We start from the raw sequence: 144,179 nt of genomic DNA, 5'->3' as shown, positions 1-144,179 counted from the left end.
TCTGTTTCAGCCAGCAAGAAATGTTTTTCACTGTGCAACGGTGGACGTAGTATGAGTAACTGTAGCGAGTTTGATGGATGTGTGACCTTCCTAGCCAGAAATAGACAGGCGGGACAGTTTTGGTCAGCACTTGACCTGAAATGGGCCTCCCTCTTAAAACAGGTTCTGTTTCAGCCAGCAAGAAATATTTTTCACTGCGCAACGGTAGACCTAGTATGAGTAACTGTAGCGAGTTTGATGGATGTGTGACCTTCCCAGCCAGAAATAGACAGGCGGGACAGTTTTGGTCAGCACTTGACCTGAAATGGGCCTCCCTCTTAAAACAGGTTCTGTTTCAGCCAGCAAGAAATGTTTTTCACTGCGCAGCGGTGGACCTAGTATGAGTAACATTAGCGAGTTTGATGGATGTGTGACCTTCCTAGCCAGAAATAGACAGGCGGGACACTTTTGGTCAGCACTTGACCTGAAATGGGCCTCCCTCTTAAAACAGGTTCTGTTTCAGCCAGCAAGAAATGTTTTTCAGTGTACAACAGTGAACCTAGTATGAGTAATTGTAGCGAGTTTGATGGATGTGTGACCTTCCTAGCCAGAAATAGACAGGCGGGACAGTTTTGGTCAGCACTTGACCTGAAATGGGCCTCCCCCTTAAAACAGGTTCTGTTTCAGCCAGCAAGAAATGTTTTTCACTGTGCAACGGTGGACCTAGTATGAGTAACTGTAGCGAGTTTGATGGATGTGTGACCTTCCTAGCCAGAAATAGACAGGCGGGACAGTTTTGGTCAGCACTTGACCTGAAATGGGCCTCCCCCTTAAAACAGGTTCTGTTTCAGCCAGCAAGAAATGTTTTTCACTGTGCAACGGTGGACCTAGTATGAGTAACTGTAGCGAGTTTGATGGATGTGTGACCTTCCTAGCCAGAAATAGACAGGCGGGACAGTTTTGGTCAGCACTTGACCTGAAATGGGCCTCCCTCTTAAAACAGGTTTTGTTTCAGCCAGCAAGAAATGTTTTTCACTGCGCAACGGTGGACCTAGTATGAGTAACCGTAGCAAGTATGATGGATGTGTGACCTTCCTAGCCAGAAATAGAGAGGCGGGACAGTTTTGGTCAGCACTTGACCTGAAATGGGCCTCCCTCTTAAAACAGGTTCTGTTTCAGCCAGCAAGAAATGTTTTTCACTGCGCAACGGTGGACCTAGTATGAGTAACTGTAGCGAGTATGATGGATGTGTGACCTTCCTAGCCAGAAATAGACAGGCTGGACAGTTTTGGTCAGCACTTGATCTGAAATGGGCCTCCCTCTTAAAACAGGTTCTGTTTCAGCCAGCAAGAAATGTTTTTCACTGCGCAACGGTGGACCTAGTATGAGTAACCGTAGCAAGTATGATGGATGTGTGACCTTCCTAGCCAGAAATAGAGAGGCGGGACAGTTTTGGTCAGCACTTGACCTGAAATGGGCCTCCCTCTTAAAACAGGTTCTGTTTCAGCCAGCAAGAAATGTTTTTCACTGCGCAACGGTGGACCTAGTATGAGTAACTGTAGCGAGTATGATGGATGTGTGACCTTCCTAGCCAGAAATAGACAGGCGGGACAGTTTTGGTCAGCACTTGATCTGAAATGGGCCTCCCTCTTAAAACAGGTTCTGTTTCAGCCAGCAAGAAATATTTTTCACTGCGCAACGGTGGACCTAGTATGAGTAACTGTAGCGAGTTTGATGGATGTGTGACCTTCCTAGCCAGAAATAGACAGGCGGGACAGTTTTGGTCAGCACTTGACCTGAAATGGGCCTCCCTCTTAAAACAGGTTCTGTTTCAGCCAGCAAGAAATGTTTTTCACTGTGCAACGGTGGACCTAGTATGAGTAACTGTAGCGAGTTTGATGGATGTGTGACCTTCCTAGCCAGAAATAGACAGGCGGGACAGTTTTGGTCAGCACTTGACCTGAAATGGGCCTCCCTCTTAAAACAGGTTCTGTTTCAGCCAGCAAGAAATGTTTTTCACTGCGCAACGGTGGACCTAGTATGAGTAACTGTAGCAAGTATGATGGATGTGTGACCTTCCTAGCCAGAAATAGAGAGGCGGGACAGTTTTGGTCAGCACTTGACCTGAAATGGGCCTCCCTCTTAAAACAGGTTCTGTTTCAGCCAGCAAGAAATGTTTTTCAGTGTACAACGGTGGACCTAGTATGAGTAACTGTAGCGAGCTTGATGGATGTGTGACCTTCCTAGCCAGAAATAGACAGGCGGGACAGTTTTGGTCAGCACTTGACCTGAAATGGGCCTCCCTCTTAAAACAGGTTCTGTTTCAGCCAGCAAGAAATATTTTTCACTGCGCAACGGTGGACCTAGTATGAGTAACTGTAGCGATTTTGATGGATGTGTGACCTTCCTAGCCAGAAATAGACAGGCGGGACAGTTTTGGTCAGCACTTGACCTGAAATGGGCCTCCCTCTTAAAACAGGTTTAGTTTCAGCCAGCAAGAAATGTTTTTCACTGCGCAACGGTAGACCTAGTATGAGTAACTGTAGCGAGTTTGATGGATGTGTGACCTTCCCAGCCAGAAATAGACAGGCGGGACAGTTTTGGTCAGCACTTGACCTGAAATGGGCCTCCCTCTTAAAACAGGTTCTGTTTCAGCCAGCAAGAAATGTTTTTCACTGCGCAGCGGTGGACCTAGTATGAGTAACTGTAGCGAGTTTGATGGATGTGTGACCTTCCTAGCCAGAAATAGACAGGCGGGACAGTTTTGGTCAGCACTTGACCTGAAATGGGCCTCCCTCTTAAAACAGGTTCTGTTTCAGCCAGCAAGAAATGTTTTTCAGTGTACAACGGTGGACCTAGTATGAGTAACTGTAGCGAGCTTGATGGATGTGTGACCTTCCTAGCCATAAATAGACAGGCGGGACAGTTTTGGTCAGCACTTGACCTGAAATGGGCCTCCCCCTTAAAACAGGTTCTGTTTCAGCCAGCAAGAAATGTTTTTCACTGTGCAACGGTGGACGTAGTATGAGTAACTGTAGCGAGTTTGATGGATGTGTGACCTTCCTAGCCAGAAATAGACAGGCGGGACAGTTTTGGTCAGCACTTGACCTGAAATGGGCCTCCCTCTTAAAACAGGTTCTGTTTCAGCCAGCAAGAAATATTTTTCACTGCGCAACGGTGGACCTAGTATGAGTAACTGTAGCGATTTTGATGGATGTGTGACCTTCCTAGCCAGAAATAGACAGGCGGGACAGTTTTGGTCAGCACTTGACCTGAAATGGGCCTCCCTCTTAAAACAGGTTTAGTTTCAGCCAGCAAGAAATGTTTTTCACTGCGCAACGGTGGACCTAGTATGAGTAACTGTAGCGAGTTTGATGGATGTGTGACCTTCCCAGCCAGAAATAGACAGGCGGGACAGTTTTGGTCAGCACTTGACCTGAAATGGGCCTCCCTCTTAAAACAGGTTCTGTTTCAGCCAGCAAGAAATGTTTTTCACTGCGCAGCGGTGGACCTAGTATGAGTAACTGTAGCGAGTTTGATGGATGTGTGACCTTCCTAGCCAGAAATAGACAGGCGGGACACTTTTGGTCAGCACTTGACCTGAAATGGGCCTCCCTCTTAAAACAGGTTCTGTTTCAGCCAGCAAGAAATGTTTTTCAGTGTACAACAGTGAACCTAGTATGAGTAACTGTAGCGTGTTTGATGGATGTGTGACCTTCCTAGCAAGAAATAGACAGGCGGGACAGCTTTGGTCAGCACTTGACCTGAAATGGGCCTCCCCCTTAAAACAGGTTCTGTTTCAGCCAGCAAGAAATGTTTTTCACTGTGCAACGGTGGACCTAGTATGAGTAACTGTAGCGAGTTTGATGGATGTGTGACCTTCCTAGCCAGAAATAGACAGGCGGGACAGTTTTGGTCAGCACTTGACCTGAAATGGGCCTCCCTCTTAAAACAGGTTTTGTTTCAGCCAGCAAGAAATGTTTTTCACTGCGCAACGGTGGACCTAGTATGAGTAACCGTAGCAAGTATGATGGATGTGTGACCTTCCTAGCCAGAAATAGAGAGGCGGGACAGTTTTGGTCAGCACTTGACCTGAAATGGGCCTCCCTCTTAAAACAGGTTCTGTTTCAGCCAGCAAGAAATGTTTTTCACTGCGCAACGGTGGACCTAGTATGAGTAACTGTAGCGAGTATGATGGATGTGTGACCTTCCTAGCCAGAAATAGACAGGCGGGACAGTTTTGGTCAGCACTTGACCTGAAATGGGCCTCCCTCTTAAAACAGGTTCTGTTTCAGCCAGCAAGAAATGTTTTTCACTGCGCAATGGTGGACCTAGTATGAGTAACTGTAGCGAGTTTGATGGATGTGTGACCTTCCTAGCCAGAAATAGACAGGCGGGACAGTTTTGGTCAGCACTTGACCTGAAATGGGCCTCCCTCTTAAAACAGGTTTAGTTTCAGCCAGCAAGAAATGTTTTTCACTGCGCAACGGTAGACCTAGTATGAGTAACTGTAGCGAGTTTGATGGATGTGTGACCTTCCTAGCCAGAAATAGACAGGCGGGACAGTTTTGGTCAGCACTTGACCTGAAATGGGCCTCCCTCTTAAAACAGGTTCTGTTTCAGCCAGCAAGAAATGTTTTTCAGTGTACAACAGTGAACCTAGTATGAGTAACTGTAGCGAGTTTGATGGATGTGTGACCTTCCTAGCCAGAAATAGACAGGCGGGACAGTTTTGGTCAGCACTTGACCTGAAATGGGCCTCCCCCTTAAAACAGGTTCTGTTTCAGCCAGCAAGAAATGTTTTTCACTGCGCAACGGTGGACCTAGTATGAGTAACCGTAGCAAGTATGATGGATGTGTGACCTTCCTAGCCAGAAATAGAGAGGCGGGACAGTTTTGGTCAGCACTTGACCTGAAATGGGCCTCCCTCTTAAAACAGGTTCTGTTTCAGCCAGCAAGAAATGTTTTTCACTGCGCAACGGTGGACCTAGTATGAGTAACTGTAGCGAGTATGATGGATGTGTGACCTTCCTAGCCAGAAATAGACAGGCGGGACAGTTTTGGTCAGCACTTGATCTGAAATGGGCCTCCCTCTTAAAACAGGTTCTGTTTCAGCCAGCAAGAAATATTTTTCACTGCGCAACGGTGGACCTAGTATGAGTAACTGTAGCGAGTTTGATGGATGTGTGACCTTCCTAGCCAGAAATAGACAGGCGGGACAGTTTTGGTCAGCACTTGACCTGAAATGGGCCTCCCTCTTAAAACAGGTTCTGTTTCAGCCAGCAAGAAATGTTTTTCACTGTGCAACGGTGGACCTAGTATGAGTAACTGTAGCGAGTTTGATGGATGTGTGACCTTCCTAGCCAGAAATAGACAGGCGGGACAGTTTTGGTCAGCACTTGACCTGAAATGGGCCTCCCTCTTAAAACAGGTTCTGTTTCAGCCAGCAAGAAATGTTTTTCACTGCGCAACGGTGGACCTAGTATGAGTAACTGTAGCAAGTATGATGGATGTGTGACCTTCCTAGCCAGAAATAGAGAGGCGGGACAGTTTTGGTCAGCACTTGACCTGAAATGGGCCTCCCTCTTAAAACAGGTTCTGTTTCAGCCAGCAAGAAATGTTTTTCAGTGTACAACGGTGGACCTAGTATGAGTAACTGTAGCGAGCTTGATGGATGTGTGACCTTCCTAGCCAGAAATAGACAGGCGGGACAGTTTTGGTCAGCACTTGACCTGAAATGGGCCTCCCTCTTAAAACAGGTTCTGTTTCAGCCAGCAAGAAATATTTTTCACTGCGCAACGGTGGACCTAGTATGAGTAACTGTAGCGATTTTGATGGATGTGTGACCTTCCTAGCCAGAAATAGACAGGCGGGACAGTTTTGGTCAGCACTTGACCTGAAATGGGCCTCCCTCTTAAAACAGGTTTAGTTTCAGCCAGCAAGAAATGTTTTTCACTGCGCAACGGTAGACCTAGTATGAGTAACTGTAGCGAGTTTGATGGATGTGTGACCTTCCCAGCCAGAAATAGACAGGCGGGACAGTTTTGGTCAGCACTTGACCTGAAATGGGCCTCCCTCTTAAAACAGGTTCTGTTTCAGCCAGCAAGAAATGTTTTTCACTGCGCAGCGGTGGACCTAGTATGAGTAACTGTAGCGAGTTTGATGGATGTGTGACCTTCCTAGCCAGAAATAGACAGGCGGGACACTTTTGGTCAGCACTTGACCTGAAATGGGCCTCCCTCTTAAAACAGGTTCTGTTTCAGCCAGCAAGAAATGTTTTTCAGTGTACAACAGTGAACCTAGTATGAGTAACTGTAGCGAGTTTGATGGATGTGTGACCTTCCTAGCCAGAAATAGACAGGCGGGACAGCTTTGGTCAGCACTTGACCTGAAATGGGCCTCCCCCTTAAAACAGGTTCTGTTTCAGCCAGCAAGAAATGTTTTTCACTGTGCAACGGTGGACCTAGTATGAGTAACTGTAGCGAGTTTGATGGATGTGTGACCTTCCTAGCCAGAAATAGACAGGCGGGACAGTTTTGGTCAGCACTTGACCTGAAATGGGCCTCCCCCTTAAAACAGGTTCTGTTTCAGCCAGCAAGAAATGTTTTTCACTGTGCAACGGTGGACCTAGTATGAGTAACTGTAGCGAGTTTGATGGATGTGTGACCTTCCTAGCCAGAAATAGACAGGCGGGACAGTTTTGGTCAGCACTTGACCTGAAATGGGCCTCCCTCTTAAAACAGGTTTTGTTTCAGCCAGCAAGAAATGTTTTTCACTGCGCAACGGTGGACCTAGTATGAGTAACCGTAGCAAGTATGATGGATGTGTGACCTTCCTAGCCAGAAATAGAGAGGCGGGACAGTTTTGGTCAGCACTTGACCTGAAATGGGCCTCCCTCTTAAAACAGGTTCTGTTTCAGCCAGCAAGAAATGTTTTTCACTGCGCAACGGTGGACCTAGTATGAGTAACTGTAGCGAGTATGATGGATGTGTGACCTTCCTAGCCAGAAATAGACAGGCGGGACAGTTTTGGTCAGCACTTGATCTGAAATGGGCCTCCCTCTTAAAACAGGTTCTGTTTCAGCCAGCAAGAAATATTTTTCACTGCGCAACGGTGGACCTAGTATGAGTAACTGTAGCGAGTTTGATGGATGTGTGACCTTCCTAGCCAGAAATAGACAGGCGGGACAGTTTTGGTCAGCACTTGACCTGAAATGGGCCTCCCTCTTAAAACAGGTTCTGTTTCAGCCAGCAAGAAATGTTTTTCAGTGTACAACAGTGAACCTAGTATGAGTAACTGTCGCGAGTTTGATGGATGTGTGACCTTCCTAGCCAGAAATAGACAGGCGGGACAGACACCAAATGCGCCACGGACCGCCAGGTCGTTGGGGACCCCTGAGCTACAGTATATAAACGCAAACTATCTGGGAGAAGAACGCCGAGATATTTCCCTTGCTGGTCGCCATTAACACGTACTATTTTCGAGTCGCTTGGTATATGCCTTCTAGTTCGTCAGACGTCTTAGTTTTGTGATCCTCTACCTTGTGCAGGAAAAGTCACATTGGATTACGTAGGCACGTCGCTACTACAGCTTGCTGTTGTTTTCATCGGACACTGCCTTTTGGCCTCTCTCGAATGCAAAGTTTCTCGTTTTTAAAACTTGTTGGTATTTTTGCCAGACTCATGGTCTCAGCTTTTTCTATGCCCGCGAGGAAAAATCGCTAACAAGCAAGTGAGATCGTGGACCCGGACGCTAGCTAACTGCCAAACCGAGAGCGCTAGCTAACCGGAGCTGGGCGCTAGCTAGCCGGAGCTGGGCTAATTAACTTCAAAATCACGAATCGATGGCTCCTCTGACCTCGCCTGGTTGCGACAGCTGCCATCGACTCAGTCAAAAAATCATCGAGCTGGAGGGAAGGATCTCCCTGCTCCACCTACTGAAGGAAGATGAACAGCTTCTTGACTCGATGGTCGTCGCCCTAGGCCCTGCAATAAATTCATCGCCTACTGCAGAACTCGACTCAACTGTCCCAATCACCTCGCCGAAAAGTCCGACCACCGCAGCAACGAATCACTGGTCCCGCCTCGGCGCAAAGCCAAAAAAACTGGCCAACTTCACTCCTGCTCCCGCATATAAGCATAATAGTTCAGAACAAACTACATGTGCACCTCGCCATAAAAGTACACCGGTACCCATGGCAATCACACTATCCAACAGGTTCTCTATTCTCGGTGAGGATAACGGTGCTACGTCCCAAAATGATCGCCCGCCTCCTACATCAAATCCGAAGATCTCCACTCATTCTCCCCCCCAGAAACACCCGAGAATACCTCCACTCCGCCGATCTGCAACACCCCCACGCCCAAAGTCCGTTGCAGGGAAGCCTACTTACGTCACGGGAATCCCCCACGCCGCCATCACGTCTACTCCTCACAACGCCAACTCAGTCGCTGCCGAAATGATCCACCCGCAATCTACCTCTCGTCCCCTTTTCCCTCCGAACACATTAATAGTGGGAGACTCAATAATCCAAAATGTACGATTTTATAACTCAATCACAAAATGTTATCCTGGTTCCACAATTCCTGAACTACTAAATAAACTCCCTGCACTGTTACTCTCACTGCCATCCACTGTCAAAAGAATAGTTGTTCATATCGGCTCCAATGACACTTCCTGCAGAAACTCAGAGGTAACAAAAAAACACTTTTTAGCCCTTCTTGACTTTTTAGCTAACTGTGGGAAATCTGTTTTTATCTCTGGCCCGATTCCTACCTTGTCACGTGGAGTAGAGCGCTTCAGCAGAATTCTCAGCCTTCACACCTGGCTCCAATCCACCTGTTTCAGTCGCAGTGTTAACTTCATAGACAATTTTAATCTCTTCTGGAACCGTACTTCTCTTTTCAACCGTGATCGTATCCATCCAAATATGCTCGGAACCAAAATGCTCACAGGAAATCTCCATTACGCTATCCACACAGTCACACGTGCTTCCACAGGATGACTGATTAGCTCCCATGAGCCCTCCCCTCACTCCAATCCAATGACATCACTTTACTTGTTTCCGTCCATCAGCGCCTCTCCTCGGCCTCATCTGGCACTACAATCTCATCCTGCAAATCAAATTAAAACCATCATCAACCAAAGGAAGCGCCGCTTCGATTACACAAAACATATCAATACAGCCAACCTTCGTCCAATTCCCAAATCATCAGTACCCCTTATAAAACAAAATTATCTGAAATTGGCGTTATTTAATTCCCGATCAATCAATAACAAAACCCACACTCTTAATGAATTCATAACAGAAAAGAACCTAGACATTCTCTGCCTCACCGAAACCTGGCAAAAACCATTAGAATATCTCTCTCTTAATCAAACCACTCCCACTGGATTCACATACCTTGATAAACCCCGCACTGTTGGCAGAGGAGGTGGCATTGCTATTATTTACAGGAAAACTATCAAGACAACTGCCATCTCAATTCCGTCCGTCCCTTCATTTGAACACCTTGTCTTTAAACTCTCCCGCCCTTGCCCTCTGGTTACTGCTATTATTTACCGCCCCCCCAAACCGCACCCTTCTCTTATTTCTGACCTGACTGACATGCTAACCCAGTTATTTGCCATTTCTCCATCAATTCTCCTCCTGGGTGATTTTAATCTGCATATTGACGACTCTAGCAATAAATTGGCCACTGAATTCCTAGAACTGCTACAATGTCTAGATTTCACCCAGCATATTAACTTTCCCACACACAGTCAGGGTCACATCTTGGACCTCGTCTGCTCCTCCAACCTAAATATCCAGCAGATAAACAGCTACAACCTTCATATCTCTGATCATCTGGCAATAACCATGGACATTAACATTCCTATCCCCAGAATCAAACAAACCCGTACCATAACCTTCAGAACTCTTAAATCCATTTCTCCCACAGCCTTATCAGCCTCGCTCACCGGGTATCTGTCTACTTCACCTGCCCCGCCATCAAAGGACCCCACTGTCCTGGTAAATTACTACAACACCATACTCTCTTCCTGCTTAAATCAGCACGCACCTCTCAAAACGAAAACAGTTTCTTTTACACACTCTGCCCCATGGTACACGCCCATACTCCGCTCAATGAAAACCCGGAAAAGACAACTTGAAAGACTCCATAAGAAAACCGGCCTAACAGTTCATCTAATAGCATATAAGGAACATCTACAGCAATATAAAGAAGCAATCAACACCGCCCGGACCACCCACTATGCCAACATTATCCGCTCCGTCTCCAACAATTCCAAGGCTCTTTTTTCCACCATAAACTATTTGCTCAAACCCCATGACAACTCGTCTGCTTCATTCACTCCAGAAAAGTGTCAATTATTTCTTTCATTTTTCCAAACAAAAATAGACAACATCTACAGAAACCTAAATACCTCCAGGATCTGTCCCATTGCTTTACGTACCCCTCCATCCTTCCTTCCATCTGCCTCTATGCTCACTCCGATCAAGAAACTCACTCAACTTTCTCCAATATCAACCACTCAACTTGCCACCATAATGTCTGGAATTAAAACTACCACCTGCACCCTAGATCCCATTCCCTCTGTTCTAATAAAAGACTGTCTCCCTGTAATCTCCTCACTTATCACTGACATCATTAACACCTCCCTCCGCTCTGGCTCTGTCCCCCAAACTCTCAAAATGGCTGCCATCACTCCCATCTTAAAGAAATCTGGTCTAGACCCCGATATACCAAGCAATTACCGCCCCATCTCCAATCTCCCTTTTCTGTCAAAAATCCTGGAAAGGGCCGTGGCCTCTCAACTCAAAACCCACCTCACCAATAATAACCTGTTTGAACTCTTTCAATCTGGCTTCCGATCACAGCATAGCACCGAAACAGCACTTCTCAAAATAACCAACGATATTCTTCTCTCCTTGGATTCCGGACAACTCACCATCCTCATCCTTCTGGACCTCACTGCTGCCTTCGACACAATCAACCACACCATCCTGCTCTCCAGATTAGAATCTTTACACATCACTGGTACCGCACTTTCCTGGTTTCGCTCCTACCTCACTGACCGACAACAATTCATCGCCATCAATCATTGCACATCCCCTCCTGCTCCCCTACCACAAGGTGTCCCCCAAGGTTCAGTTCTAGGTCCCCTCCTCTTCATTCTCTACATCCTCCCCCTTGGTCAGATCATCCGCAAACATGGACTCCAATTTCACTGCTACGCTGACGACATCCAAATTTACATAACCACACAACAAATCTCGCACAGCACCCAATCCACACTTCAAAACTGCCTCAGTGAAATTAATTCCTGGATGCAAGAAAACTATCTTCAACTCAACAGTAACAAATCAGACATAATCATCTTCGACCCTGCAGCCCACATCATAGACAGTCAATTTTCCCTCACCCTCAACAACTGCACCCTGCCTTTCTCAACACATTCCCGCAACCTTGGTATCATTTTTGACAATAAACTCAGATTCGACTACCACGTCAACCATATCACCAGAACTGCCTTCTTCCACCTCAAGAACATAGCCCGTCTTCGCCCCTCCCTCACCTTCTCTACTGCTGAAACCCTCATCCATGCCTTCATAACCTCCAGACTTGACTACTGCAACAGCATTCTCTTCGGTTCTCCATCCAAACTCATCAATAAACTACAATATATCCAAAACTCTGCTGCACGCCTTCTCACCCAGACCCCCTATAGGAACCACATTACCCCCGTCCTCCACAAACTGCACTGGCTTCCTATTTCATACAGAATTCAGTTCAAAATCATCCTTCTCACTTACAAAGCACTCAATAACTTGGCCCCGCCCTACCTCACAGACCTTCTCTGTCCCCACACCCCTTCCCGTCACCTCCGCTCTTCTAACAGAAACATCCTCGCACCGCCCAAACAAAGAACACACCGAACTAGGGGGGACAGAGCCTTCTCCGCTGCCGCCCCCTCCCTTTGGAACTCACTCCCAAAACCCATTCGTTCATGTTCAGACCTTCCCACATTCAAAAAACTGTTAAAAACTCACCTTTTTAAACTAGCTTTTAACTTATAATTATTTTCTTGTTTTGTTCTGTCCACGTTGTTTGCTGTTTCTGTTCCTACTGTAAAGCGTCTTTGAGCATTGGTAAAAGCGCTCTACAAATAAAATGTATTATTATTATTTTATTATTAGTTTTGGTCAGCACTTGACCTGAAATGGGCCTCCCCCTTAAAACAGGTTCTGTTTCAGCCAGCAAGAAATGTTTTTCACTGTGCAACGGTGGACCTAGTATGAGTAACTGTAGCGAGTTTGATGGATGTGTGACCTTCCTAGCCAGAAATAGACAGGCGGGACAGTTTTGGTCAGCACTTGACCTGAAATGGGCCTCCCCCTTAAAACAGGTTCTGTTTCAGCCAGCAAGAAATGTTTTTCACTGTGCAACGGTGGACCTAGTATGAGTAACTGTAGCGAGTTTGATGGATGTGTGACCTTCCTAGCCAGAAATAGACAGGCGGGACAGTTTTGGTCAGCACTTGACCTGAAATGGGCCTCCCTCTTAAAACAGGTTCTGTTTCAGCCAGCAAGAAGTGTTTTTCCACTGCGCAACGGTGGACCTAGTATGAGTAACTGTAGCGAGTTTGATGGATGTGTGACCTTCCTGGCCAGAAATAGACAGGCGGGACAGTTTTGGTTAGCACTTGACCTGAAATGGGCCTCCCTCTTAAAACAGGTTCTGTTTTAGCCAGCAAGAAATGTTTTTCACTGTGCAACGGTGGACCTAGTATGAGTAACTGTAGCGAGTTTGATGGATGTGTGACCTTCCTAGTCAGAAATAGACAGGCGGGACAGTTTTGGTCAGCACTTGACCTGAAATGGGCCTCCCTCTTAAAACAGGTTCTGTTTCAGCCAGCAAGAAATGTTTTTCACTGCGCAACGGTGGACTTAGTATGAGTAACTGTAGCAAGTATGATGGATGTGTGACCTTCCTAGCCAGAAATAGACAGGCGGGACAGTTTTGGTCAGCACTTGACCTGAAATAGGCCTCCCTCTTAAAACAGGTTCTGTTTCAGCCAGCAAGAAATGTTTTTCAGTGTACAACGGTGGACCTAGTATGAGTAACTGTAGCGAGCTTGATGGATGTGTGACCTTCCTAGCCAGAAATAGACAGGCGGGACAGTTTTGGTCAGCACTTGACCTGAAATGGGCCTCCCTCTTAAAACAGGTTCTGTTTCAGCCAGCAAGAAATGTTTTTCACTGCGCAACGGTGGACCTAGTATGAGTAACTGTAGCGAGTTTGATGGATGTGTGACCTTCCTAGCCAGAAATAGACAGGCGGGACAGTTTTGGTCAGCACTTGACCTGAAATGGGCCTCCCTCTTAAAACAGGTTTAGTTTCAGCCAGCAAGAAATGTTTTTCACTGCGCAAAGGTAGACCTAGTATGAGTAACTGTAGCGAGTTTGATGGATGTGTGACCTTCCCGGCCAGAAATAGACAGGCGGGACAGTTTTGGTCAGCACTTGACCTGAAATGGGCCTCCCTCTTAAAACAGGTTCTGTTTCAGCCAGCAAGAAATGTTTTTCACTGTGCAACGGTGGACCTAGTATGAGTAACTGTAGCGAGTATGATGGATGTGTGACCTTCCTAGCCAGAAATAGACAGGCGGGACAGTTTTGGTCAGCACTTGACCTGAAATGGGCCTCCCTCTTAAAACAGGTTATGTTGCAGCCAGCAGGGAATACTTTTAACTGTGCAATGGTGGACCAACTATGAGTAACCGTTGTGATTTCCAAGGGCAACCAATAATTGGCTCAAACGATCCATCTTCTGTCTTGCCTTCTTCATGGTGCATCAAGGTTAATACTATTTTCATGTTAAAAAAAAAAAAAGAAAAAGAAAAATTTTGACGGGAACATGTTAAATCATCTGTTAAATAATGGTTTTGAATAATTGTTTATATTTTTATTATATATACATTATATATATTATATATATATTTATATTTTATATGTTTATATTTTTTATAATTCTAGTTTTAAACAAATGTGTATGTATTTTTTTAATGACATTTAATATTATTATGATTATCTTACTTTTATCTGATTTGTTTCTGATTTTATCTCTGTTTCTGTCTGTTTTTTATTTTACTCTTTTATTCTTAGTCTTTTTATTGTTTTACATGTTAATGTGCACTTTGAGATTTGTTTTTCAAATGTAAAATGTAAAACTTTGTCAAGAAAGAAGAGGTCACACTGGAGAAATGCCATACTAGCTTTAAAACAAAAGCAAGTTTGTAGACGAGCAGAACGCAGATGGCGAAAAAACAAACTCCTAGTTTTTTATGATATCTACAAAGTGAGTCTTCGCAAATACAACCAGGAACTGAAAAATGCTAGACAATCATATTTTTCAGAGATCATTAGTAGAAACACCAACAATACTCGCACATTTTTTTCTGTTGTTGACAAACTGACAAACCCACAAGCATCAATACCTCAGGAATTGGCATCTGAGGTGTCCTGTAATAATTTCGCAGCATTCTTTACACACAAAGTACTAATTAGACAGACTGTGTGCAACTCCGGATTAACAAATGTTACACTAAATGCCTCCCAACATGTCCCCCACGTCAATCTTAGACAGTTTAGCCTCTTGGAATATACCACTTTAACAGAAATTGTGTCGAAACTAAAGCCCACAACATGCTGCCTTGACATCCTTCCTTCAAACTTTTTCAAAACTGTTTTTCATTGCGTAGCCCCAGACATACTTCAGATTATAAATACTTCCCTCCAAACAGGAGAGTTTCCTTAGACTTTAAAAACTGCAGTAATAAAACCTCTCCAAAAAAAAACTAATCTGGATGCCTCAACCATTAGTAATTACAGGCCAATATCAAATCTGACATTCCTGGGGAAAATTATCGAAAGGGTTGTGTTTGAACAGATCCAGACTTTTATGATCCAAAACAATCTTTTTAACTCATTTCAGTCTGGATTTCGGCCACAACACAGCACCGAGACTGTGCTTATCAAAGTCCTAAATGATATTCATCGGAATACCGATGCAGGCAAATCATCTGTTCTGCTACTATTGGATCTCAGCGCCGCATTTGACACGGTTGATCACAACATACTACTCAGCAGATTGGAACAGTGGGTAGGGCTTACTGACACTATTCTTCAGTGGTTCACATCCTATTTACATGATAGGGATTTCTTTGTGTCAATCGGAAATTATCAGTCAGAACGAACCAAATTCACGTGTGGAGTCCCTCAAGGATCAATTCTTGGACCACTCTTATTTAGCATCTATATGCTTCCGTTAGCTCAGATAATGGAACAGTATGACATCTCTTATCACGCCTATGCAGATGACACACAACTGTACATTTCTGTGTCCCCAGATGATTATAGTCCCTTAGTCTCCCTGAGTAAATGCATTCATCAAATCAATGAATGGATGTGCCAGAATTTTCTCCAGTTAAATGTGGAGAAAACAGAGGTGATCATTTTTGGGCCAAAAAAGGAAAGGTCAAAGATAAGCAGCCAACTTAGCACAATGTCACTTACAGCTACAAATCAAGTCAGAAACCTTGGCGTAATTATTGACTCAGACCTAAAATTTGATAGCCATCTAAAGTCCGTCACTAAATCCGCTTATTACCACCTAAAAAATATAACCAGAATTAAGGGGCTTCTGACTCAACAAGACATGGAAAAACTTATGCATGCATTCGTTTTCAGCAGATTGGACTACTGCAACGGTATATTTACAGGTCTTGATAAAAAATCAGTCAGGAAGCTGCAGCTAGTACAGAATGCTGCAGCCAGAGTCCTCACAAATACAAGGAAGCTGGACCACATTACACCGGTTTTGAAATCGCTACACTGGCTTCCAGTGAGTCAAAGGATAGACTATAAAATACTACTGCTCGTCTACAAAACACTTAATGGCCTTGGACCAAAATACATGCTTGACTTGTTAGATTCCTATGAGACATCTAGACCCCTAAGGTCGTCTGGAACGGGTCTTCTGCATATTCCAAGAACAAGAACCAAGCAGGGTGAGGCAGCATTTAGTTATTATGCTCCTCACCTCTGGAACAAGTTACCCGAACGTCTGAAGTATGCTCAAACTGTTAGCTCCTTTAAATCAGGGCTAAAAACGCTTTTGTTTAGCACTGCATATCCATAACTGTCTATATATTTCAATCTACCTGCCTTCTATTCCTCTTGTGCTTATCTCCATTGCTGATTTCAATGATTATTAGTAGTAGTAGTTTTTGCTTTATTTCTATTTTTGTTTTATTTTTATTTATTTATTTTTATTCTGTGATTAAATGCGATCTTTTGTCTTGGTTTTTACGTTGTGTTGATTTAAATGTGATTTTTATGGTCTTCATGTGATGTAAAGCACTTTGAATTGCCTTGTGTTGAATTGTGCTATATAAATAAATTTGCCTTGCCTTGCCTTGCCTAAAATGCGTTATAAATAAAATGTATTATTATTATTATTATTTTGGTAACAAATCGTGGACTGGGCCACATAACCATCTTCGAACAGAAATGTATTAGTCTACAGGTTTTGACGACCATATCCCAATGAGAATCACTCAGGTATGAGATTTATTAGTTCAAGCAGAGCAAAATGTATTCATATGCTAAGTGTGGTGTGATGATGAACATAAAGCCCGCAGAAAACGCCTTGTTTCGTCTGATTAGAAATTGACCGTTTACTTGGGTGTAAAAGGGTCTATTAACACTAGAAGTCCCAGAGAATTCTGCTACTCCTAACAGTCCCAAGCAATGGCCAATTTGGCCTCTCCTCCAAAAAAACCCAGAGGTGGCCTAAATGACCCAAGTGCTTTTGAATTAGCAAGTCGTTGTCGGACAGACAACAGCCGTTCATATGGAAATGCAACCACTTGTGTTGGTATGCGGCCCAAATGGAGGGAAACACACAACAGTAGTACTATTCATGTAATATTATGTGTCAGTTCAAGTCAAGCTACATTTATGGGGTTTTGCACATTTTAATAATGTGTATTGTTTTAGGATTTTACTGTCGGAAAAAATATCTCTGACAGTGTATTTGTGGGGCCTTTATATGCTAGCAATATTTGTTATAACAGTATATTTGTGATGCCTGCAGAAAATAGAACATTGAATCAGTATCAAATGTAAAACTGAAATAAGAGTCTGACAAAGTTAATTTTTGTCTTTTCTTCCTGGTATTTATTGATGCACAGGATTCAAACAAGAGTAATCATAGGAAATCAAAACTATCAAGTCAAAACGATGAAATACTATAGAAAACACACATAAATGTACCTCTAATACACCCTCTATCCTCTATACTGGACTTGTTGAAAGGTTATCAAGAATTTTTTGTTTTCCTGGGACTACTTGGTATACAATGAGGAGCAATTATTTGCACTCCTTGTGATTTTGCAAGTTCACCCACTTTGAAAAGAGGTGGAGGTCTGAAATTTCAATCATAGATGCATTTCCCCTCATAGAGACAATCTAAAAAAAATCCAGAAATCACATTGTATGATTTTTAAAATTTATTTGCTATATATTTTTATCTACTGGGGTTCAGTTCATGTATTTGTGCACCTGAGAATCACCAATAATTATGACACTCAAAGAGTTGTCATTCTACCTTATAAAAAGTCCACCTTTACCCCACCCGTTTGAGCTCATCATTGTCACCTGTGCACCCCACAGTCAGTTATAATCCACCCGCTACCATGGGCAATACCAGAGAGATTTCGAAAGGCACCAGATAAAAAAAAATGATTAGCTCCACAAAGCTGGAAAAGGCTACGGGACAACTGGAAAGCAGCTTGGTGAGAATAAATCAACAGTTGCAGCAATTGTTAGAAAATGGAAAAGGCTAAACATGACTGATAATCTACCTTGGAATGGGGCTCCATGTAAAATCTCTCCTCGTGGGGCATCACTCATGATGGGAAAAGTGAGGGCTCAGCCTAGAACTACATGGTAGGAGCTGGTCAATGACCTGCAGAGAGCTGGATGCACAGTTTCAAAGGCTGCTGAAGCCAGTACATGTAAAGGCCTGTCTGAAGTTTGCAAGGGACCATCTGAATGATGCAGAGGGGTCATGGGAGAAAATCATGTGGTCAGATGAGACCAAAGTAGAACTTTTTGGTGCTGACTTTACTGTCGTTTGTGAAGGGAAAAAAAGGCAGAGTACAATCCCAAGAACACCATCCCCATTGTGAAGTATGTAGGTGGAAACCTCATGCTTTTCGGCAAAGGGGACAGGACGACTCTATAAATCAGAGGATGAATGGTGCAATGCATCGTCAGATTTTGGGCCATGACCTCCCTCCCACAGTCAGGGACTTGAAGATAAGTCGTGGCTGGGTCTTCCAACAAGACAATGATCCGAATCACACAGCCAAGCTGACCAAGGAGTGGCTGCGTAAAATGCATTTCAAGGTTCTGGAGTGGACTCCAGACATCAATCCAAGAATCCAGAAAATCTTTGGATAGAGCTGAAATTTGGTGTTTCTCAACGACAGGCCCGAAACCTGACTGATCTAGAGAAGATTTGTGTGGAGGAATGGGCCAAAATCTCTTTTCATATGGGAAAACCTGGTGAAGAACTACAGAAAGCGTCTGACCTCTGTAATTACAAACAATGGCTGCTGCACTAAATATTAGCAATGATTTTCTCAAGGGTACAAATACTTATGAACCCCAATAAATTACGAATAAATTATTGAAAAAAAAAATCATACAATAAGAGTTCCGGATATTTTTAAGATTATCACGAGAAGTCAATGGGGTTTTGGTGCTCTCTAATATTATCAAGGGTGTCCCAAAATGGGACACCCTGGAGATCCGCCCCGAAGCCGAGCCTACCCTACCGCCTACCGCAAGCCGCATCCAATTTCTACCCCTTGGCCCACCCGTTGGCCTTTCAAACGAAGCAATAAGGGGTAGGGCTTGAAACATCAGCCCTACGAATTGGGACACCTCTTTACACTCACGTACGTCATAAGTCCGTTCGGAAAGTTGTTACGTAACCAAAAGCAACGACAAAAAGTGCACTGAAAAACAAAACAAACATTACAAATGAAGAAACACAATGAACAATGAACTAACATTACAATTAGTGGTGTCGATTTTTTATTTATTATACCCCTAATTAGTGCAATTTTATCGTGATTAATCTTTTTTTAACTATTACTTTTCTGACTGAAGAAAACGCATTGAGAGTAGATAATACTGGTAATCAGCTGTTAGAATATTGTCTGGATGTATCAAGCTTGTTTCATTTAATTTAAGCAAAGCAAACAAAACAAACACTGGTAACTAACGGAAGGGTCCACAACACATGCACATAGATGTGGAGCACTAGTTCAGTTTAATTTAATTTGGTTTCAAATTCAATGTAATATTTACACCATTGTATGAAACCTGAATGATGGCTTGTTTCTGAACCAAGAGTGGTATTTACTAATCTTGCATATTTTTTTCCCAGAAATTTCATGTGTGGTGCTCTTCATTTCACCACTGTGTCTTGGTGTGCTTAGTTGTATTATTTCTAAATATCTATGCACATAAATGTATATCCACAGCAAATTGTTAATTGATCTTTTTGAAATTGATTTTTTTTTAACATGTAGAGGGTATTCAAACAAATACATCCGAATGAATTAGAATTATTAAAATACTGTTATTAAAATATTCTCAGAAGTATAGCAGTTTAGTGTCAAGTAAGAAATAAGTGTCTGAGTAAGTCAGGCTACTTTAGCTGAGGCGGGGGTTGGGCGAAAAAGGCTCAAGTCAGGCTACTTTAGCTGAGGAGGGGGTTGGGCGAAACCTTGCTGAGTGAGGCTGCTTTCTCTTTCGCCCAACCCCCTCCTCAGCTAAAGTAGCCTGACTAGTAGACACTTATTTGTTACTTGCCTACTGTAGGTTGATAAATTTGTAGGTAGATTTGTGTTTGTCTTAGTCAATCCAAAAAAAAAAGGTTCCTTCAATCAAAGTATATATTTTCATTCGAAGAGCACCACACATGAAATATATATTATATATACGGTATATATGTATGTATATATATATTTTTTTATGCTATGTTATGACAAAATAAACACCTGATCATTTTACCACCTTAGGAAAGGATCGGCATACATATTGTTCCTTTGTTTTTTGGTGAGACTTATTAATTAGGACTCAAAATAAATAATTGAGGAGGGCGTAGGGACCAGCCCTGAGCAGTTGCTTTTGAACACACTGAAACAATGACTGAATGTTGAATTATCAGTCCTACTTATGAAGATGGTATGTCCTGTATCAGAATTTAAACAAATACATATAAAAACAAATTTCCCATTTATTTTCAATGGCAAGTAATCAAAGTCCCTGTGATTTTTTTTTACCATTTATCATGACAGCCCAATGAGATTGTATACCACTAACTCTCATATAGGTGAATTTAAAAAAAAAAAAAAAATTTTAATCTGACCTACGTTTTTTGGGGGAGGAATGAAAAAAATCCATTCAATCAGTTAACATAAACATCTTTGATGTGAAATGTTTTCTATTGTATATTTGTAATAACGTGTAGAACATGAAAAGTAACATGAGTTTTTTTGCTGAGTAACAAATTACTCTTACAATGAGGTAACTGAGTTACTTCTCCCAAAAAGTAATTTAGTTAGTAACTTGTAACTAATTACTTTTTTAAGTAAGATCGACAACACTGTGCAGTATATATTCCCTTCATAATAATTAGAACTATTAGGACATTCAGTCATTGTTTCAGTGTGTCAAAGAAACTGTTCAGGGCCTCTCCCTTCCACCTTCTTATGACACAAATTCTGTTTATGTTTTTCTCAAAGGTTTTCTACACGTTTTCTCGTACTCACTTCAGACAAAATGGCCACAATTCATGCTCCATTAGATCCAGTCATTCTAAACTAAATACATGATCTCGCGTTAAACTCAAATTGCAGTTCTAAAACGTTTTTTTTGCAAAAACAATGTACACATTTGGGCCATTTTTTTCTGTTTTTCTGTGTGGAGTATAGGAGAATTAAGTTAAAAGTTTGTAAAAAGCCTAAAACTCCATAAATAAATGTAAATTAATAAATGAAGCTTGACTTGAACTGACAAAAACTATCACATTAAGTGTGCAACCGTGGTGTGTTCCCCTCCGTTTGGGCCGCATTCTAACACAATGTATGTCTAGTGGTTGCATTTACATATGAATGGTTGCTGGTTGTCGGACAACGACTTGCTAATTCAAAAGCACTTGGGTCATTTGGGCCACCTCTGGGTTTTTTAGGAAGAGAGGCCATATCGGCCATTGCTTGGGAAAATTAGGAATATTTGTCTTGAGGAAGGGCCGAGTCGGCCTCTGCTGGGTTTTCTAGTGTTAAAGCACATTACATTTATCAATACATATTCACTGTAAAAGATAGTCGTTTACGTGTCCAACGATTGGTATGGAGAGACTGTGTTATTTCGCCAAAGTAAATTATTTTAACTTGTTTTAAGGTCATTTCTTTACAGGCTCCATGACAAAGCAAATAATGATTGGGAGCATTGAATGAATTTGGAGTATAATCGCTGTAGTGTATCATGTGCGAGTGACGTGTGCGCGCTCCCGACAAGGGTGGACGTTTCACGCGGGGCGGCTATTTTTCGGCACAACAAGTGGCACAGTTTTGTTTTTTGAATGAAGAAATGCGCTAATTTCAGGTAGCAGCTCGTAAAAACGCCTCATAACTCTGCCACAGCTCAACCATCGGATCTCTGTGTAGTGCAGCACATCTCCGTGCGCAGATTCCAGTTCAGACAGGAATTCCTGTGTTTAAGTCCCTTTGCTCTGATGAAGTTTGTGCATGACACTACAACCTTCATGATAGAATCCCACGTCAACACTTTGCAGCACAGTGCTTGCTGGTGAATTAGGCAGTGCACTTGTAGCGGGGCGGTGAGACCCCGTTCTTCCATCTCCCAGTTAATGCGTCCTATTAGACCCCGAGACATGCCTACCATACTAGGAGCCCCGTCAGTTGTGATGCTGGCCAGCTTTGACCAGTCCAGGTCCAACTCTTCCATGGTTTGGTACACTTTGCCGAAAATATCCTCCCCCTTCGTAGTCCCTTTCAGACTTCGGAGGGCTGCCAGCTCCTCACACATCTCAAAGTTTGCTCTAACTCCAAGAATAAAAATGAGCAGCTGCGCGGTGTCCTGCACGTCTGTGCTCTCATCCAGTGCGAATGAAAAAAATTTAAATTCTTTCGTCTTCTGTTGCGGCTGGGCATATACATTACTCCCGCTTTCTTCACTGCGTCTGGTGATTGTACTCGCTGATAGACTCACGGCATTAAAGTAATCTTTCTTTTCGGGACAGACCTCCTCCGCAACAGCGTTCATGCATTTCTTGACAAACTCGCCATCAGTGAAAGGTTTACCGCTGCTTGCTATCAGTTGAGCAACCCGAAAGCTAGTCCGAACAGATGACTGGTTCAGCTGAGCTTGGCGTCCAAATGCACTCTGCTGAGCTAACAGTTCACTTTTTAGCTTTGAGAGTTTGTCTGCTCGCCTTTGGCCTTGCAAGATATCATACTTGTCTTTGCGACGGGACTCATAGTGTCGCCGCAGATTGTATTCTTTAATATTGCTACCGCCTCTTGACAGATGAGACAGCCTTTTCTTTGCATTGAACAAAAAATTAATCTTTAGTCCACTGCAGGTTAAATGCCCTGCATTCTGAATCAATTATTCTCTTACCTAATCTTTTCGCCATCATTCCACTCTATTTTTACTGTTTTTTTTACTGAGGGTTGCCAGATAGTGGCACAGACTGCAGAACGATGGAACAGAATGTCACGTTATCAGACACGGCGACATGGGCGGGCATTAGGGGGCCGTGCCCGCCCTGAGGGACGGCTGTGCCCGCCCTAGCTTGATTAAACTGTACTGAGTAATTTTTTTTTTTTTAATCTTCCACAAAAACACACACACACGGGGAGAATGAACCCTATATTCCAGTGTTTTTCAACCGATTGTGCCGCCGCAGCAAGGAATTATCCAATGTCGCTTTTTTTAACATCGTCGGGCAAAGTTGCAGTAGGAAGGAAGGAATGTGGGAAAAGTTCTCGGTTGTGTGCAGATGAGTTATGTTGCGTTCAAGAACTGCTCGGATTTCTAGCTGTCAGCCACCTTGCTCTCTGTAACAATGTGGACCCCAGCACTTCTACTGTTCATTATTTGACCCGTCAAGTGTCGATATACAGTGATACCTCAGCTCACGAACATAATTGGTTCCCAGAAAGTGTGTGTAAGGCGAAAAGTTCGTCTTCCGAACATTTATTTCCCATAAGAAACCATTAAAATGAGAATAATCCGTTCCCAGGTCCCCATAAAACATAATTTTCTACTAAATAAGCCTTAAAACTACACAAAAATATACCTTATTTTATGTATAATAAATGTGCTATTGTATTATAATTAAAGAAATAAACTGTACTTTATAATAAAGTCGTTTTATTTACCTTTGTGATGGTAGTTGATGGCTTGATGGAATGGAGTTGGAGGAGGAGGGAGGGAGGGAGTTACTGTTTGGAAGGAGAGTGTTACCGGCAAAGTGCGCAGTTAGCGTAGACTCCAGTGCTGTGCCCCCCATATGCTTTTGGTTGTTAATAAAAGTGCCCACAAAAAGCCATCCGACGCCTCTGGGTGTCTGTATGCATGCCGCCACCTTTCTGGAGAGGAAATCGGGCGAACCGAAGACAACCGACGACAACGAGCCAACGTGACTCGCTGATCCACTTCTCACTACGGTGGGAAGCTGAAAGCACCGCCAATTACCAGTCGAGGGCGAATTGGTAACACGAGTCACCTTCCATAAGGACTGTAGGTAACTCTTTTTCGGTCCCATAATAGCAAAAGTACACTCAATATGGTCCAAAATGTCTATCAAACACAAACCACGCCCGCACTCAACGAAAGGGAGGGGACGAACTGGGACGCCGTGAGCGTGCGTCAGCTTCTCATGGCGCTGTCCGACCGCGTGGTTTGGTTCGTCCGCCGAAAACTAGTTCGTCAGCAGAGACTATATGCTCGCGAATTTAATGTTCTTGAGGCGAAAAGTTCGTGAGCTTAAGCGTTCGTGAGCTGAGGTATCACTGTATTCAAAAGTGTCCATTCCATTTTATCCATATGTGACGACCGTTAATCCTCCCTCTTTGTTTTATTCCAACACATTATCGAGGACCGCTAGGTGGAAGATACCTAGAAATCCGAGCAGTTCTTGAACGCGACACGAGCGGCTATCTAGCGCCATGGCGCCATACAAGCTTAAACTCATCTCCAAATGAACCCCCGTCGCTTCAGAACAAGTCGATGGATTATTTTGTACGCCTTCGTGAAAACACAGAGAAATGGGCAACTTTTTTGAGGAAAACTACAAAGGTAAATAAGAAGCCAGTTACTTTGTTGCTAAATCCCAAAAGTCCCCAACTGTGGCAGAGACGTTAATACTACCTATCTGTGTTAGGTTGTGTATTGGTTTTCTCCTAGTGTAACTTGTCCCTGTGATTGCCCATTGATTTCACCTGATGTGCCTTCTCCTAGTCTATCCTCCTGTGCTCACCTGTTCCTTGTTGTCTCGTTAACCCTTGTCTGCGTGTGTGTATATAAGCTCCCATTTTCTGTTCACTCCTTGTTGCGTCATTGTCAATGCCCTTGTGCTCGTCAATGTCTGTGTCGGTGTCTGAGTCAAGCCCTGTCCAAGCCCTCGTGTATCAGTCCCTCCGATTTAAGTAAGTTTTGTTTGAATCTTGCCCTTTTGATCCTCAGTGCTTTCAGTTGTACTTTGTGTTTTTGTTAGATATCATTAAACGTTTTTTGAGTTCACCTGCCTTGCCACTTTTGTTTCCCTGCAATTGGGTCCACACAACCTGCCTGCCTGCCCACGTCCCTGACAGTCTGCAAAGCCATTGTCAGCGAGACGGCCAGCCCTGATGTGCTTAAATGCATTGCTCAAGTCCCCTGTCTGATAGTTTTTCAAGCCTAATTGCTAAACGTTTCACACTGAGTAAGTATAAATACTGAGAAATTATTTTATAATTAAATATACTATACACAAAGTAATTTTGGAACATTTTGGTGTGGTGTGCCGCGAGATTTTTTCCAACGTAAAAACGTCCCGTGACTCAGAAAAAGTTGAAAAACACTGCTCTAGTCATCCTATCTTGATCTGTCGTCACAATCAGAGCAGTGAATGTAGGCAATTTCTAGCCAATCACAGATAAGGGGGGCGGGCTGAGTAGCCGGCTATTGTGTACTGCGATTTGATAGGGATTGCTCCGGTTACAGAAATGGCGATTGAGCGGCTCCTCCGTTGCTAATTCAAATTGGAATGGACATCCATGTTTTTTTCAAGAAACTAAAGACGAACTCAAGCCATGACAAGGACGCGGCCGAAAGTCAACATGAAGGGATAGCGCTGCCACCTCCTGCAGTTTCACTGACTGACACTATCATCAGAAAATATAACGGGTAAAAACGCCACTGTTACGGCTAAATTTACATTGCAGAAGTGTGCCCCCCCCAAAAAATGTAATGCCCCCCCGTAATTTCTTTCTGCAGCCGGGTCTGCGTTATATGGGTGTATAAGATAATTACAAACTAATAGTTAATAATAAAAATAGTTCATAACTAAGGAACATTTTATTGCAAAAGTCCAACTTTATTATCAAATATAAATACACATATATGGAGAAGAAAAAAAAAATCAAAATGCTCTCTGGTATTGTTCAGGGGACCGGACCAAATGTGGAGGCGGGCTGTAGTTTGGGGACCTCTGATGTAGATGAAGTTGTGCTGAAACAAAAAAACTGTTAACCAGATACCATAAATAAATCTATATATACCATTTTTTTTTTTATTTTTTTAAATCTGACATTGTAAACAGTTTCTAACAATGTTTCTTATTACTTGAGTATTTTCAACGAATACTTTTTTTTTTTACTTGAGTACATTTTTGGATGACTACTTTAACTAAAAGTAATATTATTTAGAAGAAACGCTACTTTCACTTGATTAAAAATTTTGGCTACTCTACCCACCTCTGAATATTCGTATAAAATTTGAAAAGTACATTTAAATGTAGTGGACTGAATAAAAACAAGGTATTATAAATAAAAATAAACAAGTGCTGAGGTGCAAGCACTTTGAAACAGAGTCAAGAGACATCGGCAGGGGCTGGTACAGGGGTGCTGGAAGTCACTCACAGCAGGGGGTGCTGAGGATCTATTTAATTTTTTCCCATCCAAAAATCGGTCAAAATTTGTCATGCTCGCGCACTTTCTCCATACATGGCAGTATCAGTGGCGGTCCTGGCTACTTTCGCGGCCACATGGGGCCCTTTGAGCATGTGCAAGGAGGACAGTTGGACTTGTAGCAATAGCATATTTAATAAAAGTCTAATAAAACCTCGCTCTCATAGAGCGCTTTTTTGGACACTCAAAGTGCCCCCCCCTCCCCCCCCCGAATTGCATTATTCATTCACTTCACACTATCCTTAATTATTTACACACACACCTTAATAAACAAAATCAGTGTTTCCCACTAATGGACGAGACTGTGGCGGCCCGCCACAGTCTCGTTTGGGCCCGCCACAGTCTCGTTTGCGCCCCCCCCCCCCCCGAAAAAAAAAAAGATACTAATCAGATGCGTCAGTTAGCCGATTACACAGCTGTAGCCCACTCCACTCTACTACCCGCGCGAGCGAGAGCAGCATTTTAGAGCAGTATTTTATTTATTTATTTATTTAAGAGACGCAAGGGGAACGAGTAGGAAGAATGGGAGAACGAGCGAGATAGCGAGAGATAGCGGTCGCATGTCGTAGCAGCCCGCTGTTATTTTGTTATTGTTTCTCTTTATTATTGTTACCACAATCGAGTGGTTAAGCAAATACAGACTTCTCTCCTTCTTCCCCATATCCGGGGCATTACAATAGTTTCGATCGGACTTTTCGGCGAAAGTGAGCGGTGGACGGAAAGAAAACTTTGATTGAACTTGCGCGGAGAGGCGGGGCCCAAAATAAAGCCTTGCTCTATTTTCAGAGCGTTGGTCACAGTAAAGTATTTATTAGTTCAAGCAGAGTAAAATGATACATATTCACGGTGCAAGAACGTCGTTTCCGTGTCCATCGATTGGTAAGAAAAGGCTGTTTGTACGAGTGACGTGTGGGCGCTCCCGTCGGGGGGACATTTCGCGTGGAGTGGCTATTTTTCGGCACAACACCGACGCGCCAACTTCAGACAATTATGGCTGACGAAAGTTGGATAAATGCGCCCCCCCCCACACACACAATTTCGCGAGCTCTGGGACACTCGAAAAATGACTCTCTTACCTCTCCTTGCTAAGTTAATGGTACCTCGATGTGCGTTTGTGTGGAAATTTAGTTAACGAACAACGTGGAAAAAACTATTCACCTTCTCACCGAATCAAGAAAAACTCTTTACACGGCCATTAGAATTCCCCCTGTCCTGTAAATGGGTCAGTTGACAGAAGGACTGTTATTGTTGTGGTAATGTAGTACTTATGAGGGTCAAATAAAAAGAAAAAAGGAGGGCTACGACGGCGGTCTGAAACCCGCGGCTCTTGGGCCGCATGCGGCTCTTTAGTGCTGCTTCGGAGCTTTTTTTTTTTTTTTTTTTTTAAATGGAAAAAGATGGGGGAGGGAAATATATTTTTTGTTTTAATAGGATTTCTAGGAGGACAAACATGATACAAACATTCTTTCAATTCATTAATATTGTAATGAAGTTAAACTTGTGGTGTCATCGTACAACAGAGTAGTCACATGGTGCGCTATAGGATCCACTGCAGGGAAAATAAACATTTAATCATGAAGGCTAATTATGTATTTCTAGCCAACTTAGTCATTTTTATAGTAGGCTAATATTGCTAGTATTGATAATTATAAGGCTTGTACAAGGCTTTTAATTTTTTGCTGCTCCAGACATACTGTATCAGTTTTTCTTTGTTTTTTTTGGGGGGGGGGGGTCAAATATGGCTCTTTTCAACAGTTTGCCAACCCTGAGTCACTACGAGATGTAAGTCGTACTATTGCTACGAGAAAAAAAGTCGCATTATTACATAGGGTAACGTAGCTGTACTCAGCAACGCATTTTACATACATGTACCGTAGCTGAGAGCTATAACATTAGCCTAGCTAATGAAATATTTCAAATATATCGTTGTTATGGTTCTTCTTGGGGGGAAAAAATAATGAAAAAAAAAAAAAAAATCGCCGTGGCATGACATGGTGTGGCTGTCCGACTCCGATGCAGCCCACCACCACAGTTTCAAAAAATCCTATGGTCAGAGACCCTCCCACCACAGTCTCCTAAAATCCTGTGGGAAACACTGAAAATGTACTTCAGATTATTATTAATATTATTATTGTGCTTAGTCCACACACCTTTACACATACCGTATTCTACTGACTAGCTGGTAAGTTGTATTGCTTTTACTTAATAAGGATAACATTCTGGCACAGAAGTGAATCATGTAACATCTTATCAGTCTGGCTGATCAGTGTGTATGGTGATTCTAAACACTGATTTAATGTTCTAGGTAACATCTTTATGTATGAAGAAACGCTAGCATGCTGCAATGCTGTTAGCAAACGCTAACAAGCTAGTTACAACAAGTTAAGGCAGTTAATTGGTTTACTACTACTAGTTTGCAGTGCTTCGACTACATTAGGAGATAAAACTACCGTAACATAGTACACTCACCGCTGTCTTGCTTCCTTTTCTCCTCTTCTGCTTTTTTCCTTTCTTTTTTTATTTCCAGACGGATAACTTCATTTTGCCAATTAAAAAAGGGCCCGATCGCCGCCCAATCACTCTGAGTCACGTGACACACATACATATTTGTGCAGTAAAATGAACACGAAGGTGGGGGCGACGGGTTCGAGTGCGCGCTGCGTGCGGTCATCTTGGCCATAAAGTGGCGAAAACTAAGCACTTTACACTCATATGGATGTACAACATCATTTTAAGATGCTAAAGTAACACCTTCCCTCTTAAAGCAAATGTGCAATGCGAATATATTGCAAAGAACGCTCTCCTCGACGCAGCGAGAACGAGTGAGATCAACCAGCCGACGTAAGAGGAAAAACACGAAATGGTCGCGCTGATAACGACTCTAACTTATCATAAGAACTTTATGGCATGAAGAGGAAATACTTACATTCGTTCATTGACGCACAGATTAATCCTCAAACAGGTGGGGTGGCCCCCTCTGCTCGAAATGCGCACTTTACGCTTACGCCTATTCTTTTTTTTTTTTTTTAAATTGAACACTACAAAACATACAAATAACAAATAATACAAACAACTAGTTCACATTAGTGACGAGATTTGTCGTTCACTTGAGTAAACGAATCCATTCCGGTTCGTTCAGTAAAAAGATTCGTTCAAACAAATCGTTCAACGAATCGTTCGCCCCCCTCATCTCCCTCCCCGCCCAAACGAATCGTTCGGTTACTGAACGGGAAGTGACGTTGCCGAACGAATCACCAAAGACCGCTTCGCAGTATAACTGAACGGGAAGTGACATTGCTTGGTCCCTCCCTCTCTTCCACATTGACCACTCGTCGTAGTTTCAGAAATGAGTGACAGGCGGTATCATTCTGCTTTCACAGACAGCCTCGTCTCCCTCCTGCTGCTGCAAAAGCGAGGGAGAACTTCCGCGTCGTCTGTCCTAGTTCTATGGGCTCAAAGTCATGGCTCGTGCTTGCATTTCGATTTAGGACACGGTTAAACATTTTCCTTTTGTGAGGGGAGTAGGGGGCGGGGGCGCAAGGACTTTCTTTAGCAGGTTCTTGATCACACATACAATCACATATACAGCATGTTTGCTGTCACGAAAATAAAAATACATCGAAAGTTTAATTTCTGAATATGGAACGACCAACACATCATATTTACATCTCGCTCTGTTGTATTTTTGTTTTTTAGTATTAAGATGATCGTGTTGAATTTTTGCACTGGTATTAATAAATAAAATAATCCGGTCAGCTCCCCTGTCGTCCCCGCATCTCAGATCGTCAAATGCTGACGAGAAATAATTGTTTGCTCTTTACGATGTCGCCTTTCTACTCTCATTAGTCTGTTAAGAAAAATGTAGACATATTGCGACATCTCCCGTGTCCGCGTGCTTTGTTTTTGGGCGCTTGAGTAGTACATGATGGACGGATTGACATAATTTGTCAAACCAACCAACACCTGACACGAAGAAAAAAAAAAAAAACACTCGGAAAAAAATTACATGTATATACAGTTTCATTGCAAATCAGTATTATGGTGATCATGTTGTTTTTTTGCACTGGTATTAATAAATAAAATAATCCGGTCAGCTCCCCTGTCGTCCCCGCATCTCAAATCGTCAAATGCTGACGAGAAATAATTGTTAGCGCTTTACGATGTCGCCTTTATACTCTCATTAGTCTGTTAAGAAAAATGTAGACATATTGCGACATCTCCCGTGTCTGCGTGCGTTGTTTTGGGCGCTTGAGTAGCACATGATGGACGGATTGACATAATTTGTCAAACCAACCAACACCCGACACGCTGACACGAAAAAAAAAATAAAACACTCGGGAAAAAATTGACATGTATATAGTTTCATTGCAAATCAGTATTATGGTGATCATACTAAATATTTTTTCTGTGCACATATGAGGTAAATATCGCTGCCATGAAGCCTCCATATAGTGACAGTTCTCTGCCCGCTTCACTGCCGTCACGCGACCGCAGCTCAGCTTTTGCTTGCCTCGTAGCTACCCGTGTTTTAAATTACTGTAAATTTGATAGTATGTCGTCATAGGCAGTCACGAGTTTGTTGAGAAAAGTACTACTCTAAACAATGCTCGCTAGATTTGTGTGGTGTTTTTGTCTGTTTGGGCAGCATTTGATAGGCTCCACGTTAACAAATATGTGACAAAGTCATTTCCTTTCATTTTCTGATTCGTTCACCGCATAGTCATTACTGGAAAATCAAGTTAGCAGCAAGCTAGGTCAGGAACCGGAGGACCGAGTCACTGAACGGGAAGTGACAAAACTCAGTCTTGCCCCCCTGCCTGCACGCTGGCTGCTTATTGGCCACACGTGGACGTGAGTGACAAACGCCCTGATTCTGTTTCCGCTCCCTCCCCTGCCCGCGATGAGGCTGGCGTCTGATTGGTCGTGTGCGATGTCAGAAGACGCTGCCGCTTGCTCAACGCCCTCCCACGCAGCGAACAAGCACCACCTTCATAGAACGAATCAGTGCAGATGATGATTAGTTCGGTCTCGTTCACCAAAACAATTCGTTCAAAAAGAACGAATCGTTCGCGACCGATACAACACTAGTTCACATAGAATATAACCATCTCAACATATTTACATCATTAGACATCCCAAAAAAATAGTAAATAAATAAAAATAATAACTCAAGAGGAAATTAATTAAGTACTAAACAATTTTGCATGAGGTTTTTTTTATACTAGACTTGCATTTATTATTTTGTATCATATTAAGCGATGTGAAAGATTACGGAGCCCCTAAGGTGTACGACGCGACGTAAAAAAAAATTTTTTTTTTGCTTCCACCTCAACTTTTGTTTTTTACTTCCGGGTCTTTTTTTTTACGATCCGGGGCATTTTCTTTTTTTGTTTGTTTCGACCTTTTTTTTTTTTTTTTTTTTTTTTTGCTTTGACAGAAAAAAAAATCTTTCGTGTCCCGTTAGGGGCACTATTTTTTTTAACGTCAACTTTTTTTTCCCTCTCTGTTTTTTTCTTCTTCTTCCATGTCACTTTAGGGGCTCTGTAAAATATGATTCAAATTCAATCAAAAAAAATCTTAAAGTTCCGATTTACTTTTTGATTTACGCCTATTCTCGTTCTCTGAATATGCAGCACTTGTGACGTAACAGGACTGGTTGTTATGGGAACGTACGCAGCGGCATACCACATACCCAAGTAACCTTGCTAAAAGGAGTATTAAAATTGCTAATAAAATCGTTTAGGATTATTTTAGATGCATATATGTTATATTTTTCTTGTAGAGTATTGAACGAGGAATATGATAGACCCATTAATGGACTTTCTTGGAAAAAAATCACCATTTCTAAAAGTAGTCACATAAATAATGAGGTGGCCTGTGAATAGCTGTACAGGAGACGGGGCCTTACCCCCCTCCTTGCGATTCCTCTGTCAGTGAGAGAGGTTCGCCGTGCTCACTCACCCTGCAGTTACGAGTTGTAGCTCCCTCATCTGACATAGCACACCTGTCCCTTCAATGACACGTCTTAGAAGTGCCTGTGACACGAAAAAGCATGTTTAATTCATAATACAAGTAGTAATTTAAACCTCTGAATAATTTAGGCCGCTTGGATGTGTGTGGAAGCGATCGCTATCTTTATTTATTTATTTTAATCCTGCGCCATGAAAATGAGCGACTTCCGGCTTCGGTCTTGCATTGAGGAGGAGGGCGCTGTGACGTATACGGTAGAAGACGTTCTCTTCACGCTACAGTGTACTGTTGTGTATGAGGACGAAGGATTCAGCTGATTTTGCGGATTAATATGTTTATTTGTCGCATCACGCCAGTCAAACGGCTGCAGAAAAAATCATTCTGTATGAGGGAGAGGCGTATGCGCCTTTTTGGAGTTTCAAAAGGTTCCCATTCACCGTGGATATTTACTGTGGGACCACTGGACTTACGAGGAAGTGAGTAAACATCTTGTTTTGTATTATGTCAAATACGAACACAGCGATTACAAAGTAAACACTACAAACTTTCTTTGAAGGACTACTTACGTTTGATCATTGATAGGCATGTAAAAAGCTCTCCTAATGCTCATTAGCAGCAGCACGTTAGCTGCACAAGAACTCCAGCCACCCTCCTCCGGGGAACGAACTGTAAATTGCTCTCCGCCGGTGTTGTGCGGGGCGGCCATTTTTCGGCACAACACCGGGTCGTCATGTCAAATAATCCAGGATAGTTATGTGTGATTTTCCGCTTCGAAGACTTTGAAACATCACTCAGTTCAGGTTAGCATGTCGGCTAGCTGTCACGCCTTCTGGTTTGTTCACATTCTCCGAAGCCGGGGAAGGGAAATGACATATGTCCGATTTAGGTGTCATAAAATATCGTTCGGGAGGTGCGACAGTAAAGGTGAAGTCGACAGTTTTGACCATTATGGAATTTTGCCATGTCGTCCTGAATAAATGCATTTTTATTATTTCATATTCCATTCAGCACAAGACTGTTATTTGTCATGACCATGCCATTTATTTAGCAATTGGGGAAAATACTTGGATAAAAAGAATATCCTGTAAAAATATTGAAGTAAAGAGACATAAACAATGACATTTTGCCGCTCTCTTCGTCTCGTTTTCCCCGATGTGAATAGTTCCCCCTCGACGGGCTGACTGGTCCTTCTCAAGCCATTTATATAGCTATTGGGGAAAATACTTGGATAAAAAGAATATCCTGTAAAAATATTGAAGTAAAGAGACAGAAACAATGACATTTTGCCGCTCTCTTCGTCGCATTTTCCTCGTTGTGAATAGTTCCCCCTCGACGGACTGACTGGTCCTTCTCAAGCCATTTATATAGCTATTGGGGAAAAATAATTGGATAAAAAGAATATCCTGTAAAAATATTGGAGTAGAGAGACTGAAACAATGACATTTTGCGGCTCTCTTCATCGCGTTTTCCTCGTTCTGAATAATTCCCCCTCAATGGGCTGAGTAGTAAAACCGATGAGCCCAGTCTAACGCTGACGTCATCCACCTGTTGGGGACGCTAAAGCCCTATAATGGTAGGCGTGGCTAACCGGCAGATTAACAGACTAATTTCTCGTCATCTGTGCTTTGCTAAATTGTTGTATATAGTCGAATCGTGTCAAAATATGATTCTAACTCACATAATAATGCCATTTAAGACTTTTTTTCTCGTGTCATATGCTCTTTAAGCAACATTTGACATGATAGTAAGGGGCGATCTGGTGCCCACCCTACCTACTTGACATAGAAATGAGCGGTATTAGTCTAGAAACTAGCGAATTATTATGTGTTGTTGTTATGTTTCTCCTCAAGGGCGCTTGTGCGCCCCCATATAGATTGCGCCCTGGGCGGTCGCCCACATTGCCCATAGGAAAAACCGCCTGTGGGCAGTATACACGCATGCCGGATAGTTTACGTGATACTAATAGGTTACTATAAAGACAGCGTTCTAATTAACCTAGTGTTCTGGTATTGGAAATAAAAGTGCCCGTGCATTATTATGCAAATCCCCGCAGCTAGATGCCGCAATGACACACGAACACATTTGAAAACTAAAAGGTCCAATAAGCCTCGGTTTAACACCCCATTTTCACAACACCAAAAAATAAACGAATAATAACAACAAATAATATTATGGCTACAAAACATATCCTACCTATTTGAAGACACCAATGATAGATTTCTTTTCTGGACTCCACAGTCTAGATCAGACACGTCCAAAGTCCGGCCCGGTGGCCAAATGCGGCCCGTGGTCAAATTTCATCCGGCCCCCAGCCTCTGTCATGAAATCAATAACGTCTGGCCCGCACACAGACTTAATAAATTGGTCAGCAGTACTGCTAACAGCATTATGAAGTAGCTTACACACTAAATGCTGCTCCTTGTTTACCCACTAAAAGGCAGCAGCACTCTAAGCAACATTACCCTGTGTGACCCTTTATTCAAATTTTCTAAAATGGCGACAGTCAATAAAAAAAATGTTGACTGCGACGGCCGAAGCTTCAAAGATAGGTGGAAATTGGACTTTTTTTTTTCACTAAAATACACAACAACTGTGTCTGCCTCATTTGCAAAGAGACAGTCGCTGTTTTTAAAGAGTTCAATGTGAGGCGATATTACCAAACAAGACACGCTGACATGTATGACAAGATTACAGGGAAGATACGCAGCGAGAAATTGAAGCAATTTGAAGCTAGTTTAATTTCACAGCAGCAGTATTTTGCAAGAGCCCGAGAGTCGAAAGAGAACGCCACAAAGGCTAGTTGCGAGATTGTTGAAATTATTATTTTAAAAAAATAATAAAGCAAATGTAACACATAGAATGGCTTGCTAAAATTTGCTTAAATATATTGTTCTACGTAAAGGACGTCAGCCAAGGTCGGCCCACCACATTTTTACCACACCAAATCTGGCCCCCTTTGCAAAAAGTTTGGACACCCCTGGTCTAGATCCTCAATTAACTTTTCCCCACTGGGCACTATTATAGAACTGTCATCATAATCATGTTCATTTTCGACCTCCAATTGAATATATTTAAAATTTCACAGTTTTTGTATAGTGAAAATTCATTTTTGCGCCATGGTAACGTTTATCCCCTCACAAATTAATTTTTGTGAGCCAGAATTGATTTTTTTATTATCAGTATTTTTGCAATATTAAACAATATATTCAAATTTTCCATATAAATTTAATGATAGTGTTTTGAATGATTTCTAATTTGGGGTCTGCTGTTTCAAAAATAAATGTGAAGATTGTAGTTTGAAAGGGAGAGTATGATATAAATTGTTAGGTTTTGTGTTGGTTTTCTCCTAGTGTGACTTGTCCCTGTGATTGCCCATTGATTTCACCTGTTGTACCTGCTCATAGAGTATCTCTTAACTGCATCCTCACCTGTTCCTCGTTGTGTCGTTAACCCTTTTTTGTGTGTGTGTATATAAGCTCCCAGTTTCTTTTCACTCCTTGTTGCGTCATTGTCTATGTCAGTGTCTATGTCTGTGTTAAAGCCAAGATCCTGTCCAAGCCCTTGTGTTCTAAACCCTCCGGTAAAGTAAGTTTTTTTTAAACTTGCCTTTTTTGATCCCCAGTACTTTTGGTTGTACTTTGTGTTTTGTTAGTTATTATTAAAACGTTTTTGAGATCACCACCACCTCCTTGGCTGCCTTTTGTTTCCCTGCAATTGGGTCCACACAACCACCTGCCCGCGTTTTCACTGACAATAAATAATGCCACTTTGTAATGAAACGGCGAGCCGTATAATATAGATCCAACACAGACGAGGAAGTTTGTGTAGAATTTCTTACAAAAAAACATGGCAAGAGTGAACTTTTCCATTCCGATAGCGCCTTATTCAATGCGACCCCTGTAGGTGTCAGGTGGTGATCATGTTATTAACAGACAACAAGATTTTCAACACAAAACATATATAATCTGCAAAGTTAAATACAGAAATGATTCCGTGTGTGTTATTTATTGAGATATTAAAAAAAAAAAAAAAAAAAAAAGAAACCAAAACTTGACTTGCTACAAGGAAAAAAAAAATTATTTTAGTAAGAACACGACTTTACTGTTTTAGTCCTTTTTTCTTTTCCTTCATTTTTCATTATTTGGCCCTCATACTCTGTCAGTCACGAGTAGTAATAGTAATTGAAATATATATACATATATATATATATATAATTTATATACCCCCACACAAAAACTCATTTGTGAGCCACTTTTTTATTTTTTAAATTATTTTTGCAATATTGAACAATGTATTCTAAATTTCCATATTTATTTAATGACAATATCTATGAATGATTTTTAATTTTTGGAATTTGGGGTCTGCAGTTTCAAATATTAAATGTGAAAAGTGTAGATTGAATAGAAGGTTATGATATAAATGATGCCAGTCGGCGAGAGAACCAAGGGAAAGACGTTGAAGGCCAGAAAAGGTAAAACACAAAGTGTACCACAAATACGAACGTAACCCCCCAACCCTAACCTAAAGGTTTTTCGCCAGTGTGGGTTCTTATGTGTTTTTGTAAGTTTATCTTTGCAGCGAAAGCTCGACCACAAACTGAGCAGGAAAAACGGTTTTCACCATTGTGGGTTCTTTCGTGACTTTGTAAGTTTTGCTTTAGAGAGAAGCATTGACCACAAACTGAGCAGGAAAAAGGTTTTTCACCAGTGTGGGTTCTCTTGTGTCTGTTTAAGTGTTCCTTTCGAGCGAAACCTTGACCACAAACTGAGCAGGAAAAAGGTTTTTCGCCAGTGTGGGTTCTTGTGTGTACTTTTAAGTTGCACTTGTGACTAAATCTTTGACCACAAACTGGGCAGGAAAAAGGTTTTTCACCATTGTGGGTTCTTGTGTGTACTTTTAAGGCACTCTTATGACTGAATCCTTGATCACAAATTGAGCAGGCAAAAGGTTTTTCGCCAGTGTGGATTCTTGTGTGTTGTTTTAGGTTTCCCACCGAAACAAAATCTTTTCCACAAACCGAGCAGGAAAAAGGCTTTTCACCAGTGTGGCTCCTCATATGCATCTGACAACTTTGCTTACTAGCAAAGGTTTTCCCACACTGAGAGCATTTGCAGAGTTTGTCGTCACCGTGAGATGTCTTATGACCATCATCATTGTAAGGTGAGTGTGAGGTGGTGCCATCTCTGTCGGATGGAGCGATGTCAATGTCTGCTTGCAATCCTTCTGCTGAGCTGCTGCCGCTTGGAGGCTCCGCCCCTCTGCCGGCCTCACTCAGACCATCTTCAATTTTCAAGGGCTCACCAGTCAACCTGGTGATATGCTCCTCCTCCTCTTTACCATATGGCAGGTCCTCCTCCTTTTTGATTGGAAGTTGCTTCTGTTGACCGGGCTTTGGCTCCTCTTTGATTTGTGGTAGCGCAACATCCTCTTTTATGCAATGCGATTCTAGCTCAGCACCAAGATATTTTCTGAAACCTGCAAGACACAAGAAAACCACTGATATATTTTATGGACCACCACCGTTTCATCGGCCAATCTTTTCTTTGTGCAAAACATGGAAAGGATGAGAACAGTGATCCCTCACAACTTCGCGGTTCACGTTGCGCGGATTCAGTGCATTGCAGGGTTTAAAAAAATATTCATCAAAAAATAAAAGTGAAACAATACACGTCAGTTCATTTTGAGACACAAGAGACATTGTTTCACATAGAGATGCGACTGAAAATTCGCCGTCCAATGTTATAATTGTTGTCATAATTTTGTCCACGAATGATCAACGAAGTGATAAGAACGATCATCCAATCTCATCTACGTCCCATTTACGTCGTGCAGAATCCATTTTTGAAGGTTCCGTTGGTTCCTCTGACTTGATTTCGCAGTTTTAACTTCGTCAACACTTTGCTAACTTCGACCGCAACTGATGTTTTTTTTCTAAACCGGAAGTTCGAGGCAGACACTGTCCAAGATGGCGTCGCCCATATTTCGCTAAGGAAACTTGTCTAGTTTTTTTTTGTGGGTGAAAATATTGGTTCAGAATTGGCTGCAGGAATTCCGGACCAGGACCCTGATCAATACTATAAAAGAAAAAATAGACAAACACTTCAAGCACTGTCAAAATATCCAAAAATTTAAATTGTATAATGGTTTGATCTCAATGTAATGACATTTACTGACAATTTTTCACACTGTTCTTGGAGAATTGGTTTATATATATTGAGAATTATTATTCGGGAGCCAACTCTGTTGGTCTAGTTGGTTGTCTATTGGTTTAGTTATTTTTGTCTTTTTTCTTTCTTTCCTGCCTCTTCATTGTGTGGGTTTAAAATCAAAGGACAGGAGTATCCCAAGAAATAAGACTGCTGGACGATGAGAACAGGGGTGGGATTAAATTAGTTTTTCTTCTTCCACTCCCTGTCGAGCGCAAATATTTTTTCTGAGTGTTATGTACTTCTATGTTTACTTGCGTGCAATTATGTAGCCTTTTATTCTTAGTTAAGGCAATCATGCATTCACATTCTGGTTAGTTTTAACATGCCATTTGGTGTCATAAAAGTAAGCAAAGTTATCTTAGTCCTTTGAAGAACACAAAGGTGTAACATGATCCCCCTTAGTCTACACAAGTCTTTGATAATCCAATAAGGGGAAGTCACAGACGACCCCCAGAACGGTTGACCAATGGTTTGAATGATTAATGTTAACGCCCACAAGATTGTAAATGTGTGTGACTCATTCATTAAAACTTGTGTTTATTGTTCGACCGCACCATGAGACTCTCAGTATTTGTGTGTCGACTACATTTTTATGAAAGCCTCCCGAACAGAAAACGAAAGCGCAGCGTTGTTGGTACGAGGTCGAGAGCCAACGCCAACATGAGTTTCACTGTATTTCGGTTTATTTGTGCATGCTTGAAATAAAAAGCTACATCATCATCAAAAGGATATTTCGATGAGAGCATATCAATAACCTTTTGGGCTACAAAGTATCACAATATATCGCCTTTTTAATATATTTTCACTAGAGGCGCACGATGATTATCGGTCCGATAATAGGAATTATGACGTCATCCCAATAAATCTGGTAACATTATTAATAGGCCCGATAGACAGACATGACCTAAATGAATGACTATGTCAGAGGAATATGGCCGGCTATTGTGATACAAAATTAACATACATAAAACACAAGCCCTGACATTGAACTATCATCCTCCACCACAGGTTAAAATAATGTATGACTGGAACTGGGAGGCGGGTTCAATTAAGTACCTGGGTGTTCAGATACCAAAAGACATGACAAATTTATTCGAACTTAACTATAATCCCTTAAATTTAAAGCAGATCCGCAAAGATGGAATCTCATACCCTTCTTGAGTTCAAAGAGAGAATCAATTAAGATGAACATACTTCCACGACTGCTCTACCTCTTCCAATGTCTACCTATTAGGTTCCCATTGAAACAATTTTTGGAATGGGAGAGGTTAGTTTCAAGATATCTGTGGCAAGGAAAACAGGCTAAAATCAAATTTAAAACAATGCAGATGAGTAAAGATAAAGGTGGAATGGGACTTCCGAATTTACAAGATTATTTCTACCCAGCCCAGTTTAGACCTCTAATCTGTTTATGTTCCCAAACATAAAATACAAGTTGGAAAGAAATTGAATGTACAAGGCTGAAGGGAACTCCAATGTCTGATTTGATGGCCGACATTGTATCGTGGTAAGGTTCTAACTTTGCAGGTGGCAACATGATTCATCATTTACTGCAGGTATGGCAGGAGATCTGCAAAAAATGTAGACTTGAGAACTCATTGAAAATGTTAAGATGGTGTGCTTTCGATACAGAGTTTACACCAAACAAAACAGATAACATGTTTGAAAAGTGGATTTCAAAAAGGTTTGACTTCATATCACTCATTCACACAAGAAGATAAATTTCAGGATTTTGAAATCTTGATATCCAAAAATGGCCAAGAAAAAGACGATTTTTACCTATACCGTCAGGTTAGACACTATTATGACCATGATGTAACAAAGAACATAACTAGACAAGAAACTCTGGTTCTACAAAAAGTTGTAGATGTCTTCGAGTCGAAGAACTGTAATAAAATTATTTCCAAATTGTATAAAATTATGAGGTCAACAAAGATGGATAAAACAAAAATGGGAAGGGAAGGGAATTATGCCACTTGAGAAAAAAAAGTTGGGAGAACAGGTGCCAGCTACAATGGACCACTACGGGCTCGAATGTATGGCGCAAATTCTGTTGGACAAATATTATCAGATACTTTATAACCCCAGTCCCAAAACAACACCTGGGTAAAGGAGACGCCTGTTGTAGAGACTGGAACACATGGAGCGGACCACTCACATATATTTTGGAAATGCGATGTTATTACACCCAGAGGTTGCGCTAGACATTTTCGTTGTCTGTCATTTTGACTGACAGGGTCATAAAAATCCGGTCATAATCTATTTTTACCAGTCACTGAAATTTTTAAAATGATAATGATGACATATTCAATAGTATTTAGTTTTCATTCATTTTTAATTTTGTAACGCTTGCTTGGCGGCGAAAAATTAGACACTGAAGTTGTATTTTTCTCCCTCTTTTTACTCTGCTTACCACCAACAACACCAACAAAACAACTCCACTCCCAAAAAAAAAGAGGCAACCATATAGACCCCAATCACCAACGTCACACAATGATCTTAATTGTGGTTGTCAGCCCAAAATCTTCTAAATATATATTAAATGCATCTTACCAGATATAAAATGACTACTACATAGTCTCTGGTGATCGTTTGGTGCCCCGATTTCTTGTCGAATTACAGCAGTCCATCTCGCTCTCCTCTTCGGGTCTCTCAGAATACGGTAGTCTCAGAATACGGTAGAACTTCAAGTCTCTCCGTCTATCTTCTCTGTTACTGCAACCGACCGCCACACACGCCTTCACCATTTTGATTATTAATGTTAACGAGCAGAAAAACACGCCGTAATAGGAGGCATGTACGTAGCGGTAATGTGTAAACACAACGAGCTGACGGACAATATGGCTGCTCCAGTCAGGGGGCGGAGTTGTGACGTCATGTGATTGGGGTCTATAGACAAGTTTCCTGAGTGAAATATGGGCGCCGCCATCTAGGAAAATGTCTGCTTCGCACTTCCGGTCCGGTTGAGTAGCAGTGTATTAGCAGTGTATTTACGACGATAAAACTACGAAATCAAGCCAGAGCAACCCATGGAATCTTCAAAAATTGATTCAGCACGACCTAGATGACACGTAGATGAGATTGGATAGCAGTTCGTGTCACTTCGTTGATCATTCGTGGACAAAATTATTAACAACGGTCAGCCTGTGTTAACGTGAGAAATGGATTGATACTACGGCCATTGGTGACCAAAATGTGGTGAAATTACAAGTTATATTACATTTGCTGACTGCAGAAGGGCTGACATGGATTGTTTTGTTACAAGGAAATGCTACAAGGTTATGTACATATGATGTTAACACAGATAGTATGTCATTCTTTTTTTTTTATTGCAGGCATTGATCGCAATAAAACATTTAGACATGATTCCATTTCTTGTTTTTTTTTTTTAAAACGATTGGTGCACTCCAAAACAGGTCAATAAATCACATTTATAAAAGTATTGCAAAAATAGCATACGAGAATGTGATATCAGACCGCAGAGCTCCGGAGCCTCGTGAACAAATAGCGACATCACGGAGGCCCTCGGCGGCATTTAGATGTGCTTTTTTCCCCATCTTCGGTAATTCCAGCTCCAATAGCATATATTTAAAAATGCTACCGTTCACAAGTTCGTAGTTGGATCACGGCGATCTCGGCGAACCACCGTCTGTCACAATTCCTGCCTCTCTCGGCCTCTCCCGGGAGTCGAGCTGTCATCATCATTGTGGAACGCAAACTATATATATGTTCGATATATGTCCATCAACGTACAAGTCAAGTTGTCTTCTCTTTTATAACAGCATTTCCCAGCTGTAAACAAACGAATAAAAACTTGTAACACTTGGATTTATGCGGTGCATTCAAACACGATTAGCAACAGGCGGCTAGCAGCGGTAGCAGAAGCTAGTTGTTGTAAAAATGATTAAACTTCGTAATTACAATCATCATCGTAATATCAATAGCAAAGGCAACAAGTCGTTTCATGCGCCAGATTTTAGGTTTCGTATTTTTAGGAAGGAAGACATAAGGAAGTAAACCGGTACCTCGAAAACTTGTCTATACACAGGCGGCAATCTAGTCCACCAATTGGATCACGCGCTGGCACACCGGGTGCACCAATAAGAACCTCGCGTTGATGTGTGCCGCCGCCAGACCCCGGTTACGCTACAATATTCTGACAGAATAGCCAACGACGTCATGCATTAAGAGAGACAATAGCTAATTAATGTGCCACCCTGTGGTCTGGGGTGTGAATTGCAACCTGTCAAAATGACTGACGGACTTCAGTTTTTTCCGTCACCGTTTTAAAAAACCGGTCAACGACGGAAAATTTCCGGTTAACGCGACCCCTGATTACACCCTACTGGACTGAAATTCATGCACATTTGGAGAACATTTTCGGGCAACATATCCCTTTTAAATGTGAATGTCTGTATCTGGGTGATTTGAAGCTGGAAAATTGGAAAGCCAATGATAAGAAACTTGAAGATTTTACTAGCAGCCATTAAAGGGATCCAAGGATAGAAAGACATGTAGTTCTTAAAACATCAATGCTAGTACGACTTATACTAATTTGATATTAAAACCCCTCTTAATGTTTTCGTTTTAATAAAATTTGTAAAATTATTCGAACTAGTAGGTCGCCATTATTGTTGTTGATGTCGCAGCGCGGTGATGTCTGATGGGCTCGCTGCCAAACTTACAGTGTCACTCGTGAACGACATAAACATGTCGACGGTTCTGTCCTTCCAATTTGAACCCGGACGTAATATTGATGAGAAGTATAGCCGAGGCCTGTCGCGATAACATATTTTAGTGTGCGATAATTTATCTAATATATTACTGCGATATGCGATATTATTGCGCCCCGCCCCAATTTTTTTAAAACCAATTTACAATAACACAGTGAGAATACAGTACAGCGTATATTAATAGATCAAGTACACCCATTTAAATGCAATAAATGTTTACTCATAAATTCAAAAATATTTTTTAAGAAATCACAACTAAAAACAATAGACCATGCCTCTTAAGTATAAGAACAATATAATACCGCACAGAAACACAGGAGAAACAAAATGTCGTTTTCAAGGAAATTAAAAAAAATTGCACTTAATAACTTAGGCATTTAGGCAAATGAAAACTTTTCCCCTTATAGCTTCACTATGGCGTTCCATGTGTAATATTCTGATTGGATGTTTTCCGAGGCACCCTGAACATACTGTATATTGTGATTGGATGTTTTTCGAGGCACCCTGAACGCAACGGTCGGTGATGTTGTTTTGTTCATGTGACGCTGCACAGCCCGCTGACAGTGCCGAGAGCCACAGGTTGAGGAAGTGTTAGCGCCGTGTGTTAATAAAAAACAAAGTTGTCAGCACGTCGTGTGTTTGATTGGATTGCCAGAAAAACGCACATAATAGGACACCATACAGACTCCTTTTTAATGTTGTCCTTATAATGATGATCTGATACATCATATATCACTTTGTGACTTTTCACCTCCATGATGGAGCGTTCTTCGTCCATGTTCGCTGGTTAAACCGTGAAAAAGCAACTCGGCTGTTGACACCAGGCCCAGCACTGCCTATTTTGATGGATGTGTCTCCGGCAAAAATAAAAAAATAGCCTAAACCATTCGGCAGGCTTCGGCTCGCCGGGGATGGTTCGCAATCAATCTGGAGCACTGACGCGGCCGGTATATGTTGAACAATAGGATCTAATGGGAACAGATTGGCTCCGGCGCTATTTTTGGCCGGACCCGGAACGAAGATGCATTTTGCGTACTTGGTAACAAGGAAGCCAAACTTTTAACTAACCATGTCTGCCGCACGCGCGCACACACGTGCACGCGAGGCGATAAATCGCAGCGGAAAACTTACCGCCTTCATTTTCATTTACCGAGCGATAAATGGAATTATTGCATATTGCGACAGGCTTAGTATAGCCCTGTTGATATTTCACAAAATGAGCAGCAAAAGCAAAATGAACATTTAAAATGGGATGAGAGAAGTAGCGTACTTGTGTCAAGTTCGCTAGTGACAGCTAGCACTCCTGCTCTAGTGATGGAGAAGGGGGATGTTTGAAAAAAATGTCAAAAAATGTTTGTAGATCTTCACGGTAAACTATTGTGTGATTCAACTTATTCCAATATTATTGTAACGTCTACTAAATGTGACCCGCTTAGTAAAGTTGGAATTCTTTATTTTGGAAACTTAAACAACACATGGCTGCTGTCTGCCGCACCTCTGTAAGTCACGCGGTGCATTGAGAAACGCAAGCAAATACCCACGCTACAGTATAATAGCATCCAGAGCTGTCGTGTGGATGGCATTAGTACACACACACAGAGGGGTTTAATTTTTTTTTCCATCACCTTACCTTATTTTTGTCAAGTAAATGCGCTGTCCACGTCGTCGATTATAGTTTATACTGAAAGACCGGTATGACGGAAAATTTTAGTAATTTTGAAACCGTGTCGTTTTCATACCACGTTATACCTTCAAAGCAGTAATTGACACATGTTTATATACCGCAATGTTTTGTAAACCATGGAGGCGAACAATACAGATAAGACATTTCTGCTCCTCGTTTTACACATGGGATCATTTGTAAACATTACCCTTGAATACTTCCCGAGTACAAAACGAACAATTGCTGGAATATGGGCTACACAATAACAAAGACTGCAACAAATTAATGTTAGGCGGCGGTTTGGAATAACGTCAGTCTGGGGGCACATGGACCGCAGTTTCAGCCCCCGAGTATCAGTTTAAGTGCATGATTATGACAATGGCTTCCCTGTGCATTACCTCAAGAAGCCTCAATAAATACGGCAGAGATGAAGATGTTGGCATCATCCGAGGAGGGCCACCTGATTACTACAGATGGGTAGTCCTTAGTCTTGCTAACTATGAAATTACAAAGTGTGGGGAACTTCCTCTTCAAGGTGTTGTTGTTGATTTTATTTGTTTCCCCGATTTAAAAAAAAAAAACTTCCTCTGCTCCAAAATTGCCTAATTATCTCCCCTTTGTTGATATTAATACATTTTCTGTTGCAAAACGTGACTTGAAGTGTTTATGATTTAATATGTACAACTACGGGTGTCCTAAACTTGTTTTTAGAATGAGACACTCGATTTTTAGCTCACATGATTTCATCTACTTTTAGGGTGTCAAAAATGCCCTCCTGCTCAGAAAAAAAGAAGATATTTTAGAATTTCCAATGATGAACCAGACATGCATTTTGACATTTTTTAAATATGGTCAAATTGGGGGTCTCAGAACGGAATTTCAAGCCACCTGAGTGTTTTCTGTCATGTGCTCGTCTTTTACACAATCATGGTGCACACGCTTGTTTTGCAGACGATCACGATACATGTTATTCCGTTTCATAAGTTTACACATAGATGTAATGCACCTTAAACTCACGTTGATGTCAAAATGAGTCAGTCATAATTCGACAAACAACAAGGATTGGACACACTGCTGCATAAAGACTAAATGGATTGAATGAATGCCACCAAATGACAGTTGTGGTTTCTTCTTCACACAGAGCCCCACATTCCCCTCAAGGTGAGTAACATAATACTCACAGAACAGCGAGTGTGATGTGAAGTCGTCACTCTCTGATGGTCGAGCAATGAGGTTGTCTGCTTGGGACCCTTCTTTTGAACTGCCGCTGCTGTCATTCGGAGGCTCCGTCCAACTGCTGGCTTCACTTGGACCTCCATCTTCACCCTTTAAGGGCTCACTAGTCCACTTGGGGATGTTCACCACCTCCACTTTAACATATGGAGGATCCGCCTCCTCCTTTTTGAGGGGATGAGGTTGCTGCTGTTCCTTAATGTGGGGGTTCTGCAGTCTAATGAAGTACTCCTCCTGCTCCTCTTTAATGTGGACAAATTCTTCCTCCACCTTCTTGATGTATGGCGACTCTTCCGCTTCTTCCATGCGAGCAGACTCCAGGCGTTCAGGACGATGCGCTTGACTGACATCTGCAAGACCAAGACTATAATCACACAAGGGCCAAATTTTATGTTTTCATTAGCCATAATCTGTCCCCCCCAAAATTAACTGTAAACTGTAAACCTCTGTGACGATTTTGTATTTATTCGTATCTTGTTGTCATCCACTACGACACAATGTAATAGAACCGTCCCGACTAGTCGAAGTTGTTGACATAGTCGAAGTAAATGTCAATGACATGCATAATATCCCGTCGACGGTTAAAAGCGAGTTAAAAAAACAAAAAAACAAATACATGTGTGGAAAGTTGAGAATGGCGGATGCTCGGGTTGCAACCAAAGAAAGCGGCGCAAAGCCAAAAAGCAGCCCACAGTGGCCAAAGCATTGTCTTGTTTTCCGAAATTTCCGGGTCCGCAGTGAGTCAGCAACACACACACTTTTGTGAAATATACGATGTTTATTGTAGAAAGAGGTAAAAAACAAGAACAACAATAACGCTAGATATGGATTGTCACTTCTAAAATCCCTGCGCTACTGTTAAAGCACACAAGATATTCCTTTGAGCAATCAAAACTCTTACCGTTGACAAGCGGGCGGAGAGCCGACACCCCGGTAGAGCTGCAGAGGAATACAGGCCGAGCGATCCATACAACATTTACGACAGACTCTAACCGAAGAGGGAAAAATCCCCAGCTCTTATAGTGGTGCATCACGTGAGATCAGAGATGGTCAGTCCCTTACCACAGATGACGAGCCACTTGCCCATTGTTACACGTGTTTTGACACATGTTTTGCAATCACATCACAAAGACGCCAAAGTGGCAAGGAAAACAAGGTAAAGGGGTTACACGAGTTTTGACACGTTTTGCAATCACACATCACAAAGACGCCCAAGTGGCGAGGAAAACAAGGTTACGGTCATAAAAGGTAATCATCACAATAGGCTGACGGGAATTCTCGTGCGACGCAGAGAGTGTTTCGAAAGACCCCCCCAAAAAATTACCGTTCACGCCAAAACGCATATATATATATATTTTTTCAAAACCCTGCAATTCTTGTCCTATTCACAATAATCATACGTTATAATTTTCAGGAAAGTTAGGGGTAGATAAGAAAATTTCCCATTCGTTTGTAATGGCATGCCATTCCCATGTACAGTGCCTTGCAAAAGTATTCGGCCCCCTTGAACCTTGCGCCACATTTCAGGCTTAAAAAAATAAAGATATAAAATTTTAATTTTTTGTCAAGAATCAACAACAAGTGGGACACAATCGTGAAGTGGAACAAAATTTATTGGATAATTTAAATTTTTTTAACAAATAAAAAACTGAAAAATGGGGCGTGCAATATTATTCGGTCCCCTTGCGTTAATACTTTGTAGCGCCACCTTTTGCTCCAATTACAGCTGCAAGTCGCTTGGGGTATGTTTCTATCAGTTTTGCACATCGAGAGACTGACATTCTTGCCCATTCTTCCTTGCAAAACAGCTCGAGCTCAGTGAGGTTGGATGGAGAGTGTTTGTGAACAGCAGTCTTCAGCTCTTTCCACAGATTCTCGATTGGATTCAGGTCTGGACTTTGACTTGGCCATTCTAACACCTGGATACGTTTATTTTTGAACCATTCCATTGTAGATTTGGCTTTATGTTTTGGATCATTGTCCTGTTGGAAGATAAATCTCCGTCCCAGTCTCAGGTCTTGTGCAGATACCAACAGGTTTTCTTCCAGAATGTTCCTGTATTTGACTGCATCCATCTTCCCGTCAATTCTAACCATCTTCCCTGTCCCTGCTGAAGAAAAGCAGGCCCAAACCATGATGCTGCCACCACCATGTTTGACAGTGGGGATGGTGTGTTCAGGTTGATGAGCTGTGTTGCTTTTACACCAAACATATCGTTTTGCATTGTGGCCAAAAAGTTCAATTTTGGTTTCATCTGACCAGAGCACCTTCTTCCACATGTTTGGTGTGTCTCCCAGGTGGCTTGTGGCAAACTTTAAACAAGACTTTTTATGGATATCTTTGAGAAATGGATTTCTTCTTGTCACTCTTTCATAAAGGCCAGATTTGTGCAGTGTATGACTGATTGTTGTCCTATGGACAGACTCTCCCACCTCAGCTGTAGATCTCTGCAGTTCATCCAGAGTGATCATGGGCCTCTTGGCTGCATCTCTGATCAGTTTTCTCCTTGTCTGAGAAGAAAGTTTGGAAGGACGGCCGGGTCTTGGTAGATTTGCAGTGGACTGATGCTCCTTCCATTTCAATATGATGGCTTGCACAGTGCTCCTTGAGATGTTTAAAGCTTGGGAAATCTTTTTGTATCCAAATCCGGCTTTAAACATCTCCACAACAGTATCACGGACCTGCCTGGTGTGTTCCTTGGTTTTCATAATGCTCTCTGCACTTTAAACAGAACCCTGAGACTATCACAGAGCAGGTGCATTTATATGGAGACTTGATTACACACAGGTGGATTCTGTTTATCATCATCGGTCATTTAGGACAACATTGGATCATTCAGAGATCCTCACTGAACTTCTGGAGTGAGTTTGCTGCACTGAAAGTAAAGGGGCCGAATAATATTGCACGCCCCACTTTTCAGTTTTTTATTTGTTAAAAAAGTTTAAATTATCCAATAAATGTTGTTTCACTTCACGATTGTGTCCCACTTGTTGTTGATTCTTGACAAAAAAATTAAATTTCATATCTTTATGTTTGAAGCCTGAAATGTGGCGAAAGGTTGCAAGATTCAAGGGGGCCGAAAACGTTTGCAAGGCACTGTACGTCGTTCCATTCATTCCTAATGGGCAAAATTTCCCGTTTATCTTCAATGGCAGTTGTTGTTGTTTTTGACCAAAAACTTACCGTTACAGCCCATTGACATTACTGGCGCACAAGTTAGTCGATGCCTTTAACAGCCATGTAAGTCCTTGCCAAGGGAGGCCATGTATCTCGATTCTATTGATGCCAATGTACTTGGATTCCATTGACACATACGTAAGTCGGCCGTGACGGTCTTTGTACGTCAAAATATCAACAGGAAATTACCTGATATCAACAGAAAGTGACCCTGAAATATCCCCAAATCAACAGGAAGTGACTCCTAGGGGTTTACCTGCGAAAGCAAAGCTACCATCGCAATTTCCCCAGAAATTGCATTTTCAATTTTATAAACAAATTTCCGGCGAAATCATTTCGATGAAACTCGATAATGTCGTTGGAGTGGTTCATGAATGTCTTGTTATAATCACATCAGAGCAACAAAATACTGCCAAAGGAAAATTTGCAGTCAAGCAACTTTAATTATTGACGAAGCTTAATACTAGGTTTTATACACCCAACAATAAAACTAATAAAGTGAACAGTATGATTCACATGAAATACAGTTTACACAAACAGATGCTTCAATTGTTTACTTTCACCCTTGTGTGCTTGTTTGCTCGATTTTGTAAGCTTTGAGGGTATCACCCTCATCGACGAGTACCAAGTTAACGCATGACAACCTGTATTCTTGGAATCAAAATGTTTGACATTATTACAGTACATTTTAGAAATGTGTATAGATTGAAAAGTGATGTCAACAAATAATAGACACAATATTATATTATAAAACTACTTTAATGTATGTTATTTTTTTAGGTGACATTTTCATGATGTACATCATGCTGCTGCTTATGCTGGGGAGGGAAAGCTGATGGTGCCTACTGATGGTGAGTGTTGGCCACTGAGCCCCTTTTTAAAACGACAAAAAAAAAGCCTTTCAATTTGATGTTTTGACAGCTGACCATGACCATCCAATTTTTCTGCTGCTCTAGGTCCTTGGGGAAACCATACACACGATAGCCCGATTCGGACCAATTGGTGCATCCAAATGCTGCAAACCAACCATCACAGCCCACTGATCTATAAAATGTTAGGTGTAAACAATGAATCATGACACAAATTTCACCAACTGTTCAATAAAAAAATCAGATTTTCTTTTTCAAAGGGTAATGAGTTGTTATTTTTAAACATTACACCATGTGACAGGAAAAAAAATGTTCCTGGCTTGTAATTTTATCAAATTGCTTGGGTCCAAACTACAGAAAATGAAAAACTGCCACTAAAAATTTAAACGTTTGGTTTTGCTTAAATCTGAGGCTTCAAGTTTTTGAGGAAAACAGTGTTTGTTTGATAGGGGAAAATATTACATTATGCTTTTGTGATGTATGATTGCTTCTGTGACATAGATTGTAACAACTTTTATTGTTTTTCACCTTGTTCCCATAGTTAGGAGACGCGCTTGAGAATGGAATCTCACGAGATAACTTGTTTTGCACCATAGTATTGTTTTACTACACGCCTGGGTCCCAAAGTTACACGCCTGGGTCCCATAGAGAAAACTTGTTTTGCACCCATAATATTTACCATTTGTTGCATCTGTTGCAGCACAGCTCATTTGTCCCTTTTCACATGGGGGCTGAACCAAAAGTAGCTTTAATGTTTGTCATTGGGCAGGGCTGCGCCGCTCGGAGACGGAGGTTGGCCGCTCCGCCTCCGCAGGGCGCGTCCCAACAAAAACAGGACATTTCCGGGTGACCCGTGAAGTCCGCCAGCGGGTCACGTACGGATCGCCTGGCTTTGTTCCTTCGCAGCTTTACTGGAGTGTTGCTGGCTTCCCCCTCACTTGTCACGGTAAGCGATTTTCATTGCTAAGGGGACATTTTGTTTTGCTGTAACGGTAACGCGGGGATTCTGGGGTTGACAAACTCAAATCTAGCGTCATCGTTGACATTTGTTATACTTGTTTGCTTGCTCTTGTGGGATTGTGATCAATAAATCTCATTTATTCAGGGCTTTGTTAGTAAAGTTCTGAATGGTCACCAGTTATTTTTGACAACGAGTTATTTAAGGCCCCTCTATACTCTCCGATAATTACAGAAAGGGAAGAGTTTTTCCTTGTTGTGGAGGTCGTTTCATTTGTTTAGCCATCGAGAGTTTATCAAACTGGAGAGCTCCGCTCCAGGTCGCATTTGAAAGTACCCTCATTCCCACACTGTTTGTACACACCCCCGTTCATAGAACATCCTACAGGTGTACTTCTGTTTATCCAGTATAATGCCCTACCAATCGAAGTTAAGGACCATGGGACTAATTGCTTTGGTTGAATGTAAATAAAGTTATGATCACTACAGTTAATGCTTTTGAAGACTTGTAATTTTTTTTATTTCCATCTATCCATCTATCACATAATAGTTAAGTGAATGGAATTTATACCGTACCTGTAAATTCATATTTTATGCTGTACAGATGTTCTCTGCTTAATGCAAATGGGACATACTGTATATTTTATAATTTAGATTTTGTATAATTTGCTAGTCAATGTGTCTTATATGTTCTGATTTCAGGATGAAAGATTTAGACTTGTATATGTTAAATTGTTATGTACTGTGTTTAATTCGAGATGTCTGGTTGCACTATGAAATGCACTTTTCCGCGCATGCCGTGTGTCCATGTTACTTTGTCACCTTTTTCACCCCTAACCAGTTTGCATGCCTGTTATTTGTAAAACCAATTCTAAAAAACAAGATGCTTTCAATATTGTTGATTTTAACGGAGGCGGTTTATTCAGTTACATTTGCCCGAAGTAATAATTCGACTTTTATTCTCGGGCTATTAATTCAACATTTATTCTAGGACTAATACTATTAGTTTGAAAATAAATGTTGCTTCTGTTAAAATCAACGATATTGAAGGCATCCTGTGTTTTAGAATCGGCTGTACAAATAAGGATATCCTTAATATTTTTGCAGAGTTTCTCCTACATAAAAAAGATTGTGGCGCACACCACACCAAATTAAAAGCCGCCAGGCAAACGCGATGCTAGGCTAGGTGGCTGCAATATTTGCTACGCGTTGATATCTCATGCATATAGAACTACATGCGAAATGACGGACTCGGTAGCGTTAGTAAACTGCCCCCATTTTAGAGCAGTATACTTCTCAGAAAGACTCTGTTGTAGTGAACCTTCCTAGCGAACCTAAGTAACTTTTTATCTAAAATACTCCTAAATCGGCAAAATCTTGACTTGAGTCTATCTTTAAAGGATGAAACCGTTTTAAAATGTTCACATGTCGAAAGTAGACAGAAGGGAACTAATGCAAAAACGGGAGCAATTTTATCAACTTTAACGACTGATTCACAACATTAAATGGCCTCCAAACATAGCAAAGGTTACTATGTTTTATTTTGTAAAAATGAAAACAAAAACATGAAAGGTAACTCCAGTTACTTTGCCAAGTAACTTTTTTACTACTGTGTGTGTATTTCAGTAGTCAGTCACTACACTAGCCAAAGAGCTAAGAGCATTTTAACAGTCGAAAATGTTTACATTTTAAGTGTTTATTTCATTTTATTACAAGCAAAATAAACAGAGTTTTTAAAAAAAAAAAAAAAAAAAAAAAAAAGGAAACCGCAAACCGAACCAAAACAGTGATCCCAAAACCGAGGTTCAAACCGAACCATGGGCTAAGTGAACCGTTGCACCCCTAATGTTTACTTGCATGCATTATGTAGCCTTTTATTCTTACTTAAGGCACTCATGCATTCACATTCTAGTTAGTTTTAACATATACCATTTGGTGTCCTAAAAGTATGCCCAGTTTGCAGTAGCTTTGAAGAACACAAAGATGTAAGATGAGCCCCATTAGTCTACTCAAGTCTTTGATAATCCAATAAGGGGAAGTCACAGACATCCCCCAGAACCGTTGACCAATGGTTTGAATGTTTAACGTTAATAAAGTGCCTGTGACACGAAAAAGCATGTTTATTTCATAATACACGTGGTATATTATGCTCCTGAATGACATGGACCGCTTGAATGTGTGTGGAAGCGATCGCTATATTTATTTAGTTTTTTTAATTGAGTTGAAAAAGAGGGCGCTGTGACGTGTACGGAGGAAGGAGTCCTCTTCACTATATACAGCCGTACTGTTGTATGAGGACTAAGGATTCAGCTTTGCAGATTAATACGTTTATTTTTCGCATCACGCCAGCCAAACGGCTGCAGAAAAATCTTGCTGTATGAGGGACAAGCGTGTGCGCCTTTTTGGGGTTTCAAAAGGTTCCCATTCACCGGTGGATATTGGCCAAAACAAGCCATACTACTGTGGGACCATGGTACTTACGAGGAAGTGAGTAAACATCGTGTTTTGTATTATGTCAAATACTGGGAGCATTTTAATATGTAGGTGGCTTTCATTTTATGGTTGACATGCTCCTTGTCCCCTCGGCCGACGACCGGCGGCTTGTCGCACATCCCCCCGCCGGGAGAGTACTATACTCGGTTACTGCCCTCTTTATGTGCCCGGTGTTCTGTCAAATTTTCCGACCGATCAGAAATTGCAATTTTGTGTTAAAAATAGCCGCGAATACAGCGATTACAAAGTAAACACTACAAACTTTCTTTAAATAAAGGACTACTTATGTTTGATCATGGATGGTCATGTAAAAAGCTCTCCTCATACACATTAGCTGCATATGTTAGCTGCACAACAACTGCAGCGGCCCTCCTCGCCGTGTAGTATAGCATTATTTTGCCATATTCATGTTGACCATTTGGCAGCGACATGCTCCTCCAACGTCGGCCGGTTTGTTCAGCGGTCATTGTCCATCTGCTTGCTAGGCAAGCTATCCTGTCCTTAGTAGCAGGGGAATGAGCGGTAAATTGCTTTCTGCCGGGCTGGTTGGTGATCGGCGAAAACAATCGACAACCCAGTCATCATGTGAAATGATCCAGGCTAGTTATGTGTGATTTTCCGCTTCGAAGACTTTGAAACATCAGTCTGTTCGGGTTAGCATGTCGGCTAACTGTCATGCCTCTTGGTTTGTTTACATTCTCCGAAGCCGGGGAAGGGAAAGGACATAAGCCCGATTTAGGTGTCATAAAATATCGTTAGGGAGGTGCGAAAATAAAGGTGAAGTCGACAGTTTTGACCATCATGGAGTAATTTTGCCATGTCGTCCTCAATAAGTGCATTTTTATTATTTCATATTCCATTTAGCACAAGACTATTATTTGTCATGACCATGCCATTTATTTAGCAATTGGGGAAAAATACTTGGATAAAAAGCCTATATCTTACCAATCTTGTAATCTCGATGGGCAGACCCGGCGACATGGGCGGGCATTAGGGGGCCGTGCCCGCCCTGAGGGACGGCTGTGCCCGCCCTAGCTTGATTAAACTGTACTGAGTAAATTTTTTTTTTTTTAATCTTCCACAAAAACACACACACACGGGGAGAATGAACCCTATATTCCAGTGTTTTTCAACCGATTGTGCCGCCGCAGCAAGGAATTATCCAATGTCGCTTTTTTTAACATCGTCGGGCAAAGTTGCAGTAGGAAGGAAGGAATGTGGGAAAAGTTCTCGGTTGTGTGCAGATGAGTTATGTTGCGTTCAAGAACTGCTCGGATTTCTAGCTGTCAGCCACCTTGCTCTCTGTAACAATGTGGACCCCAGCACTTCTACTGTTCATTATTTGACCCGTCAAGTGTCGATATACAGTGATACCTCAGCTCACGAACATAATTGGTTCCCAGAAAGTGTGTGTAAGGCGAAAAGTTCGTCTTCCGAACATTTATTTCCCATAAGAAACCATTAAAATGAGAATAATCCGTTCCCAGGTCCCCATAAAACATAATTTTCTACTAAATAAGCCTTAAAACTACACAAAAATATACCTTATTTATGTATAATAAATGTGCTATTGTATTATAATTAAAGAAATAAACTGTACTGTATAATAAAGTCGTTTTATTTACCTTTGTGATGGTAGTTGATGGCTTGATGGAATGGAGTTGGAGGAGGAGGGAGGGAGGAGTTACTGTTTGGAAGGAGAGTGTTACCGGCAAAGTGCGCAGTTAGCGTAGACTCCAGTGCTGTGCCCCCCATATGCTTTTGGTTGTTAATAAAAGTGCCCACAAAAAACCATCCGACGCCTCTGGGTGTTTGTATGCACGCCGCCACCTTTCTGGAGAGGAAATCGGGCGAACCGAAGACAACCGACGACAACGAGCCAACGTGACTCGCTGGTCCACTTCTCACTACGGTGGGAAGCTGAAAGCACCGCCAATTACCAGTCGAGGGCGAATTGGTAACACGAGTCACCTTCCATAAGGACTGTAGGTAACTCTTTTTCGGTTCCATAATAGCAAAAGTACACTCAATATGGTCCAAAATGTCTATCAAACACAAACCACGCCCGCACTCAACGAAAGGGAGGGGACGAACTGGGACGCCGTGAGCGTGCGTTAGCTTCTCGTGGCGCTGTCCGACCGCGTGGTTTGGTTCGTCCGCCGAAAACTAGCTCGTCAGCAGGGACTATATGCTCGCCAATTTAATGTTCTTGAGGCGAAAAGTTCGTGAGCTTAAGCGTTCGTGAGCTGAGGTATCACTGTATTCAAAAGTATCCATTCCATTTTATCCATATGTGACGACCGTTAATCCTCCCTCTTTGTTTTATTCCAACACATTATCGAGGACCGCTAGGTGGGAGATACCTAGAAATCCGAGCAGTTCTTGAACGCGACACGAGCGGCTATCTAGCGCCATGGCGCCATACAAGCTTAAACTCATCTCCAAATGAACCCCCGTCGCTTCAGAACAAGTCGATGGATTATTTTGTACGCCTTCGTGAAAACACAGAGAAATGGGCAACTTTTTTGAGGAAAACTACAAAGGTAAATAAGAAGCCAGTTACTTTGTTGCTAAATCCCAAAAGTCCCCAACTGTGGCAGAGACGTTAATACTACCTGTCTGTGTTATGTTTTGTATTTGTTTTCTCCTAGTGTAACTTGTCCCTGTGATTGCCCATTGATTTCACCTGATGTGCCTTCTCCTAGTCTATCCTCCTGGGCTCACCTGTTCCTTGTTGTCTCGTTAACCCTTGTCTGCGTGTGTGTATATAAGCTCCCATTTTCTGTTCACTCCTTGTTGCGTCATTGTCAATGCCCTTGTGCTCGTCAATATCTGTGTCGGTGTCTGAGTCAAGCCCTGTCCAAGCCCTCGTGTATCAGTCCCTCCGATTTAAGTAAGTTTTGTTTGAATCTTGCCCTTTTGATCCTCAGTGCTTTCAGTTGTACTTTGTGTTTTTGTTAGATATCATTAAACGTTTTTTGAGTTCACCTGCCTTGCCACTTTTGTTTCCCTGCAATTGGGTCCACACAACCTGCCTGCCTGCCCACGTCCCTGACAGTCTGCAAAGCCATTGTCAGCGAGACGGCCAGCCCTGATGTGCTTAAATGCATTGCTCAAGTCCCCTGTCTGATAGTTTTTCAAGCCTAATTGCTAAACGTTTCACACTGAGTAAGTATAAATACTGAGAAATTATTTTATAATTAAATATACTATACAGAAAGTAATTTTGGAACATTTTGGTGTGGTGTGCCGCGAGATTTTTTCCAACGTAAAAACGTCCCGTGACTCAGAAAAGGTTGAAAAACACTGCTCTAGTCATCCTATCTTGATCTGTCGTCACAATCAGAGCAGTGAATGTAGGCAATTTCTAGCCAATCACAGATAAGGGGGGCGGGCTGAGTAGCCGGCTATTGTGTACTGCGATTTGATAGGGATTGCTCCGGTTACAGAAATGGCGATTGAGCGGCTCCTCCGTTGCTAATTCAAATTGGAATGGACATCCGTGTTTTTTTCAAGAAACTAAAGACGAACTCAAGCCATGACAAGGACGCGGCCGAAAGTCAACATGAAGGGATAGCGCTGCCACCTCCTGCAGTTTCACTGACTGACACTATCATCAGAAAATATAACGGGTAAAAACGCCACTGTTACGGCTAAATTTACATTGCAGAAGTGTGCCCCCCCCAAAAAATGTAATGCCCCCCCTGTAATTTCTTTCTGCAGCCGGGTCTGTCGATGGGTCTTGTATCCATTCCATGTCAGGTAGTCTAGGCACATTGTTTGCATCCTGATGAGCATCTGGCTAATAAATGTTAGGTCCAACATAAAATTCCAACCTCCTCTTCTTCCTCCAACTCTTCAAAAACTTTGATCTCCTCCCTTGCACTCTATCTATCGCTTATATCGCTGTTTGAATCATTGTTTGAAGGGCTTTGTATGGCGGCCGTATGTATGGAGCTGCCATCGCTGTTCCCGGTGTGGCGTATCACTTCCGGGTTCGTCCCCTTTCAGGCTCGAACTTCGGAAACGTGATTATTTTGTCAAATATACAACATATAAATTATTTTTTCATGCTTTGTTGGACAATGTTTAATTACTTTAATTGTGACCCTATTTGGCATGTTATGAAATTACTTCACATTACAGCTTTAAGATACCATTGAAACAATTTTTGGAATGGGAGAGTTTAATTTCAAGATATCTGTGGCAAGGAAAATGGGCTAAAATCAAATTTAAAACAATGCAATTGAGTAAAGATAAAGGTGGAATGAGACTTCCGAATTTACAAGATTATTTCTACGCAGCCCAGTTTAAACCTCAAATTTGTTTATGTTCCCCAACATACAATACACGTTGGAAAGAAATTGAATGTACAAGGCTGAAGGGAACTCCAATGTCTGCTTTGATGGCCGACATTGTATCGTGGCAAGGTTTAAACATTGCAGGTGGCAACATGACCCATCATTTACTGCAGGTCTGGCAGGAGATCGATACAGAATTTACACCAAACAAAACAGATATAAGGTTTAAAAAGTGGATTTCAAAAAGGTTTGACTTCATATCAGTCGTTCACACAAGATGATACATTTCAGGATTTTGAAACATTGATATCCAAAAACGGCCCTGAAAAAGATGATTTTTACAGATACCTTCAGGTTAGACACTTATCACCATGAAGTAAAAAAGAACATAACTAGACAAGAAACTCTGGTTCTACATGAATTTGTAGATCTCTTCGAGTTGAAAATCATGTTACGCCCCGGTCTAGGGGTTTCAGGACGCAACATGGGGTGTGCTCCTCCCGTCAAACCCTCACCCAGAAAAGCCAGTGAAAACGAAAAAAAAGTCAAGAGCAGTTTCTTTATTTGGCTCAGAGGGAGACAGTCGCCAAAATAACAAACAAAACAATCTATGAAAACCCTGTCTTCCCTAACAAAACTAAAAAGGTCAAATTAAAGACATTTCCTTTACCTACCTCCTAGCAACAAAAACAGGAGAAAACTGTGCAAAACAAAAAGGCATCCCCCTCCTACATTACTGCTCAACTATTTACAATATGTACAAAGATTATTCGAAACAGGAATCACTGCTGAGCCGAACACACGAACTGGCGTTTCTGAATGCTGGTCTGGCTGGCGAGGAGGACGAGTGCTGGTGGCAGGCTTCTTAAATAGGCCAGGAAGTCCACACCTTGGCCAATGAGGGGTCACCAATCAGGAGTGGTTGAATCAGCAGCACCTGCACCTAATTCATTCAATTAGCCACCAAACTCACGCACACACAGTGGAAAAAGCAGTAAAAGAACAATTGACCCACAGGGTCATAACACCCCACCACCTAAAAATCGGACATTTACCCCCCCAGTGTAAATGTGCGATTCAGAGTTGCTCTAATGTAACTAGTGTTTTTAACCTTTCCAAAAAGTAACAAAATGGATGATGAACATTATAGTCATCTTACTGCAGGAATACGGCACCTGCGCCAAGGGCGCTGGCGTAGAGCTTTACTTTGAAGGGGCGAGCAAGTTTTATACAAACAAAAACAATGACACAAATTATGGGCGGCGCTTAGCTGATCTATGTCTACGGGTGGTGTCAGATTTTCATTAACAGAATGGGACTCAATAGGAACTAATTCTTTTCGGTTTGCCCTAGCACACAGATTTTTCTTTATCTTGGGAGAAGGAAAAACTTTCCCACTGGCCAAATCATTTCCCAGGATCAAATCAACTCCATTAATTGGGAGCTGTGGTCTAATGGCAATTTCTACTCTGCCTTTCACAAAACAAGATTTCAAATTCACAAAATGTAAAGGTGCACGCACCTCACTCAATTTTACACCCAAAACTGAAACATTTGAGCCAGAATAGGACTCAGTTGAAAATGGGAGAACATCCCCGCGAATAAGTGATTGTTTTGCCCCAGTATCCCGCAAAATAGTGATAGCGACTGGCTTTGTGTTTTCTAATTTTACTGAACCTTTGGAGACAAAGGGCCGAAAACCTGAATCAACCTGCCGTTTTGGTGTGGCCAACTTCATGCGAGGCGGAACGGATTGTGTAGTCTGAACTGATGCAATTGAGGATGGTTTGGTGCTTTTCGCTTCTTTCCTCTTCAAGATGGGACAGGAGCCAATCAGGTGTCCCTGCTCATGGCAGTAAAAGCATTCGCGAGTTTCTTTAGCTGAAGAAACAGTGACAGGGGTACGGCGATAGGTTGTAGGGGATCGAGGTTTGTCAACGGGAGCCGAATCACGACGAGTTATTGGCGAGGACAAATGTTTGTGTGTCAATGCGAATTCATCCGCCAATACTGCGGCTTCAGTCAGGCAGGTGGTTTTCTGCTCATTTAAATAAACGACGATTCTCTCGGGAAGACAATTCTTAAATTCCTCCATCAATATTAATTCACGCAAATTATCAAAATTGTGTATCTTACTGGCTTGGCACCATCTGTCAAATAAAGCAGTTTTCTCCCTCGCAAACTCTACATAAGTTTGGGTGGCAGTTTTTCCACATTTTCTAAAATTTTTGCCTATATGCCTCTGGCACTAACTCATACGCGCGAAGGACGGTGGCTTTCACAACATCGTAATTTAGGCCGTCTTCTAAAGACAGCGAGGTGCACACTTCCTGGGCTTTACCAACTAATCTACATTGAAGCAATAAGGGTCACACATTTTTGGGCCAATTCAATGTAGCTGCAACACGTTCGAACACATTAAAGTACGAGTCCACTTCAGACTCTCTGAAAGGTGGAACTAATGCGATGTGCCGGCTAACATCAAACCCTTCATGAGGCATACCTGTGAGCGGTGACTGTGGGGTCGAGGGGCTGGCTGTAGGAGCCGCACCCCGCTCTAGCTCCAGAGCTTTCACCCGAAGATGCATGGCTTCCACCTCCAACTCCTTGTGTCTCACCTCAACCTCTTTTATGCGAAGCGTTATCCTCAGCTCCTCGGCCGACATAGCAGCCTGACTTGGGGAGGTACGGAGTGGGGGAACACCAGGCACAGCACCTGGCCCCTCTGTCGGGGCTGGCTCACCAAACAAACCCCTGTCATTTAACACCTTGAACAGGAGCTCACGTAGTTCAGGTTTCCTGATGTTAGGAGGCACAACCACCTCAAAAGCGTGTGCAATTAGAACAAGATCGTTCTTTCTACACGTACCAAGTACCTGTACAGTCGGATTGATAACAAAATCAATTACATTAAATTCCATAGTCGCCACCACCAAAAAGAAAAAACTGCCAACCAAAAGCAGCCAACGAGGCAGAAAACAACCAAAGACTCACCAGGAAAGGCGACGAACGACGATAAAAAAGTAACGGACGAGCCCCCAAATCATGTTACGCCCCGGTCTAGGGGTTTCAGGACACAACATGGGGTGTGCTCCTCCCGTCAAACCCTCACCCAGAAAAGCCAGTGAAAACGAAAAAAAAGTCAAGAGCAGTTTCTTTATTTGGCTCAGAGGGAGACAGTCGCCAAAATAACAAACAAAACAATCTATGAAAACCCTGTCTTCCCTAACAAAACTAAAAAGGTCAAATTAAAGACATTTCCTTTACCTACCTCCTAGCAACAAAAACAGGAGAAAACTGTGCAAAACAAAAAGGCATCCCCCTCCTACATTACTGCTCAACTATTTACAATATGTACAAAGATTATTCGAAACAGGAATCACTGCTGAGCCGAACACACGAACTGGCGTTTCTGAATGCTGGTCTGGCTGGCGAGGAGGACGAGTGCTGGTGGCAGGCTTCTTAAATAGGCCAGGAAGTCCACACCTTGGCCAATGAGGGGTCACCAATCAGGAGTGGTTGAATCAGCAGCACCTGCACCTAATTCATTCAATTAGCCACCAAACTCACGCACACACACAGTGGAAAAAGCAGTAAAAGAACAATTGACCCACAGGGTCATAACAGACCTGTAATAAAATTATTTCCAAATTGTATAAAATTATGAGGTCAACAAAGATGGATAATACTCATTATATAAAACAAAAATGGGAAGGGGAAGGAATTATGCTACTTGATGTTGGAAAAATATTATGAGATACTTTATGACCTCAGTCCAAAAACAACACCTGGGTAAAAGAGACGCACGCTGGAGAGACTGTGGAACAAATGGAGCGGACCACTCACATATGTTTTGGAAATGCAATGTTATTTCTAGGGTTGGGAATCTTTGGCATGAAGCCGATTCGATATGTATCTAGATACACAGGTTACGATTCGATTAAAAAAAAAGATACATTTTTAAGGCCAAGCGATTCGATACAGTTCAAGGACGAAACGGTTCGATACACAGCGAAAACGATACGATAGTAAACATTTGTTGTGTGTATTCGTACAGTATTTTAAACATATAAAAATGACCACATTTCTAAGAGCAAAATTAAACAACAAAATTTCATGCCAATGTATGTTTTATTTTTTTAATGAAAAAAAAAAAGGCACACTAAACGACCATCATTTTGTTGGATGGGATTGATAATGAAATAAAACTCCAGTGACAGACAACAATAAAGTGCAGTAATTCAATTACTGTATTTCCTGGTGGTTTGAACACAAGAGGTAAGTAATTTAAGTGCAAACTTTCAACGTATACGTCTTACAAAAAATATTGATTATATGCAGCAGCTGTAGAAAAAAAGAATTAAACCTGCTAGTGTTATCATCATAAATAAATAATAAATTATGCTTTACCACTGGTATAATTGGGGGAATAAAACATGGCATTTTAGACAGACAGGTCAATAATCATTACTTTAACCTTATACACAGCAAAGTCATTCACTTATGCTTGTGCTTCCACATTTTTTATTATTCATCACTGTCCATATCTTTTTTGAAGGGCAGATTTTTCTTGAGGAACATCAACTGATGTTTAAGTACACTGCGTTTTGTGGAAACAATATGCCGCCCTTTTCACCATTATAGTGGGTTATTTTTCAGGGTTAAAAACTCACAATCTCTGTACCTCTTCACACTAGCTCTGTCCCATACAGATCTGGCTGCCTTCATCACTTCAAAGTCCCGACTTTTGTTTTCCTCATGCGTTGAAAATCAATCGCTGCACATCGCTGGTGTCGGTGCTCAAATTGTCCATTGCTTTAGCATGTTGCTTCGTTGTTTGCTTCGGGCTGTGAAGTAAACGCTACGGAGCGTGCGTTACTGTGGTTTAGTTAGCTCTCGCATTGTTATGACACGCCCGTGGCGATCGGGCAATGACGGCAACTACTAGCGGGTCTGCCGAAATGCAGTGAGTTGTGATTGTCTATATTATATCATGCGTGCGGTCACACTCAAAGTGCGCTGTGTGATGCATGACACATGCGCAGCATGTGAAGGAAAAGCTAAAGTATGATCATATTAAGCAATGTATTGTACCAGGCACTAGTAGCCGATTCTTGTGCTCGTGATAGCCGAATCCTATCTCTATCGGTTCTTTGAAAATTTAATGGCTAATTACTGTCGAATGGTAACTTTATCAATCGATACACTTGTATCTCTCGCCTGTAAAACCGGATATCCGGTCGTATCGGTTTATCGTTCTCATGCTTAGTTATTACACCCTACTGGACTGACATTCATGCACATTTGGAGAACATTTTCGGGCAACATATCTCCTTTAAATCCGAATGTCTGTATCTGGGTGATTTGAAGCTGGAAAATTGGAAAGCCAGTGATAAAAAAAACTGTTGAAGATTTTAAGCAGCCATTAAAGGAATCCAAGGATAGAAAGACATGTAGTTCTTAGAACATAAATGCTAGTACGAGTTATACTAATTTTATATTAAAACACCTCTTAATCTTTTCATTTTAATAAAATTTGTAAAAAAAATTTGAGCTAGTAGGTCGCCATTATTGTTGTTGACGTCGCAGTGCGGTGACGTCACATGGGCTCGCTGCCGGACTTCCACAGTGTCACTCGTAAACTACATAAATTTGTTGACGGTTCTGCCTTCCAATTTGAACCCGAACGTAAAATTAATGATAAGTATAGCCCTGTCGATATTTCACAAAACGAGCAGCAAAAGCAAAATGAACATCAAAAATGGGATGAGAGGAGTAGCGTACATGTGTCAACTTCGCTAGTGACAGCTAGCACTCCTGCTCTAGTGACGGAGCCGGAGAGTGATGTGAAAAAATGTTTGCAGATCTTCACGGTAAACTATTGTGTGATCCAACTTATTCCAATATTATTGTAACGTCTACAAAGTGTCACCCGCTTGGTAACGTTGCAATTCTTTATTTTGGGAACTTATAGAACACATGGCTGCTGTCTGCCGCTCCTCCGTAAGTCACGCGGCGCATTCAGGAACGCAAGCAAATACCCCCACTATAGTATAACCCGATTCGTTACCTTTTTATGAAGATAGTTAGCATCCAGAGGTGTCGCGTGGATGGCATTAGTACACACACACACAGCGGTTCAATTTTTTTACATCACCTTACCTTATTTTTGTCACGTAAATGCACTCTTCACGTCGTTGATGATCATCCTGCCTATGTCTAACTTTATCAAATGTTGCTCCCGAGTCTGGAAGCTGGCTTAAAAACGAATGAATAAATGTTTCAAACTTGGTTTGATTGTTGGCTATTCGCATAATTTTCTGCCCAACAGGTTATAATGATGCCTGTTTTTGCACATTGAGATCTCAGAGGACTGTCGTGTACTTTATTTATACTTAAAGCACGTGAGACACATTGTGAACAAATGTGATTCTCTTTTCCACTCCGCACTGGCGCTGCAATAAGAGAGCGTTCAAGACCACACACTTTTGGCAACAATCGGGAAACACCACAATGACCATGTTATTTTTTTCTTCATCAAATGTATGTGTATTGTTTATCGATCTATTAGCTGCAATCGGTAACTCAAGTCATCAGATGAAAAGCAACAAATGGTTCGCGAATGGGGAAATGAGACTTGACCACAATTTAGAAAACAAATGCAGAGAGGTTGCACACACAAAAAACATGCGATCACGAAACGGGAGACAATAGAAAAAAACAGAGGGAAAACCACAGTGACAAGCCATAGAAGTGAGGCGAAAAAAATAGTGAACTCAATTCTCAAATAACTGCACATGGTAGAAGATTCAAATAACCAGGGCAGCAGTAATATGAAAAAACCCAGGCAAAGTCGCTTATTAACCGGAAAGCTAGCTTCCGGACTCTCGGGAAAAACATCTTATAAATAGAACATGGTGATCATCGACGACGTGGACTGTGCCTTTACGTACAAAAATAAGTTCAGGTGATGCAAAAAAATAATCAAACCGCTGTGTGGATGCTAACTATCTCCATAATAATATTGGAATAAGTTGGATCGCCCAATAGTTTACCGTGAGGTTTACCGTGAACACTCTCCTTCTCCATCACTAGAGCAGGAGAGTGTTAGCTGTCACTAGCCAACTTGACACATGTAAGCTACTCCTCTCATCCCATTTTTGATGTACATTTTGCTTTTGCTGCTCGTTTACTGAAATATCGACAGGCCTATCCTTCTCATTAATTTTACATTCGGATTCAAATTGGAAGGGCAGAACCGAAGACATGTTTATGTCGTTCACAAGCGACACTGTGGAAAGCCGGCAGCGAGCTCATGTGAGGTCACCGCGCTAAGACGTCCAAAACAATAATGGCGACCAACAAGTTCAAATAATTTTACAAATTTTATTAAAACGAAAACATTAAGAGGGGTTTTAAAATCAAATTATTATAACTCGTACTATAATTGATCTTTTAAGAACTACATGTCTTTTCATCCAATGTTCGCTTTAAAGGGTATTAAAACACTAAGGGGCTGTGAGATATCAATAGAACTGTTATGAGGCAAGATAACAAATATTAATAAAGTTAACAAAAAAATAAATCACATTCTTGAGCAATTATCAAAAACAGATCGAAAATTACGAACATTTCCGAAAGTATTCCGGAAACAGCCGAATGGGCAGAGACGTCATAACAAGGAAACGAAAGGTCGAGGCAGGTACCATCGTTGTTTATCGACGAGAGAATTGCGTTCATGTTTTCAAAAAATCGCTAAAATGGTTTAAACTTGTCATGCTATGTGGTGTACAAATAGCCATTTGTCGCAATGTAGTACCCATGAGTTCCCGAACGCGAGAAAAAGAGTTGGACTACGCAGACAATGAGTAAAGTTCGTCCGTGCTAAGAGGGCTAATTTTGCAGACCCAGCCTCCGGCACGGTTTTGTGTGGTGCGCATTTTACACCTGAAAGCTATTCGAACTATGGACAAATGAAATCAGGTTTTGCTAAGAAATTGGTGCTGAAAGCAGATGCGGTGCCCACCTACACGCGCAGCCACCTACGTAAATGTCCCGAGATATCAAGAAAGAGGGCGATGGCTGGCTCTGATGAGACCACCCCACCACCCCAGGCAAAGCAAAGGAGGGAAATGGCCAGAGTGAGTACTCTTTTATGATAAAAAAAACATATCACGCATTGGATATAGTACTGGACACATGTATAAATTATCGCTCGTAAAATATATAAAGAAAAAATCTTCTAATCCCATTCATATTTGTCTCGGTTGGCAGAGCGAAAAACTATGATAGCACAATAAATGATAATTATTCTATACATTACTTTATTTTGCGGTCACGGTGTATCAGCTTCACAACAAGAAATGCAAAACAAAGCATGGCATGGCAGCTAATGAACATTAATTAACACTCCCAGTTCAAATGGAGCGATCTGCCAGCGATAAACTCAGAGCAGAAGGATGAGAAGCGCTTGTTCTTCATGTTTATTAGTTGTTTTGTAGAACAATTTCCCGACCAATGTATCAATAATCGTTGTATCGTCATATCGTGAGATCATTGTTATCGTGAGCTTTGCATCGTCAATCTTATCGTTTAATAAGGTACCAAGAGGTTCCCACCCCTATTCATTATGTGGATTATTTTCAAACAAGAATAACACAAAAAAAATGCATATCTTTATTCAAGGCTTCATTGAGTGACTGACTCTCACTTGAATGAGCTGCCACAGACTGGTGTGAAAGAAACTAAACGATGACTGACACATTTGAAGCCTTCGATCGTAGAGCTACCAAGCCTTCTCTCGCTAGGTCAAAGCTACAAACCTAACCAAACCCATACCAGCAACTTCTTTTTCTTTGAAGAGGGGAAAAAGTTGAGGTGATTCACCTCCTGCAGCCATCATGTAGCACACCTGACACACTGAGCAACAACTGGAGGTGGAGGGGAGGGGTGAGCCCTACCTGCAGCTGCGAGGAATTTCTCCTTGTATTTGTGGGATACAAAGAACAGCTAATACTGGAGAAATGGTATGACGGAAAGTCTTAGTGATTCTGAAACCATGACGTTTTCATACCGCTTTATACAGTGGGGAGAACAAGTATTTGATACACTGCCAATGGGTTCAAATACTTTTTCCTTGTACTTGTATCTTCAAACCGGTAAACGGCACATGTTTATATACCGCAATTTTTTGTAAATCATGGAGGCGAACGGTATAGACAAGACATTTCTGCGCCTCGTTTTACACATGGGAGCGTTTGTAAACGTACCCTTGAATACTTTCCGACTACAAAACGTACAATTGCTGGAATATTGGCTACACAACGACAAATACTGTAACAAATTACTGTTGGGCGGCGGTTTGGAATAACGTTAGTCTGGGGGGACATGGACCGCAGACAGTGTCAGCTCCGAAGTATCAGGTGTGCGAGATGAAACAATGAAGTGCATGGTGATGACAATGGCCTTTGATTTCAATAAATTTTCTGTTGCAAAATGCGACTAGAAGTGTTTGTTATTTAATATGTACCAGCACGGGTGTCCAAAACTTGTTTTTAAAATGAGAAACTATTTTTAGCTCGCATGAGTTCACCTACTTTTAGGGTGTCAAAAATGCCCTCCTGCTCACAAAAAAAAGATATTTTAAACTTTCCAATGATGAATCACACATGCATGTTGAGATTTTTTTTAAATATGGGCAAATTGGGGGTCTCAGCGGAACGGAACTTCAAGCCACCTGAGTGTTTTCTGCCATGTGCTCGTCTTTCACACAATCATGGTGCACATGCTTGTTTTGCAGATGATCACTCTACATGCGCTTCCGTTTCATAAATTTACACATAGATGTGTTGCACCCTAAACTCGCGTTGATGTGCTGATGTCAAAATGAGTCAGTCGTATCGCCAAACAACAAGGATTGGACACATTGTCGCATAAAGACTAAACGGATTGAACAAATGCCGTCAAATGACACTTCCGTCTTCTTCAGAGAGAGCCCCGCATTTTCCTCAAGGTGAGTAATGTGACACTTACAGAACAGCGAGTGTGATGTGAAGTCGTCTCTATCTGATGGTTGAGCAATGACGTTGTCTGCTAGGGAACCTTCTTTTGAAATGATGCTACTGCCATTCGGGTGCTGTGCCCCTCTGCTGGCCTCACTCGGACCTCTATCTTCACCTTTCAAGGGCTCAACAGTCCACTTTCGGATGTCCACCACCTCCACTTTAACATATGGAGGGTCCTCCTCCTCCTTTTTGAGGGGATCAAGTTGCTGCTGCTCCTCAATGTGGGGGTTCTGCAGTCTAATTAAGTAGTCCTCCTGCTCCTCTTTAATGTGGAGAAATTCTTCCTTCACCTTCTTCCTGTATGGTGACTCTTCCTCTTCCTCCATGCGAGGAGAATCCTGGCGTTCAGCACGATGCGCTTGACTGACATCTGCAAGACCAAGACCATAATCACACATGGGCCAAATTTTATGTGTTCATTAGCCATAATCTGCCCCCCCGGCCCCCAAATTGACTGCTTCAAAATTAAACCTCTGTTACGATTTTGTATTTATTCGTATCTTGTTGTCATCCACTACGACAAAATGTCATAGAGCCGTCCCGACTAGTCGACGTTGTTGACATGGTCGATGAAGTAAATGCGTCGACGAGCACAATGTCCCATCGACGGTTAAAGGCGAGTAAAAAAATAAAATAAAATAAAATAAATAAATACATGCGTGGAAAGTTGAGAATGTCAGACACCCGGGATGCAAGCGAGGAAAGCGGCACAAAGCCAAAAAAGCAGACCACAGTGGCCAAAGCATGGACTTAATTCAACGGATAAAAGAAGGGTGTCACTGTCATGTGCAGTCTCTCGTAAGTCCATATTAGGAATGGGCGATATGGCCTTAAGTAAAAGAGAACTACGAGAATAAAGTTGTACTATTGCTTCGAGGCAGAAAAGTCACTATTACGTAGGGGTAATGCAGCTGTAAACTGCTACACACTTTACCTTAGCTGGGAGCTATGACGAAGCATTAGAGTTTACATCTTTCTGTTGATCATCATTTGATGTAGATGAGTCAAAATATTAAGGATTTCCTTATTTGTAAAACCGCTTCTAAAACACAAGATGCCTTCAATATTGTTTATTTTAACGGAGGCAGCATCGCCCTACGCAAACTACGTGGCTGCTTATTCAGCTACGTAATAATAATACAACTTTTATTCTCATAGTAATAGTATGAGAAAAAAACATTGAACTGTTACTACTAGAATAAACGTCGAATTAATAGTACGAAAATAAAAGTCGTATAATTACGTCGGGCTAGTGTATCTGAACAAATTATAATCAATACAAGGATTTAGCTCCAAGTTAAGGTACATGTACGTCCTGGAAAGTGCGTAGCTGCTCACAGCAACTACCCCTACGTAATAATGCGACTTTTTTCTCATAGCAAAAGTACAACTTTAATGTCGTAGTAATGTAGTAGTTTATTTGGCCCTAATACTTAGTCATAGCGTCCTATCAACGTGCATCATAGTTTTTTTCACGTACAGTGATTCGTGACATTTATTTATCTATTCTGCTGGTGCTCACCCTAATGCTTAGGAGAATATAGACATACCACAAAAAAAAAAAGTAAAACGGGGCCACGCCCGCGGGAGCCTGCCTCTTAACTCGCGCACTTCTCACTTCGGCACTGTAAATATTTTTCACCCTGGCACTTACATGCTCATACATTTCTCCGGGGAGAGTTGGGACGGGCCTTTACAGTCCCAGCCCGACTCCCCCCTGTTTTTAATGCACCACACACCAAGGTTGTGGGATGGTTGGGACCTGTTGGGGGGGGGGGGGGGGGGGGGGTACCTCACGGCTGCCTCCTCACCACAGGCCCCGCCATCCCTGCACCTTTTTTAAATGCACCACACACATCATACTCCACAGGAGAGCTCCGGCAAAGTGCGGTGGGACGGGCGGCTGGGCAGAAACTCCATGCTGCGGTCCCACTGCCCCAAGCCAAGCTCTCCTATTATAATGCATACATTGCACTACCCTCCCCTCACACCCCCATCACGGTGCTGGGTGATGGCTGCCAGTCGGGAACCTGGCGGCCACAGTAATAGGGTGGTAGGTGGGTCCCACACTTTTTCTATATGGCGTGGCTCCTGGGGTGTGGCCTCCCCTCTGCCTCGGCTGCCGGCCGCGGGAGTGGGTTGGGGGGTCGGGCCTCCGATCTTGCATCGCCCCGTGGCAGTTCCTGGGCGTTCTCCTGCCTCCGCCTTCCCCTCTCTTCTCTGGCTGGGCATCCGCCCTGCGCTCCGTCGCGGGTCGCTGGCTGGGCGCCGGTGTATCAGCGGGGTGTCGCCTGCACCGGCGGGGGACCCTGCCTTGCCTGGGGCTTGGTGGACCGCTGGGGGTCCCGTGGCGTGCCGTGCCGGTTGGGGGGCTGTGGCTCGTGGCCCGGGTGGGAGGGCGGGGGTGGGTGTAGGCGTGGGGTTGGTGATGCGTCCCCTCCTGCCATCCCTGAAGGCCGGTTGATGGGTGCGCGGGGGGGGGGGGGACGATGGCTCCTTTGCTGGGCTGCGGGAGGAGGGATGGGCTGCGCATGGCCCCCCACCGCCCAACCTCCCTCCCCGGGCTGGCTGGGTGGGGGCCGTGGCCCTGGGTTGGCGCCCGCGCAGTTTCTTCGCCCGTCTGCGTGGCTGTCGCGCGCCCGGTGGGGCTTGCGTGCTGCTGGATGTGGTAGGGTATGCTCGGGTTGGGGGTCCCGGTGCCGGGATTGGCGATGCGGCGGCGTAGGGTTGGTCGCCAACAGGCTTACACTCATAAGAGATTCACACGATTACTGGGTTCTAGATCACAGAACTGATTTGTGTACACTCTACCCCTTTCAATCACTTAGCTTATAGGCTTATAGACACCCCCACCCCCATTCTCCTCTTTCACTGGCCAATAGGCCCCCACATGTTGTAAACCGGAAATACATCTCGCTGACGATAGCACCAGCATATTAGTAACTAGTTTAGATGTTCAATGTATTTCTTGTTGTTGTTTGTGTATGTGTTTCTTTTCCTTCTTCTCTTGTATTTTTCTTCTGTCCCCCCATAATCCCTTCCTGTTCGCTGCTTTGTCATAATAAAAAAAATAAATTAAAAAAAAAAAAAAAAAAATGTAAGAATTCATTTTGAATCCTGTTGGAAAATTGAAGTCACTCACAGTGTTCTGAATCTGTTTATTTGCTAGCGATTTTTAGTCACTCCTTTCTCATTTTGGGGCATTTATGGGTCACTTCGTTAAGATTTTGGGGCATGTATGGGTCACTTCCGGTTTTTTTTGTTTGTTTGTTTCAAGACGGGAACAAAAATTCTTCCCAAAAGAATAGGCAGTAACTCAAACTCAACAGGAACTTGTAAATGCCTAAATTGACCAAAAAGGGACCTGTAAGCACCCCAACGATAAATCAATTCTTGACAGGAGCATATTGATAACCTTTTGGTATACAGTATCACGATATATCTTCATTTCGCTCTTTTGTCACACCCCTACTTCACATGCAAGAAAGAATCATGATTCTAGCTTCAGCGCTCTAGTGAATTTTGACCATTATTTTTCATCGTTGTACAATTTGTTTGTTTGGTTTTGCAGATATTTGCTCCAGTGTTGTACCTTCCATGACTAAATTTAGCCATTAATTTGTGTTAATATTTTGTTTATTTTTCCAATTGAGCAACATTGTTTTGTTTTTTAGCGATCGTTGAAGTCGCCAGTAGCAGACGGGCCTGATTACATGAAATAATCAGATCACCAAGCAGAGCAAGATTTGGAGACAATGGAATCCTGCAGTTCGACAGGGATGACAGTTCATTCATTACCTGCAGCCAGACCTGTTGTACAGTTTCACACTGCCAAATAGCATGCAAATATGCATCTGGAGTATTCTCCTGACAGTTTGGACCAACGGCGTAGGTTTGCATGGGGACGGTAGGGACATAACACTTCCAACTTTTCAGCAAAAAGTGTGCGTGCAGGTTATGTGTTTATACCGTCCCTACCAGTGTTGAAACTAGTGATGCACGATAATGCATTTTTCAATCGATACCGATAACCAATAATCACCTCCTCCTTCCAGCCGATAACCGATGTCAAGCCGATAACTCTATTGAAAAGATATACATATATACAAATTTCAATTATAAAAAAGCCGAAATGTTACTGTGCAAAAATACAATTTATCGCTACTTTTTCCACATCAAATGTGAGCAAGTAGTAAATTCCAACGTCGAATCATTGTATATTAATTAATATTCATAATGCTTACAAATTAATTACTTAATTGCACAAAAAATACCTTTAGGAGGGGTTGGGGTGCCGGCCCAGAATTCGACAAAACTGTGTCGGTTGCACACAATTGAAGGCTAAATAAAGTATAGAATTATCGGATTGCATTATCGGTTGAATTTTTAAAAATATCTATTATCGGTGTGACGTCATAATTGCCATTATCGGCTGATAATTATCGGTAACCGATATTATCGTGCATCTTTAGTTGAAACCAAACCTACAACCTTGGTTTGGACATTTATTGGATTGGCAAAAGCCCATTTTGTACGCATTAAATTGGGTCTTATGCTATCTATGCAGTATTTTAAATTGGATAAATTGCAGATTGCTTTTCGTAGTCATTGTAAATGTATTGTTAGATATGTGTCCCAGCAACTATTATAGGATGTGACTGGAAAGCCATTACTCCATTTTTCGATTGGTAAATATGTAGAATTGTTACATGAGAATAATTTAAGTGCTTTACATCACTGTCGCGTGGTTCTTCCGGCTACTAAAAAAAAAAAAAAAAAAAACTGATGGCGTAGTCAGGAGAATACAGGTGTTGTGAGTTTTTAATAGGTTCGAACCGCAGCAAAAACAAAGTGCACCATTGGAATATATACAAAAAAGAAAAAATATTGAACTATTTACAGCAAAAAATCAAAATCACACACACACAAAAAAGGAAGAAAATACTATTTATAAAAAATATGATTGGATTTCCACACCCTAACCCTAAACACAGGAAGGAAAAGTGGGATTACGCTCAGACAACGCTACCTTTATGCTCTGGCATGGACAGACCCACCTCACGTTTCCCTCTACCTGCAGAAAATGCCTCTTTTTATACTAATAACTCCTCCCTTCAAGCGCACCTGCTCCCAAATTACGCAGGAACTTTTCCCATTTAAGGGTCCCAAAACCGTCACGCCTGCATGGCTCTCCTCACTTCCTCCTTGCCGGTAAGTGATAACTGATCAGAGTAAATCGATTGTTTGAATGTATGTGGAATGGATTTATTTAACAATGTGTAGAGCGACGTGTCGTCATTTGCGCGAGCGCAGCTGCTGCCTATTGTGTATGTGCGTGCGCGCGCGCGCGCCATCATTGACGGAACCGCTCCGTCACAATCACATTCAAATTAGTAAGAGACGATCAAAAACAAAAACAGCAAAGATAGAAAATAACAAATGAGGTGCTGCGTGACTGCACTAATCAGATGTTTTGTGTCTTTAAACATTCGAATGGTAATGTATAGTATTTTGGGAGACAATTGAGTCGTTCGTCAACTTACCTGACATTTTGGGACTTGATATTGGCTTGCTCGGCGACGTTTTTGTCCCAGGCTCGTTGTTTCTCTTTGTTAGCTGCTAAACTATGCTAGGCTAACAAAGCAGGCCTCGAAGTTTCAACGTGCACCCAAACGACTCGAAGCCGAAGCGAGATTGAACGGATTCCTGTCCAAAAATATCTGACACATTTCAGTCAATTACTTTAGGTCTTGGAGATAAGTGGATTGTCTCTAAAGCACCACTTTTCCAAAGCAATCGGCCGGCAACTCCAGCCACTCACATCCTCTACGTCATGACGCATGACGCTGTAACAGTCACCTCCTTGAGTGGTCTTCCTCCCGACGTCCACCGCGCGGTGGCGCTGCTTTATTTATGTTGTATATGTTCTTCTTCTGTTATTGCTTACTTGTGTTGGGGGAGTTCGTCTGGGAACGCGTGTGTGCGTACCGCTGAGCTCCGAGTGACGAGTGGTAGAGCTGGAGTTATTTTTGACTATTAAAAGTGCATGGGTGGACGTCTGCTTCTTTTTTTGCCTTCTATACGCTCATCCTGCCCTGCCAAGCGTTACAAGTGGCGCCCGAACATTTTTTTTCCTGGATCCTCAGTCGAGTTGGTATCCGTCTATTTTCTGGATCCGACGGTCCCGCCGCCGGTGCGATATTGTTTTCGGATCTGTCTATTATCTGGATTCGACGGTCCCACCGCGACCTTTCGGACCCGTCTATTTTTTGGATTTGACGGTCTCATCGCGGCTGCAGCATTGCAATGGGATCCGTCTAATTCTTGGATCACCGTGTGAAAGCTGGGCGGATTTGGATTATTTTTTCTATCTTTTTTGGACTTTATTCTTCGTGGGAGTTTTCTCCAAATCATAACTAATAATTTAAGCACAATGGCTCACTACAGTGACAACAGTGAGCCTGACATGGAACTTACTCCATTACCAGCGTGCTGCATTTTTGAAAATTGTGACCAAAATCTTAGGCAAGAAATAATGGACTTGAGAGCTGAAGTTGGCAAAATTAGTGACTGTTTACGTGACTCGCTGAACATACAGCAGAGTTTGCTTGGTCAGTGGGACCGCCTTGCCAGGGAAAACCCTATTTCTCCCGCAATCCAACAGTTTGATGTTTCGCCTATTGCTGCGTCCACTCCTCATATAACTGCTGGGGCCACAGCGGAACCCACAGTCATGGCGACGAATAGCAACCCATTTTTGCCAACTAATCCTGACGCGCACGTATACGACACCACTTGCTTTTTTTTTTTTTTTTTTTTTTTTTTTTTTTTTTTTTTTTTTTGCGTACTTTTCATTGTCCGTCGTGAAACAGACAGGAACGTATGGAGCCAGATCAGTCTCATAAGGAATACACACACATAAGCGATGCACACATTCGTATAACACGAAACACACACGTATTGTGGGATTCGTAAACACATAGGACATGAAACACACACGTGTCAGGGTCTTCCGTCAACACCTACTAGCTACAAGCTCGCGTGCACGTACGCTGCTGCGACCCTCGTAAGCTCCGAAATTAACTTTTGATAATCAGCACAGCCGCTCTCTTGTCTGCTTTGGGGTCCATTTCCTAGCGCACCCTAACATTTTTATCACAAAGTTAGGTGGCAATATTTATATAATACTCTCCCTTTCAAACTACACTTTTCACATTTGATGTTTGAAACAGCAGACCCCAAATTCCAAAAATTCAAAATCATTTATTAATGTTGTCATTCGATAAATATAGAAAATTAGAATATTTTGTTGACTATGCAAAAATAATACTGGCTCACAAATGAGATTTTTGTGGGAGGATTAATGTATATATAATTTTTTAAAATTACTAGTACTCCTCGTAATTGACAGTGTTGGAATTCGCCCCCCCCGGCCAAGCCGCACGTGGGAGTGTGCTAACCGGGAAGGCGGATATTCCGCGCGTTCATCTCTGATGTTAACCCTTTGTACTGACTCCATGTTCCAAAAGTTTTGAAAAAGACTCACCGAAAGCAGGTTGACAATTTATTCGTCGACAATGGTCAAAAACAAGGCAAAAACAGACGACGGAGGGACAATTCTGGATCGACAACAACGCGACATAGAAAATGTTTCCGAGCAGCAAATCTGTGTTATCTCAGTGTCCAGTGTTTTTTAAGTCCGTGGTGGAGTAGGCGGGGCTGAAGGTGTGTCCGGGCGTTCCTTTTGGGACCTTCCCTATGTGGCCGGTTTTGGGCGGTTTAGGTTCGTGCGCGGATGGGATGTGGTTGCCACAGCGACCGACGCTGGTCTTGACGTCCCAAGCGCCCGCTATCAACTTTGTTATCTGGGCTGGCGCTACTTGTTTTAGGACAAAGCGCGCTGGTCTTCGTCCTTGTTCGTTGTCGGGAGAACTGATTGTTGGTGCATCAATCTAGCTCGTGACACACATGTTGGGCTTCTGTGATAAGATGGCGTTGTGTATCTATTCTGCTTCTTTAAACTATGGTGTGCTATTTATTTTATATTAGGTGTGTTACAGTAGTGCAGTCCTACAGTAAATATGAGAAATGATACTATTTCCTGATTAATTATATTACGTGTGTTCGAGTAATGCAAACTTTTAGACGGTGCCTATGAGAATTTTTTCATTTCCCCCTCATGAGGTACGATAATGTGATTCACTTAACTGTGTAAAGGGCATGGAGTGAAGTCTGCCTAAACTATAGTTAGATGAATGTGTTAGACTAATGCAAACAATTATATGGTGTGTGCGAGAACGGTACCTATTCCCTTCAACAGAGGAATGTTCTAACAGGGTATGAGGGCCAAATGAAGAAGGGGGGAAAAAAGTAAAGTCATATTCTTACGGCAAGTTTTTTTTCTCTGAGTAAGTTAAATTGTCATTTTTGTTCAAAATAAATATCAAAATATATAAAACACACCGAATGATTTTTGTATTTAACTTTGCTGATTAAATATATGTGTTGAAAATGTTTTTGTTTGTTAATAACATGGTCACCAGTTGACACCTTGCTTGCTACAAGGGTCACGTTGGAAAAGGCGCTATTGGAACGGAAAAGTTCACTGTTGACAGCAGAGGTGTTTCCATGGCGCAAAAACAATTATTTTACAATACAAAACCAGTGACATTTTCTAAAATTCAATTCGAGGTTGAAAATGAAGATGATTATGATAATAGTTCTGTAATAGTGCCCAGTGAGGAAAAGTTAGTAGTGACGGGATATGTCGTTCACTTGAGGAAACAAATCCATTCCAGTTCGTTCAGTAAAAAGACTCGTTCACACAAATCGTTCACAGAATCGTTCGCCGACCTCATCTCCCCACCCCCACCCACCCAAATGAATCGTTCGGTTAGTGAACGGGAAGTGACGATGCCAAACGAATCTTCAAAGACTGCTTAGCAATATAACTGAACGGGAAGTGACGTTGCTTAGTCCTTCCTCCTCTTGCACACAGGCTCCTCATTAGCCGCTCGTCATAGTCAGAAGTGAGTGACAGACTATAGACCCCAATCACCAACGTCACACAATCACGTGATCGCTGTATAGACCCTACCCACTGACGTCACAAAATCACGTGCTCGCTGTATGGTTCCGCCCCCTTGTCCGTCATTTTGTCTCTTTATTAGCATTGGTCTCAATTGATCGAGCAATTTAAAATGCATTTCATGGAAGACCCGGTGCTTTCGGATGCCGTAAACTCACTGGATGTGTTGCATAAAAGGCGTTATGTGGAAAAGCTTCGTTCTATACAGTCGCCAGATCCATATTTGATGCCCAAATCGATGTTTTTCGACCCATTGTCTTCGCCCTTTCTGCCTGACATCTGCTATTTACAATTATCTCGTCCACACAAAATCAGCCTATTCTCACGAAAATTTGAAAAACTTGAAGAGCTTGGAGGCTTATAAATACTTCGTTGCTGGTAGGGTGAAACAGGTCCTCGTCCACGAAAATTCGGCAGGAATCTATCTTGTGCTTGGAAAGGTGAGTTACGAAATTTTCAATTCAAAATCTTTTGTTATTGCTAACATCCACTGTCAAGTCTAATGTATTTCATGTCGTTTGTCAATGGAGTTAGGGCTTTTAATGTTTATATGGTTTAGCGATAGCACTCTCACAACATACATACGTGTATGTTGTCGGCGATTAGCCTAGCAATTATCTTAATTGTGGTTGTCAGCCCAAAACCCTCTAAATATATATTAAATGCATCTTACCAGATATAAAATGACTACTACATAATCTGTGGTAATCGTTTGGAGCCCAGTTTTCTCGTCGAATTGCAGCAGCCCATCTCGCTCTCTTCTCTCCGGGTCTCTCGGAATCCGGTAGAACTTCAAGTCTCTCCGTCTTCTCCGTCTATCTTCTCTGTTATTGCAACCGACCGCCACACACGCCTTCACCATTTTGATTATTAATGTTAACGAGCAGAAAAACACGTCGTAAATAGGAGGAATGTACGTAGGCGTAACAGGTAAACACGATGTGTTGACGGACAATTGGGCGGCACCAGTCAGGAGGAAGGAGTTGTGACGTCACGTGGGTAGGGTCTATAAAGGCGCTCTTGCGGCTGAATCTTTGATCACAAACTGAGCAGGAAAAAGGTTTTTCGCCAGTGTGGGTTCTTGTGTGTTTTGTTAAGTCTCCCGTCTGAAAAAACTTTTTCCTCAAACTGAGCAGGAAAAAGGTTTTTCTCCACTGTGGATTCTTGTGTGTTTTTTTTAAGGTGCTCTTGTGGCTAAATCTTTGATCACAAACTGAGCAGGAAAAAGGTTTTTCGCCAGTGTGGATTCTTGAGTGTGTTGTGTGTCGCCCTCGGTGTTATTTGTCCATTTTTTGGCTTTTTTCGTTTTTTTCTGTGTTTAAAAGGGGGAAAAAAGCGTTTGAAAAAATACACTAGGGAGCTGATATTTCCTGCAGGATACTAAATCATGTAGAAGTTCGAAATGGCACCATCCGGCAATTTCTAACTTATTGCAAACAGGCTGGGAAGATTTGCACTAAACTCTTGTTATTTTGCCATTTTTTGGCTCATTGACTCCCTTTATAAATCATGATTTTTAATATGCTGTAAACCTGATGTGTTATCATGCATTTTCCGTGATTATTGATGCAATCACTTCTCAAATCCTTTTACATTCTTGTCTGTGTTTTCCGCCATGGAAATGGCTTTTTCAGTCTTGTCTGTGTTTTCCAATGCGGAAAACACAGACAAGACTGAAAAAGCAGTTTCTGCTGTTGCACTCCTCTTTAAAATAAACTGCTGTATTTTAAGCCAAAAGAACTGTTGTGTTTGATAGAACAATATGTCTATATGCTGCCATAGCAGATTCATGGCGCGCAGATTCATGGCGCACTAAGCCCCCGAACTATTTTTAATTTGTCCGTTTCACCCTGGAAACCCCCGTTTACAGACGACGCGCAACCGCTTTTGTTTTAACCCAGCCATAAAAAGAAGGTAAGTAATTATATTTTTTAATCAAAATGTCTGTCATTTTTAGCTTAGAATCATTAATTGATTTCTAATATTTCGTTAAAAAAAAAAAAAGACTTAAAAAAATTATTCACTTGCATATTTTAAACTTATAAACAAATTACGTCACAATGAAAAAAATGGTGTCTGTAAAAAAGTCACAGATATCTACCTCGTAACTATCGATTAATTGTATTTTTGTTACTGTCGCATTTTCCCCAACATGATAGATGATAATCGATTCAAACAAAGAAAAATTGAAAAAAAAAAAAACATTTAAAAGGATACATATATTGAAAAGAACATCTCGACCAATCCTTGATGTCTGAAATTTCTGCATCACGACCCTTGTTATATTACCATGTTTCACCCATTATATCCACCCAAAATCCGGCTGTGGCCATTCACATCTGTGTCTTGGCACTCAATGATACATGCTACATGGAGTTTTTGGATCAAAACAACACTGTAAAAAATTTCAGCGTAAAATAACGGTAAAGAGCTGGCAGCAGGGTTGCCATTTATATACTGTTCTTCTACAGCAGGGGTCTCAAACCGATTCCACAAAGGGCCGCAGTGGGTCCTGGTCTTTGTTCCAACAGATCCAAAACAGACAGTTCAACCAATGAGGTTTCTGCTAAAGTAAGCAGCACCTGACTGCAATTAACTGATTACACTTGTTAGACACCAGATTGGTGAAAAGGGATTGTTCTCGTTTGGTTGGAATGAAATCCAGTACCCACTGCGGCCCTTTGAGGACCGGTTTGAGACCCCTGTTCTACAGTCTTGGTAATGTAAAAATGTTTCACAGTAATAGTCCGTAATCCAGAAAAACTGTTGATTCCTGTATTCATAGAAAATACAATAAAAGTCCGTCAGCAGGATTGCCATTACCAGACTGTTATTTTACAGTCTTGGTAATGTAAAAATATTTAATAGTCTGTAATCCAGGAAAAACTGTATATTCCTGTATCACCAGAATTCACGGTAAAGAGCAGGCAACTGAGGAGCTGCAGTATGTTGCATTTTTAAGGCTATACTGTGTTTTAACAGTAGTATTTGGGAAAATGACTTTACAGTCCATGAATGCATATATTTTAAAAAAATGCGGATGTCAGGTTTGAAACAAAACAGGTTTTATTTCATCGTGTTGGCAGGCAGTGAAAACTGACAGGAACTAGAGAGATGTTGCAGTCGGGTCGTGTAGGTCAGGCTGGAGATCTGGCGTAATCGGGTCAAGCAGGACAGGCTGGATCAGAAGTGCTGATCGGTCAAGGACAAACGACGAGCAGGAGTGTGCTGAATCGTTGACGAACTGATACCGACTTTGGGAGGCCGTGCCTTTCTTTTTTTATTTGAGCAATGTGGAAACCTTTCTCCATTGGTGAAAACCTTCAATAAACAATACAAAAAGAAAATGTCAACAGTTGCATTTGACTAAATTCAACATTAACATTGAATCTCTAGCACTTAAACTACAACTATTTTAGAACAGTCAATTAACTTTTTAAATTGCGCAGTCAATAACTAATTTCAAATTACAGTGTTTAAATCTCTCATTTTTAAATATTTAAACTTTTTTATACCATAAAAGGACAATTACATTGTTTTAATTAACACAACAACAAAAAGTGAAAGCTTGAATAGATTAAATGTCAATATTAAGACAGTGTCTCAAATCCCAAATTACCCCTGAAATAATACTACAATTGTCCAAACATTTCCACTGGTGAGTCAAGCAATGTGGTAATGGCCGCTGCTGGCACATTTCATCTTTTAATTCTGCTGCTTACCGGCTGCGTCTCTGGTTATCTTTTGCCAACATCTCCAGCTGCACAGGACAGCAAGTTTCAATAGCCAAACCAGGCTGTCATCTTCCTTTCCTGCTTTTATAGCTCTGGGTTGCTTATGGGTTGATTGGCCAATCTCTTCAAGCTGTTTCCATAGTGCTTGCATGCCGGTGATTTTCCAGTTCACACCCTGGTTGTCTGCTCAATGCTTTTTTGTTGATGTTTATCAGGGTTTGACTTTACAATGGTTGAAAAATAATTGTCCATGTTGTTCTTCAATATGAAGAAGTAAGAGTTTGTAAAAAAAAAAATTGAAGCAAAAAAAGCACCTGTCTAATTTACTCCAAATGTAGACATTGGTCACATGTGTGATGTGGGGACAAAGTTTGTCGCAGCCAGTGATGTTTCCACAGTAATTCACCGCCATACCACTGGATTGGTGTGGCTTTGTCTTTGTATGGTTTTGGGGGACTCTTGTCGAATTCCTTTAATTTTCCACCGGTCATTGACAGCAATGGCAATGGAGATGGAACGTGTGCATTTGCAGCTGCAGCTAATTAATATTAAACAACAAATGTTGTCAATACAAATGTTGAAGCGTTGGCGACACAGAAGTCGTTTGCGAATGTTTGAAAATGGTGTTGTTGTTGTGCTAAACCGGAAACAACGTTCTGAGCGGACCAATCAGTCCTTCGACGTTCACGTCACGCGCGTTGATGTGATGTGTAGTCAGTACTTTTTAGAGGGGCACATTAGGCTATGGCGTAGGGTCGTAATCGGGTCTGCGTTAATGGCGTAGGTCTGCAGTCACCACTATGCAGAAGCATAAATCAGCCTTCATAGTGATGGAATGCTACAATTTTTGGAGAAGGGCCAGTTTAGATCAGAGTGGGGATACAACAAGAAACACAACATATGAGTAGAACAGAATGGAGGCAACGTCAAATAATATAATAATATAGCGTATAGGCCAACCAAACATCCAGTCTGGTGTTTGCGTCGATGTGATTGTGTTGTAGTCTGAGGCTCAACACCCATACATCATCCGGTACAGCTAACGCTAATGCATTTAGCTAACATTTGCAACATCAAAATTTAAAACTACTAACAATCAAAACATAAACATAATATATTTATTAAATAAATATTAATATAAATAGAGAAATAATTAAAAATAAATTGTATCGTATTGTAACTCCACTGTTGGATACATATGAGACACTTATTTATTTCCCAAAAAATTCTCTCAGCTGCATCTTTTGCAAAACAATAGAAAACTGCCCTCTACTGGCACTCCAGAGGAATTAACATCAATATTATATATCGCTATCCAGCATCCTCAGAACTTTAGTTTAATATAAAAAAATTTAGGTAATATGAGTAAGACTTAATTAACTTACCGTTTATAAATTGGTACATATAAATCCCAATTGGTCCAATTGTTGAACAACAAGCAATGTGGAGCAGCAAATGTCATCTAAAGTCATTCTCTGAAGAGTCTCCAACATCCAAATTATGGGTAAATAAGTCCTCCGGGATTTGATGGCAAATTATTTGCGGTGTCTAGTTATTTTAATTTAAATTGGCAAAAAACATAGTCTATATTGCCACAATGCTCCAAATTTCCAGACAAAACTCAGTTTCCAAAAAATACGGTAGTGTCATGTAATTGAAACATTAACATACCGTTTACAGCATTTGTCTTGTTGCTTTAATGTTGGTAACCCACAGTGCATTGCTAACTACGGTAATAAACTGTTTAACATAAAAAACGGTATTTTAGTGTTCAAAATTGGCCGTAAATTTACAGCAATTTTTTTACAGTGAAGGTAAGTACGCTATAATATCTCGTTAAAATCATGGCGTCTTTAATTCTGCTCTCACGTGATCTTGCCTCCAGTTAGGGTTTTGCTGTTTATTTTTTAAAAACTTTTTTAATTCCCTCCTGTTTAAAATTTTTCTTCCCCAGAAAATTGAGATTTTCAGCTTTCCACACGTGCATATCGGACAATTTTGAAATTTGGCCAAATTGGGGGTCTCAGAGCGGAACTTTAAGTCACTTGAGTGTTTTCTGCCATATACTGTATACAGTGGGGCAAATAAATATTTAGTCAACCACTAATTGTGCAAGTTCTCCCACTTGAAAATATTAGAGAGGCCTGTAATTGTCAACATGGGTAAACCTCAACCATGAATGTGAAAAAAAAAAAAAAAAAAAAAACAGAAAATCACATTGTTTGATTTTTAAAGAATTTATTTGCAAATCATGGTGGAAAATAAGTATTTGGTCAATAACAAAAACTCATCTCAATACTTTGTTATGTACCCTTTGTTGGCAATAATGGAGGCCAAACGTTTTCTGTAACTCTTCACAAGCTTTTCACACACTGTTGCTGGTATTTTGGCACATTCCTCCATGCAGATCTCCTCTAGAGCAGTGATGTTTTGGTGCTGTCGTTTGGCAACAATGACTTTTAACTCCCTCCTCGCCCGTGGCGTCAAAATGATAACAAGAACGGTGAGCGAAATTCCCAGAACCACACGGGGGGACCTAGTGAATGACCTACAGAGAGCTGGGACCACAATAACAAAGGCTACCATCAGTAACACAATGCGCCGCCAGGGACTCAAATCCTGCACTGCCAGACGTGTCCCCCTGCTGAAGAAAGTACACGTCGAGGCCATAACAAATTCTCCCAGTCCTCTTCTGGATCATCCAAATGCTCTCTAGCGAACCGTAAACGGGCCTGGCCTTTTTTGCTTCGACCTCTATTTTTTTTTTCTTTTACTTCCATGTTTTTTTTCTCCACATTTTTCACATTAAAAGGTGCAGTTGTAGTACTACTAGTGGTTGAAGTTGCGTTATAAATCCACTAGATGGTACTGCTCTAAAGGGAATGTCATGCGGTGATTAAGCAATATTGATCCATATATAGACGCATCCGATTATAAAGCGATGCTTTTGAGAAAATTGAAGGCTTTTAAGTGCAATGTATAGTGCGGAAAATACGGTAGTTAGGTGTTAATATGACAAAACATTTGCGGTGATAGTTCCCCCCCCTCGAAAAAAATGTAACAGTACAATTCGCGCAATTACAGCTGCCATTATTTTATATTACCATAAATTTGTTGTTGTGATTGCTCTCACTGTGTTTAGTCCACATACAAAATATTGTACCAACTGACACGAACCTCCTCATTTCGGTCATTGTCGGATGAGTTCTCATGATTCCGTACATATGTATAAAGATGATCTTCTTCTCCAAACCACTGTGAAAGTGCTCCTTCAGACATGCTAACAGATGAATCATCAGATAATGGATCTTCACAATCCACTTGAGATGTTGAAAACCGTTCTTTTGTGCAGATGTAAAATCGAAGCAGCCTCAGTTTGGTCTTTTCATACAATCTGCCAACCGTTTCATCTAGAGAAATCTCCTTTCTTTTAAAATCACAGACATCTAACGTAAAGTCACCAACTTCTCCTTTGGATGAAATTCCATCTGGGAAAAACAACTCCTTTCCTTCCCAATTCCAAAATTTGAACAACCGTTTTTTCTGTAGTAGCATGTCTTGTTCCTCCGACATCTTTCGCCTTCACTTGAAAGTATTCATTAGTATTAAAATGGAGCCATCCAATTTCAATCTTTCTGCAAGTCTTTTCTGCCGAGACTTGTTTTTGCCATGCAATTGTTATTCCCTGACCACCATTTTTGGGCACAGTGGAGTATCCACCAGGTGCACCTTTCTTTCTTGAGCTTATTTTGTTTTATACTTTGTAAAAGTGTTTTTTTTATTGGTGCTGGACATTTTTTGTTGGCAGAAGGAAAGGGTAGCTACTCGATCACCATATGAGGTGATATATTTGGCAATTTGCTCATCAGTCATGATGGAAATTACTGCCATATCAACCTGCAAACAGAAAATTTGAGTAAATACATCATATTTAGCTCAATGCTAACTATAGGCTGTATTGGCACCATGGAAAAAGTGCTTAGAAAATGGATTTCGTTCCACTGAAATGGATCTACATGATCTCTGCATTGTAATTTACATACGTTGCTAATTACTACCAAAAAAAAAGTTCTACTCACGGTTTCCAGTCATTTTTTAGTAATTAGCGTTTTCGTGCCGGTCTTTTTTTCCCCCGTGGCGCAGTGATATTGATACGGCGGAGTCGTATCGTCAGTGTGTGAAGCCATTTTAGGTCACGTGCACCAATAGGAGACGAGGACTGTTGCTATGCGCGTCGATAAACAAACAATATGGCGGCGACCGTGCCAAGCTACGACACGAGCGAAGATGAACCAAAGATAAGAAAACCGCATTCGGAATTTAGTCAAAAGGCATCGAAACGATGCTATATGCATCTCTCAACTGTCCAAGGGCGAAAAAGGGCAGGAATTTGGAAAAAACGTGCAGAGCCCGCGTGGTTGCGTCAGACAATGGCTTTCTTCCCAGGCTCCGTCGAAGGACCTTGCTGAAAATGCGTCGACTGGGATTTTTAACGACATTGACTACAGGTAAGCCACACACACGCCTTTTGTTGTGAATAACTATGGGAGTTGTGGGCTTCTGGTCAGATCACATATGAAGTTAAGACTTGCAATGTGAGTTCTGGGCTGTAGCGGTCATTATTATGATGTTAGATTGTTAACTTTGAGCAAAAAGTTTAGATTGACAAATAACATAGTATTTAGTCTGTTTAACCGTAGTTCCAAAAACCTATTTGATAATTTTATTCAGGAAAAAATGGCAGAATAGACAAGCCTATATAATTTGGATTGGAAGATTATGTAAATATGATATGGATGAAACAGTTCTCACATGGTTTATGTGTGTGTGCGTGTTTTTCAGAACTGAAACACCCTTCACTGACAGCTACAACTTCTTCTGTGAGACCGTCGTCCATTAAAAGATTAGAGTTGACCAGGAAGTGCTGCGAATGGACAAGCTTGTGGAAATATGGCTTTATTGGGACCATGAAAAAGTGCAGATACAGAAAATACAGATCTAGTGTTGCTGTTTTTGCTTGTTTTAAGTGTTATATTAATTCTGGCAACACAAAATCTTTATCAAATGTCATAAACACATCTACCAAACATTTGAAACAAGTATTGGTGCCTTAGTATACACATAGGTGAATTCAGAATGAGAAATGTAGCTAATTTCTTGAAGGAAACACTTCAACATTAATGATTTGCACCCAGCACAATGAAATATATATTGAATTAAGCTAAAGGCTTATGTGTCATATTAAAAATATCACAACCTACTATGCAATGAAATATATAAAATAAAAAATGCACGCCATGATCATAAATAGCTGAAAATCAACCCAATTGCTACCACACCCTCCTAGATGTGAATCATGGCAAAAATGGAATAAGACAAAAAAATTAAAGGGTGATCAAAAATATAATGTGCCAAAATCATAAGGTGATACTTAAAAAATGAAAGACATCACAAAAGAAGTGATGGACACGTGTTGAAGATAACTTCCAAGTTTTATTTCATGTTTCACAAGTGCTCAAATGTGAGCACACCCAGCAGCACGGACAAAATCAAGCCACGATGAGAATTCCTCTCAAACGTGTGCATGTCGCAGTTATTGTCTTGATTGCGACTGTTGTTCGATATTTCACATCATCATGCTGGACGTGTTGGTATGTTAAAGACAAAGTTCGTTATCCATCTTTATGGCACATAACGTATGTTATACACTAAGTGTATGTTCCACCACTTCCAGCGAATATTGATGACATGAAAGATTACATAACAGACGCAATCAACGCGGGAGGGAGGAATTCTCATGTCAACTTGATGTTGTCCATGCTGCTGGTGATGGCCATATTTGAGTACTATGAAAACATGAAATTAAACTTAGTTACTTCCTACATCTGTCCAAGCTAGTTTTTATTTTTTTTTTTATGTTTTTCGTTTTTGACATGGCATTTTGATTTTGGCACAGCCTTTTTTAATCACACTGTATATACACAAAAGGTTGGAATCATTCAAGTATAGTACTGTTGGTACACATTTATTTAAACATGGAAGTATCTCATACTATAGAAATACACATTATTACACATACAAATATTGAAAAACGAATTTAAAAAAATAGAAATAAAAGAATAGTAAAACTGTACATGACAACATTACTCCTCAAAATCGCTTTACTCAAAGTCATCATCCTATCCAAGTGTCTTCTGTTTCTTTGGAAACATTCTCACATGCTTGGCACCGATATAAATCAGTACAAGAAAGTTTTGCAGACATACAGGAACATCTTCCCATGTCACAATTGGTTGCCTTTCAACTACAGTTGACTACTTGCAAAACAGTATCGGGCAGGATTTTTAGTTATCCATGTCACTGCCAACTGCCCATCCTCAATGTCCCACCCATTCCCAATGGGTGAAGGGGCACACATTTTAACTGTCAGACAACGTTTCATAATTGCTGCTTGATAGTCTGCTGTCCTGCAATGTTGGTACAGAGCATCAGTTTTGGGGGGAATAGAATGTTCTGGCAAGACTGACGAGGCCATACAGAAAGATCTGCATTTGGCATCATTTTTGCCACATGACTGGCAAAACAGGTGGCACACGTATTTACACAACGTGTTAAATGTTTGTAGGTCAAGTTTAAAACTGCTGCCCAGCTTTGCAAACCCAGTCAGGTATTCTTTTTTATGACGTGCAAAAGAAAAGGTTTTTTTTGCCTTTGCCATGAAAGGCACAAGCAGAGTCACAACCTGTGAATGTATGGATGCCAATGAGTGCTGAACACACACTAGTGCCAGGAGCTGCAGAGACCTTAGAGACGTCAGTCCTCGTTCTGTTGCCTCCTCCTGTGAAAAAATGCAATTTACACTGTAAATCTATCTGCAGACTAACAGCAATCACTGCCACGTCAGTATCAGGGCTTTTATTGACTACAGCTTGATGTTCTTGAGCCAAAAGGTTTATTTAGCCATTGTCACCCATAACTGGTATGCAATAAAAAGTTCTACTGGATTCACTTTCGACACACTGTACCCTATATACATTTTATAACAAAGTGGTATTGATATCTGGGCTAAAAAATGGTATCGTTACGACACTAGTTTAAATAAGATTTTTTTTAGCATAAGTTAATAACAATTAACCTTGTAGTAAAGGCGTGCGTGTGGCTTACCTGTAGTGAATGTCGTTAAAAATCCCAGTCGACGCATTTTCACCAAGATCCTTCGACGGAGCCTGGGAAGAAAGCCATTGTCTGACGCAACCACGCGGGCTCTGCACGTTTTTTCCAAATTCCTCCCCTTTTTCGCCCTTGGACAGTTGAGAGATGCATATAGCATCGTTTCGATGCCTTTTGACTAAATTCCGAATGCGGTTTTCTTATCTTTGGTTCATCTTCGCTCGTGTCGTAGCTTGACACGGGCGCCGCCATATTGTTTGTTTATCGACGCGCATAGCAACAGTCCTCGTCTCCTATTGGTGCACGTGACCTAAAATGGCTTCACACACTGACGATACGACTCCGCCGTATCAATATCACTGCGCCACGGGGGAAAAAAAGACCGACACGAAAACGCTAATTACTAAAAAATGACTGGAAACCGTGAGTAGAACTTTTTTTTTGGTAGTAATTAGCAACGTATGTAAATTACAATGCAGAGGTCACGTAGATCCATTTCAGTGGAACGAACCAACACAATTTTGGCTCAGCCAATACAGCCTACTACTGTATAAATAAATTCACAGAGCAGTGGCACAAAACTACAGCAGCTTTAAATACGATATTATACATTATTGAATGTCTCAGCACATATTAGGTATTTTTGTGTGAAGTGTTAATGATTTCAATAGTAGCCTACTGCTAGAATAAACGACGGTCTCGTTGTTTGGTACCCTGTCGTATTAGTATTCCATGATATACACTTAGGAGCTCTGTAAGAAGACATACAGAGCATTTTTCTTGACACTTAACGATGCATGCTTTAACCTAATTTACCTTACAGACACAACGGTAGCGGCAACATATGATGTGTCCATGTCCATGCCGCTGTTTTGACATCGATAATGTTGAATACGCACCTTGTCTGTTTTCATGCGCGTAATATCCACGTGAGGGATATCTCTTGATTGTAAGAACCGTTCCAAGTCGTCCTGCTTTGACTTCCTTATAATAATAACAGTTCATGCAGATGAAGTTGTGCTGAAAAAAAAGTTTACCAAATACCATAAATAAATCTATACCATTATTTAAAAAAAAAAAAAAAAAATCTGAGCAGTTACTCACAATGTTACTCATTACTTGAGTATTCTTTTCAACGAATGTTTTTTCTTATACTTGAGTACATTATTGGATGACTGCTTTTACTTAAAGTAATTGTATGTAGAAGAAACACTACTCTTACCTGATTTAAAAATTTGGCTACTCTACCCACCTCTGAATATTAGGATAAAATATGAAAAGTACATTTAAATGTAGTGGACTGAATAAAAACAAGGTATTAATTATGAATAAAAATAAGAGCTTGAGGTACAAGCCCTTTGAAGCAGTCTCAAGAGATTTTCATCGACGGGGGCTGGTACAGGGGCACTGGTCACTCACAGGAAGGGGTGCTAAGGATATGTTTTAGTTTTTCCCATCCAAAAATAGCCGTTACGGTCAAAATTTGTCATGCTCGCACATTTTCTCCATACATGACAGTACACACGCATGCCGTTTACGTGATACTACTAGGCTACTATAAAGACAGCGTTTGATTTCGCCGAGAGTTCTGGTTTGGAAATAAAAATGCCTGTGAATTATTATTCAAATTCCTGCAGCTAGACGGCACAATGACACACGAACACATTTCAAAACTAAAAAGGTCCAATAAGCCTTATTTTAACACCCCCTTTTCACACCACGAAAATAAATTACCAACAGAGCTCTGCACGCCGGACACTCAATAGCAACAGCAAATAATATTATTATGGCTACAAAACATATCCTACCTATTTGGAGACACCAAAGACAGATTTAGTTTCTGGACTCCACAGTCTAAATCTGCAGCTAACTTTTCCCCACTGGGCACTATTATAGAACTATCATCATCTTCATTTAAAAAAAAAAAAAGCCATTAGAATTATTCATAGAGCACCGTTCAGAGCACATACCAATAAACTTTTCATCGAGTCCAAGTTATTAAAATTTCATGACCTGGTTAACTACAAAACTGCTCAAATGATGTACAAGGCCAACACAAACAGTCTCCCGACTAACCTACAAGCATTGTTCCAACTAAGAGAATCTTCCTACGACCTGAGAGGAAACGGACTGTTTTCCTATCAGACCATTAGGACTACAATGAAATCGTTCTCGATTGTAAACACTGGGCTCGCCTATAGAGTACATGTAATGCAGCGCTAACGAATATAAATTCATTAAGTTACTTCAAAAAAATGTACAAACAAAATATAATAAAACATTACATTGACCAAAATCCGTCATAACCACAGAGCGCACACACATCACAGATATGAGGTTCTCACAGCAAAGGATGATTAAATGTCAGGGTCAGAGAATAAGACATAACAATTGCTCTTAGGTAATGCCCTTCAGCAAAATCGCATTACTGAGCTGCCATTGCAACGAGAGTGCCGTGTTTGACCTGCTACACAATGGAGCTTGTAGATTGGGCATTGAGCTCTCTGGATAAAATATTTTCTACGATGAGACCTACACCAAGCCAACGACCATGTCCGGCCAACACCTTCACGTCTGGTTATGTGGAGGATGCCTGGGGAAAATGGAGGCCATTATGCTTAACGTCTCTCCAGATTGAGGACGTCGAGGACCTCTTCATCTTCGGCTCTCTGATGGCTCTCGCCTTCCTGTTGCTTCTTGGTGCCCTCTGGGTTCGCCGATTGTCGATGAGGATGAAGAATCAACTCAACGAGATAATGGAGGTCGCTCGTCACAACGGCGACAAATTGTCACAGGTGACGAAGGAACAAGCAGCGCTAAGTGATGCCGCCGCTCAAATGGTCACAAAAATCAACACGGAGCTCCGTGATCACGAAAGGCTCGCTCGAGGAAACCGGGCAAGGGAGGATGATGATTAATCTTCTGAAGCGGATACAACAGACGCGAGCCTCCATGGCACCCCCGGCCTTCCCTCCCTACACCTACTTGGACATCAACTGATACAATCAACCCACTCGAATTGACAATATGTGAAAATCCATGGCAGTCAATGACTTTTGAACGAAATGTGAAGATTATGACTGGACTGATACACAATATGCTCTTTGTGCGTCCCGGGCTGATGGGGGACGGGTTTAGATAAGCATCTGCTCTTCCCGTCTTTCCTTTTCTGTCTTCGTCTTTCCTTCGGGTAAAAAAAAAAAAAAAAAATCCACACTCTGAAACTGTCAATGATTTTGATGATGATGACAATGACAATAAATTCATTCATTCATTCATTTTCGACCTCCAATTGAATTTTAGAAAATTTCAGTTTCTGTACAATAAAAATTCATTTTTGCGCCATGGTAACGTTAATCCCCCCACGAAAAACACATTTGTGAGCCAGAATTGTTTTTTTTTTTTTTTTTTTTTTCATAATTAGTATTTTTGCAATGTTGAACAATATATTCTGATTTTCCATATTAATTTAATGACAGTATTTTAAATGATTTTGAATTTTTGGAATTTGGGGTCTGCAGTTTCAAACATTAAATGTGAAAAATGTACTTTGAAAGGGAAGCATATGATATAAATAATGCCACTTTGTAATGAAACGGCGAGCCGTATAATATGGATTCAACACGGACGAAGAAGTTGGTGTAGAATTTATTACAAAAAACAGTGAACGTTTCTGTTCCAATAGCGCCTTATTCAATGCAACCCCTGTAGGTGTCAGGTGGTGACCATGTTATTAACAAACAAAATCATTTTCAACACAAAACATACAGTGGGGCAAATAAGTATTTAGTCAACCACTAATTGTGCAAGTTCTCAAAATTGAAAATATTAGAGAGGCCTGTAATTCTCAACATGGGTAAACCTCAACCATGAGAGACAGAATGTGGGAAAAAAAAAATCGCATTGTATGATTTTTAAAGAATTTATTTGCAAATCATGGTGGAAAATAAGTATTTGGTCAATACCAAAAGCTCATCTCAATACTTTGTTATGTACCCTTTGTTGGCAATAATGGAGGCCGAACGTTTTCTGTAAAGCCTGAGTTATACTTCCGCGTCAGACCTACGCCGTCAAGGAAGAATCGAGTTACGACCCTACGCCGTAGCCTGACACGCACCTCTCGATTTTTGTAACCGTCGCGTAGACGCATATGACGTAGCGAAAACGGACTGTGATTGGTCCGCTCAGACTGTTGTTTCCGGTTTACCGCGAAAACACCGCCATTGTACAATAGAATCAAACATTGTTTTCTACACGCAAAAATGGACCAAGCCGACGGGAGTATCATCGAAGAGCATGTCTCGTCAAGAAATTATTATTGTGATTGCCAAATGGCAAGGTCGGCGATCGAAAAAATAAATAAATGGAAGAACCACCGAGACGTGGGTGGTCGGAATCAAGTGGCCACACGAAGCGGTGACCCAGTCGGCCAAAAACTGCCAACTTTTTATCACTTTATGTCGTATTTTTGGTTGGTGCACTTCATCATTTACTGTGTACATATGTTTGCTGTGAGTCTGTGACTTATTTACGTGTCACACTTCAAGTATATAAAGAATAAAGCACAGATTTGGTGTCAAAAAAGTTGTTTTGATCTTTAATTTTCAATAACAGACAGTTCACACACACGATACATCATCACTGATTGAGAGTGCCTCAGTGCTTTTTATGATAACCTTAAAATCAAGCCTCCCAACGCAGTTTGGGAAGTTCCCTGGACGCCAGAAATCTGCTGTGGCTTCCCACTGGCTGGTTGTAGGACACGGCAAACAAATCGGGCTGGAGGGCTTTGCAGACCTTGAACGCAGTGCTCGACGCCAGTTTGAAGCTAGCCGCCACAGCTAGCTCCCTCCACCCGACTCTCTGTGCGGCATCAAAAGTCGGCCAAACCGCCTCGAAACCGTCTTCTGCGTCGCCTGCCCCTCAACATTTGTATGTTCAATATTTATTCAGTGTTGATGAGCAGAATATTTACTTTCAAGAGTTCCATATTGCATTGTTTATTTTTCTCTGACTAGCGGAAGTAAACAAGCATGCCCCAAAACCGTACAAACATAATGCCACATCCCTCTAGTGGCTTGGCGGTGAAATACAGAGCAACGCGTTTCCTCACCGCAGAACTATCGAATGTCGAATGACGCCGTAGTCGCTACGCCGTCACTGCAACGCGGGAGTATAACTCAGGCTTAACTCTTCACAAGCTTTTCACACATTGTTGCGGGTATTGTGGCCCATTCCTCCACGCAGATCTCCTCTAAAGCAGTGATGTTTTGAGGCCATCGTTGGGCAGCACGGACTTTCAACTCCCTCCTCACCCCGTGTTGTCAAAATAATAAGAACGGTGAGCAAAAATCCCATAACCACACAGGGGGACCTAGTGAATGACCTACAGAGAGCTGGGACCACAGTAACAAAGGCATCAGTAACACAATGTGCCGCCAGTGACTCAAATACTGCACTGCCAGACGTGTCCCCCTGCTGAAGAACGTACACGTCCAGGCTCGTCTGCGGTTCGCTAGAGAGCATTTGGATGATCCAGAAGAGGACTGGGAGAATGTGTTATCGTCAGATGAAACCAAAATAGAACTTTTGGGTAGAAACACGGGTTCTCGTGTTTGGAGGAGAAAGAATACTGAATTGCATCCGAAGAACACCATACCCACTGTGAAGCATAGGGGTGGAAACATCATGCTTTGGGGCTGTTTTTCTGCAAAGGGACCGGGACGACTGATCTGTGTAAAGGAAAGAATGAATGGGGCCATATATCGAGATATTTTGAGTGAAAATCTCCTTCCATCAGCAAGGCCATTGAAGATGAGACGTGGCTGGGTCTTTCAGCATGACAATGATCCCAAACACACAGCCAGGGCAACAAAGGAGTGGCTTCTTAAGAAGCATTTCAAGGTCTTAGAGTGGCCTAGTGAACAGATTCACATATATATTCACTATTATACTCTTGTATGCATATTTACTCATATATTTAACCAGATATCTACTCTTTCTGCAAATATCCTAAAACACAGGGTTCTTTGTTTCTACCACATACCATCTGGACTTAATTATCTCTTTGTGCTGGTCAGAGACGTCTTCAGTCCCCAACAGCCAGACTGACATTACCTATTTCCATATAATGCTATGATGGTAATCTGACTCTCCTAAGAGGCAGGACTAGGCTGCCTATAGACCCTACCCACCGACGTCACAAAAACACGTCCTCGCTGTATGGTTCCGCCCACTTGTCCGTCATTTTGTGTCTGTATTATCAATGGTCTCAATTGATCGAGCAATTTATAATGCATTTCATGGAAGACCCGGTGCTTTTGGATGCCGTAAACTCACTTGATGCGTTGCATAAAAGGCGTTATGTGGAAAAGCTTCATTTTATCCATTCGCCAGATCCATATTTGATGCCTAAATCGATGTTTTTCGACCCGCTGTCTCCGCCGTATTTGCCTGACATCTGCTAGCTACCCTGAACTGTACAACTATCTTGTCCACACAAAATCAGCCTATTCTCACAAAAGTTTGAAAAACTTTAAGACCTTGGAGGCTTATAAATACTTCGTTGCTAGTTGGGTGAAACAGGTCCTCGTCCACAAAAATTCGGCAGGAATCTATCTTGTGCTTGGAAAGGTGAGTTACGAAATTTTCAATTCAAAATCTTTTGTTATTGCTAACATCCACTGTCAAGTCTAATGTATTTCATGTCGTTTGTCAATGGAGTTAGGGCTTTTAATGTTTATATGGTTTATCGATAGCACTCTCACTACATACATACGTGTATGTTGTCGGCGATTAGCCTAGCAATGATCTTAATTGTGGTTGTCAGCCCAAAACCCTCTAAATATATATATAATGCATCTTACCAGATATAAAATGACTACTACATAATCTGTGGTAATCGTTTGGAGCCCAGTTTTCTCGTCGAATTGCAGCAGCCCATCTCGCTCTCTTCTCTCCGGGTCTCTCGGAATCCATGGGAAATAGCCATGGGAAACCATGAACTAATGGGTGCATTGTTGAACTAATTATATGAAACGCCAGTCTCTCTACATGGTTGCCTATGATCATGGTCATGGTCTCTGTTCTATGGGTGATTCGTACCAGGTCCCTCCCTGTCAAGGCGCGCGTCATGACAGGGGTGGCAAGTGGAACAGTAGTCAGGTGTAAGGTTTTGACAAGTGAACGGTCTATCAAGTTCTCATCTGCTCCCGAATCTATGAGTGCATTGAATTTGTGTTGGTGCGCTCGCAACTAACATGATTACTGTGGGTGTTCGCAGCGGATAGTTAGTTGTGTTGTGGGTTAGGACTTTGATAGGAGGAGACCTAGTCAAACGTGACATTATTACCGGGCATGACGCACGCTGATGTCCCTCCTTTCCGCAATAGAAGCAAAGCCTCGCTCGCAGACGCCGCTGTCTCTCCTCCTGGGTGAGTCGGGCGCGGCCAATCTGCATGGGCTCCTCAGCTGCAGTGGAGGGTGGATTTGCCTCGAGCGGTTGGGGGCGAGGGTCCTGGCATGTCAGGGTGGTGTGGCGCCTCTCCTTCTCTCGCTCCCGAAGACGAAAGTCAATTCTTGACGCCAAATCCACCAATGAATCTAGGTCTGCTGGGTTCTCATACGGTGCCAGATGGTCCTTAATAGTATCAGAAAGGCCTCGACGGAATGAGTCACGCAGCGCTGCGTCGTTCCAGTCACTTCCTGCTGCAGCAGTCCGAAACTTGATGGCGTAGTCTGCCACGCTGAGCCGACATTGCCGCAGGTTCTCCAGAGCCCACACTGCCTCCCTTGTTGGGGCTGCCCGATCAAACACTCTTCGGAGGGCCAAGGTGAAATCCTCTGTCGTGCGGCATGCTGGGGAATGTCTGTCCCACTCTGTGGTCGCCCATTCGGCTGCTCGGCCCGAGAGATGAGAGACCATAAATGCTAACTTGGCAGCATCAGTTCCATAAACATGAGGCATGAGCTTGAAGTGGAGGTCGCACTGAAAAAGAAAAGTGCGACAGTCACCCGATTCCCCCGAGAATTTGTCAGGAGGCGCTAGGTGGGGGAGCGAAGCCTGCCCGTTCCCAGGAGTCTGCGAAGGAGGGGCTGGCGCTGAAGCAGCGGCAGGTGCGGTGGCGACTGGTGGTGATTCCAGGCGACTCAATGTCAGCTGCAGGGTTTGAGCCAGCTGCTGGATCTGAAGAGCCACACCTTCTTGCCCTCCGCGCTGTTCTTTTGAAAGCTGCTCCACTGCCTGACTGAGTGCATGGAGGTGTTCTTCCTGCTTCTTCAATTTAGTTCCTTGGGCGCCCAGAGCGGCCCTTAGTCTGTCTCGGCTGAGTCCATGTTGACCAGTGCGTTCTGTCACGGATTGGGGCACACACGGCTGGACTCAAATGCACGAGACAAGAGATTAACACTGTCCAATAAACATTTAATTCAGGAAAAGGGACGTGATGACAAAATTCAAAGTTCCAACACAAACAGTCAAAGGCAAAAACATAGCAAGGCAAAAAACTTAACTTCAAGGTTGGCTGTGGCGTAGATTCCAAATGATCTCTAAACACTGAAAACGCACTGGCAAATAACAAACAAGAAGGGTTTTTAAGGAGTGCATCTAATAGGAACCAGGTGCAGGCACTCAGTGATTAGGGGAGGATGACAAAGCTGACTGAATTGAACAGAGAGTACCCTACCAAAATAAAACAGGATATGAAATGACTAAATCAGTACCGCTGACCGGGGCTTGTAACAAATATGAAGCCAAAGGCACAATATTTATCAATAGTGAGGAAAGAAAAAAACGTAATAAAGCATTATTCGTCCAAAGAGCATGAGCACCTGATAGGCTGTATTGGCACCATGGAAAAAGTGCTTAGAAAATGGATTTCGTTCCACTGAAATGGATCTACATGATCTCTGCATTGTAATTTACATACGTTGCTAATTACTACCAAAAAAAAAGTTCTACTCACGGTTTCCAGTCATTTTTTAGTAATTAGCGTTTTCGTGCCGGTCTTTTTTCCCCCCGTGGCGCAGTGATATTGATACGGCGGAGTCGTATCGTCAGTGTGTGAAGCCATTTTAGGTCACGTGCACCAATAGGAGACGAGGACTGTTGCTATGCGCGTCGATAAACAAACAATATGGCGGCGACCGTGCCAAGCTACGACACGAGCGAAGATGAACCAAAGATAAGAAAACCGCATTCGGAATTTAGTCAAAAGGCATCGAAACGATGCTATATGCATCTCTCAACTGTCCAAGGGCGAAAAAGGGCAGGAATTTGGAAAAAACGTGCAGAGCCCGCGTGGTTGCGTCAGACAATGGCTTTCTTCCCAGGCTCCGTCGAAGGACCTTGCTGAAAATGCGTCGACTGGGATTTTTAACGACATTGACTACAGGTAAGCCACACACACGCCTTTTGTTGTGAATAACTATGGGAGTTGTGGGCTTCTGGTCAGATCACATATGAAGTTAAGACTTGCAATGTGAGTTCTGGGCTGTAGCGGTCATTATTATGATGTTAGATTGTTAACTTTGAGCAAAAAGTTTAGATTGACAAATAACATAGTATTTAGTCTGTTTAACCGTAGTTCCAAAAACCTATTTGATAATTTTATTCAGGAAAAAATGGCAGAATAGACAAGCCTATATAATTTGGATTGGAAGATTATGTAAATATGATATGGATGAAACAGTTCTCACATGGTTTATGTGTGTGTGCGTGTTTTTCAGAACTGAAACACCCTTCACTGACAGCTACAACTTCTTCTGTGAGACCGTCGTCCATTAAAAGATTAGAGTTGACCAGGAAGTGCTGCGAATGGACAAGCTTGTGGAAATATGGCTTTATTGGGACCATGAAAAAGTGCAGATACAGAAAATACAGATCTAGTGTTGCTGTTTTTGCTTGTTTTAAGTGTTATATTAATTCTGGCAACACAAAATCTTTATCAAATGTCATAAACACATCTACCAAACATTTGAAACAAGTATTGGTGCCTTAGTATACACATAGGTGAATTCAGAATGAGAAATGTAGCTAATTTCTTGAAGGAAACACTTCAACATTAATGATTTGCACCCAGCACAATGAAATATATATTGAATTAAGCTAAAGGCTTATGCGTCATATTAAAAATATCACAACCTACTATGCAAGGAAATATATAAAATAAAAAATGCACGCCATGATCATAAATAGCTGAAAATCAACCCAATTGCTACCACACCCTCCTAGATGTGAATCATGGCAAAAATGGAATAAGACAAAAAAATTAAAGGGTGATCAAAAATATAATGTGCCAAAATAATAAGGTGATACTTAAAAAATGAAAGACATCACAAAAGAAGTGATGGACACGTGTTGAAGATAACTTCCAAGTTTTATTTCATGTTTCACAAGTGCTCAAATGTGAGCACACCCAGCAGCACGGACAAAATCAAGCCACGATGAGAATTCCTCTCAAACGTGTGCATGTCGCAGTTATTGTCTTGATTGCGACTGTTGTTCGATATTTCACATCATCAGTACTTGCTGGACGTGTTGGTATGTTAAAGACAAAGTTCGTTATCCATCTTTATGGCACATAACGTATGTTATACACTAAGTGTATGTTCCACCACTTCCAGCGAATATTGATGACATGAAAGATTACATAACAGACGCAATCAACGCGGGAGGGAGGAATTCTCATGTCAACTTGATGTTGTCCATGCTGCTGGTGATGGCCATATTTGAGTACTATGAAAACATGAAATTAAACTTAGTTACTTCCTACATCTGTCCAAGGTAGTTTTTATTTTTTTTTTTATGTTTTTCGTTTTTGACATGGCATTTTGATTTTGGCACAGCCTTTTTTAATCACACTGTATATACACAAAAGGTTGGAATCATTCAAGTATAGTACTGTTGGTACACATTTATTTAAACATGGAAGTATCTCATACTATAGAAATACACATTATTACACATACAAATATTGAAAAACGAATTAAAAAAAATAGAAATAAAAGAATAGTAAAACTGTACATGACAACATTACTCCTCAAAATCGCTTTACTCAAAGTCATCATCCTATCCAAGTGTCTTCTGTTTCTTTGGAAACATTCTCACATGCTTGGCACCGATATAAATCAGTACAAGAAAGTTTTGCAGACATACAGGAACATCTTCCCATGTCACAATTGGTTGCCTTTCAACTACAGTTGACTACTTGCAAAACAGTATCGGGCAGGATTTTTAGTCATCCATGTCACTGCCAACTGCCCATCCTCAATGTCCCACCCATTCCCAATGGGTGAAGGGGCACACATTTTAACTGTCAGACAACGTTTCATAATTGCTGCTTGATAGTCTGCTGTCCTGCAATGTTGGTACAGAGCATCAGTTTTGGGGGGAATAGAATGTTCTGGCAAGACTGACGAGGCCATACAGAAAGATCTGCATTTGGCATCATTTTTGCCACATGACTGGCAAAACAGGTGGCACACGTATTTACACAACGTGTTAAATGTTTGTAGGTCAAGTTTAAAACTGCTGCCCAGCTTTGCAAACCCAGTCAGGTATTCTTTTTTATGACGTGCAAAAGAAAAGGTTTTTTTTGCCTTTGCCATGAAAGGCACAAGCAGAGTCACAACCTGTGAATGTATGGATGCCAATGAGTGCTGAACACACACTAGTGCCAGGAGCTGCAGAGACCTTAGAGACGTCAGTCCTCGTTCTGTTGCCTCCTCCTGTGAAAAAATGCAATTTACACTGTAAATCTATCTGCAGACTAACAGCAATCACTGCCACGTCAGTATCAGGGCTTTTATTGACTACAGCTTGATGTTCTTGAGCCAAAAGGTTTATTTAGCCATTGTCACCCATAACTGGTATGCAATAAAAAGTTCTACTGGATTCACTTTCGACACACTGTACCCTATATACATTTTATAACAAAGTGGTATTGATATCTGGGCTAAAAAATGGTATCGTTACGACACTAGTTTAAATAAGATTTTTTTTTAGCATAAGTTAATAACAATTAACCTTGTAGTAAAGGCGTGTGTGTGGCTTACCTGTAGTCAATGTCGTTAAAAATCCCAGTCGACGCATTTTCAGCAAGATCCTTCGACGGAGCCTGGGAAGAAAGCCATTGTCTGACGCAACCACGCGGGCTCTGCACGTTTTTTCCAAATTCCTGCCCTTTTTCGCCCTTGGACAGTTGAGAGATGCATATAGCATTGTTTCGATGCCTTTTGACTAAATTCCGAATGCGGTTTTCTTATCTTTGGTTCATCTTCGCTCGTGTCGTAGCTTGACACGGGCGCCGCCATATTGTTTGTTTATCGACGCGCATAGCAACAGTCCTCGTCTCCTATTGGTGCACGTGACCTAAAATGGCTTCACACACTGACGATACGACTCCGCCGTATCAATATCACTGCGCCACGGGGGAAAAAAAGACCGACACGAAAACGCTAATTACTAAAAAATGACTGGAAACCGTGAGTAGAACTTTTTTTTTGGTAGTAATTAGCAACGTATGTAAATTACAATGCAGAGGTCACGTAGATCCATTTCAGTGGAACGAACCAACACAATTTTGGCTCAGCCAATACAGCCTATGATGAAATTAAAATAATCATATCTTCTGTTTTCCCTGGTCAGTCGGAAATTAAAATCTGGGAGAGAGTTTTAAATCCGCGCTTTCAATTAATGTTGAGGACAGCGCTCTATGTCAAATACTTCATTAGGTACGGTGCTTTAAAGTGTCCTTCAAGAGAGCTCGCCCGACAACAGGCTTGTGTGATCATCGAACGGCAAGCTTGCGTCTGATTGGTGTAATGGAGTCATGTGATTAATGTTGCGATGTCTCATTGGTAAAATTATGGCTCTTGTGTAGCCCAAAGTGGCGCAGTAAGAGTAGCGTTTTTTTTCTTCACAAATCTACTCAAGTAAAAAGTATGGCTTAGTAAAACTACTGTTAGAAGTACATTTTTTTCAAAAAGATACTCAAGTAAATGTAACGAAGTACATGTAACCCGTTACTACACACCTCTGGTTATGAGTTTTGTCTGCTTAAACAATTCATTGAAGCCAGAAAAGAACCACAGATAAATATTATGGACATCAACGTTTATTAAACTGGAGAAACTCCATGCATGACTTGAATTACAGTAATAAGTTATAGGTCATCCTACGTATAAAACAGTAAAACATTGCCTTTTTTTTTTTTTTTTTTTACATTCGGTATGTATGTCACGATAAATGGCACAAAAAGTAGTAGTTGGTTTTTTTTTTATGGTTGGGCCATATTTTAAAACCTTGTAGATAACTACATCACCAAAACATGGAAATCAAGCAAATCAGGTCAGCGCAGTGGCTCCGCCAAGGGGATAACATTTTTGACGGGGGTAACTACATTGGCAAGACACCGGCGGGCGTACCATATTCCATGGATGAAGATCTTGGCAAAAAGTATAGCTGTCCTAAGCACCCTGATTTAGAATTGCCCTCAAGAATGATGGGAATCAAAAAAACGCTCTTTTTCAACTGATTATTATATAATTCTTGTAAGTTAATTTTATTGCTGAAACTGCGTTTTGGGGTCATCAACATGTTGTGCCCCCCCTGCCCCAAAAGTCAAACACCGTCTATGCAGCTAACCTTACAGTTTGTGAAATTATTCAACGGAGTTTGACAATTTTTCTTTTTGTGCATACATATACTGTATTTTTATGATGTCGAGTGGACATACATGTTCCGTCATTAACTGTGCCAACAACCGCGTAAAAATCCTACAATGGAAGAAGAGAGTTTGTGAAATACACATGCCTTTACTGTAGCAAGAATGCCCATGTATGTTGCCTTACAGTTTCAATCGATTTCCTGGACACGCAGAGCACAAAGAAGTCAGGAAAAAGTTGATTAAAAATATCAACAGAAAGGACTTTGTTTTAAATTACAACAGCAGGGTGAGTTTTGGTTAACAAAATTGAATCTCGTTACAGTTTGATCGTCTCATTGACTGCTCTTATCAAGAACACCAGCAGTAGTTGTAAACGCAGATAGTAGGCTACTGTGTGCTTAATATTTAATCTAGGGTGACCAAACGTCCTCTTTTGCCCAGACATGTCCTCTTATTACGTGCCCTACGGAGTGTCCGGCCGGGTTTCATAAATTCATGAAAATGTCCGTTTTTTAGGATTTTTTTCGTTTTTTTATCACGGGACCAATTTAAAGAGAATCTCTCTGGCCGCTAGGGGCAGCGGATGCCTACGTTGACGTGGCTTCTAGTAGTAGGGGCGGGAGATGGAGTAGATCTTCTTCTTTTTTGTTGGCAGTTCACCCTTTGTTTCATGGGGAATTACCACCATCTACTGACGGTTTGGCGAGAGATCAGACTACAGTAAGGAGTTCAATAAGGGGTTCTAAAAGACGTGGCTCCATACACCTTTCTGTAAGTTTATCACCTGTTAATGTCGATCACGTCTTCTGTTGTACATAGGGTTATACAGTGGGGAGAACAAGTATTTGATACACTGTCAATGGGAAAACCCATTGGCAGTGTATCAAACACTTGTTCTCCCCACTGTATGTGTACACAGAGATGCAGTATATTGTATGAGTCTTGTATTTGTTCTGCGTTAGTTAGTGGCTACATAGCTGTGTTTCTTATCAGTTTTTTTTTTTTAACGATAAATACGTATATAATGGCAACTGTTGACTTCTGTTGGAGATTTGTACTGGTGTAATCCTTAAAATCCGGTTTGTTGCCGCATCTTTGCGCTGCCGATTATAGTAAACTTTTATAGCAAAGTCTGATTTTGCCTCGACTCCCGTACTCACATATAGGGTAGCAATCAGTGAGCTCAGCTGCGCTAGGCAGCATTATGGGCAATGTAGTTTTGAACTGCTGCGTTTGGAAACATGATGGTTGAATAGCTTGTCAGTTTATTTTGTTTATTGTTTGCGTACAATCTAGAACATTGAATGAGAATAAAAATTGAGTGGGAATAACATTTTGTCAACGACAATTGTCGTGATCGTAATTTTAAAAAATGTTGGGTTGGCACATAGCCAACTGTGTGTGTGTATTATCTGGACTACAATTCCATGGGTCTGCATTATATTATTTTTTTAATAATTATTGTTTTTTTTTAATTGTTTGACTATTTTTTAGGAAGAATAAAGCCTGTTGAGTAACCAGTTGAGTAAAAAAAAAGTAGGTGATATACGCATCTTTGAGTGATCTTCCAGTAAAATTCAAGTACAGTATCTCGAGGCCGGACCGAGTGTCCTCTTTTTTGGAAATCAAAATATGGTCACCCTAATTTAATCGAATGAACAATAAAAGACAATGCAACATGTGTAGATGTTTATTTGTTGTACAATACTGAATCTCATAATTGCCTCAAGGTACAAATTGTATTTCTCAATGTGGGCAACTAATGTACAGGCTAATGTTATTAGCCAGCTAGCTGGGCTACCATGCTTGCTGGTAACTTAGCTAGTTTACAGAGAAAGCCTTTGAAATGGGGAAAAAAGTATCTGGAGAGAGATTTTAAATCTTTCATCGTTTTATTTTTAATCTGGCCCAGTGGGAATGGGCATTTGACGGTGTATTGTTGGGTTGACTTATTTACTAATTGCATTTATATTTATTGTTCAAGGTGTGTGGAATACATTTCATTTCATAGCCAGTATTGCACCTGAGATAAAATAAACATCATTCTGTAAACTGTTTTCCTTTTCTTAGCATATTCCTATCTGAGGCAGTGGGCCTGCTCATCTCGTAATGATTCTTACAGGGAACATTCTCGGATGGGCAAGAAAGGCAATTTGAAAATGAATGTCATTTCTTTCTTCTGTCTACGCAGGGGCAGTGCCATATATTTAGAGAGTCACGACACTCCCATAGGGATCCATTATACGATTTTACTTCCGGGTTATGGAGCCTTGGATAGTTACAAACATCGCATTTGACATGGCGGACACCATTCATTTGAACGGCAGGCTGTCAAGTATATTCGGAGGTAAGTTGATTAAAAACCGACCTCATTTGAATTTTCAACTGTCTGTATTTTACCAGAGGTGCTTTATGATGTATATGTTGAGCTTTATTTGTATGTGCATGGCGTAATTATATATACAGTGCCTTGCAAAAGTATTCGGCCCCCTTGAATCTTGCAACCTTTCGCCACATTTCAGGCTTCAAACATAAAGATATGAAATTTAATTTTTTTTGTCAAGAATCAACAACAAGTGGGACACAATCGTGAAGTGGAACAACATTTATTGGATAATTTAAACTTTTTTAACAAATAAAAAACTGAAAAGTGGGGCGTGCAATATTATTCGGCCCCTTTACTTTCAGTGCAGCAAGTTCAGTGAGGATCTCTGAATGATCCAATGTTGTCCTAAATGACCGATGATGATAAATAGAATCCACCTGTGTATAATCAAGTCTCCGTATAAATGCACCTGCTCTGTGATAGTCTCAGGGTTCTGTTTAAAGTGTAGAGAGCATTATGAAAACCAAGGAACACACCAGGCAAGTCCGAGATACTGTTGTGGAGAAGTTTAAAGCCGGATTTGGATAAAAAAGATTTCCCAAGCTTTAAACATCTCAAGGAGCACTGTGCAAGCCATCATATTGAAATGGAAGGAGCATCAGACCACTGCAAATCTACCAAGACCCGGCCGTCCTTCCAAACTTTCTTCTCAAACAAGGAGAAAACTGATCATAGATGCAGCCAAGAGGCCCATGATCACTCTGGATGAACTGCAGAGATCTACAGCTGAGGTGGGAGAGTCCGTCCATAGGACAACAATCAGTCGTACACTGCACAAATCTGGCCTTTATGGAAGAGTGGCAAGAAGAAAGCCATTTCTCAAAGATATCCATAAAAAGTCTTGTTTAAAGTTTGCCACAAGCCACCTGGGAGACACACCAAACATGTGGAAGAAGGTGCTCTGGTCAGATGAAACCAAAATTGAACTTTTTGGCCACAATGCAAAACGATATGTTTGGCGTAAAAGCAACACAGCTCATCACCCTGAACACACCATCCCCACTGTCAAACATGGTGGTGGCAGCATCATGGTTTGGGCCTGCTTTTCTTCAGCAGGGACAGGGAAGATGGTTAAAACTGACGGGAAGATGGATGCAGCCAAATACAGGAACATTCTGGAAGAAAACCTGTTGGTATCTGCACAAGACCTGAGACTGGGACGGAGATTGATCTTCCAACAGGACAATGATCCAAAACATAAAGCCAAATCTACAATGGAATGGTTCAAAAATAAACGTATCCAGGTGTTAGAATGGCCAAGTCAAAGTCCAGACCTGAATCCAATCGAGAATCTGTGGAAAGAGCTGAAGACTGCTGTTCACAAACAGTCTCCATCCAACCTCACTGAGCTCAAGCTGTTTTGCAAGGAAGAATGGGCAAGAATGTCAGTCTCTCGATGTGCAAAACTGATAGAAACATACCCCAAGCGACTTGCAGCTGTAATTGGAGCAAAAGGTGGCGCTACAAAGTATTAACGCAAGGGGGCCGAATAATATTGCACGCCCCACTTTTCAGTTTTTTATTTGTTAAAAAAGTTTAAATTATCCAATAAATTTTGTTCCACTTCACGATTGTGTCCCACTTGTTGTTGATTCTTGACAAAAAAAATTAAATTTCATATCTTTATGTTTGAAGCCTGAAATGTGGCGAAAGGTTGCAAGGTTTAAGGGGGCCGAATACTTTTGCAAGGCACTGTATATTTTGTCTTGGTTGACGAGGGATTCTCTCTTACTTTTAAAGCTGGCTACGCTAACTTGGAACGTATATTCGGAGGAAAGTTGATTAAAAACCGACTTCTTTTGAATTTTCAACCGTCTGTATTTTATGAGAGGTGCTTTATGATGTATATGTTGAGCTTTATTTGTATGTGCATGGCGTGATTATATATTTTGTCTTGGTTGACGAGTGATTCTTATTTTTAAAGCTGGCTATACTAACTGGGAATGTATCGCCTGTGATATATTAAGTAATTATCTCTTTAAAATCTCTTTCAGAGGCCCTTTGTGACATACACTTATCTGTGCGTATTGGAAGACAACCGGCTTTTATGTGCTTGTTAGCGCGATTTTGTAAAGTTAATGCATGGCAACCTGTTTTCTTAATATTCAAATCGTTGATATTTCCTTCCTTTCAGCTTTGATGCACATGGATTGAATTCTCAATCGTAGCCTAATGTAAGTTGTCACGATTTTTTTTTTCAGCTCATGGCATGAGGGAAGGTTGCTGTGCAAACTCATAGCCTTTCTTTCCAGCTGCTCCACAACATTGGAGGATTCCATGAGGGAATCATTCGTTGCCAAACGGAACAGCTGCTCGACATCCTTTAAGAGAGTGAAGACCTCATCCGATGGCCGGTATAATGCACCCGTTTTAAACTCTTTCATCTGCAGCAGGACGGCACTCTGACTCTCTGTGTTGGTATTGATAGGTGCTTCAACCAATGCACACTGGCATTGGTTGCAGAGTGAGAAGCTGATGACCCTCTTCACTATGCATCCTGCCAGATGGTATAGGACACATGACTCTGTCTTTGTGAATTCAGATGGTGATACTTCTGTCAGCTGCTCAATACTCACAACATCAGAAGCACTGTAGCTACAGGTTCTGATGTCGAGGAAGTCTGCTAAGGGTTCTGAAGCGTCATCCATATTCTTCATTTGAAAATTAAATTTTTTTTGTTTTTTTTAAGAGCTCTCTCTGCTCTCCTTCTCATTATTTTCTCCCTTGTAAGTTCCTTCATTAATTCTTCCACAGTTGCCATTTTGCCTGACAGCGTGGTCCCTGGTGCATCTGGGCCTAGTGTTGTGGCGCCACCGCTGGTTCCTGATTGGTCGGCACCCGGCTCATCCACCCCTGGATCACCTGGCCTGGATACGTCATTGTCATTGTGCTCACTTTCGCCCAACCTTCCCACCTCAATTTCTCCCTGAATGTCTGTAACAATAACAAGGCATTCTTAATTTCATATGCAGTCAGTGTTTTTACATTTGCACCTATTGTCATCTCCAAAGTAAGGGTACACTACACTCCTAAAGGGAAAAAAATAAATAACGGACATTACTGTTACATGAATCAAATCATCTGCCACAATCAGAAACTGCTATGGCATTGCCATGTGTCAACAGTGTGGTGATATCATGGCGTTGGTTCTGCTTTGCTGTTGTATCCACCAGAAATGTTTAGTTATAGGTGAAAATTAAATGCATAAATAAAGCTAAATTATGAAGTAACTAACAATGAAGTAGATCGAAATTTTGTGTGTAAATCCCAGGACAATTCCTGACCTCTTGTATTTGAAGCTGAATGTATTAATATAAAAAATGTAATTATATTATTAGGAGTGTAGTTTATCCTTGAATTACTTGGCATGGGAAATGTTGTTGACAGCTGGTCTGTATCATACCCAAGTTTAACCTGGTGCAATATGTATGGTCTGTTTGAATTTTGGTTGGAGGCACACTCCTAAAGGGAAGTTTCCTCCTCTTTGGCTTCGAACGATGAATGAAAATGGTTGGGACAGCATCTGGCCTCAATTTTAATGTGTGCCCTACTTTGATTGGCGTAAACTGGTCCTCCTCAAAGTGTTCCTGATGTTTGGTTCGCAAGATCAGTTTCCATTCTACTTTAAATTTACATTTTTTTTAAAAAGTCATAATACCATGACTTACATGACAGAGTTTATAGTTGTTGCTGGCCCCCTTCAATTTCAGATTTTTACGGCTGACCATTGCCAGCCATCGTTTCTGCCGGTCTTTGTCCTTCGGGAAACCATACATTCGGTAGCCCTTTTCGGACTGATTGGTGCATCCATAAGCTGCACAACCAACCAGTTGGTTGATTTCCAATGCTATTGCTGACACAAACATGAAACTCCCTCCAAGACATGGGAACTTTCCCTTCTGTGTAACAGTTTACGTAGTTTTCAGTTGTTGCCTTACCACTCCAAATGTAAAACTAGCATTTATAAACACTATAGTGCAATGACATAATCAAACAAGTACTTAAAATACGTGATTTTATCTATTTTTACCATAAATGGAGCAATCACCGCTATCCGGTTCATGGAATACTACAGCGCTGCTTGTGCTTGTAACTATACACGCCTACATGAGGCACGTGACCACCCGCGGCGACATGAGAGAGTGTCGCAACTCTCTAAATATATGGCACTGCGCAGGGGATAATGAAATCTGTCCATGCTCTGCCCAAATGCAGATGTCTCGGACCCCTTACAGTCAACGCCTCAGAGGATAACAGTTGTGCTGCTCAACCTACTCATGCAGATGATCTCAACAACCAGGAAAATATTCATCCGCGTCATACACTGGACTGAAATAGTTGTACGGAGGCCAAGATACAGTACATGAGGCGATCACAAACATATAGCAATTACAAATATCACTACACCAACAAAGCCCTGTATTGCATTATTAGGGCCCGAGCACTAGACGTGCGAAGGCCCTATTGTTTTGCAAAGGATTATTATTATTATTATTATTATTATTATTCTTTTTTCAGGGCAAATGAAAATGGCCAATTTGGAGGCCTGAACATGCACGAAAAGTCACCAAAATTTGCACATACGTGCGGCTTTGCGTAAATTTCGATAATCTTGTGTCGTTTTGAAAAAATGTCAAAAAATGGCTCAGTGGCGCCCCCTTTACCCTTAAAATTTTCAAAAAGGCCTCTCCTCTCAGGTTTTCAACGTAGAGCAATGAAATTTGGGGAGTAGATACCTTATGCCTAACTGTTCAAAAAAGCCTCTTGCACCCATATTCCAAATCCAACAGGAAATCGGATATTTTGGATCAAATGTGAAATTTTTATCGGTTCACAGTTGGAGTTTACATTTGGAGGCCTGAACATGCACGAAAACTCACCAAAATTTGCACATACATGCAACTTTGCGTAAATTTTGATAATCTACAAAAAAATTTAACAAAATGGCTCAGTGGCGCCCCCTTGAAATTTTCAAAAAGGCCTTTCCTATTAGGTTTTTTCAACGTAGAATGATGAAATTTGGCGAGTCGATACATTGTGCAAAACTGCTCCAAAAAGTCTCTTGCACCCATATTCCAAACCCAACAGGAAGCCGGAAATTTTGGATCAAATGTGAAATTTTATCGATTTACATTTGAGACCTTGTCGCTGAAGAAAATAGTTGGATCGTCTTCAAAATTGGTCAGACTATTCAGGAGACATATGAGATCTTAAGTTTTGAAAATGGTGAGTTTTCACTCAAGGGTCTGACCTGGGCGTGGTCCCAAAGTCGGCCATTTTTGGGCAAAATACCAAATTCAGAAAATGATTAAAAACTCCGTGATACAACGTTCAATCTTTTTCATTTCTAGCATGTATATGAGATATCCCAGCCTGAACACGACTGCATTGAAATATTACCCATTAGGCCTGGCGCCCCCTAGTGGGAACAGGAAATGGCCTTCTTTACGAGACAGGCTCCTCCTCCAAGGGAAAAAAATCTATTGACCTCAAACCTGTTTCAGGGGAGCCTCAAGACATGTGTTCAGGTCCCTGATGAAAAATATTGAGGTTTCGTTGAAGCGGAGAGGTCCAAACTGGAAGTGAAAATGACCGTCAACAATTTGTCTCGCCAAAAATTTTGAACTGTCATAACTCGGCAGATATGCAACATATCTGCGCCAAACTTTCCGTGTTTGTTGAGAGTCATACCCTGAAGGTTCTTGTAGGGGTCATTTGCATCAACTCTACAGTGCCAACTAGTGGCGACAGAAAGAAGTTTTAAAAAAGGCCTTTCCTATTGGGTTTTTTCAACATAGAGCAAGGAAATTTGGGGAGTAGATACCTTATGCAAAACTGCTCCAAAAAGTCTCTTGCACCCGTATTCCAAATCCAACAAGAAATCGGGTATTTTGGATCAAATGTGAAATTTTTATCGGTTCACAGTAGGAGTTTACATTTGGAGGCTTGAACATGCACGAAAACTCACAAAAATTTCGACATACATGCGGCTTTGCATAACGTTCAATAATCTTGCAACGTTACGAAAACATGTAACAAAATGGCTCACTGGCGCCCCCTTGAAATTTTCAAAAAGGCCTCTCCATTTAGGTTTTTCTAACATAGAGTGATGAAATTTGGAGAGTCAAAACTTTGTGCAAAACTGCTCCAAAAAGTCTCTTGCACACACATTCCAAATCCTACAGGAAATCGGGTATTTTGGATTGAATGTGAACTTTTTATCGATTTACAGTGTGCACATTTTACACCTTGGCACCTAGGGAATTAGTTTGATCATTCTCAAAATTGGTGAGACTGTTCATGAGGCATATGAAATCTTAAGTTATAAAAATGGTGTGTTTTCATTCACGGGCCTGACCTGGGCGGGCGGCCAAAGTCGGCCATTTTTTCGCCAAAACACCGAATTCGGAAAATGACTGATAACTCCCTCATACAACCTTCAATCTATTTTAAATCTGCCATGTGTGTGAGGTATACCAGCCTGAGCAGGACTGGATTGAAAATTTACCATTTGTGCCTGGCGCCTCCTAGTGGGAACAGGAAATGCCCTTTTTTACGGGACACACTCCTCCTCTAAAGGGAAAAAATCAATCTACCTCAAACCTGCATAAGGGAAACCTTAAGACCTGTCTTCAGGTGCCTGATGAAAAATATTGAAGTTTCGTTGAAGCGGAGGGGTCCAAACAGGAAAGTGAAAATGACTGTCAACAATTTTTCTCTCCAAAAACTTTGAACAGTCATAACTCGGCAGATATACAAGATATCTGCGCCAAACTTCCCGTGCTTGTTGAGAGTCATACCCTGAAGGGCCTTGTAGGGGTCATTTGCATCAACCCTACAGCGCCAACTAGTGGCGATAGAAAGTCACTCGTTTTTCCAAAACATGTCCAGTTCTTTTCATGTTGGTCATTGTAGTTTCAAGACCTATTAAAATACTTTTTTACGGCCCATGTCCACGTGTCTCTGTCTGTTGCCGTGACGACCCTTTGTTCGCCATTTAAAGGAAATATTTTTTTTCAGAGACTCAGGGAGCTTATAGAGCCACAATAGTTGGCACACTTGGTCGAATTGGCCCAGTTAGAAGATTAATTTTGGTTTTGAATAAGGGCTTGGCTGCACAGCTCAGTAGTGGCTCCTTTTTTGTAGTACTCTCTCCAATAGGGGTTTTTATCTCTTGGGTGTGGGAATGTAAATAGGCGACATTCGAGCATGTTAGGTTCTAATGAGATGATTAGAGAGGAGGATCTGCCACCACCCTGACCTGCACACAGTCCGAGTTGCGTGACGTCCGAGTTGCGCTAGATTGCGAGGGCCCGTTCAGTCCTGCTTGCAGGCCTAGTTAGGGCCCGAGCACTAGACGTGCGAAGGCCCTATTGTTTTGCAAAGGATTATTTTTTTTTTTATTATTATTATTTTTTTTTTTCAGGGCAAATGAAAACGGCCAATTTGGAGGCCTGAACATGCACGAAAAGTCACCAAAATTTGCACATACGTCCGGAAAATTGTAAATTTTGATAATTTTGCAACGTTGCAAAAAAATATAACAAAATGGCTCAGTGGCGCCCCCTTGAAATTTTAAAATTGGCCTATAACATTAGGGTATGTCAGCGTAGAGCAATGAAATTTGGGGGGTCTATACCTTGTCCAAAACCGCTCCAAAAAAGCATTGACACGCATATTCCAAACCCAACAGGAAATCGGTTATTTTGGATCAAATATGAAATTTTTATCGATTCACAGGGTGCACATTTGAGACCTTTTCGCCGAGGGAGTTAGTTGGATCATCTTCAAAATTGGTGAGACTGTTCAGGAGACATATGAAATCTTAAGTTTTGAAAATGGTGCGTTTTCATTCACGGGTCTGACCTGGGCGTGGTGCCAAAGTCGACCATTTTTTCGGCAAAATGACAAATTCAGTAAATGACTAATAGTTCCTTGACACAACGTTCAATCTTTTTCATATTTGGCATGTATGTGTGGTATCCCACCCTTAACACGAGTGCATTGAAATATTACCCATTAGGTCTAGCGCCCCCTAGTGAGAACAGGAAATGCCTTTTTTTACGAGACAGGTTCCTCCTCCAAGGGAAAAAAATCTGTTGACCTCAAACCTGCATCAGGGGAGCCTTAAGACCTGTGTTCAGGTGCCTGATGAAAAATATTGAGGTTTCGTTGAGGCGGAGGGGTCCAAACAGGAAAGTGAAAATGAACGTCAACAATTTGTCACGCAAAAAACTTTGAACAGTCATAACTCGGCAGATATACAACATATCTGCGCCAAACTTCCCGTGTTTGTTGAGAGTCATACCCTGAAGGTTCTTGTAGGGGTCATTTGCATCAACTCTACAGTGCCAACTAGTGGCGACAGAAAGAAGTTTTAAAAAAGGCCTTTCCTATTGGGTTTTTTCAACATAGAGCAAGGAAATTTGGGGAGTAGATACCTTCTGCAAAACTGCTCCAAAAAGTCTCTTGCACCCGTATTCCAAATCCAACAGGAAATCGGGTATTTTGGATCGAATGTGAAATTTTCATGGGTTCACAGTAGGAGTTTACATTTGGAGGCTTGAATATGCACAAAAACTCGTAAAAATTTGCACATACATGCAGCTTTGGATAACGTTTGATAATCTTGCAATGTTACGAAAAAATGTAACAAAATGCCTCAGTGGCGCCCCCTTGAATTTTTCAAAAAGGCGTTTCCTATTAGGTTTTTTTAACATAGAGTGATGAAATTTGGGGAGTCGATACCTTGTGCAAAACTGCTCCAAAAAGTCTCTTGCACCCGTATTCCAAATCCAACAGGAAATCGGGTATTTTAGATGGAATGTGAAATTTTTATCGGTTCACAGTAGGAGTTTACATTTGGAGGCTTGAACATGCACGAAAACTCACAAAAATTTGGACATACATGCGGCTTTGCATAAAGTTCAATAATCTTGCAACGTTACGAAAACATGTAACAAAATGGCTCAGTGGCGCCCCCTTGAAATTTTCAAAAAGGCCTCTCTATTTAGGTTTTTTCAACGTAGAAGGATGAAATTCGGAGAGTCGATACCTTGTACAAAACTGCTCCAAAAAGTCTCTTGCATGCGTATTCCAAACCCAACAGGAAATCAGGTATTTTGGATTGAATATGAAATTTGTATCGATTTACAGTGTGCACATTTTACACCTTGGCACCTAGGGAATTAGTTTGATCATTCTCAAAATTGGCGAGACTGTTCATGAGGCACATGAAATCTTAAGTTATCAAAATGGTGTGTTTTCATTCACGGGCCTGACATGGGCGGGGTGCCAAAGTCGGCCATTTTTTCGCCAAAACACCGAATTCGGAAAATGACTGATAACTCCCTCATACAACCTTCAATCTATTTTAAATCTGGCATGTGTGTGAGGTATACCAGCCTGAGCAGGACTGGATTGAAAATTTACCGTTTGTGCCTGGCGCCTCCTAGTGGGAACAGGAAATGCCCTTTTTTACGGGACACACTCCTTCTCCAAGGGAAAAAAATCAATCTACCTCAAACCTGCATAAGGGAAGCCTTAAGACCTGTCTTCAGGTGCCTGATGAAGAATATTGAAGTTTCGTTGAAGCGGAGGGGTCCAAACAGCAAAGTGAAAATGACTGTCATCAATTTTTCTCTCCAAAAACTTTGAACAGTCATAACTCGGCAGATATACAACATATCTGCGCCAAACTTCCCGTGCTTGTTGAGAGTCATACCCTGAAGGGCCTTGTAGGGGTCATTTGCATCAACGCTACAGCGCCAACTAGTGGCAATAGAAAGTCACTCGTTTTTCCAATACATGTCCAGTTCTTTTCAGGTTGGTCATTGTAGTTTCAAGACCTATTAAAATACTTATTTACGGCACATGTCCACGTGTCTCTATCTGTTGCCGTGACGACCCTTTGTTCGCCATTTAAAGGAAATATTTTTTTTCAGAGACTCAGGCAGCTTATAGAGCCACAATATTTGGCACACTTGGTCGAATTGGCCCAGTTAGAAGATTAATTTGGTTTTGAATAAGGGCTTGGCTGCACAGCTCAGTAGTTGCTCCTTTTTTGTAGTACTCTCTCCAATAGGGTTTTTTATCTCTTGGGTGTGGTAATGTAAATAGGCGACTTTCGTGCATGTTAGGTTCTAATGAGATGATTAGAGAGGAGGATCTGCCACCACCCTGACCTGCACACAGTCCGAGTTGCGTGACGTCCGAGTTGCGCTAGATTGCGAGGGCCCGTTCAGTCCTGCTTGCAGGCCTAGTTAGGGCCCGAGCACTAAGCGTGCGAAGGCCCTATTGTTTTGCAAAGGATTCTTTTTTTTTTTTTTTTTTTTTTTTTTTTTCAGGGCAAATGAAAACGGCCAATTTGGAGGCCTGAACATGCACGAAAAGTCACCAAAATTTGCACATACGTCCGGAAAATTGTAAATTTCGATAATTTTGCAACGTTGCAAAAAAATATAACAAAATGGCTCAGTGGCGCCCCCTTGAAATTTTAAAATTGGCCTATAACATTAGGGTCTGTCAGCGTAGAGCAATGAAATTTGGGGGGTCTATACCTTGTCCAAAACCGCTCCAAAAAAGCATTGACACGCATATTCCAAACCCAACAGGAAATCGGTTATTTTGGATCAAATATGAAATTTTTATCGATTTACAGGGTGCACATTTGAGACCTTTTCGCTGAGGGAGTTAGTTGGATCATCTTCAAAATTGGTGAGACTGTTCAGGAGACATATGAGATCTTAAGTTTCTAAAATGGTGTGTTTTCATTCACGGGTCTGACCTGGGCGTGGTGCCAAAGTCGGCCATTTTTTCGGCAAAACACCGAATTCAGTAAATGGCTAATAATTCCTTGACACAACTTTCAATCTTTTTCATATCTGCCATGTATATGCGGTATCCCACCCTTAACACGAGTGCATTGAAATATTACCCATTAGGTCTAGCGCCCCCTAGTGAGAACAGGAAATGCCTTTTTTTACGAGACAGGTTCCTCCTCCAAGGGAAAAAAATCTGTTGACCTCAAACCTGCATCAGGGGAGCCTTAAGACCTGTGTTCAGATGCCTGATGAAAAATATTGAGGTTTCGTTGAGGCGGAGGGGTCCAAACAGGAAAGTGAAAATGAACGTCAACAATTTGTCACGCAAAAAACTTTGAACAGTCATAACTCGGCAGATATACAACATATCTGCGCCAAACTTCCCGTGTTTGTTGAGAGTCATACCCTGAAGGTTCTTGTAGGGGTCATTTGCATCAACTCTACAGTGCCAACTAGTGGCGACAGAAAGAAGTTTTAAAAAAGGCCTTTCCTATTGGGTTTTTTCAACATAGAGCAAGGAAATTTGGGGAGTAGATACCTTATGCAAAACTGCTCCAAAAAGTCTCTTGCACCCATATTCCAAATCCAACAGGAAATCGGGTATTTTGGATCGAATGTGAAATTTTCATGGGTTCACAGTAGGAGTTTACATTTGGAGGCTTGAATATGCACAAAAACTCGTAAAAATTTGCACATACATGCGGCTTTAGATAACGTTCAATAATCTTGCAATGTTACGAAAAAATGTAGCAAAATGCCTCAGTGGCGCCCCCTTGAATTTTTCAAAAAGGCGTTTCCTATTAGGTTTTTTTAACAGAGAGTGATGAAATTTGGGGAGTCGATACCTTGTGCAAAACTGCTCCAAAAAGTCTCTTGCACCCGTATTCCAAATCCAACAGGAAATCGGGTATTTTTGATCGAATGTGAAATTTTTATCGGTTCACAGTAGGAGTTTACATTTGGAGGCTTGAACATGCATAAAAACTCACCAAAATTTGCACATACATGCAACTTGGCGTAAATTTTGATAATCTACAAAAAATTTTAACAAAATCGCTCAGTGGCGCCCCCTTGAAATTTTCAAAAAGGCCTCTCCTATTAGGTTTTTTCAACGTAGAACAATGAAATTTGGCGAGTCGATACATTGTGCAAAACTGCTCCAAAAAGTCTCTTGCACCCATATTCCAAACCAAACAGGAAGCCGGAAATTTTGGATCAAATGTGAAATTTTATCGATTTACATTTGAGACCTTGTCGCTGAAGAAAATAGTTGGATCATCTTCAAAATTGGTCAGACTATTCAGGAGACATATGAGATCTTAAGTTTTCAAAATGGTGAGTTTTCACTCAAGGGTCTGACCTGGGCGTGGTTCCAAAGTCGGCCATTTTTGGGCAAAACACCAAATTCAGAAAATGATTAAAAACTCCGTGATACAACGTTCAATCTTTTTCATTTCTAGCATGTATATGAGATATCCTAGCCTGAACACGACTGCATTGAAATATTACCCATTAGGCCTGGCGCCCCCTAGTGGGAACAGGAAATGGACTTCTTTACGAGACAGGCTCCTCCTCCAAGGGAAAAAAATCTGTTGACCTCAAACCTGTTTCAGGGGAGCCTCAAGACATGTGTTCAGGTGCCTGATGAAAAATATTGAGGTTTCGTTGAAGCGGAGAGGTCCAAACTGGAAGTGAAAATGACCGTCAACAATTTGTCTCGCCAAAAACTTTGAACAGTCATAACTCGGCAGATATGCAACATATCTGCGCCAAACTTTCCGTGTTTGTTGAGAGTCATACTCTGAAGGTTCTTGTAGGGGTCATTTGCATCAACTCTACAGTGCCAACTAGTGGCGACAGAAAGAAGTTTTAAAAAAGGCCTTTCCCATTGGGTTTTTTCAACATAGAGCAAGGAAATTTGGGGAGTAGATACCTTATGCAAAACTGCTCCAAAAAGTCTCTTGCACCCATATTCCAAATCCAACAGGAAATCGGGTATTTTGGATCAAAAGTGATATTTTTATCGGTTCACAGTAGGAGTTTACATTTGGAGGCTTGAACATGCACGAAAACTCTCAAAAATTTCGACATACATGCGACTGTGCATAACGTTCAATAATCTTGCAACGTTACGAAAACATGTAACAAAATGGCTCAGTGGCGCCCCCTTGAAATTTTCAAAAAGGCCTCTCCATTTAGGTTTTTTCAACGTAGAGGGATGAAATTCGGAGAGTCAATACCTTGTACAAAACTGCTCCAAAAAGTCTCTTGCATGCGTATTCCAAACCCAACAGGAAATCGGGTATTTTGGATTGAATGTGAATTTTTTATCGATTTACAGTGTGCACATTTTACACCTTGGCACCTAGGGAATTAGTTTGATCATTCTCAAAATTGGCGAGACTGTTCATGAGGCATATGAAATCTTAAGTTATCAAAATGGTGTGTTTTCATTCACGGGCCTGACCTGGCCGGGGTGCCAAAGTCGGCCATTTTTTCGCCAAAACACCGAATTCGGAAAATGACTGATAACTCCCTCGTACAACGTTCAATCTATTTTAAATCTGGCCTGTGTGTGAGGTATACAAGCCTGAGCACGACTGGATTGAAATTTTACCATTTGTGCCTGGCGCCTCCTAGTGGGAACAGGAAATGCCCTTTTTTACGGGACACACTCCTTCTCCAAGGGAAAAAAATCAATCTACCTCAAACCTGCATAAGGGAAGCCTTAAGACCTGTCTTCAGGTGCCTGATGAAAAATATTGAAGTTTCGTTGAAGCGGAGGGGTCCAAACAGGAAAGTGAAAATGACTGTCAACAATTTTTCTCTCCAAAAACTTTGAACAGTCATAACTCGGCAGATATACAACATATCTGCGCCAAACTTCCCGTGCTTGTTGAGAGTCATACCCTGAAGGGCCTTGTAGGGGTCATTTGCATCAACCCTACAGCGCCAACTAGTGGCGATAGAAAGTCACTCGTTTTTCCAAAACATGTCCAGTTCTTTTCATGTTGGTCATTGTAGTTTCAAGACCTATTAAAATACTTTTTTACGGCCCATGTCCACGTGTCTCTGTCTGTTGCCGTGACGACCCTTTGTTCGCCATTTAAAGGAAATATTTTTTTTCAGAGACTCAGGGAGCTTATAGAGCCACAATAGTTGGCACACTTGGTCGAATTGGCCCAGTTAGAAGATTAATTTTGGTTTTGAATAAGGGCTTGGCTGCACAGCTCAGTAGTGGCTCCTTTTTTGTAGTACTCTCTCCAATAGGGGTTTTTATCTCTTGGGTGTGGGAATGTAAATAGGCGACATTCGAGCATGTTAGGTTCTAATGAGATGATTAGAGAGGAGGATCTGCCACCACCCTGACCTGCACACAGTCCGAGTTGCGTGACGTCCGAGTTGCGCTAGATTGCGAGGGCCCGTTCAGTCCTGCTTGCAGGCCTAGTTAGGGCCCGAGCACTAGACGTGCGAAGGCCCTATTGTTTTGCAAAGGATTATTTTTTTTTTTATTATTATTATTTTTTTTTTTCAGGGCAAATGAAAACGGCCAATTTGGAGGCCTGAACATGCACGAAAAGTCACCAAAATTTGCACATACGTCCGGAAAATTGTAAATTTTGATAATTTTGCAACGTTGCAAAAAAATATAACAAAATGGCTCAGTGGCGCCCCCTTGAAATTTTAAAATTGGCCTATAACATTAGGGTATGTCAGCGTAGAGCAATGAAATTTGGGGGGTCTATACCTTGTCCAAAACCGCTCCAAAAAAGCATTTACACGCATATTCCAAACCCAACAGGAAATCGGTTATTTTGGATCAAATATGAAATTTTTATCAATTCACAGGGTGCACATTTGAGACCTTTTCGCCGAGGGAGTTAGTTGGATCATCTTCAAAATTGGTGAGACTGTTCAGGAGACATATGAAATCTTAAGTTTTGAAAATGGTGCGTTTTCATTCACGGGTCTGACCTGGGCGTGGTGCCAAAGTCGACCATTTTTTCGGCAAAATGACAAATTCAGTAAATGACTAATAGTTCCTTGACACAACGTTCAATCTTTTTCATATTTGGCATGTATGTGTGGTATCCCACCCTTAACACGAGTGCATTGAAATATTACCCATTAGGTCTAGCGCCCCCTAGTGAGAACAGGAAATGCCTTTTTTTACGAGACAGGTTCCTCCTCCAAGGGAAAAAAATCTGTTGACCTCAAACCTGCATCAGGGGAGCCTTAAGACCTGTGTTCAGGTGCCTGATGAAAAATATTGAGGTTTCGTTGAGGCGGAGGGGTCCAAACAGGAAAGTGAAAATGAACGTCAACAATTTGTCACGCAAAAAACTTTGAACAGTCATAACTCGGCAGATATACAACATATCTGCGCCAAACTTCCCGTGTTTGTTGAGAGTCATACCCTGAAGGTTCTTGTAGGGGTCATTTGCATCAACTCTACAGTGCCAACTAGTGGCGACAGAAAGAAGTTTTAAAAAAGGCCTTTCCTATTGGGTTTTTTCAACATAGAGCAAGGAAATTTGGGGAGTAGATACCTTCTGCAAAACTGCTCCAAAAAGTCTCTTGCACCCGTATTCCAAATCCAACAGGAAATCGGGTATTTTGGATCGAATGTGAAATTTTCATGGGTTCACAGTAGGAGTTTACATTTGGAGGCTTGAATATGCACAAAAACTCGTAAAAATTTGCACATACATGCAGCTTTGGATAACGTTTGATAATCTTGCAATGTTACGAAAAAATGTAACAAAATGCCTCAGTGGCGCCCCCTTGAATTTTTCAAAAAGGCGTTTCCTATTAGGTTTTTTTAACATAGAGTGATGAAATTTGGGGAGTCGATACCTTGTGCAAAACTGCTCCAAAAAGTCTCTTGCACCCGTATTCCAAATCCAACAGGAAATCGGGTATTTTAGATGGAATGTGAAATTTTTATCGGTTCACAGTAGGAGTTTACATTTGGAGGCTTGAACATGCACGAAAACTCACAAAAATTTGGACATACATGCGGCTTTGCATAAAGTTCAATAATCTTGCAACGTTACGAAAACATGTAACAAAATGGCTCAGTGGCGCCCCCTTGAAATTTTCAAAAAGGCCTCTCTATTTAGGTTTTTTCAACGTAGAAGGATGAAATTCGGAGAGTCGATACCTTGTACAAAACTGCTCCAAAAAGTCTCTTGCATGCGTATTCCAAACCCAACAGGAAATCAGGTATTTTGGATTGAATATGAAATTTGTATCGATTTACAGTGTGCACATTTTACACCTTGGCACCTAGGGAATTAGTTTGATCATTCTCAAAATTGGCGAGACTGTTCATGAGGCACATGAAATCTTAAGTTATCAAAATGGTGTGTTTTCATTCACGGGCCTGACATGGGCGGGGTGCCAAAGTCGGCCATTTTTTCGCCAAAACACCGAATTCGGAAAATGACTGATAACTCCCTCATACAACCTTCAATCTATTTTAAATCTGGCATGTGTGTGAGGTATACCAGCCTGAGCAGGACTGGATTGAAAATTTACCGTTTGTGCCTGGCGCCTCCTAGTGGGAACAGGAAATGCCCTTTTTTACGGGACACACTCCTTCTCCAAGGGAAAAAAATCAATCTACCTCAAACCTGCATAAGGGAAGCCTTAAGACCTGTCTTCAGGTGCCTGATGAAGAATATTGAAGTTTCGTTGAAGCGGAGGGGTCCAAACAGCAAAGTGAAAATGACTGTCATCAATTTTTCTCTCCAAAAACTTTGAACAGTCATAACTCGGCAGATATACAACATATCTGCGCCAAACTTCCCGTGCTTGTTGAGAGTCATACCCTGAAGGGCCTTGTAGGGGTCATTTGCATCAACGCTACAGCGCCAACTAGTGGCAATAGAAAGTCACTCGTTTTTCCAATACATGTCCAGTTCTTTTCAGGTTGGTCATTGTAGTTTCAAGACCTATTAAAATACTTATTTACGGCACATGTCCACGTGTCTCTATCTGTTGCCGTGACGACCCTTTGTTCGCCATTTAAAGGAAATATTTTTTTTCAGAGACTCAGGCAGCTTATAGAGCCACAATATTTGGCACACTTGGTCGAATTGGCCCAGTTAGAAGATTAATTTGGTTTTGAATAAGGGCTTGGCTGCACAGCTCAGTAGTTGCTCCTTTTTTGTAGTACTCTCTCCAATAGGGTTTTTTATCTCTTGGGTGTGGTAATGTAAATAGGCGACTTTCGTGCATGTTAGGTTCTAATGAGATGATTAGAGAGGAGGATCTGCCACCACCCTGACCTGCACACAGTCCGAGTTGCGTGACGTCCGAGTTGCGCTAGATTGCGAGGGCCCGTTCAGTCCTGCTTGCAGGCCTAGTTAGGGCCCGAGCACTAAGCGTGCGAAGGCCCTATTGTTTTGCAAAGGATTCTTTTTTTTTTTTTTTTTTTTTTTTTTTTTCAGGGCAAATGAAAACGGCCAATTTGGAGGCCTGAACATGCACGAAAAGTCACCAAAATTTGCACATACGTCCGGAAAATTGTAAATTTCGATAATTTTGCAACGTTGCAAAAAAATATAACAAAATGGCTCAGTGGCGCCCCCTTGAAATTTTAAAATTGGCCTATAACATTAGGGTCTGTCAGCGTAGAGCAATGAAATTTGGGGGGTCTATACCTTGTCCAAAACCGCTCCAAAAAAGCATTGACACGCATATTCCAAACCCAACAGGAAATCGGTTATTTTGGATCAAATATGAAATTTTTATCGATTTACAGGGTGCACATTTGAGACCTTTTCGCTGAGGGAGTTAGTTGGATCATCTTCAAAATTGGTGAGACTGTTCAGGAGACATATGAGATCTTAAGTTTCTAAAATGGTGTGTTTTCATTCACGGGTCTGACCTGGGCGTGGTGCCAAAGTCGGCCATTTTTTCGGCAAAACACCGAATTCAGTAAATGGCTAATAATTCCTTGACACAACTTTCAATCTTTTTCATATCTGCCATGTATATGCGGTATCCCACCCTTAACACGAGTGCATTGAAATATTACCCATTAGGTCTAGCGCCCCCTAGTGAGAACAGGAAATGCCTTTTTTTACGAGACAGGTTCCTCCTCCAAGGGAAAAAAATCTGTTGACCTCAAACCTGCATCAGGGGAGCCTTAAGACCTGTGTTCAGATGCCTGATGAAAAATATTGAGGTTTCGTTGAGGCGGAGGGGTCCAAACAGGAAAGTGAAAATGAACGTCAACAATTTGTCACGCAAAAAACTTTGAACAGTCATAACTCGGCAGATATACAACATATCTGCGCCAAACTTCCCGTGTTTGTTGAGAGTCATACCCTGAAGGTTCTTGTAGGGGTCATTTGCATCAACTCTACAGTGCCAACTAGTGGCGACAGAAAGAAGTTTTAAAAAAGGCCTTTCCTATTGGGTTTTTTCAACATAGAGCAAGGAAATTTGGGGAGTAGATACCTTATGCAAAACTGCTCCAAAAAGTCTCTTGCACCCATATTCCAAATCCAACAGGAAATCGGGTATTTTGGATCGAATGTGAAATTTTCATGGGTTCACAGTAGGAGTTTACATTTGGAGGCTTGAATATGCACAAAAACTCGTAAAAATTTGCACATACATGCGGCTTTAGATAACGTTCAATAATCTTGCAATGTTACGAAAAAATGTAGCAAAATGCCTCAGTGGCGCCCCCTTGAATTTTTCAAAAAGGCGTTTCCTATTAGGTTTTTTTAACAGAGAGTGATGAAATTTGGGGAGTCGATACCTTGTGCAAAACTGCTCCAAAAAGTCTCTTGCACCCGTATTCCAAATCCAACAGGAAATCGGGTATTTTTGATCGAATGTGAAATTTTTATCGGTTCACAGTAGGAGTTTACATTTGGAGGCTTGAACATGCATAAAAACTCACCAAAATTTGCACATACATGCAACTTGGCGTAAATTTTGATAATCTACAAAAAATTTTAACAAAATCGCTCAGTGGCGCCCCCTTGAAATTTTCAAAAAGGCCTCTCCTATTAGGTTTTTTCAACGTAGAACAATGAAATTTGGCGAGTCGATACATTGTGCAAAACTGCTCCAAAAAGTCTCTTGCACCCATATTCCAAACCAAACAGGAAGCCGGAAATTTTGGATCAAATGTGAAATTTTATCGATTTACATTTGAGACCTTGTCGCTGAAGAAAATAGTTGGATCATCTTCAAAATTGGTCAGACTATTCAGGAGACATATGAGATCTTAAGTTTTCAAAATGGTGAGTTTTCACTCAAGGGTCTGACCTGGGCGTGGTTCCAAAGTCGGCCATTTTTGGGCAAAACACCAAATTCAGAAAATGATTAAAAACTCCGTGATACAACGTTCAATCTTTTTCATTTCTAGCATGTATATGAGATATCCTAGCCTGAACACGACTGCATTGAAATATTACCCATTAGGCCTGGCGCCCCCTAGTGGGAACAGGAAATGGACTTCTTTACGAGACAGGCTCCTCCTCCAAGGGAAAAAAATCTGTTGACCTCAAACCTGTTTCAGGGGAGCCTCAAGACATGTGTTCAGGTGCCTGATGAAAAATATTGAGGTTTCGTTGAAGCGGAGAGGTCCAAACTGGAAGTGAAAATGACCGTCAACAATTTGTCTCGCCAAAAACTTTGAACAGTCATAACTCGGCAGATATGCAACATATCTGCGCCAAACTTTCCGTGTTTGTTGAGAGTCATACTCTGAAGGTTCTTGTAGGGGTCATTTGCATCAACTCTACAGTGCCAACTAGTGGCGACAGAAAGAAGTTTTAAAAAAGGCCTTTCCCATTGGGTTTTTTCAACATAGAGCAAGGAAATTTGGGGAGTAGATACCTTATGCAAAACTGCTCCAAAAAGTCTCTTGCACCCATATTCCAAATCCAACAGGAAATCGGGTATTTTGGATCAAAAGTGATATTTTTATCGGTTCACAGTAGGAGTTTACATTTGGAGGCTTGAACATGCACGAAAACTCTCAAAAATTTCGACATACATGCGACTGTGCATAACGTTCAATAATCTTGCAACGTTACGAAAACATGTAACAAAATGGCTCAGTGGCGCCCCCTTGAAATTTTCAAAAAGGCCTCTCCATTTAGGTTTTTTCAACGTAGAGGGATGAAATTCGGAGAGTCAATACCTTGTACAAAACTGCTCCAAAAAGTCTCTTGCATGCGTATTCCAAACCCAACAGGAAATCGGGTATTTTGGATTGAATGTGAATTTTTTATCGATTTACAGTGTGCACATTTTACACCTTGGCACCTAGGGAATTAGTTTGATCATTCTCAAAATTGGCGAGACTGTTCATGAGGCATATGAAATCTTAAGTTATCAAAATGGTGTGTTTTCATTCACGGGCCTGACCTGGCCGGGGTGCCAAAGTCGGCCATTTTTTCGCCAAAACACCGAATTCGGAAAATGACTGATAACTCCCTCATACAACGTTCAATCTATTTTAAATCTGGCCTGTGTGTGAGGTATACAAGCCTGAGCACGACTGGATTGAAATTTTACCATTTGTGCCTGGCGCCTCCTAGTGGGAACAGGAAATGCCCTTTTTTACGGGACACACTCCTTCTCCAAGGGAAAAAAATCAATCTACCTCAAACCTGCATAAGGGAAGCCTTAAGACCTGTCTTCAGGTGCCTGATGAAAAATATTGAAGTTTCGTTGAAGCGGAGGGGTCCAAACAGGAAAGTGAAAATGACTGTCAACAATTTTTCTCTCCAAAAACTTTGAACAGTCATAACTCGGCAGATATACAACATATCTGCGCCAAACTTCCCGTGCTTGTTGAGAGTCATACCCTGAAGGGCCTTGTAGGGGTCATTTGCATCAAACCTACAGCGCCAACTAGTGGCAATTGAAAGTCACTCGTTTTTCCAATACATGTTCAGTTCTTTTCAGGTTGGTCATTGTAGTTTCAACAGCTATTAAAATACTTATTTACGGCCCATGTCCAAGTGTCTCTGTCTGTTGCCGTGACGACCCTTTGTTCGCCATTTAAAGGAAATATTTTTTTCCAGAGACTCAGGCAGCTTATAGAGCCACAATATTTGGCACACTTGGTCGAATTGGCCCACTTAGAAGAATAATTTTGGGTTTTGAATAAGGGCTTGGCTGCACAGCTCAGTAGTGGCTCCTTTTTTGTAGTACTCTCTCCAATAGGGGTTTTTATCTCTTGGGTGTGGGATTGTATATAGGCGACTTTCGAGCATGTTAGGTTCTAATGAGATGATTAGAGAGGAGGATCTGCCACCACCCTGACCTGCACACAGTCCGAGTTGCGTGACGTCCGAGTTGCGCTAGATTGCGAGGGCCCGTTCAGTCCTGCTTGCAGGCCTAGTTAGGGCCCGAGCACTCTCAGCGTGCGAGGCCCTATTGTTCTTCGAAGGATTATTATTAGGGCCCGAGCACTCTCAGCGTGCGAGGCCCTATTGTTCTTCGAAGGATTATTATTAGGGCCCGAGCACTCTCAGCGTGCGAGGCCCTATTGTTCTTCGAAGGATTATTATTATTATTTTTTTTTTTTCATGGCAAATGAAAATGGCCAATTTGAAGGCCTGAACATGCTCAAAAACTCACCAAAATTTGCACATACATCCGGCTTCGCGAAAATTTCGACAATTTGGCAACGTTTACAAAAAAAATTAAAAAATGGCTCAGTGGCGCCCCCTTGCAATTTTCAAAATGCCCTTTGCTTTGATGTATTTCAACGTAGGGCGATGAAATTTGGGGAGTGGATACGTTGTCCAGAACCGCTTCAAAAAGTCTAAAGCACCCATATTCCAAACCCAACAGGAAATGGGATATTCTGGATTGAATGTTGAAAAACATAGCATTTTGGGCGAAAACCAGCATGCACGTTTCAGACCGTTGCGCCGAGCCAGTACGTTGGATCTTCCTCAAAATTGGTGTAAGTGTTCATGAGACATATGAGATACTAAGTTGTGAAAATGGTGAGTTTTCGTCTACGGGCCTGACCTGGGCGGGGTACCAAAGTCGGGTGTTTTTTTGGCAACGCGCCAATTTCAGTAAATGATTAATAACTTCCTGATACAAGGTCCAATCTTTTTCATATTTGGCATGCATGTAAGGTGTCTTAACCTGAACACGACTGCATTGAAATATTTTCCATTAGGCCTGGCGCCCCCTTGTGGGAAGAGGAAACACCCTTTTTTACGAAAAAGGCTCCTCCTCCTGGTGAAAAACATCAATTGATCTCAAACCTGCATCAGGGGAGCCTTAAGACATGTCTTTAGGTATCTGATGAAAAATATTGAGTTTTCGTTGATGTTGCAGTATCCAAACAGGAAAGTGAAAAGACCCTCGGCATTTTGTCACAAAATGGCCAATTTCGAGGTCTGAACATGCTCGAAAACTCACCAAAATGTGCACATACATGTGGCTTCATGTAGATTTCATGAATTTAGCAACATTACCAAAAGATGTAATAAAATGGCTCAGTGGCGCCCCCTTCAATTTTTAAAAAAGGCCTGTCCTATTAGTTTTTTTCGACGTAGAGTGATGAAATTTGGGGAGTGGATACGTTGTGCAAAACTGCTCCAAAAAGTCTCTTGCACCCATATTCCAAACCCAACAGGAAATCGGGTATTATGGATTGAATCTTGCATTTTTGTCAAAAACCTGCATGCACGTTTGAGACCATTACGCCGAAGCAGTAAGTTGAATGCTTCTCAAAATTGGTCAGACATCCCAAAAACATGCATGGTAGGCTGATTGAGCACTCTAAATTGTCCGTAGGTATGAGTGTGCGCGTGAATGGTTGTATGTCTCCTTGTGCCCTGCAATTGGCTGGCAACCAGTTCAGGGTGTCCCCTGCCTACTGCCCCGAGTTAGCTGGGATAGGCTCCAGCACCTCCGCGACCCTCGTGAGGAAAAGCGGCATGGAAAATGAATGAATGAATGAATGTTCATGACACATATGAGATGTTAGGTTATCAAAATGGTGACATTTCATTCACGGCCCTTTCCTGGGCAGGGGAGCAAATGTGTCTTATTTTTGACAATACAATTCAGTAAAAGACTACTGTATTTTTCCGACTATAAGTCGTGTTTTTTTTTCTTCATATTTTGGTTTGGGGTGCGACTTATACTCAGCAGTGACTTATGTGTGAAATTATTAACACATTATGATAACATTTCCCATGTTATTTAGGTGTTTTGGACTAATGGTTTTGTAAACTTGTTAGCATGCTATAGTTATCTGAATAACTCTTAATAGCTATGGCCATTTTCATTTGCCATGAAAAAATAATAATAACGAGTGCGCTCCCAGTTGGGCGTGAAAGCGCCACAAACTAAATGCATCCATTTCAATATAAAAAAGTCAATTATACAATTGAACATACATTGCCAAAGGCAGAACGCGAACGTGGCCATAGCTATTAACAGTTATTCAGATTACTATAGCATGCTAACAGGTTTACAAAACCATTAGGCCTGGTGCCCCCTGGTGAGTGAAATTATTAACACATTATGATATAATTTCCCGTGTTATTTTGGTGTTTTGGACTGATGGTTTTGTAAACTTGTTAGCATGCTATAGTTATCTGAATAACTGTTAATAGCTATGGCCACGTTCGCGTTCTGCCTTTGGCAATGTATGTTCAATTGTATAATTGACTTTTTTATATTGAAATGGATGCATTTAGTTTGTGGCGCTTTCACGCCCACCTGGGAGCGCACTCGCACTTGTTTACGTGAATAAGCGCTCGCACACCAGAAGAAGACAGACAGCCACGTAGCTCTGAGTGAGTGAGTGAGTGAGTGAGTGAGTGAGTGAGTGAGTGAGTGAGTGAGTGAGTGAGTGAGTGAGTGAGTGAGTGGACTAGTTAGCGAGAGAGAAAGACGGCTGCGAACCTACGTTCATTGTTTATGCCTTTAAAATATCTCTACAGAGGCAACGCCTGCGTGTATCATCTTTTCTGTTGTTGTGTGTTTTCCACCCGCGAGCGGACACTTACAGCCAGTTGTGTGGTTGTTTGAATGGTGTGCTAATGCTAGCGAACGCATGCTAATCTGTTACATTATTGCTGTAATAGTACGTAATTATCATTTATTTACGGTGATGTGAACCTGTTTGCTATCGAGGACCAAATTGATTCAACAAATTATGCGGACATCCAGAATTGTCTTTTTGGAGTTCGCTGTCTATAGCCAGGACCGAGCGGTAGCGTCCTGGTGAGGACAGTATATTCGCATTTCGTTGTTTATGCACTGTACACTGTACATTTATTCAGCATGTTGTTCTCTATTGTATTTTTATATTAAATTGCCTTTCAAGATGACATATCTGTTCTATGTGTTGGATTTTATCAAGTAAATTTCACCCACAAATGCGACTTATACTCCGGTAAGACTTTTGTTTCCTTAAAGCAGAGGGGTCCAATAGGAAAGTCATAATGACCGTGTTCAGGTGCCTAATAAACACTTTTGTTTTGTTAAAGCAGAGGGGTCCGATAAGAAAGTCATCATGACCGTCGCCATTTTCTCTCCCCACTAATTCTGAACATTCAGACATGCAATATATCTGCCTGGATATCTGTCTGTTGTCGACTGCCACCGCCCCGACCTGCCTGCCCTCCGACTTTGTTTGACGTCCGAGTTGCGCCATACGCGAGGGCCCGTCAGTCCTGCTTGCAGGGCTAGTTATTATTATTTTTTCATGGCAAATGAAAATGGCCAATTTGAAGGCCTGAACATGCTCAAAAACTCACCAAATTTTGCATATACATCCGGCTTCGCGAAAATTTCGAAAATTTAGCAACGTTTTTTAAAAAAATCAAAAAATGGCTCAGTGGCGCCCCCTTGAAATTTTAAAAATGCCCTTTGCTTTGATGTTTTTCAACGTAGAGCGATGAAATTTGGGGAGTGGATACGTTGTCCAGAGACGCTTCAAAAAGTCTGCAGCACCCATATTCCAAACCCAACAGGAAATCGGATATTTTGGATTGAATGTTGAAAAACATAGCATTTTGGGCGAAAACCAGCATGCACGTTTCAGACCATTGCGCCCAGCCAGTACGTTGGATCTTCCTCAAAATTGGTGTACGTCTTCATGAGACATATGAGATATTAAGTTGTGAAAATGGTGAGTTTTCGTCCACGGGCCTAACCTGGGCGGGGTACCAAAGTCGGGTGTTTTTTTGGCAACGCGCCAATTTCAGTAAATGATTAATAACTTCCTGATACAAGGTCCAATCTTTTTCATATTTGGCATGCGTGTAAGGTGTCTTAACCTGAACACGACTGCATTGAAATATTTTCCATTAGGCCTGGCGCCCCCTTGTGGGAAGAGGAAACACCCATTTTTACGAGAAAGGCTCCTCCTCCTGGTGAAAAACATCAATTGACCTCAAACCTGCATCAGGGGAGCCTTAAGACATGTCTTTAGGTATATGATGAAAAATATTGAGTTTTCGTTGATGTAGCAGTACCCAAACAGGAAAGTGAAAAGACCCTCGGCATTTTGTCACAAAATGGCCAATTTCCAGGTCTGAACATGTTCGAAAACTCACCTAAATTTGCACATACATGCGGCTTCATGTAAATTTCATGAATTTAGCAACATTGCCAAAAGATGTAATAAAATGGCTCAGTGGCGCCCCCTTCAATTTTTAAAAAAGGCCTGTCCTATTAGTTTTTTTCGACGTAGAGTGATGACATTTGGGGAGTGGATACGTTGTGCAAAACTGCTCCAAAAAGTCTCTTGCACCCATATTCCAAACCCAACAGGAAATCGGGTATTAGGGATTGAATCTTGCACAACATGGCATTTTTGTCTAAAACCAGCATGCACGTTTGACACCATTACGCCGAGGCAGTAAGTTGAATGCTCCTCAAAATTGGTCAGACTATTATTGACACATATGAGATGTTAGGTTATCAAAATGGTGACATTTCATTCACGGCCCTTTCCTGGCCAGGGGAGCAAATGTGTCTTATTTTTGACAATACAATTCAGTAAATGACTATAAGTCGCGTTTTTTTTCATATTTTGCTTTGGGGTGCGACTTATACTCAGCAGCGACTTATGTGTGAAATTATTAACACATTATGATAAAATTTCCCATGTTATTTTGGTGTTTTGGACTAATGGTTTTGTAAACTTGTTAGCATGCTATAGTTATCTGAATAACTCTTAATAGCTATGGCCACGTTCGCGTTCTGCCTTTGGCAATGTATGTTCAATTGTATAATTGACTTTTTTAAATTGAAATGGATGCATTTAGTTTGTGGCGCTTTCACGCCCACCTGGGAGCGCACTCGCACTTGTTTACGTGAAGAAGAGCGCTCGCACACCAGAAGAAGACAGACAGCTACGTAGCTCTGAGTGAGTGAGTGAGTGAGTGATTGAGTGAGTGAGTGAGTGAGTGAGTGAGTGAGTGAGTGAGTGAGTGAGTGAGTGAGTGAGTGAGTGAGTGAGTGAGTGGGCGAGTTAGCGAGAGGGAAAGACGGCTGCGAAGCTACGTTCATTGTTTATGCTTTTAAAATATCTCTACAGAGGCAACGCCTGCGTGTATCATCTTTTCTGTTGTTGTTGTGTGTTTTCCACCCGCGAGCGGACACTTACAGCCAGTTGTGTGGTTGTTTGAATGGTGTGCTAATGCTAGCGAACGCATGCTAATCTGTTATGTTATTGCTGCAATAGTACCTAATTATCATTTATTTACGTTGATGTGAACCTGTTTGCTATCGAGGACCAAATTGATTCAACAAATTATGCGGACGTCCAGCATTGTCTTTTTGGAGTTCGCTGTATATAGCCAGGACCGAGCGGTAGCGTCCTGGTGAGGACAGTATATTCGCATTTCGTTGTTTATGCACTGTACACTGTAGATTTATTCAGCATGTTGTTCTCTATTGTATTTTTATATTAAACTGCCTTTCAAGATGACATATCTGTTCTATGTGTTGGATTTTATCAAGTAAATTTCCCCCAAAATTGCCACTTATACTCCGGTAAGACTTATATATGTTTTTTTTCTCTTTGTTGGGCATTTTCTGGCTTGTGCGACTTATACTCAGGTGCGACTTGTAGTCCGAAAAATACGGTAATAACTTCCTGATTGAAGGTGCAATCTATTTCATATTTGGCATGAATGTGAAGTATTTCAGCCTGCACATGACTTTATTGAAATATTACTCATTACGCCTGGCGCCCCCTAGTGGGAACAGGAAACACACTTTTAATTAAATAGGAAGGCTCCTGCTTCTCAGGGTCAAAAATCAATTGACCTCAAACCTGAATCAGCGGAGCCTTAAGACATGTGTTCAGGTGCCTGATCAACAATTTTGTTTCGTTAAAGCAGAGGGGTCCAAAAGGAAAGTCATAATGACCGTGTTCAGGTGCCTAATAAACAATTTTGTTTTGTTAAAGCAGAGGGGTCCCATAGGAAAGTCATAATGACCGTCGCCATTTTCTCTCCCCACTAATTCTGAACATTCAGACATGCAATATATCTGCCTGGATATCTGTCTGTTGTCGACTGCCACCGCCCCGACCTGCCTGCCCTTCGACTTTGTTTGACGTCCGAGTTGCGCCATACGCGAGGGCCCGTTCAGTCCTGCTTGCAGGGCTAGTTATTATTAGGGCCCGAGCACTCTCAGCGTGCGAGGCCCTATTGTTCTTCGAAGGATTATTATTATTATTATTATTATTATTATTCTCAGCGTGCGAGGCCCTATTGTTCTTCGAAGGATTATTATTATTATTATTATTATTATTATTAGGGCCCGAGCACTCTCAGCGTGCGAGGCCCTATTGTTCTTCGAAGGATTATTATTATTATTTTTTCATGGCAAATGAAAATGGCCAATTTGAAGGCCTGAACATGCTCAAAAACTCACCAAAATTTGCACATACATCCGGCTTCGCGAAAATTTCGACAATTTGGCAACGTTTACAAAAAAAATAAAAAAATGGCTCAGTGGCGCCCCCTTGCAATTTTCGAAATGCCCTTTGCTTTGATGTATTTCAACGTAGGGCGATGAAATTTGGGGAGTGCATACGTTGTCCAGAACCGCTTCAAAAAGTCTAAAGCACCCATATTCCAAACCCAACAGGAAATGGGATATTCTGGATTGAATGTTGAAAAACATAGCATTTTGGGCGAAAACCAGCATGCACGTTTCAGACCGTTGCGCCGAGCCAGTACGTTGGATCTTCCTCAAAATTGGTGTAAGTGTTCATGAGACATATGAGATACTAAGTTGTGAAAATGGTGAGTTTTCGTCCACGGGCCTGACCTGGGCGGGGTACCAAAGTCGGGTGTTTTTTTGGCAACGCGCCAATTTCAGTAAATGATTAATAACTTCCTGATACAAGGTCCAATCTTTTTCATATTTGGCATGCATGTAAGGTGTCTTAACCTGAACACGACTGCATTGAAATATTTTCCATTAGGCCTGGCGCCCCCTTGTGGGAAGAGGAAACACACTTTTTTACGAAAAAGGCTCCTCCTCCTGGTGAAAAACATCAATTGATCTCAAACCTGCATCAGGGGAGCCTTAAGACATGTCTTTAGGTATCTGATGAAAAATATTGAGTTTTCGTTGATGTTGCAGTATCCAAACAGGAAAGTGAAAAGACCCTCGGCATTTTCTCTCAAAATGGCAAATTTCAAGGTCTGAACATGCTCGAAAACTCACCAAAATGTGCACATACATGTGGCTTCATGTAGATTTCATGAATTTAGCAACATTGCCAAAAGATGTAATAAAATGGCTCAGTGGCGCCCCCTTCAATTTTTAAAAAAGGCCTGTCCTATTAGTTTTTTTCGACGTAGAGTGATGAAATTTGGGGAGTGGATACGTTGTGCAAAACTGCTCCAAAAAGTCTCTTGCACCCATATTCCAAACCCAACAGGAAATCGGGTATTATGGATTGAATCTTGCATTTTTGTCAAATACCTGCATGCACGTTTGAGACCATTACGCCGAAGCAGTAAGTTGAATGCTTCTCAAAATTGGTCAGACATCCCAAAAACATGCATGGTAGGCTGATTGAGCACTCTAAATTGTCCGTAGGTATGAGTGTGCGCGTGAATGGTTGTATGTCTCCTTGTGCCCTGCAATTGGCTGGCAACCAGTTCAGGGTGTCCCCTGCCTACTGCCCCGAGTTAGCTGGGATAGGCTTCAGCACCTCCGCGACCCTCGTGAGGAAAAGCGGCATGGAAAATGAACGAATGAATGAATGTTCATGACACATATGAGATGTTAGGTTATCAAAATGGTGACATTTCATTCACGGCCCTTTCCTGGGCAGGGCAGCAAATGTGTCTTATTTTTGACAATACAATTCAGTAAAAGACTACTGTATTTTTCCGACTATAAGTCGTGTTTTTTTTTCTTCATATTTTGGTTTGGGGTGCGACTTATACTCAGCAGTGACTTATGTGTGAAATTATTAACACATTATGATAACATTTCCCATGTTATTTAGGTGTTTTGGACTAATGGTTTTGTAAACTTGTTAGCATGCTATAGTTATCTGAATAACTCTGAATAGCTATGGCCATTTTCATTTGCCATGAAAAAATAATAATAACGAGTGCGCTCCCAGTTGGGCGTGAAAGCGCCACAAACTAAATGCATGCATTTCAATATAAAAAAGTCAATTATACAATTGAACATACATTGCCAAAGGCAGAACGCGAACGTGACCATAGCTATTAACAGTTATTCAGATTACTATAGCATGCTAACAGGTTTACAAAACCATTAGGCCTGGTGCCCCCTGGTGAGTGAAATTATTAACACATTATGATATAATTTCCCGTGTTATTATGGTGTTTTGGACTGATGGTTTTGTAAACTTGTTAGCATGCTATAGTTATCTGAATAACTGTTAATAGCTATGGCCACGTTCGCGTTCTGCCTTTGGCAATGTATGTTAAATTGTATAATTGACTTTTTTATATTGAAATGGATGCATTTAGTTTGTGGCGCTTTCACGCCCACCTGGGAGCGCACTCGCACTTGTTTACGTGAATAAGCGCTCGCACACCAGAAGAAGACAGACAGCTACGTAGCTCTGAGTGAGTGAGTGAGTGAGTGAGTGAGTGAGTGAGTGAGTGAGTGAGTGAGTGAGTGAGTGAGTGAGTGAGTGAGTGAGTGAGTGAGTGAGTGAGTGAGTGAGTGAGTGAGTGGACTAGTTAGCGAGAGAGAAAGACGGCTGCGAACCTACGTTCATTGTTTATGCCTTTAAAATATCTCTACAGAGGCAACGCCTGCGTGTATCATCTTTTCTGTTGTTGTGTGTTTTCCACCCGCGAGCGGACACTTACAGCCAGTTGTGTGGTTGTTTGAATGGTGTGCTAATGCTAGCGAACGCATGCTAATCTGTTACATTATTGCTGTAATAGTACGTAATTATCATTTATTTACGGTGATGTGAACCTGTTTGCTATCGAGGACCAAATTGATTCAACAAATTATGCGGACATCCAGAATTGTCTTTTTGGAGTTCGCTGTCTATAGCCAGGACCGAGCGGTAGCGTCCTGGTGAGGACAGTATATTCGCATTTCGTTGTTTATGCACTGTACACTGTACATTTATTCAGCATGTTGTTCTCTATTGTATCTTTATATTAAATTGCCTTTCAAGATGACATATCTGTTCTATGTGTTGGATTTTATCAAGTAAATTTCACCCACAAATGCGACTTATACTCGGGTAAGACTTTTGTTTCCTTAAAGCAGAGGGGTCCAATAGGAAAGTCATAATGACCGTGTTCAGGTGCCTAATAAACACTTTTGTTTTGTTAAAGCAGAGGGGTCCGATAAGAAAGTCATCATGACCGTCGCCATTTTCTCTCCCCACTAATTCTGAACATTCAGACATGCAATATATCTGCCTGGATATCTGTCTGTTGTCGACTGCCACCGCCCCGACCTGCCTGCCCTCCGACTTTGTTTGACGTCCGAGTTGCGCCATACGCGAGGGCCCGTCAGTCCTGCTTGCAGGGCTAGTTATTAGGGCCCGAGCACTCTCAGCGTGCGAGGCCCTATTGTTCTTCGAAGGATTATTATTATTATTTTTTCATGGCAAATGAAAATGGCCAATTTGAAGGCCTGAACATGCTCAAAAACTCACAAAAATTTGCACATGCATCCGGCTTCGCGAAAATTTCGAAAATTTAGCAACGTTTTTAAAAAAAATCAAAAACTGGCTCAGTGGCGCCCCCTTGAAATTTTAAAAATGCCCTTTGCTTTGATGTTTTTCAACGTAGAACGATGAAATTTGGGGAGTGGATACGTTGTCCAGAGACGCTTCAAAAAGTCTGCAGCACCCATATTCCAAACCCAACAGGAAATCGGATATTTTGGATTGAATGTTGAAAAACATAGCATTTTGGGCGAAAACCAGCATGCACGTTTCAGACCATTGCGCCGAGCCAGTACGTTGGATCTTCCTCAAAATTGGTGTATGTGTTGATGAGACATATGAGATATTAAGTTGTGAAAATGGTGAGTTTTCGTCCACGGGCCTGACCTGGGCGGGGTACCAAAGTCGGGTGTTTTTTTGGCAACGCGCCAATTTCAGTAAATGATTAATAACTTCCTGATACAAGGTCCAATCTTTTTCATATTTGGCATGTGTGTAAGGTGTCTTAACCTGAACACGACTGCATTGAAATATTTTCCATCAGGCCTGGCGCCCTCTTGTGGGAAGAGGAAACACCCTTTTTTACGAGAAAGGCTCCTCCTCCTGGTGAAAAACATCAATTGACCTCAAACCTGCATCAGGGGAGCATTAAGACATGTCTTTAGGTATCTGATGAAAAATATTGAGTTTTCGTTGATGTAGCAGTACCCAAACAGGAAAGTGAAAAGACCCTCGGCATTTTGTCTCAAAATGCCCAATTTCAAGGTCTGAACATGGTCGAAAACTCACCAAAATTTGCACATACATGCGGCTTCATGTAAATGTTATGAATTTAGCAACATTGCCAAAAGATGTAATAAAATGGCTCAGTGGCGCCCCCTTCCATTTTTAAAAAAGGCCTGTCCTATTAGTTTTTTTCGACATAGAGTGATGAAATTTGGGGAGTGGATACGTTGTGCAAAACTGCTCCAAAAAGTCTCTTGCACCCATATTCCAAACCCAACAGGAAATCAGGTATTATGGATTGAATCTTGCAGAACATGGCATTTTTTGTCAAAAACCTGCGTGCACGTTTGAGACCATTACGCCGAGGCAGTAAGTTGAACGCTCCTCAAAATTGGTCAGACTGTTCATGACACATATGAGATGTTAGGTTATCAAAATGGTGACATTTCATTCACGGCCCTTTCCTGGGCAGGGGAGCAAATGTGTCTTATTTTTGACAATACAATTCAGTAAATGACTACTGTATTTTTCAGACTATAAGTCGCGTTTTTTTTCATATTTTGGTTCTGGGTGCGACTTATACTCAGCAGCGACTTATGTGTGAAATTATTAACACATTATGATAAAATTTCCCATGTTATTTTGGTGTTTTGGACTAATGGTTTTGTAAACTTGTTAGCATGCTATAGTTATCTGAATAACTCTTGATAGCTATGGCCACGTTCGCGTTCTGCCTTTGGCAATGTATGTTCAATTGTATAATTGACTTTTTTATATTGAAATGGATGCATTTAGTTTGTGGCGCTTTTACGCCCACCTGGGAGCGCACTCGCACTTGTTTACGTGAAGAAGAGCGCTCGCACACCAGAAGAAGACAGACAGCTACGTAGCTCTCAGTGAGTGAGTGAGTGAGTGAGTGAGTGAGTGAGTGAGTGAGTGAGTGAGTGAGTGAGTGAGCGAGCGAGTGAGCGAGTTAGCGAGAGGGAAAGACGGCTGCCAACCTACGTTCATTGTTTATGCTTTTAAAATATCTCTACAGAGGCAACGCCTGCGTGTATCATCTTTTCTGTTGTTGTTGTGTGTTTTTCACCCACGAGCGGACACTTACAGCCAGTTGTGTGGTTGTTTGAATGGTGTGCTAATGCTAGCGAACGCATGCTAATCTGTTACGTTATTGCTGTAATAGTACCTAATTATCATTTATTTACGTTAATGTCAGCCTGGTTGCTATCGAGGACCAAATCGATTCAACAAATTATGCGGACGTCCAGCATTGTCTTTTTGGAGTTCGCTGTATATAGCCAGGACTGAGCGGTAGCGTCCTGGTGAGGACAGTATATTCGCATTTCGTTGTTTATGCACTGTACACTGTACATTTATTCAGCATGTTGTTCTCTATTGTATTTTTATATTCAATTGCCTTTCAAGATGACATAGCTGTTCTATGTGTTGGATTTTATCTGGAAAATTCCCCCAAAAATGCGACTTATACTCCGGTAAGACTTATATGTTTTTTTTCTCTTTGTTGGGCATTTTACGGCTTGTTATTATTAGGGCCCGAGCACTCTCAGCGTGCGAGGCCCTATTGTTCTTCGAAGGATTATTATTATTATTATTATTAGGGCCCGAGCACTCTCAGCGTGCGAGGCCCTATTGTTCTTCGAAGGATTATTAGGGCCCGAGCACTAGACGTGCGAAGGCCCTATTGTTTTGCAAAGGATTATTTTTTTTTTTATTTTTTTATTTTTTTTTTTTTTTCAGGGCAAATGAAAACGGCCAATTTGGAGGCCTGAACATGCACGAAAAGTCACCAAAATTTGCACATACGTCCGGAAAATTGTAAATTTTGATAATTTTGCAACGTTGCAAAAAAATATAACAAAATGGCTCAGTGGCGCCCCCTTGAAATTTTAAAATTGGCCTATAACATTAGGGTCTGTCAGCGTAGAGCAATGAAATTTGGGGGGTCTATACCTTGTCCAAAACCGCTCCAAAAGAGCATTTACACGCATATTCCAAACCCAACAGGAAATCGGTTATTTTGGATCAAATATGAAATTTTTATCGATTTACAGGGTGCACATTTGAGACCTTTTCGCCGAGGGAGTTAGTTAGATCATCTTCAAAATTGGTGAGACTGTTCAGGAGACATATGAAATCTTAAGTTTTGAAAATGGTGCGTTTTCATTCACGGGTCTGACCTGGGCGTGGTGCCAAAGTCGACCATTTTTTCGGCAAAATGACAAATTCAGTAAATGACTTATAGTTCCTTGACACAACGTTCAATCTTTTTCATATTTGGCATGTATGTGTGGTATCCCACCCTTAACATGAGTGCATTGAAATATTACCCATTAGGTCTAGCGCCCCCTAGTGAGAACAGGAAATGCCTTTTTTTACGAGACAGGTTCCTCCTCCAAGGGAAAAAAATCTGTTGACCTCAAACCTGTATCAGGGGAGCCTTAAGACCTGTGTTCAGGTGCCTGATGAAAAATATTGAGGTTTCGTTGAGGCGGAGGGGTCTAAACAGGAAAGTGAAAATGAACGTCAACAATTTGTCACGCAAAAAACTTTGAACAGTCATAACTCGGCAGATATACAACATATCTGCGCCAAACTTCCCGTGTTTGTTGAGAGTCATACCCTGAAGGTTCTTGTAGGGGTCATTTGCATCAACTCTACAGTGCCAACTAGTGGCGACAGAAAGAAGTTTTAAAAAAGGCCTTTCCTATTGGGTTTTTTCAACATAGAGCAAGGAAATTTGGGGAGTAGATACCTTATGCAAAACTGCTCCAAAAAGTCTCTTGCACCCATATTCCAAATCCAACAGGAAATCAGGTATTTTGGATCGAATGTGAAATTTTCATGGGTTCACAGTAGGAGTTTACATTTGGAGGCTTGAATATGCACAAAAACTCGTAAAAATTTGCACATACATGCGGCTTTAGATAACGTTCGATAATCTTGCAATGTTACGAAAAAATGTAGCAAAATGCCTCAGTGGCGCCCCCTTGAATTTTTCAAAAAGGCGTTTCCTATTAGGTTTTTTTAACAGAGAGTGATGAAATTTGGGGAGTCGATACCTTGTGCAAAACTGCTCCAAAAAGTCTCTTGCACCCGTATTCCAAATCCAACAGGAAATCGGGTATTTTGGATCGAATGTGAAATTTTTATCGGTTCACAGTAGGAGTTTACATTTGGAGGCTTGAACATAAACGAAAACTCACAAAAATTTGGACATACATGTGGCTTTGCATAACGTTCAATAATCTTGCAACGTTACGAAAACATGTAACAAAATGGCTCAGTGGCGCCCCCTTGAAATTTTCAAAAAGGCCTCTCCATTTAGGTTTTTTCAACGTAGAGGGATGAAATTTGGAGAGTCGATACCTTGTACAAAACTGCTCCAAAAAGTCTCTTGCATGCATATTCCAAACCCAACAGGAAATCGGGTATTTTGGATTGAATGTGAAATTTTTATCGATTTACAGTGTGCACATTTTACACATTGGCACCTAGGGAATTAGTTTGATCATTCTCAAAATTGGCGAGACTGTTCATGAGGCATATGAAATCTTAAATTATCAAAATGGTGTGTTTTCATTCACGGGCCTGACCTGGGCGGGGTGCCAAAGTCGGCCATTTTTTCGCCAAAACACCGAATTCAGGAAATGACTGATAACTCCCTCATACAACGTTCAATCTATTTTAAATCTGGCATGTGTGTGAGGTATACCAGCCTGAGCAGGACTGGATTGAAAATTTACCATTTGTGCTTCGTGCCTCCTAGTGGGAACAGGAAATGCCCTTTTTTTACGGGACACACTCCTCCTCTAAAGGGAAAAAATCAATCTACCTCAAAGCTGCATAAGGGAAGCCTTAAGACCTGTCTTCAGGTGCCTGATGAAAAATATTGAAGTTTCTTTGAAGCGGAGGGGTCCAAACAGGAAAGTGAAAATGACTGTCAACAATTTTTCTCTCCAAAAACTTTGAACAGTCATAACTCGGCAGATATACAACATATCTGCGCCAAACTTCCCGTGCTTGTTGAGAGTCATACCCTGAAGGGCCTTGTAGGGGTCATTTGCATCAACCCTACAGCGCCAACTAGTGGCAATAGAAAGTCACTCGTTTTTCCAATACATGTCCAGTTCTTTTCAGGTTGGTCATTGTAGTTTCAACACCTATTAAAATACTTATTTACGGCCCATGTCCACGTGTCTCTGTCTGTTGCCGTGACGACCCTTTATTCGCCATTTAAAGGAAAACACCGAATTCAGTAAATGACTAATAATTCCTTGACACAACTTTCAATCTTTTTCATACCTGCCATGTATGTGCGGTATCCCACCCTTAACACGAGTGCATTGAAATATTACCCATTAGGCCTAGCGCCCCCTAGTGAGAACAGGAAATGCCTTTTTTTACGAGACAGGTTCCCCCTCCAAGGGAAAAAAATCTGTTGAGCTCAAACCTGCATCAGAGGAGCCTTAAGACCTGTGTTCAGGTGTTTGATGAAAAATATTGAGGTTTCGTTGAAGCGGAGGGGTCCAAACAGGAAAGTGAAAATGACCGTCAACAATTTGCCTCGCAAAAAACTTTGAACTGTCATAACTTTGCAGATATACAACATATCTGCGCCAAACTTCCTGTGCTTGTTGAGAGTCATACCCTGAAGGGTCTTGTAAGGGTCATTTGCATCAACTCTACAGTGCCAACTAGTGGCGACAGAAAGGAGTTTTAAAAAAGGCCTTTCCTATTGGGTTTTTTCAACATCGAGCAATGAAGTTTGGGGAGTCCATACCTATTGCAAAACTGTTCCAAAAAGTCTCTTGCAACCATTTTCCAAATCCAACAGAAAATTGGGTATTTTGGATCAAATGTGAAATTTTTATCCATTTGTAGTATAGTTTACATTTGGAGGCCTGAACATGCACGAAAACTCACCAAATTTTGCACATACATGCGACTTTGCGTGGATTTCGATAATCTTGCAATATTACAAAAAAATGTAACAAAATGGGTCAGTGGCGACCCCTTGAATTTTTCAAAAAGGCGTTTCCTATTAGGTTTTTTTAACGTAGAGCAATGAAATTTGGGGAGTCGATACCTTGTGCAAAACTGCTCCAAAAAGTCTCTTGAACCCATATTCCAAACCCAACAGGAAATCAGGTATTTTGGATCAAGTGTGAAATTTTTATCAATTAACAGGGTGCACATTTGAGACCTTGTCACAGAAGGAGTTTGTTGGATCATCTTCAAATTTGGTGAGACTATTCAGGAGACATAGGAGATCTAAAATTTTCAAATTGGTGCGTTTTCATTCATGGGTTTGACCTGGGCGTGGTGCCAAAGTTGGCCATTTTTTCGGCAAAATGACTAATAACTCCTTGACACAACTTTCAATCTTTTTCATATCTGGCATGTATGTGCGGGATCCCACCCTTAACACGGGTGCATTGAAATATTACCCATTAGGCCTAACGCCTCCTAGTGGGAACAGGAAATGCCCTTTTTTACGGGACGGGTTACTCCTCTAAGGGGAAAAAAATCTATTGCCCTCAAAACTGTATCAGGGGAACTTTAAGCCATGTGTTCAGGTGTCTGATGAAAAATATTTAGGTTTCGTTGAAGCGGTGGGGTACAAACAGGAAAGTGATAATGATTGTAGCCATTTTGTCTCACAAGTTTTGAACAGTCATAACTTGACAGATATATAAGATATCTGCGCAAAACTTGCCATGCTTGGTCAGCGTCTTACCCTGAAGAGTCCTGTAGTGGTCATCTGCATCAACTCTGTAGCGCCAACTAGTGGCAGCAGAATTTGAGGCCTTGGTGCCTCTGGGGCTAGTTGGATTGTCTTCAAAATTGGTCAGTCTGTTCAGGAGACATATGAGGTCTTAACTTATGAAAATGGTGAGTTTTCATTCATGGGCCTGACCTGATTGGGGTACCAAAGTCGGCCATTTTTTGGGCAACACGCCAAATTCAGTTAATGACCAATAATTTCCTGATAGAACATGCAATCCATTTCATATATGGCATGCATGAGCGATACCTCGGCTTGAACACAAATGCATTGAAATATTACCCATTAGCCATGGTGCCCCATATTGGGAACAGGAAAAGCCATTTTGTCTCGCCACACATTTTAAACAGCCATAACTTAGCAGATATGCAAGATAGGTGCGCCAAACTTCCCGTACTTGGTGGGAGTCTGCAACGCCAACTAGTGGCTGCAGAATTTGAGTCCTTAACATGCTTGAAAACCAATATTTGAACATCTATGTGGCTTGGCGTAAATTTCAATAATTTTGCAATCTTGTGAAGAATTGTAACAAATGGTTTAACAGTGCCCCTTTGAATTTTTCAAAAATGCCTCTCCAATTACGTTTAACGTAGAGCAATTAAATTTTGGGAGTTGATCCCTTGTGCAAAATTGCACAGTATCATTTTAACTATATTCACAGCTAAGCCATCTGTAAATATCAAGTACATAATATATTCATGTTCACAGTACATCATTTCATGTGAATGTTTCACACTTGGTGGAGACACAAAGATAGGCGACCACAAAATAAGGGGAGTAGAGAACAGGTAAATATTTTTTTAATATATGAAACAAACAAAATCTCAGAAGGTTACATAGACCTGAATGGGCAGAAGTATGGTGAAAACAATACATTTAAAGCACACAGTCAAAAATGACAATTTAAATTATTCCATAAACTAAACCTAGAATGCGAGAGAAAACTAAAAATAGCTGAACAAGAACAATGAAAGGGAGGAGTGAGAAGATAACTTCAACCTGCACTAAAAACTGTAGGAAACAGAGCAGTAGTACTGTGAAAAATTGGACTGGAACAAAGATCACAGATGGTTGGAAGTATCATTTCTGAATATCTGGCAGGGATGGACTGGAGACTTCTGTTGCTTCAAGCTCTGCTACTTTTTCTGCAGGAGAGACAAACATTTGCAATTTTAATGCAAAACATTTTTAAAATGCAAATGCAGGAGAGGTAACATTTTTCCAACATCAAACTGTAAATTTATACAATTTCTTGTATTTTTTTGCATTACATCCTTTTTTATTGTGTTAATACCACATATTTATCTCCAATACAACTTAATTTGACACAGAGACGCAAGTCAGACTTGAGCCTATTCCAGTAGTGAACTTGCGAGAGGTGGGCCTAACGCTGAATGCGTTGTCAGTGTACTGCAGAGCCACCAGTGCATCGTCAGACCAAGTACAACATATTGAACATAGAAATTTAGCATGTACATATTTTATTGGTTGTTTTTTTTTTTACATTACACTGAAGAGAAAACCTGCAATACAATAGCATATTGATCAACAATGTTGTTATAAGTAGGGGGAAAAAAAGCTTGTTTTTTAAAATATTTTTGCATTTTAATTAGTTATTTATTAGTATTTGTATATTTGGTAATTTTACCTCCAGGAAAATGACATAGTCAGCAGGACACTGCAGGGAATTGAACCCCATCCCAGTAAACCAGGAGTACCATTACCAGTGTCTTTTGCTTTTTTGACATAACACTGAAGGGATAGCAAAACCTACAATACAACAGCATATTGATCATTGCTGTTGTCATGTAGGGAAAAAGAACCCGCCGTTTTTCATATACTTCATTTTACACTTATATAAATAACAATTTACATATAAATATTTCATTACTTCACTTATTTTTGTCCCTAAAATGGCAAACAATGCCCTCATGGTCACTAAAGTAGGTAGGCACAACTGAAGTCTCAACCTCATACTGTGTTGTTTTTACATACACATGGTCAATCAATGTGCCTCTTTCTGTTGTGGGCTGTGTGACTAGTTGAACGTACCCCCTATCTTCAGCAAATTTACAGACGCTGGAGGACTTTAGAATGTCTTCATTAAAATCACCCATGACAGCAATGGTGTTACTTAGTGGCTCTAACAAATCAAATAACCTGCTGAGGTGCTCTTTAAACAAAGACATGTGATAAGATGGAGGTCGATAAATGACAGCAACTAATATATCGTGATGACCATATTTGCTGACTGCACACTCCAAATTGAAATGTGGTACCTGAATTATGTCAAAGGTGACATCATTTGCACTAAATACGCCAACACCTCCATGTTGTTGGGATTGCAAATTTATAAACAGAGGATTATTGCCAGAATATGATAAAGTTCGTGGACAGCTGTGAAAACGATAGCCATCAACCTTTATGATCTCAGATGCTGGAAGGTTTGGTAGCCATGTTTCTGTTACCGCAATACAGTTAGGCTGTAAGTGCTCTGTGCATATAGCTAAATCTGGCGCATGCTCAATCAGTCCTTGCACATTCATCAAAAACACAGAGAAGGTATGTGGTTGACTTGGTGCGGATTCAACAAAAAAAGGAGGCATTCTCTGAATTGCCTC

General features: G+C 41.4%; 2 protein-coding genes and 1 long non-coding RNA gene across 7 annotated transcripts in view; 1 reads left to right on the top strand and 2 right to left on the bottom strand.

Moving 5' to 3' along the window:
* Window positions 1-25,637: 25,637 nt before the first annotated feature.
* LOC130928537 (zinc finger protein 79-like) lies at window positions 25,638-73,834 on the bottom strand. 2 transcript variants are annotated; one of them, XR_009066696.1, is made up of 5 exons: window positions 73,532-73,834; window positions 67,957-68,358; window positions 46,076-46,477; window positions 32,281-37,764; window positions 25,638-25,861 (listed from the first exon to the last, which is right to left on the bottom strand). XR_009066696.1 is itself a non-coding variant. In XM_057855224.1 (4 exons), the coding sequence occupies exons 1-4, from the start codon at window positions 73,536-73,538 to the stop codon at window positions 36,806-36,808; spliced, it is 1,770 nt and encodes a 589-aa protein (XP_057711207.1). In that variant the 5' UTR covers window positions 73,539-73,834; the 3' UTR covers window positions 31,808-36,805. The 2 variants fall into 2 exon arrangements, 1 of the variants encoding a protein (XP_057711207.1); XM_057855224.1 differs by lacking the exon at window positions 25,638-25,861 and having other exon boundaries at window positions 31,808-37,764.
* A 26,541-nt stretch (window positions 73,835-100,375) lies between these two features.
* LOC130928567 (uncharacterized) lies at window positions 100,376-107,599 on the top strand. Of its 3 annotated transcripts, XR_009066709.1 has the most exons (6): window positions 100,376-100,463; window positions 103,839-103,994; window positions 106,028-106,053; window positions 106,235-106,387; window positions 106,462-106,540; window positions 106,788-107,599. It is a non-coding gene; the product is annotated as an uncharacterized LOC130928567 (long non-coding RNA). The 3 variants fall into 3 exon arrangements; XR_009066710.1 differs by lacking the exon at window positions 106,028-106,053; XR_009066711.1 differs by lacking the exons at window positions 100,376-100,463; window positions 103,839-103,994; window positions 106,028-106,053 and adding an exon at window positions 106,063-106,207 and having other exon boundaries at window positions 106,286-106,387; window positions 106,788-107,598.
* A 35,053-nt stretch (window positions 107,600-142,652) lies between these two features.
* The window catches only part of LOC130928523 (uncharacterized), a 13,963-nt gene continuing 12,436 nt past the window's right edge, over window positions 142,653-144,179 (bottom strand). Inside the window, exon 11 of one of the 2 annotated variants that reach the window (XM_057855203.1) lies at window positions 142,653-142,703. In XM_057855203.1, the coding sequence (XP_057711186.1) occupies window positions 142,695-142,703 (9 nt within the window). In that variant the 3' untranslated portion in view covers window positions 142,653-142,694. Of the gene's footprint in view, window positions 142,704-143,321 lie in introns of those variants that run through there. The other variant, XM_057855202.1, reaches the window with a different exon arrangement.

Source organism: Corythoichthys intestinalis, chromosome 13 (genome assembly GCF_030265065.1).
Source record: "Corythoichthys intestinalis isolate RoL2023-P3 chromosome 13, ASM3026506v1, whole genome shotgun sequence".
Classification (NCBI taxonomy): Eukaryota; Metazoa; Chordata; class Actinopteri; order Syngnathiformes; family Syngnathidae; genus Corythoichthys; species Corythoichthys intestinalis.
Note: the sequence above shows the minus strand (reverse complement) of the source record. Positions and strands in the feature narration are given on the sequence as shown.

Excerpts from the sequence above, each read along its gene's own strand:
- LOC130928537 (XM_057855224.1), bottom strand. Across the intron at positions 46,478-67,956 it reads CACATCACACTCGCTGTTCT|ATGTCAGTCAAGCGCATCGT; the intron begins GTAAGTGTCACA and ends TTGGTCTTGCAG. Across the intron at positions 37,765-46,075 it reads CACATCACACTCGCTGTTCT|GTTTCAGAAAATATCTTGGT; the intron begins GTGAGTATTATG and ends TGTGTCTTGCAG.